A 144,179-nucleotide genomic window follows, 5' to 3' on the forward strand; every position below is an offset into this window, starting at 1 on the left:
AACCAGTACCAGCTAAGGGTCAGATGGCAAGGTTATGGTTCTAAGTCAGTTTAGATGGGTTTTGTAAATACTTCGATTAGAGAGGCCAACGGTACTTATGCTTAACAGTTCAGAAACGCCTATGTAGATAGGAAATCTTTCAAGGCATCAGAAGTCCAAAGAATAACCTGTTTATGGACATTTCTTCATCTAGATCATTTTACTAGAGACTTGTCTGCCTGACAGGGCCCCTTAGACTCGAAGAAGAACTTGAGCATCAATGGAGTTGCTCAAATCGTGGGTAACGCAGCCACTGAGCAAATTGCTTCAATTCATCTACAGACAAGACACTGTCCAGAAAGGGACAAATTATGCAGAATAGTCGATTGGATAATCTCTGCCGAGGCAGGGTGATCAGCCCTTCAAAATCTGCATTGATAAGGTCTGTCAGATGATCCTGGGCCAGAAGGCTGAAGACTGATGCCCAGCATATTAAGGAACAAGGGACCGTCCAGGTGATCAGCAGTCTTTATAAAATTGGCTGCTTGGAAGCCATGTTTTTGTGCTTCCTATGTTTTCAGGTAATATTAATCATTCTTGGATTTCTGATGTGGTTGGAGACTAGTAGTCTCATAGACAACCCGGTGGTTTAGTATTGAGAAAGATGATAAATCTGTTAGAGTAGTTTTAGGGTGGCATAGGATCTAGAACCAGGATATAGTCAAGTATAGTTTTTAGTATAGATGACATGGTTAATGAACAAAATTGATGGACTGGGTGATCAGCATATTGTTGGTTTTATAAATTGCAGAATGGTAATAATGATGCTTAGTTCACCTATGTATAGGAAAAAGTTTTTTAACTGGACAAAAAGGGGGAAATGTTGTGGTTTGCCTTGCCAAGATGTGGTGTGGATAACATGGTTGGTGAACAGAGTTGGTGGACTGGGTGATCAGCATATTGTTGGTTTTGTAAATTGCAAGATGTGGTGTGGATAACATGGTTGGTGAACAGAGTTGGTGGACTGGGTGATCCATATTGGTTTTGTAAATTGCAGAAAAATGATGCTTAGTTCACCTATGTATAGGGAAAGGTTTTAACTGGGACAAAAGGGGGAAATGTTGTGGTTTGCCTTGGGGTTTTCTGAATTTGTTAAAAAAGGCAAGAGCGTGAGATTTGGGCAGAGGTAGGAGTTGGGGAGTGAGAGGGGATTAGATTCAGAGGTTAGGTTGACAGTTGACAGTTGGAGACAGTTGAGCGAGTGGAACCTGAGCAGGGGGGGGTGAGGATTGACAGTTGAGGGAGGAGGGGTGAAGGGAGGAAGCCAGGAGGAAGAAGGAGGAGTTGGAGAGACGATGGGGAACTGAGAGGAGTTAGAGGTACCAGGGGGGAGAAGAAGCTGGAGACTTGGTAAATAAAAGGTGCAAGGGATGAGTAATTTGGGAACTGGGATTAGGACAGTGTAATGTGGATCTGCCAAATCTAGACGCTGGATTGCTTTAATGCTAAAATGAGTGTGTTTTTTTTAAGAAAAGAGTCTCAATTTAAGTAAGTGTGGCTGGGTTGAGTTTATGCCAAGATATCCAGCAGATATCTGGGGCACTGAGGTGTGGAACCCTAGCAGGGTAAAAACACCAGTTGTATGCTCTTTGTGTAAGAGTCTCAGTATAAGAAAGTGTGTGGCTGGGTTGTGTTTCTGCCAAGATATCCAGAAGATATCTGGGGAAGGAGGTGTGGAACCCTAGCAGGAAAAACACCTGAGGGAAAAAACATTCCACCCCGGTTTTTTGTTTATACATTTTTTACTTTTACTTTTATTTTTATTTATTTACAACAACACTCTCCCTATCTATTCAATATGGTACTTGAAGTTCTAGCTAGTGCAGTAATATAACAAAAGGAGATGAAGCGGATTCAGATTGGAAAGGAATAACACAAGGCATCGCTGGTAGTATGTATTGGTAGTATACATAAGCAATCACCAGAATTCTACCAGAGAATTCCTACAGAGGATACACAACTTCAGCAAAGTGACTGGCTATAAAATTATAAAATTAAGTCAAAGGAATCAGTAGCCTTCCTTTATACAAACAATAAATGGGCAGAGAAAAGAAATTAGCGAAAAACACCTTTTACAACAGCCACAAATAATATATTTTATATTATATAACATTTATATATACTATTTATATTATGTATTTTATAACATATAAAATTATATCATTTATATGCAAATCTAAACAACCCTGAGATTCCAACTTACACCAGTAAGAATGGCTAAGATTAACTTTCAAGAGACAGCACATGCTGCCAGAAATGTGGAAAAGGAAAACATTCCTCCATTGCTGGTGGGACTGCAAACTTGTATAACCACTTTAGAAATAAATCAGGCAGTTTCTCAGAAAACTTGAAATAGTTCTATCTGAAGTTCCAGCTATACCTCTCCTGGGCATATATCCAAAAGACGTTCCGCCATACCGTAAGGACACCTGCTCTACTATGTTCATAGCGGCCTTATTTATAATAGCCAAAAAAAAAAAAAAATGGAAAAAACTCGGATGTCCCTCAGCTGAAGAATAGATACAGAAAACGTGGTTCATTTACACAATGGAATACTATTACAACAAGAGTATCATGAATTTTGTAGGCAAATGGATGAAACCTGAGGCTCTCATCCCGAGTGAGGTAACCTAGACTCAAAAGGACACGCATGGTATGTACTGACTGATAAGTGGATATTAGCCATCAAGTACAGGATACCCATGATACACTCCACAGACCCTAAGAAGCTAAAGAAGGACCTAAGAAGGACCAAGCAAGGGTACTTGAATAACACTTAGGAGAACAAAATAGTCACAAAAGGCAGAGGAACAGCGGGAACTGGGCGGGAGAGAGGAGGTGGTGGAGAATGGGAGGAACCAGACCAGTGTGGGGAGATAAAGGAGAGAGGCCAGAGGGCCAGCAGAATAACTGGAAATCTGTACCTGCTGAGGCTGGGGCCTTAGGGGGAATCTCTAGTAAGTCCCAGAAACCTGGGATGGGGAAGGCTCTCAGAAGCCAGTGCAGGTGACCTTACCCTAGATGCCTAACATGGGACATGGAACCCGCAGAGACCACCTCCTGTAGCCAGGGAGGACCCACAGTGGGGGGATAACACCTACCACCCAAAACGCTTTTGACCCAAAGGTTTGTCCTGTCTAAAAAAAATTCAGGGACAAAGATGGAGCAAAGCCTGAGGGAATGGCCAGCCAATCACTGACCCAACTGGAAACCCGTCCCATGAGCAAGCACCAATCACCGACATTATTCTCGGTTATGCTTGCAGACAGGGGCCTATCGTAACTGTCCTCTGAGAGGCTCTAGCTAGCAAATAACTAAAACCAATCAAAGCCACCAATCAAAGAACACGCACAGCTGGTAAGGGTCCTTAGCTCATAAGTAGCAGATGTGCAGCTCTTCATGTGGGTCCCCTAACAACTGGAATGGAGCCTCTCCCTAAAACTGACTGTGGTATCCATTCCCCAAAAGGGCTGCCTTCTCTGGCCTCAGTGAGAGAGGATGTGGCTAGCCCCACAGAGACTTGATGTTCCAGGGTGGGAGGATGCTGTGGTGACCCTACCCTCTCATAGGAGAAGGGAAAGGGGGATGAGGAGGGATTCTATAAGAGGAAACTGGGGGACAGCCTTTAGAATATTAATTTTTTTAAGAAGAGCAATATCTCCAAAAAGATACGGTGGGAGCTTTCTTGATTAACTGTTAACCACACGGAATCACCCCGTTCACCCCAAAAGACCCAAGTATGTCTAGCTAAATGTCAGTATTTTAATTTTTTTCTCCCATTGCTGACAAAATTAATTTTTGTGCTTGATAACCTGCCTACTAGTCAGACAGACTTTTTTTCTTTTTTTTCTTTTTTTTTTTCTTTTTTTCGGAGCTGGGGACGGAACCCAGGGCCTTGTGCTGGCTAGGCAAGCGCTCTACCGCTGAGCTAAATCCCCAACCCCATCAGACTTTTAAATTCCTCCTATTTGGGTAGGAAAATTCAGTCAGTAAAGTGCTGGCCATATAAAGATGAGGTCCTAAGTTCAGACACCCAGCACCCATGTAAAAATCCAGGTGCAACAGTACATAACTGCAATCCCAGCACTAGAGAGGCAAAGCCATAAAGATTTCTATGGCTGCTGACAAGACAGCCTGGAGATATATATTTTGAAGATGGCCTGCTGCTGATTTCTGACCTCCAAATACACACACATATATGCGCATGTACAAACACATGCACACATCACATGTGTGTAGGCACTTGCTTATATACATCTCTTCCTATTCAAAAATCGTTTTAGACATTTTACATGGGATTCTGTGGCAATTTCCAGCTTCCCTGGTAATCTAGGAAGGAGTCCTGTAGACTAATCCAGGTGCCAGCACTCCAACATGCTGAGGGTTTTAGTTGCAAACATTATGCAATTTGGGAGGTTGTTACAGGTCTGAAATGACAGAGCACATGGGAGTTACTATTTAACATAGGATGTCTGCAACCTCATAAACACAGTTTACCCATCTGTAGTGGCTTGAGTGAGAGTGACTCCCTAGGCTTATATATTTGAGTGCTTTATATGTCTGAATGCTTGCTCCTGAGTTGGTGGAACTTTCTTTTAGGAAGAATTAGGAGGTGTGGCCTTGTGGAAGGAAATGTGGTCTTGTTGGAAGATGTGTGTCACTGGAGGTGTGCGCTGAGGTTTCAAAAGCCTACACCAGGCCCATCCTCTCTCTCTCTGCCTCATGCCTATAGATCAGATGTAAGTTCTTACCTATTGCTTTAGCACCAAGCCTCCTGCTTCAAGCTGAACTCACCCTCCAAAACTGTTAACACCTCAGTTAAATGCTTTCCTTTATATGTTGCCCAGCTCATGTTGTCTCTTCACAATAGAATAGAAACTAATACACCTACTAACAGCTACTTACTTGTTGACTCTATTATCAGGGGGTTATGCTAGATACTACAGATGTCGCTCTGCATGGAATCAAACCTAATCCCTGTTTCCATGGAGCTTACAAACTAGTTCTCAATAAATGCCTGCTGATAGTATTTCAAGACACTAAAAACAGAAAGAAGTCCATTCACTGGTAAAAATAGTACGAGTGGTAAAGCAAGGACTTATGATCCTTTACTTGAACATCCTGTTTCCCAAATGGAAGGGGGATTTGTAAAGTTTCCTGAAAAGAAATTATGTATTCCCAAAGGGCTAGAAAACTTCCTACCATTGATTAAGCATGAAGCAATGGAGATTGTGGCTGAGAGAGGCATCTTACCACATCCAAAAGTCTTCCCAAAGCCCGAGAGTCACTCGCTTCATCTCTCTTGGGTCTATATGTGGGGTGCAACCACATAAATTCAGGAGCCTTAAGATGTCAGAGGTGTTCTATCCCCTGGAACTGGAACTATAGGTGATCATAAGCCACCTGATGCGGGTGCTGGGAACCAAGCTCAGGTCATGTGCAAGATCAATAAGCACTCTCAACCACTGAGCCATTTCTCCAGTTCCTATAACATAGATTTTAAAAATTGCCATTCAGAAAGAATAGGGAGGAGCTAGGGAAAATAGTACACACACAAGAATGGGTGCGGACCTCCCAGGAGACATTTTCTTGAGAAGTTATCAGATTATTTATTTGTTTGTTTGTTTGTTTGTTTTTACACTCCAGATTTTATTCCCTTCCCCGTCCACCCTCTGACTATTCCATATCCTATACCTCCTCCCTGTCCCCGTCCCCACATGGATATCCCCACGCCGTCCACCCCAGCAGACCTCTAAACTCCTTGTGGCCTCCAGTCTTTTGAGGAATAGGTGCATCTTCTCTGACCTAACTCAAGACCCAGGAGTCCTCTGCTGTATGTGTGTTGGAGGACTCATCTCAGCTGCTGTATACTGCCTGGTTGGTGATCAAGTGTCTGAGAGATCTCAGGGGGTCCAGGTTAATTCAGACTGCTGGTCCTCCTACAGGGTCAACCTCCTTCTCAGCTTCCTCCAGCTTTTCCCTAATTCAACAGAGGGGTCAGCAGCTTCTGTTCATTGGTTGGGTGCACATGTCTGCATCTGACTCTTTCAGCTGCTTGTGTCTTTCAGAGGGCAGTCATGATAGGTCCCTTTTTGTGAGTGCCCCATAGACTCAGTAATGGTGTCAGGTCTTGGGGCCTCCCCTTGAGCTGGATCTCACTTTGGGCCTGTTGCTGGACCTTCTTTTCCTCAGGGTCTTCTCCATTTCCATCTCTGCAGTTCTTTCAAACAGGAAGAATTATGGATCAGACTTTTGACTGTGGGATAGCAACCCTATCCCTCACTTGATGTCCTTTATTTCTGCTGGAAGTGGGATCAACAAGTTCCCTCTCCTCACTGTAGGGCATTTTATCTAGGGTATCCCCCTACTTGAGTCCTGAGAGTTTCTCATTTCCCAGGTCTCTGGAGGGCTCTCCCAACCTCCTTCCTTCCAAGGTCACCTGTTTCCATTCTTTCTGCTGACCCTCAGGGCTTCAGTCCTTTTCCCCCACCCAATACTAGATCATGTTCCCTTCTCCCCCAACCCCAGCCTCTTTCCCTCTCCTATGCCTCCTTCCCTTGCCCCCCCACCGTGGTTCTTTTCTTCTCCCTCCGAAGTGAGACGGAGGTGTCCTCACCTGGGCCCTTCAGCTTGTTTACCTTTTGGGGTTCTGTGGACTATATCTTGGGTATTCTGTACTTGGGTTTTCTTTTTTGTTGTTGTTGGTTTTTGTTTTGTTTAGTTTTATTGTTTTGGTTTTTTTTGTTTTTTGGTTAATATTCGCTTATTAATGAGTATATATCATGCATGTCCTTTTGGGTCTGAGTTACCTCACTCAGGATGATATTTTCCAATCCCATCCATTTGCCTGCAAAACTCAGGATGCCCTCATTCTTAATATCTGAGTAGTATCCCATTGTGTAAATGAACCACATTTTCTGTATCCATTCTTCTCTTGTGGGACATCTGAGTTGTTTCCAGTTTCTGGCTATCACAGATAAGACCACTATGAACATGGTGGAACATGTTTCCCTGTGGCATGGTGGGCATCTTTTGAGTATATTCCCAAGAGTGATATTGCTGGGTCTTTTAATAAATCAATTTTCAATTTTCTGAGGAACTTCCAAATTGATTTCCAGAGTGGTTGTACCAGTTTGCAATCCCACCAGCAATGGAGAAGTGTTCCTCTTTCTCCACATCCTCAATAACATGTGTTGTCACCTGAGGTTTTGATCTTAACCATTCTGACTGATGCAAGATGCAATCTCAGGATCATTTTAATTTGCATTTCTCTGATCACTAAGGACTTTGAACATTTCTTTAGGTGCTTCTTAGCCATTCAATGTTCCTCTTGGTTTAGTTCTATACCCTATTTTTTGATTGGGTCGTTGGGTTTTGTTTGTTTTTTGTGGTTAGCTTCTTGAGTTTTTAATATATTTTGGATATTAGTCCTTTATCAAAGTTTGTGAAGATTTTTTTCCCAATCTGTAGGATGCTGATTTGTCTTATTGACTTCGTCCTTTGCCTTACAGCTTTCCAGTTTCATGAGGTCCCATTTATCAGTTCTTGATCTTAGAGCTTGAGCCACTGGAGTTCCGTTTAGGAAATTCCCCCCTTTGCCAAAGAGTTCAAGGCTCTTTCTCACTTTCTCTTCTATTACATTGCATGTATCTGGCTTTATGTGGAGGTCCTTGATACACTTGGACTTGAGCTTTGTGCATGGTGACAAATATGGGTCTATTTTCATTTTTCTAGAAACAGACAGCCAGTTATACCAGCACCATTTATTGAAAATGTTTTGTCTTTTCCATTGTATATTTTTGACTGCCTTGTCAAAGATCAAGTGTGTGAACTGATTTCCAGAATAATAGCATCCATGCTATAGATTCTCCAAGGCTTATTGGCTGATTGGCTGATTAGAATATCTGTAACTATGGAGTACTGGGATATTACAGGTCTAGAACCAAACTATCTTGGGCTATCTTGACCCCTTATCTCACTGTCAACTCTGTTTCACATTAACATCCTTGTGATCCTCAAATAAAACCCTTTTGAGATTGCATGAAAAGGCCCCTGGCTTCCACTGAACCCAAATCAAGAATGTCATCAGCTAGCAGGCTGAGAACAATAGCGGAAACTCTCCCCCCAGCCTCCTCACTGCTGCCCATCTACTGATCCTGCCGTCAACTGATCTTTAAAGCTACATTGATGATTTGTTGCTTTGTAACCATAAGACCTTCATGAAAATGCTACCATAGAGAAGCTTGTGTTTGGGTTGACCTAAATCTGTGTTCCTGGGCTGGAGTCAATCGTGTTTTGCTCCAGAATAAGCTATTACTCCCTTTGAAGTTTGATCTGCACATATGCACTGTCAGCGTTACACTTGCTCTAACACATTTCAGAGATTTTAGATGTTTGGCTCTTTGTCATTCTTATGTCCACTCCAGAAAGCAGTTTTCCTAGTTGCCAGCTCCTGCATGCATCTTAGCAAACTTGCAGACCTACAGGGATACATTAAACCAGCTTCAATGAGAGCCAAGCATCAGCCTATGAGAAAAGCGTCTACCAAACCTACCTTCTGCTATTTCCGTGCAGACTTCTGCAGCCAAGGAAATAGCTGGTCTCTACTAATGCTTTCCTTGCATTTTTTAAAATCAGGACAGGGTGGAGATGAAGCAGTGCTCACTGTGCAGTGGAGGGTGGGTGTCCTTTAATTCACGCTTGGCCTCCTGGGAGTTAGGATTGCAGGCAAACTGCTAGCCCCAGTGGATTCTTGAAGTCCATTAGAGTTCTTTTAGTTCTTAGTACTTCATCTCACTTGGCTCGTTATCATCCTTTGTGTTATAGTTTTGTTTTTTTTTTTTTATTTAATTTGATTTGTTTTTCTGGTGTAGTTTCTGTCTTCTGTCCTTCCTCTAGACCCTGACAGAAAGAACTTATAAATTCTTTTTTTCAATTGTATATTTTATTTATTTACATTTCAAATGTTATCCCCTTTCCCCTCCACAAACCCCCTATCTCGTCCTCCCTCCCTCCTCCCCGCTTCAGTGAGGGTGCTCCCCCATCCAACCACCTACTCCCTCCCACCTGCCCACCCTGGCATTCCCCTACACTGGGGGAATCAAGCCTTCCCAGAACCAAGGGCTTCTCCTCCCACTGATGTCCAACAAAGCCATCCTATGCTACATATGCAGTTGGAGCCATGAGTCCCACCATGTGTACTCTTTGGTTGGTGGTTTAGTCCCTGGAAGCACAGTGGGGAGGTCTGGTTGGTTGATATTGTTGTTCTTCCTATGTGTTGCAAAACCTTCAGCTCCTTCAGTCCTTTCTCTAACTCTTCCATTGGGGACCCCGTGCTCAGTCCAATGGTTGGCTGCAAGCATCCACCTCTGTATTTGTCACACTCTTGCAGAGCTTCTCAGGAGACAGCTATATCAGGCTCCTGTCAGCAAGCACTTCTTGGCATCCGCAATAAGGCCTGGGTTTGGTGTCTGTATTTGAGTTGGATCCCCAGGTGGGGCAGTCTCTGGATGGCCTTTCCTTCAGTCTCTGCTCCACATTTTGTCCCTCTATTTCTTCCCTTGAGTGTTTTGTTTCCCCTTCTAAGAAGAATTGAAGCATCCATGCTTTGGTCTTCCTTCTTCTTGACCTTCATATGGTCTGTGAATTGTATCTTGAGTATTCCCACCTTTTGGGCTAATATTCACTCATCAGTGAGTACATACCATGTGTGTTCTTTTGTGATTGGGTTACCTCACTTAGATTGATATTTTCTAATTCCATCCATTTGCCTAAGAATTTCATGAAGTCATTGTTTTTAATAGCTGAGTAGTATTCCATTGTGTAGATGTACCACATTTTCTGTATCCATTCCTCTATTGAAGGACATCTGGGTTCCCTCCAACTTCTGGCTATTATAAAATAAGGCTGCTGTGAACATAGTAGAGCATGTGTCCTTGTTATATGTTGGAGCATCTTTTGGGTATATGTCCAGGAGTGGTAGAGCTGGGTCCTCAGGTAGTACTATGTCCAATTTTCTGCAAAACTGCCAGCTGAATCCCAGAGTGGCTGTATCAGCAATCTACACATCCTTACCAGCATTTGCTGTCACCCGAACTTGTGATCTTAGCCATTCTGACTACTATGAGATGGAGTCTCATGGTTATTTTGATTTGTATTTCCCTGATGACTAAGGATGTTGGACATTTCTTAGGTCTATCTCAGCCATTTGATATTCCTCAGTTGAGAATTCTTTGTTAAGCTTTGTACCCCAGTTTTAATAGGGTTATTTGGAGTCTAACTTCTTGAGTTCTTTGTATAGATTGGATATTAGCCCTCTTTTAGATGTACGATTGGTAAAGATCTTTTACAAATCTGTTGGTTGCCATTTTGTTCTATTGACAGTGTCCTTTGCCTTACAGAAGCTTTGCAATTTTATGAGGTCCCATTTGTCAATTGTTGATCTTAGAGTATAAGTCATTTGTGTTCTGTTCAGAAAAGTTTCTCCTGTACCAGGTGTTTGAGGCTCTTCCCCACTTTCTCTTCTAGAAGTTTCAGTGTATTTGGCTTTATGTGGAGGTCCTTGATCCACTTGGACTTGAGCTTTGTACAAGAAGAATGGGCCAATTTGCATTCTTCCACATGCTGACGGCCAGATGAACCAGTACCACTTGTTGAAAATGTTGTCTTTTCTCTACTGGATGGTTTTAGCTCCTTTGTCAAACATCAAGTGACCATAGATGTGTGGGTTCATTTCTGGTTCTTCAATTCTATTCCATTGATCTACTTGCCTGTCTCTGTACCAATATCATACAGTTTTTATAATGATTGCTTTGCAATACAGCTTGAGGTTAGGGATGGTGACTCCCCCAGAAGTTCTTTTATGGTTCAGGATAGTTTTAGCCATCCTGGGTTTCTTGTTATTACAAAACAACTTGCAAATTGCTCTTTCTAACTCTATGAAGAATTGAGGTGGAATTTTGATGGGAATTGCATTGAATCTACAGATTGCTTTTGGCAGGATGGCCCTTTTAACAATATTAATCCTACCAATCCATGAGCATGGGAGATCTTTCCATCTTCTGAGATCTTCTTCAGTTTCTTTCTTAAGAGACTTAAAGTTCTTGTCATACAGATCTTTCACTTGCTTGGTCAGAGTCACACCAAAGTATTTTATTTTATTTGTGACTGTTGTGAAGGGTGGCATTTCCCCAATTTCTTTCTCAGCCTGTTTATCCTTTGAGTAGAAGAAGGCTACTGATTTAAGTTAATTTTATATCCAGACACTTTGCTGAAGTTGTTTATCAGCTGTTGGAGTTCTCTGGTGGAATTTTGAGGCTCACCTAAGTATACTATCATCTGCAAACAGTGATATTTTGATTTCTTCTTTTCTAATTTGTATCCCACTTTTTACCTCCCTTTGTTGTCTAGAACTTATGAGTTCTAAGATTTAAGAATCTTACAAAATATTAGAGGGGAAAAAAAAGAAAGAGAGACTATTTCCCAGTCAATTTTAGAAAGGATCACTCTGCAGCTGAAACCAGACAAAGATATAAATAAAACTAGGGCAATATTGCCCATGGTCATAGATGCAAAAACCCTTATTCTGCCAATGTAGCAGCAGGGTAGGAAACCCCATTTGGCATGACATATCTAAGGATGCAGAGATATTTAATATCTGGACATTAGATAATACAATATACAACATAAACATATAAAATAGTAAAATATATAAACAGATAAAAGAAAAACCAGACAACTGCCTCATCGAAACAGAGCACTTAACAAGTCTAATTCCTACTTATATTTTAAAAATCTCAGAAAACCGAAAACAGGAAACTTTTCCTAGATAAAGGGATGTAAAGATAGTAAAGAGTGAAGAGAGAAGAGGAAAAAGAAGCCATTTAGGATATTACACAAATAGGAAAGATATTCTCCCTAAGACTGGGAACAAAGTGAGGACATATGCCCTTAACACTTCCCAAGGATGGACCTCAAAGTTCCAGCCAACACAAAGGCAGAAGCCTCTGACGCAAAGCAGCCATGCAGGGAAGGAAGCACAAACATCTGTAGCCACAGATGACATAACTGTATGTGTAGAAATCTTCATATATTCCAGACACGATGCAGAGCATTGGCAGCTCTAACACTGATGGGAGTGTACATCACAGGACCATTTTAAGGAATGATGGTGGTTTCTTATGAAGGTAAACAAATCTTAACATAAGAGCTAGTAATCTCTCTCCCCCCATTAATCCAGAAGAAATAAATGCAAATTCTCAAAGATTTGTATGTTAGTGCTCTTAATGAGTTTTATTTTTAATCTCATAAAAACAGGAGATGGGAAAACAAAATTGTGGTACATTCATTCAATGTTCCCTTCAAAAATAAGGAGGAGTGTACCTCATTGGCAAAACCTTACACTCTGGACAAATCCTACAGCACTGCACTGACAGAAACATCCATTCAGAAGAGTACATAGCACATCCTCTCACTTTCAAAACAAACATTTTTATTTATAGCAACAGAGATGTCACTGCTGCCTGCAATGAGGAGTGAGGAAGACTGTGTACAGGTGTAACAGAACTTTCTGGAGGGATGGAAATCGTCAATAGCTTCACTGGAGTGTGGGTTACCAGGGAATGTTTACATTTACCAAACTATACACTTAAAATGGAAACATTCAAATGTATAAATTGTACCTGTTATGCTACTTTTCAAAAATATTCTAAGATCTAAACAGTAAATCATCTAGCCTTGGTTTCAAGTTTTCAAAAGTAATACAGACCTCACAGTTCTTCTACCCATGTTAGAGCAGCACAAATTCCCACGGAGTAGAGTTAATTCAGTGAGTAATTTTTCCTTACAAGAAATTCCAGAATTCACTTTACCCACATGGAAAATTCATTGGTGTCTAAGAGTTACATTAATGTTAAATGGATATTATTAGTATAATCATACTAATGAGAAACATGCTTGCCAACATGTAAATATAAACTGGGGATATAACAATTGCATCTATCTAAACACATGAGGAGATGATCCAACTCTGAGCTAGTTAAAGCCCCGGTGGCCCCTCCTGCCTCGCGTAGATAGATGAAGGCATTCGCTGGTGCTCGGCTGTGTCCAGAGCCCCTTGTGAGGACGAACTGCAAAAGGCACAAGAATCGTACAGGGAAGCTGCTAGACTTCCTGCAACACAGGAAATGTTCTCAAAAGGGCTAAAAGTTGGAAGTAAGAGAGTTTTAAAGTACAAACAACCCAATTAATCTGGTTGTGTTTTATTAGTGCAAAAATGGCTTTGATATTAGTTTATTACTTTTCAAATCATCCCATCATCATTTGTGCAATTCCAAAAGTATCATCCTGGAGCAGGGAGGAGACAGTGATAGAGGAGAGAGGGATGGGGTGAGGGAGAGATGGTGAGAGTGGGAGAGAGAACTGCAAGTTCAAGTATTCGTGGAAGTGCTCATTGGTATCTTCTTAAGCATCAGCATTTTCTAAGGAAGCCTTGACTAAGGCATGGTCCGAGCTCACAAAAACACCCCTGTGGTCCCAGCCATCTGCATGAGCATTTACAAACAACATAGGGTGAGCTACCTCGGTATCAGTGCCAAGGCTACAAGGCCAGAACCACTCAAAGCACTCCTGAAAGATGGGACTGACCAACAGTGGGCCGTAAGGGCCGCCACAGACAGTGCCAAAGACTATCTGCATCCCCTGTGTAATTAGCTCTAAATAAATCTTTCACGGGATCCAGCAAAAGTGCACCATTTCCCCTATTTACTCCTCATTGTGAGCCTCAAAGGATATACAGATCCATCAAAATGAGAACCAGCTCTGAACCAAAATCAAAAACAGAAAATCCAAATCATGTCTTGACGGCCTGTGAGTACTAGCGAGCAGCTTCCACATGAAAGTTGTCAAACTGCGCAAACTCGAAGGTGTGCGTTCCGATCGCAGCCCAGCCATGCCCTGGGTATTTCACGGGGACATTTTCCCACAGGATCTTGCCGTTCAACATACCAGAGGCGAGATAACCCTGAAAGAGAAAGAAATATGTTCCTTGAAATGGAAAAGAGGCTCTGAAGCATATTTAAAAATATACTTCAAGCAACTTCAAGAACAAACATCTCATCTCCCTGATCCAAGGCCTAGAACTGTAAAATACAATTTTATATGTTTCAGCAAAAGCCCGAAATAGACCAATTTTTTTTCTGAAAGAATTAGTAAGAAGTACCTACTTAAACAGTTCCCCAAATACATTAGATCTTGATATTTCCTGATGTTTCACCCAAAATCAAAACAAAATATAAGCCCATAATATTTTCTAGTATTATGAAGCTTCAGAGAAAAATTCATTAAAATAACTCCATAGTTGCACACACTGGTACTTTGGCTAAGTGGAGAGATTCCTCCAGAGTTTTCTGGAGCCCAAATGCCTTCTGCAAAAGGCCATGTACTTAAGGTCTAATTAAGGGCTATGCACTGAGCTAGAAGAGGAATTAGCCTTTACTTCACTCTTTTTGTCCCCATGAGGAGCGCGTCACTACAAAGCCATATGGAATGCTTTCCCTTACGTCAGAAGAGCAGTAGCCATGGGTTAAACAGAACAATGGGGTAAAGTGGAAGGAAGAGGGAAATCCACATGAGGTGGGATTTGCTGGTAACAATGAAATCAAGTGTTCCCTTCTCAGAAGGTGGCCAGTCCATCCCCCTCACTGCTGGGCGCACAGTAAGTTGTAAAACTCTACCTCCACACTGTAGTACACTATGAGCACACACGCAAAACACACCAAGTGTACAGCCAGCCGTGTGGAACAGCTACTTTCAAAGGACAAAGAGCTGGAGAGTCAAACCATCAGGCCGAATCCACCACAAATCTGTCTGTCTCAAAATGACAGTGCACTGCTCTTTAATTTTATGGATGGAGACACTGAGGCTTGGGCTGACTAAAATTCCATGTCAAAGCTGTTCCAGAGGAGCCAGGAATTGAGTCCAAGTCACCCAATGTGAGGCCAATGCCTCTGACTACACACCTCCCAGTTATCTCCATCTCAAAGCACTTCCTGGACATCCTCTGCTACTTCTAGAGCAGTAACTGTTAGCACTGGGTCAATGGATGGATGGACAGACAGACAGACAGACAGGCAGGCAGGCAGAAGGATACACATACACACACAAACACACACACACACAAGCACAAAGCACACACACACACTATATTGAACATAGTTTGTCTCAGGGGGCCATGGTACCTCCTGGACTCACTGCCCAGGCTCCAGTCATCCTGGAGTCCCAGATGCCCCTTTCACAAGGCTAGACCAACAACCTTTTATACCCAGCTTGCTCTCTGCCTCATTTACATCTAACCTCAAGCATCACTCGCTTGACACAGTCGTCTCTAACTTCCACAGTTAGAAAGTCAGAGCGGGGGGCTATTTTATCACACTACCCCAAACTTCTTCATAATTCACGTGTGTTCTCACGTCCAACTTACTGACTTAGAACAAAGCTCAAGCAAACAGCGGCCTCACAGCCAACCCGTTTCTGCAGTACACCGTCACAGGAATCAGGCACACTCATCTTTCAGCTCCTGTCTCCCATGGCTTGCTCACTAACGGCTCAGTTGAAGAAGTGCAGCACAGACCACATGGAGCACAAAGCCCAGCTATCTCCTGGCCAGCTTCTTCAAGTAAAATGCTTGCCCAGCCCCAGTATGACTTCCTCATACAGCATGTACCTCAAGAGTGTCAGAGGTTAACCGATTTGTCCAAGGTCTCAAACCGTTAGTGGCAGAATTGGACCTAGGAACAGAACTTACAGTGTTCTCCCTTACCTACCTGGCACCATTATCAGGACCAAGAAAGTTTGGCTAGACAAGTCTTAGGATCCAGGAGAGATCCCACCACTACTATCATTCCATTTAACATACATACTATTAAGCCAACTCTTAATGACTTAACGCCCAGAGCCACAGACTAATGCATCTTTCAGCCACCATCAGAGAAGCCTCCTTTTGTAGTAGACGGTGATTAACAGAGACCCAAATTGGTGTAGGTGCAGAGAGTGAGAGGCTTCTAAATGTTCTACCCTAATAGGACGCCCATAGCACTCATCCCATCTTCCCAAGGCTCAGGGATCACTGGTGGACGGGGAGACAGAGGGATTATAAGAGCCAGAGACTGTGGGTGACTATAAGGAAAACTGTTCCCTGACGTAGCAGGGAGTGTACATACGAAATCACGGCAACTGTTACACCACACATGAGACCTGTACAAGCTAAAGCCGGACAAAATCCACACAAGCCCAGAAGAGATGGCTGTGAAGTCCCACCCTGGCTGAGAAGCCACTGGCCACTGACAGCAGCAGTGAGGGAGAAACTGTTTCCATTAAGAGGGTTGGATGGACGGAACATGCTTGGATGGAGAACCACATACCCCAGAGGATATGGGCAACATAAACTGGACTTGAGGGGTTTTAAAAAAGAGGACACAGTTATGTGGGTAGGGATGAGAGATAGATCTGGTAGGAAATGGGGGGTGGTGTGAATATAATAAAAATACTTTATATAAAATCCTCAAAAATAATTTAAAAAGTAAAATGCAAGTCTTCTTCTAAATACCCACCTTCACCAACAATACCACATAGGCAGTCAGGAGCTATGTCTGGGATCATTCTATCAAAGAACAGTCAGATCAAATTATAGGCAGTAAGAATAGTATGGTCAAAAAAACTACCTCACATCCCAACTAGATCTTCAATTCTTATATAAACACCTTAAAAATGAGAATTCTCATTTTTAGTGGTTGGATGGGAACAGAGAACAAACTTAAAACTTCTTTGAATCTCAATTTCAGTTTCTGCTTCCAACCTAAACAAAAGCAGGGAAGAACTGCTTCAGGAGAGCCACGCGTCGCAGACGCTTTCTCTGTACAGCATCCTTGGGAACGCTGTCTGTCTCTACCGTGACCAAGCGAGGCTGCTGATGAGGATGGTAGAGCCCCTTTAGCCCGTGCCTTCTCTAGTGTCCTCCTCTGATAATAAAACTGTAGAAAACTGTGCTTATACCAAACTACCAGAAATAAGCCTGTGATTCTGCATAGTCCTCTAAATTCTATTTCTACTCTCCGCTCAAGCACAGTGCGAACCACAACTCACTTGTTGACTTGACTAATGACTCTTGAATTCACAGGGCAACGACAAAGCTGAAGAAAGAAAACGCTGGGTCCCCATGAGCCACCGACATGCACCTTCACGCTGTGGGTGGCTGTTTGATGATTCCACAGCAGACTTGCTCTTCGTCACTTGTCACATCCCCCCATTTGTTTTATAACAGGAAATTCTAGAACGTTACACATTTATCTCCATTCTGTCCCATCAGCAATACCCACCTTAACGCCTAAGGTGAGTGTATACCATCGCTTCGCTGTAACGTCAGCATGTCCTGAAGCATATGTTATCCACCCACCTGTAACACAAAACGAGTATCTCAACAGGCTTGCTTTTAGGCCCTAAGTCCTAGGATCATGCAACCCAGGGCACCTGAATGTAGTTAAATCTACCTCAGTGGGACACTGTTCCTTCATTTCCAGATCTATGCCTGATTTAAAAGGAAAATACCTCATTCAGCTGCACACGACACAACATGTATTAAGGTTCTATTCTACACCACAGAGCACACATACACTCACAGCAGAGTGAATGAGATATACCTTAAAACTAACCATAGTCTAATAGATTACCATCTAATGGGGAACATCTGGTTGGAGCAGCCTAAGACTGCAAAAGGCTGCGAGCGAGTGGATCTGCTCACAGGAACTGCAGTGACTTACAATAGAAGAGAATAAGCTAATCTTGCACGTATGACATTTGAATGCTGGAAGAAGCCCAGGACCAGACATCAAGCAGGTGATTTAATTCTGCAACAGTGGGAACTGAAGATGCAGACTGAAATTCCTAGTTCCGGTTCCACCACTAACTAGTTTTAGGGATTCAGGGAACGTCAATCCATGTCTCTGGCTCTGCTCTGAATCAAAACCTCAGTGAGGTTCAGCCCGATGGGCAGTGCTCTTACCACCAGCTACCTCTACTTACAGAGCTGGGGCAAAGAGCAGAAAACTACAGAACAGATTGGTTTTGGTTTTCTTTGATTTTCTTTTCTTTCTTTTTTTTCTAATGCAGGAGTAAGTCGAGAGACTGAGAATCAAGAAGTTACCACCACAGGGGCTTGTGCCACGACAGCCGTGTGAGGTAGGTGTGATTCAGTGTCAACCCTGCCCCGGAAGCTGTTCCACACAGGCCAGTGCTACTGAGACGTGCCCGCCAGGGAAGGCAAACTCTTTCCATGTAGATTAGGGAAGAGGAGCTCTCCATGTTAAGAGGCTCCACTTGTTTTGATTTCTGTGAACACCAACATTTTAGTCTCGAGTGTCTCCTCAGTGTTCTTCTCCTGTCACTCCTTCACCGGGTTCCTCACAAACCTTCCCCTCACGGCACTGCATGTCCCAGTGCCCTAAAGGCCTTTCGACTGCTATTTTCTCACTTACCAAGCTGCCCTTTCCTCACAAATCAAATAGCTAGGACTCTGTACCGCTTACTACTTGCCAGCACATGCTGAAATTCATCCCAGTAGACGCAGACACGTAGACAGGCTAAAAGTAAGTAATGACCCATGAAAGTATGTCATTTACCCAGGTCGGCTGTAACTCTGTAAGAGCCATTTGCAAAAATCCAGAAGAAAACTCCTGTAGCAGTTCTAATCAAGATACCACCTTTATTCACTCTTCCAGCAATGAACACACCGCCAGTCCGAGGGGTCTCTATGTAAACATCACACTGCACAGTCATGTTGCTCCTGCAGAAACAAAGAGTCCATTACATGACCCTCTTCAGCTACACCCTAATCCAGCTCCAGCACGATGCTTCACAGCCAACGCCTGCAATCTTCAGCTGAGAGTGACTTGCCACATCTTAAGTTGGTAGCAAGGATGGGCCTCAAGAATGCTCACTGAGGGCTGTCTTAAGTTTTACGTGCTTATATTAATCAACTTCATTGATTCTTTTAGCGGGTTACTGGACAATATTTATGAGCTTTAAGCACTGTAACAGCATGTTTCTTGTCTAGAGACATTGAAACACTTTGTCATTCCACAAGGATGACATTAAAAGGAGACACTTCTATGCTGCACATGGGTGGTTTACAATGACTGAACAGAAAACTTTACTTGCATTCCCGTCAGCAGGGCAGCATGCAGCCCATGAAGAGTTGCCTACAGAACTTAAGCTACTACCATTGATACCTCTCAAGATTTAAAAATGCCCGAATAAAGAGCTAACTAAATCCTGACTCTAACACGATGGCCACTTTGAGGGCTGGAGGTGGACTCAGCAGTTAAGAGCACTGACTGATGACCCTGGCTTGATTCCCAGCACTCACAAAGAGGCTTACAACCGTCTAAAAGTCCAGTTTCGGGAGACCTGATGCTCTGTATGGACTCTGCCAGGTCTGCACACACATGGCACGCAGACACAGGCTTGTTGGACAACTCCGCCTGAGAGTACCGTCGCCCAGTGTCTAATTCAGTCAGCCTGAGGTGGGCCCTTGAATATCTCTATCTAAACTTCCCAGATGATATGCGGATGGCGGCCCACAAATGTTGTCTTGAGAAGCATTTTACACTGCACAGGCTGCCTGCCTGATAGCCTTACAGATGCAGTAAAGGTTCACTGTCCACAGGAACATATCAAGGATGAGGAGAGACTGTGGCGAGCAGCACCAGAGCCTTTACAACGAGCTCTCCTCCAGGAGCTTCCCTTTTAAAGATGTTACCGCGTATAGCACGTTCCTTCTGAGACAATACTGTCACGCTAAACTATCATCCCTGTAAGCAACCCACTTCACGCTCAGGACCTAACTGCAAATAGGATAGGAGAGGAATGTGCAAACTGTCAAGTAACAAACCCTACCCCTTATCTAAAGTAAGACTGGGGGCACCAAGACATCTGCTTTGGACACGAGGTAGGGGGTAACGGGTCCTCACTTGCCCTTTACAGTTCTCAACGTTGGCAAGTGAATTCTGCACAGCTGAACCTTATCACATAGAGACAGGGGGAGAAATGGAGAGAGGGAAGGAGGGGGAGAGAGGGAAGGAGGGAGGGAGGGAGGGAGAGGGAGCCTGGCCAACTAAAGCAAGGCTTCTGGCATAGACCACCGAACCAGAGAGGACAGGTCACGGTTCTGCCACTTATTTCAAAACCTCACTTTCTCAACCTCCAAGTTGAGCATGATGCATCCACCATCATGGCTGTGAAAGTTTTACGCGTGCCCCTGACTACTCTCACCAGCCCACAGTAGCAGGCATGGTATCGGTATGGCTCTCTGAACAAACCTTGCTGCTTCCAATAGAGGATAAAACATTGGAAAATCAAACAGGATAAAACTAAAACACCAAATCACATGGAAATTAGGCAAAAAGGTGTGGGGCTGCCTTAGCGCAGAGGAGCTTCTAGGCTCCTCGACAGAAGAGCAGGGTGGAAATGCCCTACAGTGGGCGAGGGACCTTGTAGAGCCCACCTCCAGCAGGAAGACCGGGCATCAAGTGTGTGTGTTGCCACCCCACAGTAAAAGAACACTGACCCAGAATTGTCCTTGTCTGAAAGAACTGTGGGGACAAAACTGGAGAAGAGACGTGGGGAAGGAGGTCCAGTGACAGCCCCAATTGTGATCCAGCTCAGGGGAGGCTGCAAGGCCTGACACCATTACTGATGCTATGGGTGCTTACAGACAGAAGCTTGGCATGGCTGTCCTCCAACAGGCCCAACAAGCAGCTGACTGAGACAGAAGCAGATACTTAAACCCAACCAATGGACAGAATCCAGGGACCCCGTGGCTGAAGTAGGGAAAGGCTGGGAGAGGGCGATCCCATGGAAGACCAGCAGGCTCAACTAATCCAGACCCCTGAGATCTCTCAGACACTGAGCCACCAATGAGGCAGCATACAAGATCTGGTCCAAGGTCCCCAACACATACACAGCAGAGGACTCCCTGGTCTGGGCTCAGTGGGAGACTATGTGCCTAACCCTGGAGAGACTTGCGGTCCCAGGGAATGGGCAGTCCATCCTCTTGGAGACAGGGGTGGGGGCGGAGGAGAGGATGAATGAGATGAGGAACTGTGGGAGGGATGACAGGGAGGAAGTAACAACTGGACTGTAAAAAATAAAAGTAATAAAAGAAATTCTTTAAAGTACATCTGGTCTACTTTTTAAGTAGCTTCCTGCACTAGGTAAGGCAGTGCAATTCTACTGTTTGTCCAGCAGGTGGCAATACCAGCTCAACAAATCAAGTCTGGTAAAACTAATCACAAGGTCTGCAATAAGTATTAAACTATAATCAGGTCCAGAAATCCTCAATTTTCCCATTAAAGTTAAATTTCTATGACTGCAGTTATTTCCAAACTGGAATGATCTGAAGGAAGGACATGGAAGCTAATTTGCTTATCTGAGGTCACATAATTCTGACCCACCGCCTATTACGTTCTCCACCCAGATAGGTCTATTGGAACCTCTTCACTCAGAATGTACCCAAAGGCACAAGCGTATGCACTGAGGGCAACCGAGGGCAGCTCTCACACACCAGTGGTGATCGCCTATGACACTGATCGTGCTGGAGGCATCCGCGGCCCAGGTAATAGGTCGTTGGTTGAGAACTTGGCGCAGTGTGAAGCGATGCTCAAGGTCTTCGTTATTCATGTAGTACTCGAACACGCCGGTCTGATCAGCAAAATTCGGAGCTTCGCTAAATAATGGGTACTCTGTTCAGAACACAAAAATTCCTCCACTTAGTATCTCGGCGGGTAATTATCAATCTCCTACCTGATCTGATATCTGTGATACACTGCGAAACACTTGAATAATTTTTAAAACATAATACTTAGAAACAAAGTGTAGGGGTGTGTGTGTGTGTGCGTGTGTTTGTGTGTGTGTGTGTGTGTGTGTGTGTGTGTGTGTGTGATACCTGGAAATAATCCAAATAACTGACCAAATGCCTGAAGCAGAGCCAAAGGCCTTTCTAAGCCAATCAGCTGAAAGATCACGTCCTGCCGTGGGACTGTGAGACCCCGTAGTGAGTGGCAATGTCTCCCTGTGGGGGGAACAGGAGGTGCTGGCCCCTGAAGTTGGGTACAGGTACATCACTCTGGCAATGCTAATCCTCTCCCTGTTGCTTTCGTACAGTTATCAAATTTGGGAACCGATTACAGAGCTACCCGACTCACCTTTGAAAGAGTCCTTCAATCCCACCAAACACTTAGGGAGCAAGGCAGTTCTTGCTGGGTCCTCTGAGGCCAGCACAATGAACACGCCTTCGTTTTTCTACGGTTCTCCCCAGTTACCCAGCCACCATGACTTCCAATCACTCTACAGCAGATCCTCCTAAAGATCTGAGGGTTAAACTATAACCTCCCACAAACACACGACAAGGTGGAGCCCCTCACTGTGGCGACCCTGTGTCAGGCACTCACGTCCCTCACACTCAGATAGAGACATGATACGGTTTAACCTTCACATGAAAGGGAGAGACTAGTGGTAGCCAGGACGGTAGTACCTAGTTATACCCTGCAAGTTTCACCCAGAACAACTTAGAATTATAACTTTCATTCTCACAATGACTTCTGCATTTCTTCTGGAACTGAAAAAAAAAGAATTCACATCAAGGAGCTAGAAACACTAGCTCTCTTTTAACCAAACACAACGCTAAAGCAGTGCTTCTCAACCTGGGGGGTCGCAACACTGGGCATCCTGTATATCAGATATTTATAATTCATAACAGCAGTTATGAAGTAGCAATGAAAATGATTTTATGGTTGAGGGTCACCCCAGCACGAGGAACTGTATTAGAGCACTGCAGCATGAGGAAGCTTGAGAGTCACTGCTCTAAGGCCTAGAGGCGGACTTTTGACCTCATGCTATTGTTCATCAGTCTGAGAAGAAACTGCCCTACCTCTACAGAAGGCGGGTGACAGGTCACACCTGGTTAAAACTGCTTACCAACGTTGAAATCGTCCTTATAGCTGGTTGGGAAGGGCTGTGACTTGGGAGGGGGACGGTAGCTGCCTTTGTGACCTGTGTTCAGAGTGGTGAGTGTGAAAATCTCATCCTCCTCCAGTTCCAGTGAGAAACTGCCGCTGCCGTCAAGGAGCTGAAAAAGAGGACAGCCCCAGGTTCAAGGCCAGTGCTCGGTGTAAACAGCCATTCCGGTAGGACTTCCTACACGTGTGAGGAAGACCAGAAAAACACCAAGGCCCTTGACGATTGTAAGGGTATTTTAGGAGCATGCATAAATAATATTTTATAGCAAAAGTTTCATCAGATGGAAGGGACAATGACAAGATGCCTGAAAGTCTCTATCTGTCATTCAACCCTTCCATTCCACTGTAGCTCTTGAATACTTGGGTGCATTGAATTAATGCAACTCAGCAGGCTGCTTGTTTCTTTCAGAGCCTTACGAAAGAAAAGAACCCACAAAGCCCGACAGACAGCTCAGCTGCTAAGCACGAGAAACATCTTACAATTAAGAAATAAAACATTAAAAACCCGTTCATTATATGGTCAGTGTAAATTTCAATTAGTAGGCTAGCTTTGTGTCACAGTTTGGATCCTAGCAACTCAGCCTGTCTAAGTTTTTCATCTCATCCTTGAGGCTAACAATACATGCACCAGGGGAGTGTTCTGAGGATTAAACCAGATGTTTATGGAGGCCTTGCTTAGCTCACCTCAGTGTGTGGCCAGGAGAACCACCCCCTAGAGCATAGGTCCTACAATAAGCATTTGAATCCCTGCGCAACTAGTGTGGGCACTGAGCCTGGGCCACCTTTGAAACTTCAATGAGTTTGATCTTTAAAAGGTTTCACATCAGACCACTGCTTTAAGAGTAAACAGATGCAGAACCATGAATATCTGATCACATTCTGGTTCAGCATTGACTCCAAACTGCACTCCTATTCAGGAGTTCGATTTGATTCCATTATTTCTAGTAAATTGTCATACAAGTAGAGAGTGATCTAATTGGTATTTAACCATTGATATTGACTAATCATAATATTAATCATTAAAAACCCATCAGATTCAGTCGAGTAGATGGTGGAATATATTTGCTGGGGCCACTTTATACTTTGAAATCACCAAGTACCAAGCACCATATGCCTCTGGTCTAAAAGCAAAATAAGGTAAAGCCCCAATCTCAAAGTCACAAAAGTGGTGGGGGAATCTTTAATGAGACCCACACATAGTCCTACATTGGACACAGTGAGTAAGGTTTCAAAGAAACTAACACTTGAGGTGATCTGAAGGAAGCTGAGAAGTTTACTCTGTGAGAAGACAACAGCTACTGAGATCTGCATCTGGAAAAGGAAATGTGTCTTCTACTTCATGAGAGAACAGTCAAGGTCATGTGACAGGTCAGTAGGGGTCATGTGATAGAACAATGAAGGTCATGTGGTAGGCCAATGAGGGTCATGTGACAGGTCAGTGAGCGTCATGTGATAGAACAATGAGGGACATTTGTCAGGTCAGTGGGGTCAGGTGGGGAATGTGTATCTATGGGGAAAGCTGCTGATACATTCCTAACAGGGTTTTAGGCATAGCACTCTTGTAGCACTGTGATGGCTGGCCCTGAGAGTCAGATGCAGTGCTGAGACCTGGGCACTTTCTGAATAAGGAGGCATAATGAAATCCAAACAGAAACAAGCAGCAGGGAGGAGGAGGAACAATAAAGAGTAAGAGAAACCCAGAGAGGGCCAGACTACCTACAGCCAGCTGCTATGGGGACATAGACCGACGCAGAGGAGGACAGTACTGAATGAGGAAGCCAGGCAATAGCAGCACATCTACCAGTGTAAACCAGCATGTAAGGACAGAGCACAGCTACGGACCCAACGGCTTCCCAACACCTTAATCAGAATCCCTATTTAAGGAAAATATGAATACATTTTTATCTGTCCTGTAGCCATAAAATAACTTCATTTTAATTCATTAATCAAATTTGTTCCTTTTTACTGTTGTAACGTCCCAAACATAGAAATCAATTGTAAGACTACCCATAGAGTTTCCAGTTGTTTAAAATGAAGTTTCTCTGGTGTTGTTCCAAGCTTGGTGTACCACACCTGTAGCTCTTGTATTTCTTTCTGGGGAGAAAACACAAAAAAACACTGAGAAATTCATCAATGCCTGATATTAATACCTCAAAAAAGAAAGCAATGCCTGCTGTTTCCAGTTGCTAAAAGACTGCTCTATCGAGTTTAAACTCTTCTGAAAACAGCAAGACATTGTTTAAGCAAATGTTTCACTTCCTGTGACCACCAGACACTTTGTTTTTTTGTTTTGTTTTGTTTTGTTTTGTTTTTGTTTCAACTAAGACATTTCAGAGAAACCTGAGGAAAACTGACACAGCCCTGGGGACACCAACTCGCTTTGTTTTAGAGAACCACATCAGCTAGATCACTGTGACACTCAACAGGGCATGCTCAGAAGCACTCCCGTGACGTCATCGTCCCCCTTCTGAAATGTGCCCTCTGACCTTCCCTGGGTAGGCACAGGAGGAGTCCACTACCACTCCTGTCAAACTACCACCTTCACTGAGCGTGCTCGGGAATGTGCCTGCTTCTAGCATGCTCACCTCCAGGGCTGTGCACAGCGTCCCTGAAGAAACCTGCCATGCCTCCCTTTACAGAGGAGAGCACTGTAGTCCAGAAATCTCTACTCACTCATGTAACTCATTTAAGTAACCCATTGCATGAACACCAGAGAACACTGGCGAAGATTAAGAACCAGTCTTAGGGCCTTGGATTCAAAACAATTTTCCTATGTAAAAACCTTGTTAAACATTTAACTATTTACTTTAAAATGTCTTTATTATTATAAAATCTTAATCTGTTTTTTCTGCCTTCATGTATGTTACTATCATCATATAAAATTCACCTTGTTCAAAGGTTCTAATATTTTTTTCAATGAATATTTAATAACTCAAAACTGCTAAGTGAATAATGATCTGATAGGCTGACAGATAATAACCCAGGACAGAAGCCCTTGCATAAATAAGTAATAATGTTCTAAAAGATCTTAAAATGCTTTTCATATTTAATAATTATCATGAATTATGATTATTACACACAGAAAGAGAGAGAGAGAGAGAGAGAGAGAGAGAGAGAGAGAGAGAGACGCTTCCAAAAGATTTTGAAAGGAGATAAATCTCCATGTTCACAGAAGAATGGCATGAAAGTAACAGATCCACGTGATTTTTAACAACTTGGGGAAAAGATGTCAAGTGGCATCTTCAGACTTCTGAGCAACAGCTTGCCCGTGTAGTTAGGTGGTCTTAGCAGTTGAAGGATCTCTGGATGTCTTTGCCACTTGCTTTAGATAAATGGGAGGGAAGGCACTTGGTCCTGAGCAGAGGAGGATGCTAAAGGGGTGAGGCAGGGTGTGTGGCAAAGCTTAAAGGCGAAGGGGAGGGGGATGGGATGTGGGGGTTGCAGAGGGGAGACTGGGAAGGAAGACATTTGCCACGTAAATAAGTAATCGATAAGAAAAAGCGGATAACATGAACTTGCAACTTTAAAAAATAGTTTTTGGCTTGATTTCGGAGACAACTGTTTGATTGCAAAAATTTTATATCAGTGCCTCTTTCTGAAGCCTCCCAGCTTAATGAAGTCAGATGTTTAATCAAATACAGAATACAACTATTCCACCTTGTGCTTTGTGAGCAAATTTAAATTTCCCTTTGCTAGATGTTAGAATAACAACATTGCTTTCTGATTATAATGATTAGATGTTTTGGCTAATTTTCTTATAAATAAATTGTGTTCTCTTAACAATTTTATGCATGTATATAATGCATTCTTGTTGGTTATCATTCCCCCCTCCCGTGCCTCTCTTATCCCCCTCCCAGCCCTGCTGGTCCTCTAATAACACTCTGGCATAAACAAACAAACAAACAAACAACTAGTCCTTATGACATTATTAGTAAGAAAGCACATAGGCTTCTTCCAAATAAAATCCAGTAAGAGGCCTTTAAAATGGTGACTTTTGGGTATTTTGTTTGATTTGACTTTATTTTGTTTTGTTTGTTTCTCGGTATAGAATACTCTAAGTTTTAGCGCTTGAAGACTCCTCAGGAGGCGGTGGTGGTGCACGCCTTCAATCCCAGCACTCAGAGGCAGAGACAGGCAATCTATGATTTAGAGGCAAGCCCCAGACTACAGAGTGAGTTCCGGGACAGCCAGGGCCCACAGAGAACCCCATTTTGAAAAAAACAAAAAGGAAAAAGAAAATTCCTAAGACCATGCAGCTGGTGCTCACCCCACCCAGGGCAATCACACCCCAGGCAGGCAGCTTTGTGAGGTGTTGGCTTTTTTGCCCCATTTCATTACGGAGCTCAGAAGACGCTTGGTGGAGGCTTTGCCTCGCATACAAGGAAGTCCGGGGTTCTCGCCCCACATTCCCTACGGCAGATGTGCCCGCAATGCCTGCAATCCCAGCATTCCTTAAGTAAAGGCAGGTACGCAGAAGTTCCTGGACAACCACCACTGTTAAACGAGGCTACCTAGATTTCATGAGACTGTGTCTTTAAAAAAAAGTCAAGAGATGAAGGCACCAGGGCAGGTGACCATTCATACACAAATTCTTAGCAATTTCTATAATAAATGACGCATAAAAATTGATAGCCTGCAATGGAACACAAAATTTTCATAAACTTTTAAAAATGTGTTTTATTTATAAGTCGTGTTTCTGTAAGCTCACACGTGTGACCTTTCGAGGCCAGAAGCAGGCACCAGGTCGTCCGTAGCTACAGTTATATGTAGCCATAGCTACCTGACAAGGGTGCAGGAAACCAGTTCCACTTTCGGGGGGGAAAACAGCAAGCACTCCTAACCACTGAGCCATCTCTCCAACCCGGAGATAAATTTTGAAATCAAAATAAAAGTTAAATGCATGTACTTACCAAAGACCCCTTTAGAATGAAGGTGGCCAGCTGACGTGAGACATTATAATATGGTAGATATGGCCGTATACACATAGAATGTTGACGACTCTGGGGAAAAAGTCAGGTAAGTTACCCAAGCTATTTTGTGGGGAAAACATAAATAATCAGTGCCTGAAATGCAGCAGGAATGGCAAACATTTATAACAAATATGAACTTATTTCAGTTTATTAAAATAAACTGCTAACGTAACTCTAATTAATGTACACTGTGTGGGCCTGGACAAAGCTCAGAGTGAGAACATGACCGCAATGGTAACTTAAATATAGAGACCAGATCCAAAGAGCCATACTGTAAATAAAATAAATGTAACGTGATATAAATAGATACTCTTCTCTTCTGTTCTCATGGACTTTTTAAAAAAAATTATATATAAAATAATGATTTCACAGCATTCTGTTATCCTTCTGTTGGGGCTGTGGCAGGTACAATAAAATGGGAAAATATAAAAAGTGACAGAAGAGCAGCGTTCCTTCTGTGCCCCGGGGGTCCAGTCAGTTTAATCTGAAGTGGTCCTGAAGCAGGAAGGTATGTGTGGTAAACTCTGAAGCCATTGCTGAGATACAACCCTCTAAAGGGTTGCGGAAAGATCATTACAGGAACAGAAAAGCCTCAGAAAACACTCAGTCAACGTCAAAGAAAACGGCAAAGGAGGAATACCAAAGAGAAACAAAACCATGACCTGTGGAAAACAAAGACCACAAGGCAAAAATAAACCAAACCATAGAAAACTAATGCCATTCAACAGACAAGGCTAAGAAAAGCAAGATCAATCTACATGCTATTGAAAGGGGACATGCATCACATTAAAAGAAAAAAAAAAAGCAATAACAAATAGTGACAGAGAACACTGATTTTAAAACAATAGGAAAAATATAAACAGAGAAAGTTTAAGACCAGAAGTCAATACATTAAAATATCAGAAATAAAGACAAAATCTGAAAATGCCCCCAAGGAAGCGGGATCTTAGCGGGTTGAGGTGGGAGACGGTGGTGGGTGGGTGGGTGGAGGAGCACTCTTTCAGAAGCAAAGGGGAGTGGGGAGGGAGTGAAGAACCATGGAGGGGGAACCAAAAAGAGGACAACATTTGGAATGTAAGTAAAATAAAATATTTAATTAAAAAAAAAAAAAGAAAGAAAACCTAACGGGGAGAAGACGAGAGACAATCCGGTAGTAGTTGAGATTTTTACTTGTTGAGATTTTTCAGGCAAAACAAGAAATGAACACAGACAGACAGACAGACAGACAGACAGACAGATCTGAGAGACAGGCATGGGGAATTCCACAGGCAACAAAGCAGCTATTCTTCCAGGGCAGTGCTCAGTGTGGCCCACAGTGAGGCAACGACTGCAGTCCTCTCAGAGGAACACCAGGGAGTAGCTCTCCAATCAGAATGGGATGAAATGAAGCTTCAGTAACAATTGCAAAAGTCACAGAAACACAGATATAAAAGTGTTGGAGATCGGCTCTGCGGCTTTGATTCACTCAGGAATCTGCATGTCCAAATGCTGAAGGATCTTGTCTCCAATTGGTTTTTGGTTGATCAGTAAAGATGCCAGCGGCCAATAGCTGGGTAAAGGGAGACAGGGCAGGACCCTTAGAGTTGCACGGGCTAAGATGCAGGGGGAGAATCGCCATGCTTTGGAGGAGAAGGGTGAGATGTAGGAGCTACAGGAGAAAAAGCCAACCAGCAATGTGACAATTCAGGTGGGTGGCCACTTCCCTGATTGGGCCTGGGGTAGCAGGGGAAGTACCCAGCTTTTGAGGTAATCAAGGCATTTTTTTTTTTTTTTTTTTTTTTTGGAGCTGGGACCAACCCAGGGCCTTGCGCTTGCTAGGCAAGCGCTCTACCACTGAGCTAAATCCCAACCCTAATCAAGGCATTTTAAAATTAACTGGCATGTATGTGTGCACTTGCGTCTTCCACTTCTGAATCCAGATCGCTCCTGGGCAAGTGCATGTGCAACCTGCTGGAGCCAAAGTGTGGTAGCCCAAACTCACAGCTACATAAAAGGACCTTGCCACGAAGCAGTTAAGCCGAGGAGGAAACCACGAGTACAATAAAAAACAAACTCTGTGGTCAAAATATTAAAACAAAACCTAAAACAGATAAACTAAAGTATCAGATACAGAGGAAGTGAAGGCTACTCGTGCCTATATATTTTAAGTGTTTTCGAAGAGTAACCTGGCCTTCTACTTTAAGAAACTGGACAGTTTTCAAAAGAGCAAACTAAAATCATAGCATACAGAGGAAGACAAGAAATACTGCTGTGAAATACTGAAACACAGAAAATGAACAAAACAGCATTGTTTCTTTAAAAAAGACAAACAAGTCTTCCCGGAAGACCAATCAGGAAGAAAGAGACATGACTCAGTAACTAAAGAGAATGGCAGAAGGGCACCCTGCCAGCCTTATACAACTAAAACAGGTCTACACCAGGGGTTCCGTGCTCAACCACACAGATCAGGAAGTCAAAATGACAGAAACACAAAATTCCATAGCCTCTGAAGAAATTGTAACACCTGACTACACCTACAATAAGTAAAAGAATTCTTAAACTAAAACTCTCATGAAGGAAAATCCTGGGGTCAGGTGACATCATAAATGAATTCTGCCAAACAACTGAAGAACATCAGACCTTCAGAAATTTTCCAAAAATGTTCCCAAATCACTCCATGTGGCTACTAATTACTCTGATACTAAAACCAAACAGGACATAACAAGCAAAGAAAATTCTAAAGGATCTAAGAAGTCGAATCCAACAGCAAATACAAAGGACAATGTCACATTGAAGAATGATTCATCTGAGGGACGCATGGGTCTCCCCACACAAAAACCAGTCAGTACAATGCAGCACACAGAGTTCACGGAGGGCAAACGCCACATAAGTGCGTGCTTGGTGGAAACCAGAGCTCTGCGTAAAAAGATTCAACAAAAGACAAGCTCCTCAACCTAAGTTTTAAATACTGGCAAAATCTCCAGCTAACAAGCATACGCTACAGAGTTTCTTCTGGATGAACACCGGGGCAGGGCAACTGGGCAAAGAAAAGAACCGTAAGGCTTCTAGGATGGTAAAGAGAGGACTAAAAGCATCGTACTTGAAGTTGGGATGCTCATGTAAACAAAATTCTCTAGTAACCCACAGAAAAAGCAAGTTGTGAGGCCAAGATCAACACATTAACAACAGCATTTCTACACACAGGAATGAAGCCCTGAGAATAACCTTGAAGCATCCTACTTACAGTAGGATAACCTTGAGGCATCCTACTTACAATAGGATTCAAAAGAGTAGGTAGTGTTACTAAAAAGAAACATGGTTCCCACAATAAATGTCAAAGTATCATAGAGAAATTAATAACATAGAATGCTCAGAAAGACGGCCCACATTTGTTGACTGGCAGGATAGAATGGTAATGCTATGCACATTACACACTGACTAAGTAAAACATCAATCTTAGGTTGTATGCTCCCAATAGTTGATTATGTTGAAATCCAAAGTAACCAAAATAGCCAATCTTGAAAATGATCAAAGCTAGGAAACTCACCCCAAACCCTCACTTAGAAGTACAGTAACTAAGATGCAGGGGTACCACAAAAGCACGAGCATAGAAAAACTCTCAAATTTGTTACAGATTGCTTTTCAGTATATATATGCAAAGAAAATCCAAGTAGAAAAGTAGACTTTTCAAAGCGTGGTGGAAACCAGCTAGGTGCTGGGTGGAGCATGGCTGCATAACGGGCCGTGTGACACAGTTCCTGCCCCTGAAGCATTGCTAGGTCATGGATCCCACTACGTGCTGATGGTTACTGTTGCCCTTAAGCTGATCTGCACTCTATTCAATTTGCTTTACTTCAATCTCTCTCTGAGGAATACACTTCCCTCATTACTCAGAGCTAATCATTCCATAATAAATGAAACAGATACACTTTTCAGGGATGAGGAATGGAGGTGGTCATGAGGCACTGGAGGATGAGGAATATGCATTCTGCTTGACCTTTAGGGCCATGGGAAAGTATCCAGACAACAGAACCAGAGTCCATAAAAACCTACATTGCCCATTGTAGAAATTGCTCATTATGTGACTTGGCCAAACTTGGAATTATGAGGAGATACATGTGCCCAATGACTGATGCATTAATAAGCCAAGTGAACTTGGGGACATCACGAAGAGGGAGTTAAAGTGGTCTCAAGAAGAAAAGGCATAGACAGGAAAAAGAAGACGAATCTATAGAGAACAAGCAAATGTTAGATGGGTTTACCCGAGGAAGGGTTGTATACGATCCAGAAACAAAGAGTGTTAGAAGAAGAGTGTGGTTTAATGGAAACGAGCTATGGGCTAGTGAATTAATGTTTATAGGGAGGTTGTCAATTTTGGACCTAAGGCCATGGAATTGCTAGGATAAGGAAACATATTGGAGAATTGAAAGATGATGTACAAGCACATAAAAAGTTGGTACTTCATTCTCCTCGCTACTTGAAGGATTAGAGAGATATCGGAGAGAGCTAGCTGCTTTACTAGCATAAAATTTAAAGCTTTGTAAGAAATCATTTTAACCTTAGTAATCTGTCACCTTTCTGTCCTTCCGTGAAAATAGCCACTGTAAGGATTGCTGTCTGCTGTACCAGGAAACCACAAGCAGCTACAGGTGACGAACAGGCTGTGTAAAGACTACAAGGAAATGTACTTTTGATTTGTGTTTTAAGGAAGGGAGGGGTAGGACTAAAGATCTGGGGTTGTTAGAATTTATGTAAATTAAAGGATTTCTAACGATTAACAATGGTCAAAGCCTTGATGATGTAGCTCTGGGTTGGGGCTCTCTGGTCAAAAGAAGGAAGAAGGAAGAATGGGGAGACTGATCAGGCAAAGAGAGAAAATACCTGAGTAGTTACCCAATCAGGACTGCTCCACTTCCCCCTTTCTCATGAACCCCTCACATGAGTGCTGAGGCTGGACCTCAGCAGCGAGGCATATGCACACAAATGAAGGAAGTGGACCAAATGCCAAGCACCTCAAGAAATAACAGGATCAGAAACTTACAGGAGGAGGGCAACCCAGTAGGAGGACCAGCAGTCTCAATTAACCTGGACCCCCAAGATCTCTCAGACACTGGATCACCAACCAGGCAGCCTACACCAGCTGAGATGAGGCCTCCAACACATATACAGCCGAGGACTCCCGGGTCTGGGTTCAGTCAGAGAAGATGCAACTAACCTTCAAGAGCCTGGAGGTCCCGGGAAGTTTAGAGGTCTGATGGGGTGGGTGGGGTGGGGACATCTTCATAGAGAAGTGGGGAGGAGGTATGGGATGTAGACCAGGAGGGGAATAAAAGCTGGAGTGAATAAATAAATAAATAAATAAATAAATAAATAAATAAATAAGAGTTTAAAAAACTTAAAATAACAGCAATCTTACAAAAAAAAAAAACTACACTTCAAATCTGCATGGCCTTGGATTAGTCAATGTTTTCCTGTATCTGATACTAAATGTGCAGAAAACAAAAGAAAAAAAAATTTCCCAATCTGAACTTCACACAAATTTAGAGCTTTTTTTACTTCAAAGAATGCCATTAAAAAGAAAGAGGTTGGGCATATTGTCCAGCATTTGAGAGGATGAGCTAGCGGGATTATGAATCTAGGATCAGACTGACCTACCCTATAACATGAGAGCAAATATAGAAAAGCCACATGTAGTATGTGGTAGGCAGTGCTACCAGCCACCACCCTGGTTCCCTTGGATCTGTCTGTGGATGAAACACACACATACACACATACACACACACACACACACACACACACACACACACAAGCTTATGCTTTTTAGCTCAATGTCTGGGCTAAATCTTAAGATTCCCGCAGCTAATGTGCCCTTACCTTCACTCCTAGCTCAGCTCCCTAAATCTGCCCTCAGCTCAGCTGCATTTCTAATCTCCCACCATGCTACCGCAGGCCCAGTGGGGGAAGCAGTCAATGGCCACTCCACCTGAGATCTCACATGACTAGTGGTTCTGTCTCCCTCCAAAGCATGGAAATTTTCTTTCCTCTGCCTGCCTCTCCTAGTATGCATGAGGGAACCTGGAAGTCCCCTCTTCTTCCCAGTCATTGGCCCCTAGCATCTTTCTTGATCAACCAAGAACCAACTGGGAAACAGGACCTTTAGCATTCACACACAGATTCCTGATCAAAGCATCAGAACCACACCCTACATCTCATCTTTGTTGTCCAATTTAAAGAAAACAACTCTTCCCTCAGACATAAATTGGACAATACCATAACAATCATATAAATTACAAAGTATGATATGTAATTGACATCTAGTTCATCATGTTTGTCAGATAAAGTACTCTATCATCTCTAACTTGAAGAATTATAATTTTATCTTTGAATTATGTTTAGACTTCAGCTTGTAACATTATCTGAAAACCATGCCTTTTATTTTATAACCTCTCTCAATGCTAAAAACTTGTTTGATTGTGAGACTATAACTGGTCTTTAACCTCATTAGAAATCTGAGAACAAATTAAATATTGTCTAAGCATATAGAAAGTACCAAACATAGCTTTCAAAACTTAAACAATTATAGAGACAGCTGACTATCTGGTCAGCCTTTAATTTTTGGTGTTTTTGAAGACTAAGTAAATTGTTTTTGAACTGTTAAACCTTAACTGCTCAAGTCATTTTTATTTGAGTAAACTGAAAACATGTTATTGTATTAAATCAGACTCTAACATAACCATGACTTTGTTATCTGGACCTTAACCTGTGTTATTGAGTCATCTTAATCAGGTTGTGAAGTAGTTATTAGAAGAACTGAGTCAAGTCTTGTATTTTTAAATAAGTCATACAGGCACAATGTCTATCTAAGAGTAACAATATTAATTTTAAATTTTGTATCAATATATACATTTATACCAGTGAAAACCACAATTTTATATTAGTATATAATTTTTATATCAATGTAAGAGATTACAGATTTTATTTTATATCAATTATTAATATTTTTATCAATGTAAGGTTATGGCTATATAATGTTTTGTTTAAGAATAAAATTTAGTAATCTATCTCATCTATCTTCCCGTTTAAAATTATGACTAATTTTACATTATTTCTTAAAATGACTATCTATAATTTGTAAAATAACCATTACCAGATATCTAAACCTAGGGAATTGGGCTGAGAACTCTATAGCTTTTTTTTATTGAATAAGGATGATGAGAAATTTTTTAAAGTGATGGGAAGGGGTAAGAAAATTAGTAAAACTGGTTAGACTTTACAAAGCTAGCTTTAGCATCTGTTATCTAGTCTCTGTATTCTGGAAGGTTCAGATCTTGACCTAAATTTTAACCAGATTTGTCTGAAAGGCTGAATGAGGCAAGATAACCTGGAATTCAGGGCAATCCCCAAAGCTGTTTTGGGCAGCAGCTGGAAGCAGGGGACCACGCAGGTCAGTTCAACATCTCTGAGGATGAATCTCATCCTCACTACATTTTATAATATATCACAACCGAAATTTAGTATAATTAAGATATTTTTATAGATTATGAAGGATGTATAGATCAATTAAGGATGCATTTTGTTCTGTGATTAGTGAAAGACAGCTGTCACTTTCGTGAGTTAATTTTATTAATAACCAATTGTAATGTCGTGTGAAGGATTGCATGACGAATCTTTATCTGTCTTGTTTGATTTTTTTTTTAACCTTTTTAGTTCTTTAGGGGCCTCCCCCTGTCATATGTGATCTATGAATGGAATCCAAAGCCCTCTCTCCTTTCTTGTCAGCACAAACACAGAGTCTCTCTCCCAAAATAACATGTCCTTGGTCCAATAACCAGAAATCATTAAACATTTAGCTTGACCGCTCTCCCAGAGGAATTTTAATATAACCACCAAACTCTTAATTACATTTATTTTGATAATTAAAGCAATTTAAAGCTAATAAAACAATGTAAATAAACGTTAACTTGTGAGACAGTGTTTTTGTTGTCCCCTGTCCTGACCATCATGAGATCAAGGCCTAAATTATTTATATAATATAAGCTTAAATTTTCTTTTGTTTATTGTATAAGCCTATGTCTAGGCTCTCTCTTTATATGATTTTTAGGACCTAAATTTTTACTGTCTAAGATAGGCTAGGTTTCCTACCCCTTGCCTTTGGTCTAATATTTTAAGATTGAATGTCTCAATATTTTTATTTCTCTGTATCTTACTGTAATTAAATTTCCTTTTGTTTATTGTATCACTCTCTCCTAACTTTTCTCTTTCGTGGAGCTTAATATCTGTTTATTTGAGACCACCTGAACCATTACTATTATACTCCTTACTATCCTTAAAAACAGTTTAATCAAATTTTAAATATCTGTCCTTTGATTTATTTTGCTGGAGACAGGCAGCTTTATCGTTTGTTTCTCAGTGCCTCTCTCCTAGGATTTGGGGAAGCAGTTAGCTTGTTTGCACAGCAGGCGTTCCCAGCCTCTGGCTTAAGCTCTCTGGGCAGATGTGTTTCCTTGTTTCCATGTGCTGGAGCCATGTGACTCAGCTCAGCTGAGAAATCAATTCTCCCCTCCTCTCAGACTTATCTCATCCGTGTGTGCAGGTGCGAGAAACACAACTGAGCTGAGGGCGGATTTAGGTGCTGAACTAGGAGAAGGTAACCAGACAATTAAGGTGAGGGCAGATTTAGAGGTGTTGAGCTGGGAGTGAAGGTAAGAGCATGTTAGCTGCAAAAGGTTTAAAAATGCCCGGCCATTGAGCTAAAACAACATTTAAAAATAAACTAGTGCTCTCTCTCTCTCTCTCTCTCTCTCTCTCTCTCTCTCTCTCTCTCTCTCTCTCAATCTGTGTGTGTGTGTGTGTGTGTGTGTGTGTGTGTGTGTGTGTCTCTGTGTGTGTGTGTGTGTGTGTTTTATCTATGAATCCAAGGGAACTACAGTGATGGCTCATACCACATCCACCCAGAGCTTAAAACAGGGTAGTATGATCTACACATTACAGCGGCCATGTGTCTTCTGAAGGGCTTTTAGATAGATTATATGAAGAACTCTTACAATTCAAGAAGAAAACTAAAAATACTCTTAAATGGGCAATGGAGATTTAACTAGACATTTCTCCAGTGAGGACATACAGATAGCCAAAAATTATATGAAAATATAACTGGCATCATTAGTCAGTAGGAAAAGGAAAGTCAAACAGTAATAACATCACCTCACACCCTCAAGAATGACTATAAGCAAAGAAATGGACACTAACTGCTGAATAGGATGAGGTGATGCTGGAAGCCTTATGAACCGCTGGGAGCAAGGAGAAATGGTACAGGGGACTGGCCGCTCTTCCCACTAGTTACTGTTTAACTGGAAGCCCCAGTCCTGGCTACACACCCATAGGAACTGACACACATGTTCGCCAGTTATCCCAATATATTGTGGAGAGAATATCTTGTGTATTATATGGCTACCTTTCGATTAAAAAAAACTATAGCCTATAGAAAAGAGTAGAATAGAAGGTAGGACATCCAGGATAGAGCAAGGCAGGAGACCCTCCTGGGAAGATGTGACGAGACAGATGCTTGGGACCTGAGCACAGGTAACCAGCCACATGGCAGAATATAGATTAAAATAAATGGGATAATTTAACTTATGATCTAATAATAAAAAAGCCTCACAATATAACCAAGGTATTTGTAAATATATTTTGAGTCTAAATCTTATTCTGGGAGCATGGGGCTGGTTGGAAGAACTGGTTATTACTTTACATCAATATATCTTTAAAAAGAGAGATGTCTTAAAACAACAGAAGGAGCAAGGTAACCAATATCCTTCTCCAACCTTTCTCCCAGGGCGGCAGTCACAAGAATCTTGGAGACATGCCCTCCTATGCCCAGAACACCACAATATCCTATCCGTCTGTCTAAAGACAAAGTTCCTGGTGAAGTATGAGATGCCCACTACTTGAGTCTCAACAACGGACAATTACCATAGTTTCAACGATGATGGTGAAATTCCCCAAGCCATCAGTCAGAGCTACATAGCTTCCTCCTTTCTCTAGATGGCCAACTGTCTTCAGGTAATACCAGCCTGGTTGAGTAAATTGAGTTGTATGAGCTATGGAAAAGCAGAAAAGGATGTGAATGAGACGACATTAAAAGAAAATAGCTCTCAAATTTATTTCTGAGTATATATGTATGTATGTGTGCACACACAACTCACACACACACATACACACACACACACACACACACACACATATTTCCCAAGTCACAAAATTAGAAGAGTGTTACTTTACCAATTCCAACGACCAAGAGGCTATCCAATCAACACACAAGTCTTACCTAACTTTTCCACTATTTTGAAGAGGTACTTAAGTAACTTAGAGTGATACTGTGATAACAGATCTGAGAATAACACAAATCTACAAATGATAATTATCAAAACACGGGCTTAACTACCTAAAGACTATACATGGACTGACCCTGGACTCTGACCTCATAGGTAGTAATGAATATCCTAGTAAGGGCACCAGTGGAAGGGGAATCCCTGGGTCCTGCTAAGACTGAACCCACAGTGAACTAGACTATCGGGGAGGGCAGCAATGGGGGAGGGTGGGGAGGGGAACACCCATAAGGAAGGGGGGGAGGAAGGGATGTTTGCCCGAAACCGGAAAGGAATAACACTAAATGTACATAAGAAATACTCAAGTTAATAAAAAAAAAAAAAAAAAAAAAAAAAAAAACCACGGGCTTAAAATTAAAACAAGTGGACTCAGAATTATCTTCTTTTGAAGAAATTGGTTTTAATGAAAGATAATGGTATAATTTTGAAGCAAAATAATATTGTTAAATATCTTATTAGGATGGTAAAGGAAAAGTTTATTGCTGTTATTTATCTTATTTATCTGGTTGTTGGCTATAATATGGGTATGTATGCATATACAATAATATTTTATCTTTTTTCTAAAATTCTTATGTTCAAATATTTAGGAACCAATGCAGGGCCATACTATTTCACAAGCACACATATTTCTTTTGATTAGTGATTATAATTTTTGTGAAAATATTATACACTTAATTTAGTACAATCAATAAAATGGAACTGACATAAAGAATAATCCCCAAACTTCTAGACACACTGAGATGAATATAAGCATATTCATTCCATCACTATTATCATGACGTAGGACCTCATACTTGAATGACCACCTCTGTCTCCATCACTGGACATCCCCACTCCCTGGGCTCCTTGCCTTTCCCTCTTCCCCCTTTCTTAAGGGCCTAGTCTTAAAATAACAAAGTACGAAATACAGAAAGCAATCAGGTTACCCAATATAACATTATAAACACTGGCAGAGCTCCCTTACAACAGTCACACCCTTGAAGCACGGACAGCTTGCATAACTTCCCTTGGTGCTTTCTGGTTTGTCTCTTAAAAAGAATTTGTGAAAAGAGGATAGACTGTAGACATCCATACCTGATACCCAGATAGGAGATGCTACTACATAATGTCCACTCCACGGCTCCTGGGCTGTCATCAATCCACTTCGTCCATAGGGCAATTCTTCATAGTAACTAGCCACCAAATTCCAAGCAATTGTGCTAAAAGATTAGTTTGATTAAAAAAAAGAAAAGAAAAAAACACCATGATACTATGTCTTAAAAACATAAATTATGTCTAAAAGACTGAAGGAAAAGTATCCTTCATAATTATATTTAAGTAAAGCAACATTAACTTTTAAATACCCCAAACAAAATGCATGCTGCCTTAGTTCACTCACAGTTTTAAAAATCCAGTTCAATGTCCACCCAAACATCTTAATGGTGAATCAGAGAACTAAAAGTAACACATACGTGTAAGAATTCTGTTTAATAGTGATAAAGCCAAAAGACAAATGATGCTTGACGTGTCAGAGATTTGAAACCAGTACAAGCAAAAGCTTTTTCTGTCACTGCCCTCCCATTGACAGCTTTCCTAAGACCCAGATTTCACATAGTTTGATGAACCTGACTTGGGAACTGCTGCAGTTTTAAAAGGAGAACTTTTAGAGTCAGGCTGCCTGGGTTCAAATCAGGCCTCCAGGAGTTGACCTCTTCTGACCTGGTCCCTTACTTATGCACAGGACATGACTGTTCTGAATCAGTGGGTGGCGGAGGATGACACACATTAACGCAACTCTAGCCTGCTATTTCTGCTTCCACTGACCTACTAACTGGATCAGCTTGCTGGCCTGGCTCTAGGCCTTGCTTCAGATGACAGACACTAATAATTTACATTTCATACTGAGTTCCAGGGACAGAGTTGTGGCCCCTACGGCTTTCAGAAACTTCAAGCATAAGATGTAAGTTTTCATATCTGAGTGTTTTCCTCTCAGTTGAGAACTAACAGCACTCACCCAGAGAACTTCACCTCCCTGACCAAATTTTCGCTCAACACACAAAGCTACTCTGGCACGCTTAGAAAATCTAACCTTTCTCATGACCTTATTGCAAAGCAAAAATAATAATAATGCTGACCAAGCACACAGAGACACACAGCAGTGGGTATCATAAGATCTTCCTATCTGGATCACACGTGCATGCCATCCTCTATTTTGTTACACTGGTGTTTCCCAAACTAGGGCATCTTCAGAATGGCCTGAGTACTGACCAGATGTACAAGTTCCAGGACCCTGGGAGTCTGAGCGGCTGCCTACACATCAGCATAACTGCAGACTTCTTACGCCAGGGCAAAGTTAGGAATACTTCTTTACGTAACAGAATATGGAGGTCAGATAGTAAGTATCTGGATGTGGTGGTGCATGTCTATAATCTCAGTCCTGGGGAGAGTTCAAGGCCAGCCTGAGCAATAACAGGAAGAGCCCGTCTCAAACAATAAGACAGAAAAGATGGGGAAAAGGCATGAAGTAAAAATATACTTAATATGAGAGAAAAAAGTCCTAACACCCCGTTAAATACAAAGCAACTTACTCCACAGACCATATGTTAAGGTGTCAATTTCATATTTAAATGTATATAAAAACAGGAGAGTGCTTTAAGGACCATTGCCTCGAGGTGGAGAGATTATAGGCAGCTCTGTCTCACTCTCGTACGTATCTTCCCTTTCTCAACTGTCTGCAGTGAGCGTGCACTAGCTGAACACCAAACAAGCCACCAGGAAGTCTGCACATCGGCTTGTTTTCCGTAGCTATAATTATAAGCCTCCTTTTAGACCTAATTACTCCTAAGCTGTCATCAAAGCATGTAGGAAGCATCCCTTTAATAACAAAAGGGATGCTGTTTTTTATTAACTTTGTTTTGTGAAGAGTTGGATAAAGTTAAGGGAGCTAGTCAGAGTGGAAGTAGGTACCAAGTGAAGGCTACGGCCCTGATTTTTTTTGTTTGTTTTGTTTTTGTTTATTTTAAAGGTAGTTATGAAAGGAGGGTGAGTAACAACTCTACATTAAAAGAGATTTTGGGATCAAAACTGCTAAATGTAATGCACATAAATGTGCTGTATCTTTCTTTAAGTAAATAAATAAATGTTACAAATGACATTTAAAAAATATGAATGAAAGCCAAGAATTAGAAATATTTTATATGCTCATATTTATGAAAATGATATGATCATGTGAGGAAATATTCTTATGTTAAATATGATGGTATAATATGACAAAGTACAAATTTTAAATATATGTAAATTATCAAAAATCACTGTACTGCCTGAGTAAACTGTACCCCAATAAACCCAACTTTACTCAATACAGACTTTCCCCAAATACAGAGAAGAAGGCATAGATTAGACAAATATGAGGCATATGCAGATTAAGTCAATAAAGCATATGTTTACAACCATTGAATCTAGAATATAAAATTACAGTGATTCTTTTCTCCACTTACTGTGTTTTCTAAAATTTGTGATAATGAACGCCTTCAAGAGACTGTCAATAACTTACGCGGTCATATTGCCATTGACGTAATTCTGGTTCAGTATGCGACCCCAACAGCCTGCGCCAACATTGCTGTTCACAGTGCTAAAGTCTTCCGACGACCAAAGCTTCTTCCCTGACATCTTTGCATTCCAGACTGTGTAGGTTCCGGGATAGTGAGCTCTAAGAGAAAGGGTACAAGTGGAGAAGTCAGAAGCACCACCCTTCCATAACGTAGATGGGTGAACTCATATACAGCCCTGCACCAAGGTTTGCTGTTAAAAACAGTCAAGCGGCCTCCAGAAGACGGTTGAGAGGGGGAAAGAGGGCATGGCCTCCCACTGTTCCATCTGTGGGCACTCTACAAACACAGCAAGTAAACACAACAGCTGAGGCCTGCACCACACGAAGAATGAGAATACTCTGACACCCATAAATGGATGCAAATGTAGTGATTGGTGAAGGTCCAAGAGGCCACTACCTGGACCACTTTAAGTGGAAAACAAGGTTAAAAAAAAAAAAAAAAAGATTCAGCCTTTCTGGGACACCTAGGGAGCTCTGGAAAGGACAACAGCCCAGAGGCCAAACAAGAGTCAGGCCACGCTGTCTGTGAAGAAGCAACCTCTCCTCTATCTCTCTCCTCTTGAGACAGAAACCTTGACATTTACTTCAAGGCAAAACACTGAAACAAATCCCCAAAAGCCCCATAGATATCAGTGTACCGTTAATCCTTGTGTGACAAGAGTGAACTACACTGAGAAAATAAAGGTCCTGTCTCACAGCAGCAGTGATCCACAGCCTGGGGGATTTTAGCCCCGAACGGACTAGGTAGCAATATCTAGATGCTCTGTCAAGACCTCAAAAGATCGGTGACTGAGAATCTGTCCCAGAAAACCATCTCCTTTCATTCTGGCATGTGATCAGCCAATCAGGTGAAGTCTACATATATGCTGGTTGTTACAACTGTAGACACCATTGATTAAGCTTGATTGAGTGACTCAACACTACTAAGATAGTAAATGTAAATCAGAGGTAATACAATCATAAGAGTGCATGCACTAACTTCAGGAACAAGACTATAAACTTCCCAGTTTAATTATTTACAAACAGTTTGAAAATAAAAGACACTTCTTATATCACATCACATATAACATCTGTGCTTTCTTGGAGTAGTACATCAGAAGAATGACAGTGAAGACTTTTTAATCAACATCATTTTAGTCATGGTCATTTTAGCAGAAAGCCCTGATCGGGAGTTGTTTGTATCAGTTCCTGTCTGGACTTCCTTCAATGATGGATTATGATCTGGAAATATAAGCCAAATAAACCCTTTCCATGGAAACCAATAAACTTGGCTTTTGGCCATGGTGTTTTCATCCCCACAATAGAAACCCTAAGCATTCTAGGTCATTCTGACCTAGGGAGGACTGTCTGTAGTGTAGAGTGTCATCAAAGATCATAACAGGTAAATTAGTGGGTCAAGCCTGTAATCACATCCTGGGCCAAAGTCAGAAGGATTGAGATCAGCCGTGGGCCAGAGAACACAACAAAGAAGAAAACCCCCAATAAAGGCCTTTCCCTCCTATCTGGAATTTGTTACTGACCAACCAGAAACCAACATCCTATGTGGCCAACGGCATTTGTACAAACGGCTTGTTAAAATCTTGAGATCTGCTTGCTTCTGCTTTTTGAATACTAGGGCTAAAGGTGTGCATGGTTTCATAAGTTAGAAGAGGTAAATGTATATACATGATCCAAAAGGTTAGTAGCTCAAAGTTCATTCCAAGTTCAGACATGACATTAAAAAGAAACGTTTTCTTGTTTACCTATTTTCTTTCTGGTAAAGCTATGATAAAAAGATGAGAACTGCTTTGTTTCCCTTCTTGATAAATGTCTAAGTGTTCAGTACAGGAAAATGCTACTCTCTAACATGAAATAAATGCCATCTTAATACTTGGTCGATTGTTTGCTGATGTTAGAGGTCAGATTAGTAGTTACAATATGAGGTAAATGTGTAGGAAGGTTCCCAACCTGACTGAGTACTTTAGGGTTTCCCTGGTGATAGGTCCGTATGGATAGTCACGCCCTCTGTGGTAATCTAGCTACAGGTCTATGTCTTAGACCCAAACTACCAAAAAGAGTAATCGCCTAACATGAGAAATGCCAACCGCAGATTCCGTTTGAGCCTCTTCACCACTGTTCAAAAACTAAACACCAACAAAGAAAGCAGCAGATGGGCAAAAAGCAGTTTCTCAATTTCAGCATGACTGATATTACAGGCTCGTTCTTCTTTTACGTGGGAGAGCTGACCTGTGTGTCCAGGAATGTTTGCACACAGTTCTGGCATCTACCCATAAGATATTAAGAGCGTGACTTTACTTAGCTAAGATAATTACAAATACCTCCAGACAGTGCCAAATGTTTCCTAGAAGATAGAATTATCCCCAGCTGAAACACCTAGTATCAAGGTGTAAATTAAAACAACTGTGAACAGCAGAAACAAAGACAAGTCTTGTTAAACAAGAACAAATAACTCCTTAAACAAGAACCGAAAGGGCAAACACTACAGCAAAAGATCTTTGCAACAGCAGAATCATAATATAGATCATTCGATAACAGAGAACATCTGTAACATGGAGAACACAGCATCAGTTATAAACTGTAAGCATGGGGCTGGAAAGATGGTTTGGTGGTTAATAGAGCTGCTGCCCTCTTCAGGGAGCTGCAGATCCAGTTCCCAAACACACATCACACAACTCACAAACCCCTGGAATTCCAGCTCAACTCACAAACCCTTGTAATTCCAGCTCGAGAGGATTCGAGACCCTCTACTAGCCTCCAAGTGCATATATTAAATGAGGCATACACACACACATACACACACACACAGAGACACACAGACACACACACTCACACACACACAGACACACACACACACGCATGCACACACACACGCGCGCGCACACACACACATTTAAAAAGAAATACAACGATTTTTCAGAGTCATATTGAAAAACAAAACCCAATTTAATGCAAGAAACTATCTAATAAAATGATCTTGAAAGTAAAAGAATTAATTAAAAGTAAATAAAAATGAAAGCAAGATTCTCTTAATCATACATAGAGCAGATTTCAGTTTAAGAAGTACAGAATGGGTCACAGGATGGCATTTTCTATTGCCAATGGTTACAAAGCACAGCGATAAAACATTATCTATGTGCAAGTAACAGGGCAGCCAGTCTCACAGACAAACTGTGTAAAACTGAAGGAAGTGAGAGGAAACACGCAGGGCAGCGCTGCACAGATCACATGGACAATGCAAGCTATATCAGTGAATTTATGGACTGAACCCAGTCTGTATCCTAATAGAAAATCTATCCTAAGTCAGAAAACAATTCTCTAGGAAAAACATTTAAACAATACATTGACCATTATATGACTTAATGTGAGCAAAAGAAACTAGTTTACTGAAGTGAGGGCTCAGAGGGAAAACAATTGCACCAAATATCCACCATGAGGAGTGAGTAAGCAAACAGCAGGTGATCTCCTGAAGTGCAGTAGAAAAGATCCTTCAACTCAACAGCTTTCCTAGCCAAATCATTCAGAACTCTCTCGCTTCCCTCAGGCCTGAGCTGAGTACGGCCATTCTAGAGAAAGGTAAAACCTTCCATTTTAGCATGTGAGGTGCTTAAAAATAAATTTATAAGTACACTTTTTTTTGCCAAAAAAAAGGTCCAAGTCTAATTAATTGTATCAAATTCCAAAAAAATAGAGTAGACATATGTTAAATAAAATACAAGAATGGAATTGGTAAGATATTGGCTAAGGAAACATCACAGAACAAGCAACCGGGTCCTGCATTAAGCTACAAGGACAAAAGAAGCCAGAAGCTAACTGAGCCACAGATCCATTGGAAAAGACTTAATTACCATCCGATACCTTAATACTAAATGGATCCAGATCCAATCAATTAAAACTATAAAACAAGAATAACCAATAAATCAAGAAACGATTACATGTTTAGTTATAAAAATGATGTTTATGATAAAAAGGAAAAGAATCTGTATCATTCGAGAGACATGATAAAATCTGTATAGAAGAGATACAGCACAGTGTCTAAGATTTGTTCCAAACCATGGAGAAGATGGAAAGAGAAATGGATGGACACGGGGATGAAGAGTGGCCACGGTCTCGTACTGTCGGAGGCTGCATGGTCAGAGCACACACTCACATCCGGCTTACTTTTGTATACGCTGAAAAGTGGAGAGAGCACTTGCCCTAGCACGGATGAGGCCCTGGCCTTGCTCCCTAGACTGGAAATGAAAGACAAAATTAAAGTACTAAAAAAAGATAAATAAAATAAAGTCCAAGATTTTCATTTAGAAATAAAGTATGTGAAGAGATTAATCCGTCTCCCAACCGATGAAAAGTCAAATCTCACACACAGCATGCTTATGTGCTGTCATGATACATAGTTTCAAAAACAAACTGCTGAACACAATCCAGGACAAAAGTAGGACCCAGAGAGCTGTAAGGCAGAAGCAGATTAGGAAATAGAGGCAAAAGTCTAAGAGTCAAAACACGGAGGGCACGAGAAACAGTTACAGTCCAAGCTGCACGTGAACAGCGTCACAAGAAAACCCAGTTAGGCACCAATTTCACAACACTGCCTTGGTAACTTAGAAAATTAAATACCTGCATTTAAATCTAAATAAAGCCCCGTTTTATTAATCTCAACATTAACTCATTTATTTAATAAGTCACCAATGCACTTCACCATTACAGGGCCCAAATACACATCTCAAAGAGAAAGGAGTGAGCCGTGAGCAACCAATGTCTGATGGAGTAAGCACTGCCCTAGGAATGTAGTCAGAGGGGTAGAGAGGCAAGGAGAAAATCAGAGTCGCAATCGTCGGTGTTCAAAGCAAATTCACCTTACCCTATAACATCAACCACCTTCCAGAGCTCCTGGTCAAGCAGCACAGAAGAAGAAATCGGCTCCCAGAGATTATCACTTGCTATGATTCTCACTCGCTGGAGACCTTCATAATCAAGCATTTTTCTTAATTCCTTGGGAGACATAAACAGGACACAGCACAGGTTACATACAAGTGAGCCTTCAGCTACTGCAGTATGACCAAAACTAGCCAGTGTATCTTTCAAAGTCCCACATTCTAATGTCAGTTTCAGCACTGCTTCTCACAGGGATGAGTTTCTGGCATAACACCATAGAGGCCTCTATGTTCCTCCTGAGTCTAAAATTAAGCTTAACAATAGAAATGAGGGATTTGGAGGGGACGGGTGTACATAAAACTTATCAAATAGTATTATGTAGAAATAATCTATAATATGTGATAAAATACTCTAATATCATAGTTTAAGTATTTCTCTGTATATTTAAAAGTTCTACTATCGTTGAAAATGTAAGTCCTTCAATGTTTATAAACCATCTTTCCTACAAATACAACATATCCCTTTTTGCTTTTCTGTCTCATGCTTATAAACAGGGCAGGAAATAAGATTAAATTGCAGGGCCATCGGCTGACAAAACCTAAGGGTCAACACAACATTCTACAGGAAAACATGCTCACCAGAACACCAAATGGATAGATTGCTTCTGTGGAAAACAGGGACAGAGGGAAGGCCACCAATTTACCCAGGATCAGAAGGAACAGAGTCTAAACCAAGGGTGTTTCTTGATAAATTGACACCATCAGTCCCACTATGGATCTTCCCAATACTGGAAAGCCTCTGACATACATATCAGGTGTTCATTGACATTTGGACAAATTAACATAAGAAAAAGTGAAGATTTTTCACCAGCTTTTTTAATCTTCTAATTTTCCTGACTTATGAAATTTCCAACGAATGTACTTTTAAAGAAACAAATAATGAATTCTGTAATTAAATCCATGGTGTACTTTACAATAGATTTCTTAAACTTATGATATTGTATACTGTACTAGGTTAGGAAACATAATGACAGATGACAAGTGGAATCCATCTCTCAAAGACTCTCAGTTGAACCCACAAAGCCAGTAGAAAGAAGAATCAATCCCTCAGCCTATACTAGGAAATCAAATTTTGTGTTTCATTACTCATGTTTTTTCTTATTCTTACAGAAAAGAAAAAAACTCAGTCAATCTTGCATTCACTTATCACTGTCAACACTTCTAGTCTTCATAAACTTCCTCTTAAACAATCATCAGGAATTTTGTGCATATTGTTAAGTGCCCACAATCTGTAAGCTATGATTCACGGATGAGTCCCTATCCCACAGTCAGTATGATTTACAGCCCTCTGTGCAGAGTCCATGGCATCTCAAATGCATCTTAATGGAGCACCTGGCCCTCCCCAAAGCCACACCCACTTAACTTTTTACAGCTAAAGAAGGCAGGGTGGTCATGGTCTTAGAGGCCCAGAGATTCACACATCACATCTGTCTAAAACTCTCAGATTCTACAAGGGAGTTTCCAGACACCATAAGTACAAATTACCATGAAACCGAAGTCAATCTTAAACATACCTACATAGCAAAAATGATCCCAAAAGAACTGGTACATTTGACAGAATACATAAAAATGGTATTATATATATTTCATCCTTAAGAACAAACCCTCTCTCCAGAAGACATCTCACCACACAATAGAGGCTATATATTCGTTAAGGCCACATGAGCTGACCTAAGGTCACTCTGCAATAGGAATTTCAAAGGATCACAGAATCCAATAAACTCTCCTGCTCTAAAAATGGAAGGCATAGATTACATGCGTCTACATCCTGAGACATTTAGGAAAACCCAAGGTCAGAAGAAAAATAAATGAAGTCTGACTACTCAAAAACACTGATAGTGGATCTTAGAGCAACAATTCAATCACTAACTTAAAAGAAACTGGAAACCAACTGTTAATAATTCTAATGTCCCCCAAATGAAACAAACCCTATCATGGGTACTACACTAGGCATGCACTAACTTGGGCTTCTGTTCCTGCCTCTTTCTGACTCACAAAGCTCACGCTCTCCCACTAAGGAGCTTGGGCTTCAGTTTTGTAGTAGACCCACGGTGCCATCTCCCATACCAGCCCGGCCCCTCTGTGAACAAACACTCATAGCCAGATGCGGAGACTGATCAGAACTTCAGTTCTGGGGAGAGGCTGGGAGGTCCAGGCCCAGAGCCTAAGTATAATTCACAGGCTACCTTTAGCCCTCTAACTCTCCACATCCAACAGATAAAACGTCTGGGGATGTAGTACTGAACTACTTCCTGTTTTCTACCAGCCAACAGGCCCAAAGTGTTATCAGACCACATCTGATGCCTACAGTTGATCTTTCTGTTTTGCTGTGACCGCCTACTTAATGTTTCTACTAATGCATTTGACAAGTGTCTCTGTTTATGACTTTCTTTATTCTGTTACTATGGAATTGCATAAATCTGCTTCCACACTGAACACAAAATGTGGAGTAAGATAAATCTGTGTTCTTAGACCGACCATGTAACTTGCATTTGTCTCCAGAATAAACTGCCTTTTAATCTTTGCCACTTCACTGACATCACTTTTTGACATCCTACATCATGCCTGCAGCCTGGCACTGACTCTGAGTCACCTTACTGTGGCAACCATGAATCTCCTCAAAACAATACCCTACTTCCTTCTAACGCAGATTTGTTAAAAATGAACCTACCACAGCATGCCACAGTACCCTACTGACAAGACAAATAGAGGTAAAAAAAAATAAGCTAGTAAACATCTAAGTCCAAAAGGTAAAACTGCTGGGTTCTTCCAATGGCAGGAATCAAAACTTGCAATTGTCTGTTTCCAAAAACTGACAACAAGAGCAGCTGCCTCCTGGGAGGGACTTGAAGGTGCTAAAACGGCCTGAGAAAAGTAGTGCAGGATAAGATTTTTTTTTTTTTTTTTTTTTTGCGGAAATACTGCAGACTACCTCTTCAGGGATTTCACACAGAGTTATGTTATGTAACATATTCTGTCTATAACATGTTATATAACATATACTTAACTACAACTGTCACCTGGACACAGGCTAGAGTCCCATGAGAGTCTCGCCTGAGGCATTTCCCTATGCTCATGTCTGTGGGGGATTACCCTGACTGCTAACTAATACAGGAAGGCCCAATCCACTGTGGGCGGCTCCATCCCTAGACAGATGGTCCAGGCTGTGAAAGGAAGCTGGCGAATCATGAACCCAAGGGTGCGCCAACAACCAGTACTTCCCACCCTCTCTGCTCATGCTCCTTAAGCTGGCATTTGGCTCAGTGATGGACTAACTTAGAAATACAAGCCAAATAAGTTCTTTCCCTCCCAAAGTTGCTTTTGGTCAGAATATCTTATAACAGCCAAAAATGTAACTAGAACACACTCCAACAACATTATGAGGATTTCAAAGAAATTCAGAAATAGGATAAAGAATAAAACTAAATTTCTTTAGTCTTTAAAATCCAAAATAATCCAACTGTAATGTTTATCAGGATTCTAAATTAAGATCATACAGATAAATATGTACATATCTGTGCATAACAGGTTTGTTTGTTGAGATCGGGTCTCTCTCTATATCACTGACTTCACTGTGTAGACCAGGCTGTCCTCACAACCTCAGAGCCCTGGCTGTGCCTCCCCAGGACTAGGATCACAGGTGTGTGGAAGTTTGCCTCCCTAATGCTTTTCTGTTTTGTTTTGTTTCTTCTGATGCTGATGGTGGAAGCAGTGAGTGTGAATACCACCGTTATCCACAACCACACCCTAGTCCAAAGTAAAAAGAACGCTCAACCCAACTCTTCATATATAGGCCATTCCAGATGAAGAGTTCTATACATATTCTTCAATATTAGGGGTATAAACATTACTCCTAACTTTATGTCACATCTAGCAAATTAACTATGCTGTCAAAAAATAAGGTTTCTATCTAACTGTCCTCCAAATTTCCTTGTATGAAGTATAAGCAAAAAGAGATTAGTTTTACAAACCTTTATATAGTTGGCATCAAACGGCCTTTCATTCCATATCTGCAAAACAAAAGATCAAAATGTCTGAAATGAAACTTTTCAAATGTCAGAAAACGAACACAGTCATTGAGGCATCACACCTCATTTACCTGGTGAGCAAGCTTCCAATATTTAAACACTGCTGTCATATAATTTAGACTTTTATAAAGCAAAATAACTTTTAACAGCTTACAGTTTTGAAAAAAGATTTAAAAAAATATTTTTCAAAAAGCCATTTCTGGGGTTAGAAAGAGCATTTTGGTGCTCTCTGAGAGGACAGAAGTCATTTCCCAGCACACCATAGTGGCCAACAACTCCTCCAACTACAGTTCCAGGAGATGCAGGGCCCTCTCTGGCCACTGTGGACAGCAGGCATACATGTGGTACACATGTACACATACACAGCCAAACATTCATAGACATAAATTTTTTTTTCAAAATAAGGCATTTATTCCAGAGATTTCCATCAACAGAATATACATTCATGCAAAAAATATTAGAATTATAATGTGCACAAAGCTTACATTGGACATTGGAGAACAAACAGGTGTGAGAATCATTGAAATAATTCTAATATGCAGACATAGTAAAAAGCGAAGTATTTATCATGGAATGGTTAGAAGGAATCTTAGAGGGAATTTGTGTATGCAGAGCAATGCAATGACCTGCAAGAACACAAGAGCAGGACCTTCCTGAGGAAGTGTACAAGGAAACACACTTTGCTCTCCTACATTCAGAATCATGAGGGTGTGGTTTCAGTGCTGAAAGGGAACCTCTGGGCTCTTAGTCTTGTAGTCTAGAGATGAGCCTAGGTGTGATAAAGAGCTTATCTAAAAAGTGCTACCACACTGTGTGCAACTAACCAGAGACTAAAATGAGACAGTTTACCAAGATTCACAGGAAATATTTTGTGACTGTACCATATCAGAAATCTCAGAGATCCATCTGATTTTATCACACTAATGGGTTAAACGTACCAAGATTTAACAAAAAAGTTCCCAGATACAAACTGTCAGTTCTACTTTGGAAAAGGAGAGCGGAAGCAGTGTGTCTTGACTGCCTTCCTGCAGCCATGACTCATCCTCATGCCTTAACCATCCCATAAGATGATCATGGATATGCCCAGTGTCGGTCTCTCGCTGAAGAGCTCAGGACGCTGCTGGAACACGGCAGCCACTCTTCTACCACACAGCAGAAACTCAGGACAAGTTGGCTGATAATTTATACTGTGAGTGCATGAAAACTTCAATACAACATCAATCTTAGTCAAGGACGTATTCAAATGCAAATGAATGGAGACCCACTATGGCTATGTGTGAGACTTTTGGGGTACAGTTTGAAGTACGTGGCTAGCATCCAACAGTCAAACTCGGTAAAGCTGCAATATAACGTTTTATACGTTATAATACATTAAAGGACACTAAGTAACAGTTTAGGACAGAAGGAGGCAGATTTCTAGCAGCCTGCAAAATCTTGTCCATCACTTATATTTTCAAAGTCTAAGAAGAGTGAAAAACAGCTTTGGTATGAAACAGTCACACTGTAAATGCATATGTAGCTTATACTGCCAATGACATAGCAATACCAATTTAATATTTATGCACTAGCTCTTTATAAAAAAAAATGAGGTGATCTCTGGTTCAGGGCACTAACAGAAAACTCACCAAATTAAGAATAAGTTTTAAAGTAAAAAGGAACCACATTGTTGTTTAAAAACTAGATAAAACCTTTTAGGGAGAGCCAGGCAGTGATGTCACACACCTTTAGTCTCAGCACTTGGGAGACAGAGGCAAGGCCAACCTGGCTAGTTCTAGGCCAGTCAACTCCACACACAGAAACCCTGACTTAGAAAACAAACCCCAAAACCAAACAGACAAAACAGAACCAAAACAAACGAACATCAACAACAAAGGCTTCGAAGGAGAATTTGAATTGGATTTTATGAATAAAAAAAAAAAAAATCCTAACCACCAGCCAATTAAAATGCAGACTTGTGGAGTCCCGCCCAATGGCTAGATCTACAAACACTCCCACACACCTAAGACTCAGACAACATTCCAGTGCACAGAGGAGTAAGATTGCAAGAGCTAGGTGCTCCGGAAATTTGCTGTGAGACTGGGATCCTAGGAATGTCACAAACGACACCCAGAAAGTCTCCCGACCATGACTGCATACACGTGAGCTCAACAAGGACAATACCAAGAGACATTCCATGTGCAGGGGACGCAGGAGGCCTCAAAGAACTCCAGGCAACTGAGAAAGCTTTGAGGGGGAGGGGTGGTCTTCCCCAGAGAACAGCACACCAATTGGTTGTCTAAGACCTGAAAACATACATGCAATACATTATACGGACTGAACAGGCTATCTGTGGGACTATATATGCATGCACACATATGCTTGCAAGAACAATCAGTGGGGAAAAGAGGGGCTGTGAATGTCCAGGAGAGTCAGGATGGTATGTGAGAGGACTTGGGGGAAGCCAAGGAAAGAGAGCCACGTGAGATTATATTATAATCTCAAAAGTAAAATTAGAAAAAGAAAACTTTCTAATTGAAAATGTTTTACTGTGAAAAAATTTAAAAGAGGAAAATATTCAGTACTGTTCAAAGGCAAGAATAATTTAGATCGACAAAGAAAAGCAATAAGAGGTCAGCTGCAGTTCATTCATAATGTTATCAGACACCAAAATAATAAATGAGTCTCATGACACAAAAGGGTTAGTCAACAAAGAGTCACAGTTCAAGCCTTCGGTAGGAGGGAGGACAGACTCTTTTTTTCTTTGTTTCAACTCCATCATAGCAGATTTGGTTTCGTTTTCTCATGGTAGATATAGGAGCTCAAGTTTCTTTCTACTGAAATAACAAGAACTATTTACACATTCTCTGAAAAGGGCAACATGTGGTTTTGGGGGTTGTTTTGTTTTAAAGCAAGGATATAAACCTTGGGCTTCCTCTCAGCCCCATTGACTAGGAATTAAATAAAACCAGTCTCTGAACACATTTTTCTATTTATCAATTTAGAAAGAGTACTTTTTAAAATCTGGTCTGAATTTTGTAACCTAAAGTATTTCCCTGTTTTTCTTCTTAAAACTATAACAAGGGGCTGGAGAGATGGCTCAGTAGTTAAGAGCACTGACCGCTCGCTCTTCCAGAGATCTTTGGTTCAAGACTACAGTAGCTACAATCGGGTTCACAACTATCTGTAATTCCCAGGTCCGGGAGACATGATGTCCTCCACTGGCCTATGAGGATACTACATGCACATGCTCATAGACATACATGCAAGCAAAACACCCATATACATAAATAATAATTAAAAATAAAACCTATATCAAGATACCCTGTTATGGTATTATGCAATATATAAAATGTATTGCCTATACCTAAAATATGGCTGTAAATTTTTTTTAAGATTTATTTATTTTATTTATATGAGTACCCCATAGCCATTTTCAGACACACCAGAAGAGGGTGTTGGATCCCGTGACAGATGGTTGCGAGCCACCATGTTGCTGCTAGGAAATGAACTCAGGACCTCTAGAAGAGCAGTCGGTGCTCTTAACCACTGAGCCATCTCTCCAGGCCATAAATCTTTTTAATAAATCAAAATTGAATCAAATTACTTTCTAAAATTGTACATACATATACAAAAATAAAATTAAAGTGTGTTAAAAATGTGTTACTAACCCCAATATAATCAATATCCAGGTCATGATAATGCTTGGCACCCAAGATCCATCTCACAATGTAGAAGGCGGTCAGCTGAAGGTTTACATAAGGCCAACTGAAGCCTTTGCCCAGCCATCCAGGGAACGACCATGGCAACCCTGCAGGGAGAACAAAGGGGAAAGAGCAGCGAGCGTGTGAAACCATGCTGCCACCACTGGGACAGGTGAGAAAACAGTGCACTAGGCAAAGGCCACCACAAGGCTGGCTCAAAGGGAAGACGCTACCACATGCAGATGTAAAAATGGTCTCTATGCAGTAAAAACCAAGCGTTCTTACTGACCCTTACAGCTATGCCCTCTACTTCCAACTGTATATTCCTTTCAAGAAAATGAAATTAAATAAAAAACGACTCCCTCACAGCATTTTCTAACAGAAAGAAATGCACGTTTTAACATCTCTGTTCTCTATAGGAATGTTCAATATTACACTCCTGTTTTCTGTGGTCAAACAGAGAAACCCTGAAAGGCTTCTTCCAAAACAACCCTAACGTGATAAGTGCAAAATGAAGGTCTCATTCACAAGGATATCATCTTACAAACTAAGGTTAAATTGTCAGGCAACCAAGATCAGCAAACCTAACTGGACCATTAGGTAAGCACATAAATGCCAAGTCAGGAAAGGGCTGCTGGCTGAGGGAAGTCACCCACGTGCATGACCTTCAGTAACTCTTGCCTGTGACCTTAGGAGAAAGACCCGGAAGGCACTAGTGATAATTCCTACCTCAACTACAATATTTGAAAATTACCAATCTAGTTTGCTGTTAAAAGAACCAAAATCAACCCAGCACAGTATTTTTTTTCTAAGCTAATTTCACTACATGGAAAGTGTGACACTGAAACAACAGAACATTTAAAACAATGAGCTGCTCACAGGAAGGTGAGTCTGCCATGTGAGCCTTGGCTGGGATGTGGCTTAGCATGCCCAGCGTGTACACTTACATGAGGTCTCACCTTGGAAACGGGACAATGGGGAGCATGCAGTCAAGGCAGTGATGCTTATGGGGAGCATGCGCTCAAGGGAGTGATGCTTAGACTCTTCCAAACACTTTTGGAATCTCTCATAAAAACCCACTTGGAGGACTACACTCTTCACCGTTCTTTCAGTTTGGGAAGCAATACTCTTTGGCTTTAATTATCAAGAGAACTAATTTTCAGTAACACGGTATTTAAAATAAGCCATAATTTGATTTAACTCAGTCTGAATGTAATCAAAAGAGCAAATTTACTTCAAGTGATAAAAGCCCTATGCTCTGGCTATTTAAAGCACTTCCTGCTGCTAAGAATTGTGAAATGAACACAAGCCAGCTTAAGCAAGTATCCAGTGTGTCCGAAGCTAATAACCTAAGCTCAATATGGGTAGAAACTGGACACCACCAGATTTGTCTAGAATCCTCAGTCTCTGGTGACCTTAACATCAACAAGACTGCCAGACAGTTTTATGTCAACTTAACACAAGCTAGTCATCAAAGAGGAGGAAAGCTCAATCAAGAAAAAGACTCTACAAGGTCGGGCTGTATGTAAGCCTGTAGGGCATTTTCTTAACTAGTGATTGATGGAGAAGAGCCCAACCCATTGTGGATTGTACCATTCCTGGGCTGGTGGTTCTGAGTTCTATAAAAAGGGAGGCTGAGTAACCCATGTTGAGCAAGCTAGTAAAGCAGCATTCTTCCATGGCCTTTGCATCAGCTCCTGCTTCCAGGGTCCTGTCCTGACTTCCTTCAATGACAATCAGTGATCCAGAAGTGTACGGCAGAAAAACACACAAACAATAGCAACAACAATAAAAAACCTTACTCTCCAACTTGCATTGTCTGTCATGGTATTTCATCACAGCAATAGACACCCTAGGAAAGCAAGGTTTAAAATAACAAGCCAGGCATGATGGGAAGCCTAGCACTTCTGAGACAGCAGGAGAATAAGGTAGAGGTCAGTCTTGGGTAATAGCAAGGTCCAGGATACCCTAGGTCACAAAAGGAGACTCGAAAACCAAACAATCAATCGATCAATCAATCAAGGCATGGAGATACAACATGATAAACAGTGACAATGAAATTTCACTCCTGGTATATGTTTCATAGCTGGTAGTACAGAGGTAATATCAAAAAATTAGTGCTTTAGTAATAAGAGACTTCACACACATGAGTCCAAATTTAAGAGTGAAAGGAAAAGAGAAGGCTAAGGACTTTACCTTACCCATAAGTATAATATTTGGGTTCCTCTTCTTAGCTTCCTTCATTAGCCACCACTCATAGCCTCGGAAATAATTCTCATCCAGCTCATAGTGCATGTGGGAGGGTTCAGTGCCGTCTGAATAGGGAGAGCAAAAGGAAGGACATGACCCAAGGATGTGCTTTCCAGAGCCTCTGAAGAACATACACATATACATATCGTCTCTTTCTCTCTTACACGCACACACACACACACACACACACACAGAGTCTCACACTCACACACACACAGTCTCACTCTCACACATACACTCACACGCACACTTGCATGCAAACACATACTAAAACAATTTTTTAAAGTGGTACTTTTCTTGTACTCTTAAGTCTGGTTCAAAAGTTGTTACAGATGAGAATTTTGTAAGAAGGTGGCTTTGCAAAGTATCTTTTTCATATTTTTCATTATCTTAAACACAGTACGGTTCTTAAATCATAAAGCCATAATGTTATTTTAAAAGCAGTACAGAGAGAAATGCTATCACATTTTATTACTGAAAAATCCCAGCACTAAGTTCTGCTGAGCGTTCAATCTTCCTGAGGTTTCCCAACCTCAAGTGCATGCCCCTCTCAACCTTGGCTGTGAATCCCTGTACTCCTGAGCCCCAATCCTTATATTCCACAATGTCATGATACAGCAAGCTCTAAGAAAAGGTAAATGTATATGCCTACCACAGTGATGTCAAAGTCTTGTGCTAGCACCCATCCAGCAGAGGAAACACCAAGGCCAGAGATGGGCCTCTGAGGCCAATGTCCTCATGTGCACTCACGGTTCACAGACACCAGTCTTTGCTAAGTGGGGCCTTATGAGGAGGGAGATCCTGCCAGCCCCGTTCTTCTTTAATGTCAGCCTGAGAACTCCTGAGAGCTGCCCTAATGTGTCGCTATCTCTAACTCAGCTCCAGCAAACGCACTGCATCAGCCTTAGCTCCTGGTCTAGAAGGCTTTAACATAGGACATTTTTTTTCTGAGAAAAGCTTCTGTTAGGAGGTTCCAGCTGTTGATCTGACCACAGCCTGACCACAGACGGTTACCTACTCTGCCAACTATGACAACTCCTGCTAACCAAACCACAGATGAAAGATCATTCCCCTTTTCAATAAAGTGTCAAAGTCCTGTCGCCCCCCAAAGACAAGCCATGGGTCCTGTCATCACCACTGCCATGTCCCTGATAAGGGGCCAAACCTAGTTTATTACACTGGAAGCCAAGGCTTTTGTGCTAAAGCTCCAGTAAGAGGACATCTTCAGATGAGACTCGGCATAAAGGCTGCTCTTCTAGAGCACAAGGGCTCGGCTCCCAGCACCCATTTGATGGTTTACAATTATCGAAACCTCTCCTGTCAGGAAATCCAACACTCTCTTCTGGCCTCTGCAGGCACTAAGAATGCACATGGTATACGTGGACAATACACTCATATTCATAGCATAAAAATAAAACCTTTTAAAAAAATTACCTTGAAATCACTAGCAGGAAGACAAATATACAGAAAATACTCTCAAGTAATATTACTGGACTTGGTCTATAAACAAAATATATCTAATTACTGAGAGAAGTACTTTAAAATTTTGTTATGATGGTTGTGTCTTTATTTAAATGATGTTTGTTTTTTAAAGCGATATCTGTGTCTCTAAAGTACATTTGATGTATTTTACAGTACATTTTTAAAGTTAATTACATCTAACATATTCTATGCATAATTAAATTTTTCTCATAACTTTTCCATAAAATTCCAAATGTGCATGATTTTTAGAAAACTGGATTTGTTTCTCTAATGACTACATCAACTAAATGAGCAATGCAGAGCCTCAATACTATTTTGGAAATTTTGCATTTAACATGATTCTTAAAAATAAAAATAAGAAAAGCCAGACCGGCAATTTGATGTCACCCAGCACAAAGTATGCAGTTCACACACCTGAAAAATGGAAAAGGAGAAAAGTAAAGCCCAGTTTGCTGAAGAGAATGAGGCCATCTTCCTTCCGTCCCATATGTTTAAGTAGAGGTAAAATGTCAGGGAAACCGCTTGTCCCAAATCCCCCTACCTGTTGTTTGTCCATCGCCACCTATTTCCACTTTTAGAATATGCAGAGAGGCACCGAAGTTTGGCTGTGGAAAAAGTAACAGTGTTATTAGTGTGTTCCGTCATGCAAAACCTCCTAGAGGCCTTGGGCAGTATGGTGGAAGAAGAGCCAAACTTCTATCAGAAAGCTGAGAAATTCTAAGGCTGGACTTCACCATGTATTTTAAAAACACCACAGGCCCATTAGGTGATTATTTTTCCTTACCTTAAATAGATAATCCAGTATTTCAGAACGATAGGGCTCTGGGTAATTTACTAGAAGCCGGGAGGTTGCCTGGGAAAAAAATTTTTCAAAAATATCAAAACAATTATAATCTTCTGTATTTGTCTATAGTGTACACACACACGTGCACACACACCACACATACCAGTCTGTGGAAAGTCGTTTGCCATGCTATTGGTCTGCACCCAATCACTGGGTGCACAAGCCTATTGTTTTTCCGAGCGTTAAGAGGTTTTATGATGGTGTAAGAGTTGGTTGAGTGATAAGCCATTAAAACATTGTGATGGCCAGCATTGTCAACCTGACAGGCTGGAATATCTATCACTGGGGAGAAAATCTTCTGGCTGTGTCTGTGACTGAGCTTCTAGAGTTAACCGAAGTAGGAAGGCCCACCCTGAATGTGAGTAGAAACACTTCATGGGCTGACACCTCAAAATGTATAAAATCTAAGAAGGCTACCTGAGCACTGGTAATCATCTATGTGCTAACTGCAGCTATGATGTGACCAGCTGCCATGATGAACCAAACCCTCAAACTGAGAGCCTTAAATTGTTTTGGGGTGTCTCATCATATCAACAAGAAAAATAGCTATTATAAACATGATTCCAAATGTATCTTGAAACTGAAATATTCTAGCCTAAGAGCACTCATCTGGGGGCTAGGATAAATTAGATGAATCTCAGACAGTTTTACCCATCAATATCTTACAGCCATGTTAAGAGCTATCCTGAGGCAGACATCCCGAGGCCGCAGGACAGACTGCCACCTCTGCACACCTCGGCCCACATCCCTGGTCCAAGGGGAAACTGCACAGTACATTTGGACAGAGGGATATAGGAACAGACAGCTGCTGGTACCTGCGGTTCTGGTCTGTGCCCAGGACTGAATTGATCCTGCCAAACAGCTCCCTGCACCCAAATCCCATGAGGGAGAGAGCTGGAACCTCAGAAGTATGGATACTCCTGAGAAGTCAGAGGAGCATACCCTCTGCCCACAGTCCAGACCCAAGAGGGAATCGCATAGTGCCAACTGTGCCTGTGGGGTGCAAGGACCTACACGAGCAAACAGGGGCAGGACCCTTTGATTCCTGCCAGCGCCTAGAGCTGGAAGACAGTCTCCAGGAGCGCTGTCATAGCTGATAGCAGAACACCTATTCTCAAGAAAGGCTGAAAGAAAACAGGAAAACAGTTCTACAGCAGTGCTGACACAGAGGCCTACAGCAGGGCCAAGTCACTCTCAGAAACAGTAAGACAAGCAAACACCAGAGACAACCCAATGGCTAGAGGCAAGCACAGGAACCTAACCAACAGAAACCAAGACTACTTAGCATCATCAGAGCCCAGTTCTCCCACCAAAGAACCTACTGGATATCCAAACACACCAGAAAAGCAAGATTTAGATTTGAAATCACATTGTTTGATAATGATGGAGGACTTTATGTCTTTTAAGAAAGACATAAAGAACGCCCTTAGAGAAATGCAGGAAAGCACAAGTAAACAAGTAGAAGCCTTTAGAGAGGAAACACAAAAATCACTGAAAGAATTACAGGAAAACACAAACAGGTGACAGAATTGAAAATGGAAATAGAAACAATAAAGAAAGCACAAAGGGAGACAACCCTGGATATAGAAACCAAAGGAAGACATAAGGAGCCATAGACACAAGCATCACCAACAGAATACAAGAGATAGAAGAGAGAATCTCAGGGGCAGAAGATACCATAGAAAACATTGACACAACTGTCAAAAATAATGAAAAACACAAAAAGCTTCTAGCCCAAAACATACAGGAAATCCAGGACTCAATGAGAAGTTCAAACCTAAGGATAATAGGTATAAAAGAAAGTGAAGACTCCCAACTTAAGGGGCCAGTAAATATATTCAACAAAATTATAGAAGAAAACTTCCCTAACCTAAAGAAAGAGATTCCATAAACATACAAGAAGCCTACAGAACTCCAAATATATTGGACCAGAAGAGAAATTCCTCCCATCACATAATAGTTAAAACAGCAAATGCACAAGAAAAGAAAGAATATTAAAAGCAGTAAGGGGAAAAGGTCAAGTGACACATAAAGGCAGATCTATCAGAATTACACCAGACTTCTTACCAGAGACTATGAAAGCCAGAAGATCCTGGACAGATGTCATACAGACCCTAAGAGAACACAAATGCGAGCCCAAGTTACTGTATCCAGCAAAACTTTCCATTAACATAGATGGAGAAACCAAGATATTCCATGACAAAACCAAATTTATGTAATATCTTTCTACAAATACAGCCCTACAAAGTATAATAGATGGAAAACTCCAACACAAGGAGAGAAACTACACCGTACAGAAAGCAAGAATATAATTTCCTTGCAATGAAACCAAAAGAGAGACAAACAAACATAATTCCACCTCTAACAACAAAAATAACAGGAAGCAACAATCACTATTCCTTAATATATCTCAATATCAATGGACTCAATTCCCCAATAAAAAGACATAGACTAACAGACTGGATACGTAAAGAGGACCCAGCATTTCACTGCATGCAGGAAACACACCTCAGACACAAAGACAGACACTACCTCAGAGTAAATGGCTGGGAAACAATTTTCCAAGCAAATGGCCTGAAGAAACAAGCTGGAGTTGCAATTCTAATATCAAATAGAATTGACTTTCAACCAAGAGTCATTAAAAAGATAAGGAAGGACACTTTCCTTCATCAAAGGAAAAATCCACCAAGATGAACTCTCAATCTTAAAATATCTATGCTCTAAATGCAAGGCACCTACATTCATAAAAGAAACCTTACTAAAGCTCAAAGCACACACTGCACCTCACATGATAATAGTAGATTTCAACACCCCACTCTCATCACTGAATAGATCATGGAAACAGAAATTAAACCGACATAGAGAAACTAACAGAAGTTATGAATCAATTGGATTTAACAGATATTTATAGAACATTCCATCCTAAAACAAAAGGATATACCTTCTTCTCAGCACCTCATGGAACCTTATCCAAAATTGACCATATAATTGGTCACAAAACAGGCCTCAACAGATACAGGAAGATAGAAATAATCCCATGCATCCTATCAGATCACCACACACTAAGACTGGTCTTCAATAACAACAATAATGACAGAAAGTCCACATATACAAGGAAGTTGAACAGCTCTACTCAATGACAACTTGGTCAAGGAAGAAATAAAGAAATTAAAGACTTCTTAGAATTTAATGAAAATGAAGATACAACATTCCCAAACTTATGGGACACAATGAAAGCAGTACTAAAAGGAAAACTCATAGCTCTGAGTGCCTGCAGAAAGAAGTAGGAGAGAGCATATATCAGCAGCTTAACAGCACACCTAAAAGCCCTAGAACAAAAAGAAGGAAATACACCAAGGAAGAGTAGAAAGCAGGAAATAATCAAACTTGGAGCTGAAATCAACCAAGTAGAAACAAAAAGGACTATACAAAGAATCAACAGAACCAAAAGCTGGTTCTTTGAGAAAATCAGCAAGATAAATAAACCCTTAGCCAGACTAACCAGAGGACACAGAGAGTGTGTCCAAATTAACAAAATCAGAAATGAAAAAGGAGACATAATAACAGAACCAGAGGAAATTCAAAAAATCATCAGGACCTATTACAAAAGCCTATATTCAACAAAGCTTGAAAATCTGAAGGAAATGGACAATTTCCTAGCCAGATACTAGGTACCAAAGTTAAATCAGGAACAGATAAACCATTTAAACAACCCCATAACTCCTAAAGAAATAGAAGCAGTCATTAAAAGTCTCCCAACCAAAAAGAGCCCAGGTCCAGATGGGTTCAGTACAGAATTCTATCAGACCTTCATAGAAGACCAATACTGTCCAAACTATTCCACAAAATTGAAACAGACAGAGCACTACCAAATTCCATCTATGAAGCCACAATTAATCTTATACCAAAACCACACAAAGACACAACAAAGAAAGAGAACTTCAGGCCAATTTCCCTTATGAATATTGACGCAAAAATATTCAATAAAATCCTTGCAAATCGAATCCAAGAACACATCAAAATGATCATCCATCATGATCAAGTAGACTTCATTCCAGAGATGCAGGGATAGTTTAATAGATGAAAATCCATCAATGTAATCCACTATATAAACAAACTCAAAGATAAGAACCACATGGTCATTTCATTAGATGCTGAGGAAGCATTTGACAAAATTCAACACCCCTTCATGATAAAAGTCCTGGAAAGATCAGGAATTCAAGGCCCATATCTAAACATAGTAAAAGCAATATACAGCAAACCAGTAGCTAACATCAAACTAAATGGAGAAAAACTTGAAGCAAACCCACTAAAATCAGGGATTAGACAAGGTTGTCCACTCTCTCCCTACTTATTCAATATAGTTCTTGAAGTCCTAGCCAGAGCAATCAGACAGTGAAACGAGGTCAAAGGGATACAAATTGGAAGAGAAGAAATCAAAATATCACTATTTGCAGATGATATGATAGTGTACTTAAGCGACCCCAAAAGTTCCACCAGAGAACTACTTAACCTGATGACCAACTTCAGCAAAGTGGCTGGGTATAAAATTAACTCAAACAAATCAGTTGCCTTCCTCTACTCAAAAGATAAACAGGCTGAGAAAGAAATTAAGGAAATGACACCCTTCACAATAGTCCCAAATTACATAAAATATCTTGGTGTGACTTTAACCAAGCAAGTGAAAGATCTGTATGACAAGAACTTCAAGACTCTGAAGAAAGAAATTGAAGAAGATCTGTGAAGATGGAAAGATCTCCCATGCTCATGGATTGGCAGGATTAATATAGTAAAAATGGCCATTTTGCCAAAAGCAATCTACAGATTCAATGCAATCCCCATCAAAATTCCTACTTAATTCTTTATAGAAAGAGCAATTTGCAAATTTGTCATTTGAATAACAAAAAACCTAGGATAGTGAAAACTATACTCAACAATAAAAGAACTTCTAGCAATAGTCATAAAATCTATATGGTATTGGTACAGAGACAGGCAGGTAGATCAGTGGAACAGAATTGAAGACCCAGAAATGAACCCACACACGTATAGTCACTTGACCTTTGACAAAGGAGCTAAAACCATCCAGTGGAAGAAAGATCGCATTTTCAACAAATGGTATTGGTTCAACTGGAGGTCAGCACGTAGAAGAATGCAAATTGATCCATTCTTATCACGATGTACAAAGCTAAGTCCAAGTGGATCAAGGACCTCCACATCAAATCAGATACACTCAAACTAATAGAAGAAAAGGTGGGAAAGAGTCTCGAACACATGGGCACTGGGGAAAATTTCCTGAACAAAACACCAATGACTTATGCTCTAAGATCAAGAATCAACAAATGGGACCTCAAAAAACTGCAAAGCTTTTGTATAGCAAAAGACACTGTCATTAGGACAAAACAGCAACCAACAGATTGGGAAAAGATCTTTACCAATCCTACATCTGATAGAGGGCTAATATCCAAAATATACAAAGAACTCAAGAAGTTAGACTCCAGAGAGCCAAATCACCCTATTAAAAAATGGGTTACAGAGCTAAACAAAGAATTCTCAGCTGAGGATTATCGAATGGCCAAAAAGCACCTAAAGAAATGTTCAACATTCTTAGTCATCAGGGAAATGCAAATCAAAACAACCTCGAGATTCCACCTCACACCAGTCAGAATGGCTAAGATCAAAAACTCAGGTGACAGCAGATGCTGGTGAGGATGTGGAGAAAGAGGAACACTCCTCCATTATTGGTGGGACTGCAAACTGGTACAACCATTCTGGAAATCAGTCTGGAGGTTCCTCAGAAAATTGGACATTAAACTGCCTGAGGATCCAGCTATACCTCTCTTGGGCATATACCCAAAAGATGCTCCAAATACAACAAAGACACATGCTCCACTATGTTCATAGCAACCTTTTTTATAATAGCCAGAAGCTGGAAAGAACCCAGATGCCCTTCAACAGAGGAATGGATTCAAAAAATGTGGTACATCTACACAATGGAGTCTACTCAGCTATCAAAAACAATGACTTCATGAAATTCATAGGCAAATGGAATGAACTAGAAAATATCCTGAGTGAGGTTACTCAATCACAGAAAAACATACTTGGTATGCACTCATTGATAAGTGGATATTAGCCAAAAAGCTCAAATTACCCAAGATGCAATCTGCAGACCACAGGAAACCCAAGAAGGATGACCAAAATCCAGATGCTCCCACTCTCTCTTAAAGAGGGAAAATCCATAGGAGGACATATGGAAGCAAAGTTTAGAGCAGTGACTCAGGGAATGGCCATTCAGAGCCTGCCCCACATGTGGCATATATATATATATATATATATATATATATATATCCACCAAAACTAGATAAGATTGATGAAGCTAAAAAAATGCATGTGGAAAGGGACCGGGTATAGATCTCTCCTAAGAGACGCATCCAGAGCATGTCCAATACAGAGGTCAATGCTAGCAGCAAACCACCAAACTGAGAATAGGACCCCTTTGGGGGAAATTAGAGGAAGTATTGAAAGAGCTGAAGGAGCTTGCAACCCCATAAAAACAACAATGTCAACCAACCAGAGTTTTCAGGGACAAACCACTACCGAAAGACTGTACATGGACTGACCCAGGACTCCAACTGCATATGTAGCAGAGAATAGCCTTGGGGAACCAGTGGAAGGGAAAGCCCTTGGTCTTGCCAAGGTTGGATCCCCCAGTGCAGGGGACTATGGGGGGCAATAAGGGGGATGTATAGGGGGAATACCTGTATGGGGGAAGGGAGGGGATGGAATGGGGGCTTATAGACAGGAAACTGGGAAGAGGAATAACCTTTGAAATGTAAGTAAAGAAATATATAATAAAAAGTTAAAAAACAAAACAAAACTAAAAATAGCTATGCTGAAAGGAAACAGTACCCCCACACACAAAGCTTTATAAACTCAACCTGCTACTGTTAAGATTGACCTAACAGTGATTCCCAAGGCAAGACTGTATGAACAAAACCTAAGACTGATAACAGAACAAACGGAAAGACATATTAAGTACAGGCACTCAATGAGCAGCAGAAGCAACCCGTCTGGAATGGCTGGGAGCAGGTTCTCCCTTAAACTTTGCACTGAATACATCCTTGCCAATGCTTTCACCTACAGACTTCTGGCCCCTAACACTTTGAGTAAATAAGCTTGTGTTATCTTAAAAGATAAAAAGATAGTACAGGCCCTCCGTTCAAATGACAGTCTGAAAACAAAAAAAAAAAAATAAATAAACCAAGAGTGAAGCAAACACCTGTACTTTGGGAGGCCATGTCAGTGAGTAGGTAAGGATTAGTTAGTTACAAGGCAACCAGGGAAAAGTGCAACTGTGCCTTCAGGGCTCTGTCTCCAGGTAGGCAGCACTAAAAGCATGATAGGTCAAGGACTCATAAACAGTATGTGTCTTGGCAACTGTATCTCTTGATGATCAAAATGTCCCCTTTGTGATGACAAGCATTGTTGAAGCTGAAGTATGTCTGTAGTCATAGAAACTAGGGTACCAGGACCCTTTCCCAACAGCCTGCCTCAAGATCTTAAAACAATTTGTTCTTCCATAAGACATAAGAATCACAATTGGCTAATCACACCTGTCCTCATAATGCTAATCACAATCACCTTGTTCCCTCAGAAGAGAAACTGAAGCAAAGGGAAATGAAATAACTTTTCAAAACCAGGAGATGAGTGTCCTGTACCTCTGAAGCCCGCATGTCAACCCTTGAAGCAAAATGCTTTCCCTAAATATGTAAAAGTCAGGAAAGGGCAATCTAAATACTGCTACCACTGTGCTAGGTAACATGTTTTCCACACACGTTGAAAACTGGTGTGTAAATAAAATGTTCAACCATCTTCATCTATTCGATATTGTTCTAAACTGACTAACATGTAATACAGTATAAAGATATTACTAATTGAATATTTTATAGATTTACCTGCTCTGGGGGCTGGAGAGATGGCAACTCCCAATGACCTGCTTCTGGTTTCTATAGCTACCTGCACTCACCTAAACAAACATTCCCACCACCACCACCATCACCACCACCACCACCACCATCACCACCACCACCACCACACCACACACACACACACACACACACACACAGTTAAAATAAACCTTTAAGAATGAACATGAATTTCTTGTTCTATGTTCTTAAGTGTTTTTAGAGTTCCATTGTGTAGCACTTGGCTAGCCTAGAACTGGCTAGTATACCAGTCTGTCTTCAAACTCAGAGGCAGATCCATCAGCCTCTGCCTCCTGAGTGTTGGTATCAAAGGCTTACTCCATCACACCAGCTTATAAAATTATTTTAATAACTTAAAATTGAGTAAACTAGGTAAAACTAGAAATTTCAATTTTTTAAAGAAGCCTACAACTGTAGAATTAATATTATAAAGATATCAAAAGGAGAGATTAAGGTTGTGTATGAAATATTGGCTATTTTAAATAAAAACCAGTACTGAGAAGAGATTAGTACATAGTACACACACATGCGTACATCCATCCATACATAGATACATACATGTTCGGGTATATAAAAACATTTTATTATATTTTTAATGTTTCTGTAAGTCTAAAATTATACTTAAGATTACAATTCAAAAGCAAAACCACTTCCCAGTCCCGAGATTTTTGAATCATCAAGAAATCTCTCTCAAGAACTCATCTTTTGAGAATTAACTGGTGTTTATTATGAAGACAGAATGGGAGAGGAAGACAACTTAAAACTTTAACCAATAAGCCTGATGACCACCCCACCTCCCAGTCCCGCCGCCCCCCAACACACACACACACACACACACAGAGTTAGTGGATGAAGGTGGCCCTCTTTTAAAACAGGTCGCTTCAGGCTTTACACAACCCTAAAGAGGAGGTGAAGTGTACTATTCACTGCTCAAGAAGGGTCCCCAAACCCTGCCCTAGTGACCTATGTCTTCTGACTCAATGGCTCCACCAACTAACTCCCAGGGAAGGAAGGGAACAACTGAAGCATCCCGCTGAGGCTTCAAGGTCCCTCTCTGGCTTTTCCAGAGGCGACCTTTCCAGCGCGGCAAGGACAGCCCAGGTCGGCGATCCAGAACGAGTGTTCCCTCGAGCCCTGGCCACTTTGACTGCAGCAGACACCTGTTCCCTCTGGATCCCCATTCCAACCTAACTGCCAGCACGGGTTCATCTCAAGCCCGCACGCGTATAGTGGCGTTTGCTCTCCCGGCAACGCCGCGGGGGCTTGTGGGAGGGGGCGGCCCCGGCGTTCCCTGCGTTCCTCCGCATTTCTGCCTCCCGCCAGCCCGCGCTCACCCCGCCGCCGCTGACTGCGCCGATGCCATCGAACTCCAGGCCCAGCCCGTCGGAGTCGTCTAGCTCGTAGGCGCCGCTGGGCGCCAGCATCGCGCACAACAACAAGGGCACCGCGACACGGCTCGCCGAGCCCGCGGCGGCGGTCATGACTTTTGCTTGGCGTTGCTGGGAAGCCTTAGGTCGGCTGTTAGCCATTGTGCGGGTCACGTGACTGTGGCACCCTGGGAGGCGGGCCCGATCGCCTCCCTGAGGAAAAAGAGCGGACGGCTGAGGAAGCTTTCGCCATTTTAAGTGAGGGCTCTGGGCTGCTTGCGCAGCCGCTGTAGTGTTGAGCAGGGAGAGGTTGAGGGAGTTTTGCCTTGTCACTTCTGTGTCAAAGAGGCGGGACCGGTCTCTGCGTGTAATTACTTAGTGACCACTCTTCCTACCTCACCTGATGGATCATCTTAATGAACGGGAAGTGAATGGTTAACAACTGTCAAAAGAAGAGGGTTGTGAGTGGTCCTACCCTAGTAGATCATTCTCTGTAGGAGACAGCAATGATGGCCTGGCTTGAAGCCCCAAACTAAGCCCCCAGTCAAGCTGTCAAGCTGTCACCTTGGTTGAGTCGCTTGGCTTTAGGACCCTGATTTTTTTCCTAAACCACTGTGAGACAACAACAAGAGGTCAGGGAACTCCGGATAAAATAACATAAAAAGTAAGATAATAGGCACTCGGGAAATCTTAGTTGGGTGCGCTTATTCTCTTAGCAAATGCTAGCTGACAGAGTTTCTGTTCAATTGAGTAGTGTGCTATATCCAGGTCTTTTAGCCTTAAAAGAGTTAATATAATTACCTGTCCAGAATGTTGCTATAACATAGTATTTTGGATTAAGAGACCTTAAAAAACACACTAGGTCCAGGATACTTGGACCTTTATTGTGTTTCTTAAAGGACTGTGAAACTCGCTTATGAAAGATGCCCTGACTAAAATATAGGAAGTGGTAATGTTTGCCAACTCCTGTTACAGTAACCCTTACCTCCCTACTCACTTCTCCCTCCAGTTAAATACCCTAGCAGATGCATTCATCCTGCGCCTTGCCGACCACAAGATGGTAGCTACAAAAGCAGCCCCACCCCCAAAATTATACACAGACTTAACTCAAAACATCATATGAGACTTTACGATTAAAAAAGAAAGTCTCAATTGTACAAAGCTCAAGTGTGAAATCTATAGCTGACAACGTAATGTCACGATACGAGACGATTGGACATGCCTGCTGGCACATTTTACAACATGACTGCTCCTGATCAGATTCAGCACATACGTCATTAACCTTTTGGGGGGGGGTATTCATTTTCTTAGGGTGTGTCCCTGTGCCCTGCAACTTCAATCTGTGTGCTTCATCCATCTAGTCTGTCAGAGCAGTTAAACTCTTAGGACCCAAAAGCTGACAAAGGTGAAATTATACTTCCTTGGAACAATCATAAGCTACCTTCCACTGTGAGTAAACTGATCCAGGACAACCCTACATTGGTAGGAAAGTGTGAACTATCCTGGGAATTTGGATTCCCCTAATACTGGAGAAAATTGATGTCTGAAAAGCTGAAGAGAAATCAATCAATCAATCAATCTCTCTATCTCTCTCTCTCCCTCTCTCTCTGAAAATTCTTTTAGTGGAAAGTATAGAATCAGTTGAGTTCCCATCCCAACCCCCAAGACACCAGAGTGGCAAGAAGACACAGGCCAGAGGCACTGGCCCTGGGGCTTAAGGGAGCATAGGCCATTGCATAATTATCTTTGGAATAAGTCGTGCCATCCCTTAAAAACAAGCCTAAGTCTGTGTTTCAGGACTGCTGTCTTCAGTACTTTTCTCATTGCTGTAACAAAATATCTGATAAAAAAAATACCTGATAAAGGGCTTATAGACAGAAAGGCTTATCTTGACTTACAACAAAGGCTCCATCCTTCTTGGTGAGAGAGTGATGCCAACAGTGCCCTGAGGCACCTGGTATTGTTGCAACTCCAGTCAGGAAAGCCCAGAGAGGTGAATGCTGACACTCCTTCCTTCTTTTTGTTCCATCCAGGACACGTGACATCTTCCCTCTTCAGATAAGCCTTTCAGGGAACACCCTTCATAGATGTACCCAGAGGTGTGTTTTGTGGTGATTTTAAATTCAGTCAAGTGGATAATGAAGACCACCACAAACACAATTATGGGAAATTGTAGGAAGGGATAAAATCAAACCACTTGAAAATCCTGTAATCAGCCTATGATATCTCTAGGGTCTTTCTGGACGATACAGTATCTTGTGTGTGTGTGTGTGTGTGTGTGTGTGTGTGTGTGTGTGTGTGTGTGTGTGTTTTATATTCAAACATATTTAGGTATGTGCACAAGTCCTCAAAAAGGCCAGAGCAGATACTCAGGTGTCTTCTACCTTATTCCCTTGAGACAGGATTTCTTACTGAACAGCAAGGTCCAGTAACCTTCCTCTGAAGCCCTGGGATAACGGTTGCCTGACACCTGTTATGCAGGGGCTGAAGACGTGGACTCAGGTCCCTATGCTTATGCAATAAATATTCTTACTGAGTCATTTCCCCAACTCTTCCACCTTATGTTTTGAGGCAGGGTCTCTCACCAAACCTGGAACACATACCCGACTCATGAAAACAGGAAGTTGAAGCCAACATACAGCATATGCCTTCCTGTAGCATGCCATTCCAACTTTCTATTGGCAGACAGGTTAAAGATTTTGTGCATCGTGCAAACGATGCAGAATAGGAAATAGAAACCATTAACAAAACAAATGGTACCTCTCCTGGAAGCACCACAGTTCATATATCAAAGCAAACAGCTGTTGTCTCCAATCCGTAATCTATACTCAGGGAACAAATATTTCTGTTTAAGCAAAGTCATGTATGCAGACTGGAAAAGAAAATTCACCTATATGTGAGATAAAGAGAAATCACAGTTATCAGAGAAGCAATCGTGTTCTTAGTTTCTCTTAAATGTATGGATTCAGGATCAATGGCATCAGACTAGAAGAGGAAGGTCTCGTGTTTCTAATGTATTCTTCTAAACCATTTTAAATTGAATTAGAAGTGTTTCTGAGTAACCTATTTATGTTCCTCTAAACGTCTCCTTTTTGTAAATTAAGATAAGAGAAGAATCATAACCTTTTGAGAAAGATGAGCAGCCTTGCCTTTTAAGCCAAAGTGCTGACTAAGGTTCCTAACAGCCCGTCCCATCTGTTCTGTCACATTGTATATGCACAAGCATTCTCTAAGCAGTGTCCAACTCATACACATATTCAGTATATAATTCTTGAACTTAAAAAAAAATCACTGGTCACATGAGAAGGTAAGACAAAACAATTACTAAAAGAGTTAGAAGCATTCCTTTGAGGTATCCCCAGAATGAGAAAGAATGTGAGGGCGTGTCTCTTTACAGACATACTGTAGTGTCTCCTTGTAGGTCTGAGCTTTCAACTCTGGATAGAGTTGTTTCTGCCAGCAACTTATAAATCAACTTCTATCAAAAGAATATGTGATTGTGGGGCTGGCGCTATGGCTAAGCTAGGGTTAAGATCACTACATACAGAGGCAGGAGCACTAGTACTTTCCAAGTCTGGCATCAGCAAACGCAGACCCACAAGTGTATGTGTGCACATGCCCTTTGGACTTGAGTCCTGCCCCCCCCCCAAACTGATGCCTGCAATTGACCAATAGGAGATTCAGTCAGGTTAATATTCACATAGCCCTCAAAAGCGTGATCAGCACATGACATTACAACATGCTACATAAATGATTTACAAGTTTAACAACTGTGTTTTGAATGTACCTTTTTTTCTCACATTTCAGCAAATCCAGGGAAAATATATTTCTATTTTTGTATTGGTTTGGATTTATTAAAAAGTGTAGACTGGGTACACGTGTGTGTGTGTGTGTGTGTGTGTGTGTGTGTGTGTGTGTGTGTGTTCTTGTTTTAAGGCTTCTTATCTTTTTTTCTTCTTTTATGAGATCTTTGTTTATTGGGGAGGGGGTTTGCACACTCAGGACACTGTACACACATGGAGTTCAGAGGTTTTCTCCCACCACATGGCTTTCAGGGATTAGACTTAGGTCAGCAACCTTGATGATGGCACCTTTACTCACTGAGGCATTTCTCCAGCCCTTGCTTTACTTTGAGTTTTTGTTCTATAATAATCCAGACCTCTCACTGCTTCCCAGTGCTAAGTGTGTCGGGAGGCAGAATTAGACTGCCTAATTCTGAAGGAAGCAGAGTCTCCCTCTTCCTGCTTTCAGCGCAGGCTCTGACCGTAACCAGACCTCGCAGTCAGTTCCTTGAAGTTGTACTTTGACCTTGGAAGGGTGGCCTGATGTTTGAGGGTGGATCTATCACACTGGAACCCCAGAATGCTACAGAGATTCCAGCTAAAGTGTCCTCAAGGGCCCGGCACAGTAGAGTACCACAGTGCCATCCTAACCTGACTGTCCAGATGGGGTGACCTGGTTTTCTGTTCTTTCTCTCTAACCATTTTTATAAACCTCATCCTCAGAGCTCTGCATAGATCATAGACCATATCTGACTGCTTTCCACGTCACTTTTTGTGCCAGGTGACCACAGTTTCTGTTGTTTGCAGCAAAGAACGCTGGCTGAATGTAATCCTCAGTGAATGTAATCATGACAGTGAATTCTCTCACTGCGAAAATTGCCTCCTCTCCCTGTGTTTGTCAGTGATGTTTACTGCAAAGATTTGTTCAAGTAATAGAAAGCCAGGAGGTTTCAGTGCCATGCTTCAAAGGAAGTACACTTAGTCTCCTTTCAACTGTCAATATCAACTGTTAGAGGGGAATTTTAGAGTCTACTGAGTTCCTAGAGCTGAAGAAAATGACAGTTTATGTTAATTACCCTCATTTTCTGTCACTGTAACCAAACAAGCAACAAGGCAAGAAGCAACTTGAGGGAGGAAGGGTTTATTTGTCTTAGAGTTGAAGAAGTATAATTTATCACAACAGGGATAATAGGGCATCAGGTGTCATGGGCCTGGTCACCTTGTGTCCACAACCAGGAAACAGAGACAAAATGTGGGGACAGACTATAAAATAATCAAGGCCCATTTTACTGGCTCTCGAGGGTTCCACAACCTTCCCCAAACAGCACGGCCAGTGGGGATGAAGTGTTCACACAGAGGTTCTGCGAACATTTCATGTTCAAACCACAACACAGTTCAACAGAGAGATTATTTCCATATACAGCACAATGCTGACCAACAGAGAATGCCAAACACAGACAGCATTCGAACTATCTATTAGCCACACAAGACTGAATGACAAGACTGAATATTAGCCTTGATAGTTTATTTTTACTTAACCCCAGATATTGCCCTCATCAACAACCTATATATGCTCTTCATAACTTTCTAAGAGCCCTTACTTTATGCATTTGTCACATCTGAATTTGGATATTAGCAGGATTTCCCCAAGCAAGTGGCCCAGAACCCCAGCCTTTCCATTCCTCTCAGCCGCCTCTTTCGAAACTAAACTCATAGCCTTTTCCACTCTCACTTTCTGCCAAGAACCCTTTCTCATTAGGCAACAAACACCACACGACTAATTACATGGACAAAAAAAAGGAATAAAAATGAGAAAACATAGCAGGGTGTCAGAACTTGATCCCACCCTGTTTGCTCGCTGCTTTTAATCTCGGAAATTGCACCAGACAAGTGATGCAGCTTTAAAAAAAAAAAAAAGGAGAAAGGGGAGGAAAATGTCCTTCATCAGCAGAATAACTGCCTACACTGTCTGCCGTATGGAGAAGCTGCAATCCAGAGAGTCCGCGTTCATTTGCCCTGTTTCCCATTTTTAGCCCAAGCTCGCTGCCTCTGACCTCTGTTGAGTGCCTAGTGTGAGCTCAGAAGATCAGAAAACAGACTGGCCAAGAATTCTGGCCCCATAAGGCCAATGTTCAAATAACTTTTTTATTGATTTGGCCTTTATACTATCAAAATGCCTCCATGACTCTGGGCTCTGGAATTTCTCCAACTGTTCATTTAAATGCCACTGTAATTAAAATACGGTGCCAGTGCAGTTTTAACAAGAGGCAGACTCCATGAAAGTTGGTGTCTCCTCATGTGAGGTGAGCAAGTTTTGCTCACTAACTTTTTATTCCTCCTTTAAGCAGAAGTAAAAGTTTGTATCTCTCGTGTTCTCTAACGACATCCTCTTTTTTCAAATGTTGGAAGAGTAAAGGGCATAGAGATTTGATATGGATGTGAAAATACTCTTTCTCTAAAAACAGAAGTATGGTCTCTCTAGGTAAAATTAGATCTTGTGCAAATTGTGAACTACCCATGAAATAGAAACAATAGTTAGGCAAATGTGCAAAACCAAGCAAAAAAGAGATACGGGGATTATAGTCATAAGTAGATCGAAATTATTATTTCATTTTGGCAAATTTTTAATCCCCTCGTTTCTGTATGTGTGTGTATGTGCTTGATGTGTGTAGATTCATATGTATGTGTTCATGTGTGCAGATGCGTGTGTCAGCCTGAGGGCCACCTTGGGACTTGTTCCTCAGGCTTCATCATTCTTTTCTTTTAAATTAAAGACAAGCCTTTCTCTAACCCAGAGTTTGCCTGCCTCTACCTTCCCAGTACTGAGATCACGATCACATGCCACCATACTTGCTTTGTTTGACATTGCCCCTGAGGCTCAGACTTAGATCTTCATGGTTGCAAGGGAAACACTGCATTAAGTGAACCCCCACACCCCAACCCTGAAGCTTTAGGTCATTACTGCTTTTACATTTTACCTTAATTTTCCATCATCTCAATGGCAATATATCCTGAAGTTTTCAACTACTACATGTTATTTACACATTCTTGAATACTTCACAAATTCATTATTGTTACAATTCTTTCTTGTTATTATTTTTTGTTTTTGAGACAGAGTGTACATCGAGTATCCTGGAACTCACTGGGTAGACCAGGCTGGCCTTGAACTCAGCTATCCAACTGCCCCTGCCCCCCAGATACTGAGATTAAAGGTGTGCCCCACCACAGCCTGGCATATTCTTATGATTCCTGAAGACATTCTAAGAAAATTTCAAAAGCCTTTGCATCTCCCTTATACACCTCACTTAACTGCAGGAAGAAATGTCTCAGCTATGGCATCACTTTTTTTTTTTCAACTATAAACACAGACTTGGCATATCCTGAGTAGAGCCTAAAATTAAGTTAAACTTTTCCACTCTCGATTTCATACTTATAAAATAGCCTTGCCTTAATTTCTAATCAAAGTTTATTGGGATACAGTTTAAAGATGATATCTCACTTTAGCTTTCTCAAAAGTAGAATGTTCTAGAAACTGATTTCACTTTGCATTAAACTACTTATAGTTTTACCTTGTTAAAGTACAGCCATTAGTGTTTTAAAAGCACAATCTATAGCACTCCTGAACACATTTTCAAATTCCATGATTAGCTATTTGCCTGACCCAGTCCCATCAGCTGCTTTTAGCAATCACTGTTTCCTTTTCCCAGAGGATTACCAGAAGAGAAGATGATTCTGTAATCGAATACTATACATCTAATCCTATTAGTCCCCCAGGAGAGAAGTTCTCCCAGAGCTGTCTGTCTTGACCTGCTCAGATCCCCACATTAATCCCCAAACCCACTCTACCTCCTCTGCTTTATTCTCCATGAGGCAGCTCACCCCAAATCGGTCTACAGCGTCTTCTCCATCCTCACACCCAGATCACTCATCCTACCTCATTCATGCACATCTAGAAGTGTTTAAGCTTCTGTGGCATCCAGGGTGACAGCAAGTAGCCCTCTCTTACATGGTGGTATGCTCATTTCCACGGAATAGTCAGAGCCTATGTAGATGCCCTCACAGTCGATCTAATAGGCAGGCGTAGTGACAGGATGAAGACGTAAAAGGATTAAATGGTTGCAACCTATCCCATTAAGAAAAGCATCAAAATCACAGGATGTAGAGATGAATCACCAGGGAAGAGTCCTTGATGTACAGTATGAGGACCTGAGCTGGGATCCTAGTGCCCAAATGTATGATCGTAGCCCCAGCATAGTGGACAAGTAGAGACAGGAAGAGCTTGCTAGCCACCAGTCCAGTTCCAGCATCAGTAAGAGGCCCTATGAAAAGGCATAAGGCAGAGCAAGGTACACAGGACACTTTGCCTGGTTTCCAAAAGTGTGCACACGTGCATACATCAGTCACACACACATGCATGAAAAAGGCATACAAGTATACACTTTTAATAAGACACAAAGAGAATGGATTATGAAAATCACAGGACAATACATGACCCAAACATCACTTCAAGTACAGAAGGATCCTTTTGTTTGAACTCAGTAAGCCTTCTCATTAAAAGGCTGCTTCCTCATTGGCTTATGACAAAATACGAGCGCAATTTCCTGTCCCCACAACACTACTGGTTTCTCTTCTTGATACGAGCGGAGTTGCCAGCCTCCTCAGTCAAGAGAAGCATCACTCCAGAAACGGGTGAGTATGAGATTAAAAACTAGAACAAGATTTCAAAGTAGATAGCGTACTTTTGGCAGAATGATCAAGAAGGTACTATGCATCTGCTTTGGGATTTGTGAGTGTAACAAGACCAAGCTTTGTGTGAGCGATGCGAATGAGGAAGACACATGGTTTCTTCTTCTTTGAGTAGTAGGACCAGGGATGTCAGAACTCAAACTTAGAAGTGGTTCGGTGATGATATGGGGTTAGCCAAGGGGACACTGTGTGCCCAGCTCTCTCCTCAGGATGCAGTATTGGCAAACTGATGGTTTAGGAAGAATCTCTGCCAACCTGGGCAGGTGAGCTACCTGCTGTCACCTCCCCACCGGTGCAGGAGTCTGGGAATTGCTTTTACATTCATCAGAAATCGTGTGAGGTTAGAAAATTACGTTTCCGGCGTCATTTAGCATCCGTGGTAACTACTTGTTAATAAATAACAGTCATAGTAGCAGAGACTTGTGGAGACCCGAAAGGCAGCAAGCATGTTTTAGGTGAAAGTGTCTCTGTAATGCTGTGTGCAAGCAATTTGCCTTTAGCTATTGTCATCAATAATTTATATTACTTTTAGAGCCACACTATAGATTGCCTTTATTTTTTTTTTATAAAACTCAAGCTTGGATCATTCATATTTTCAGTGAGGGTGGCAAAATTTCTCAAAATTTCACTAAAGCATCCTAAATAATATTTGGAAGGATACAGGAATAATGTGTTTTGTATACTTTTTAGATGCACTTTCACTGACTTAACAAGAGCTATCTGACATGCTGGCTTGGTATCACACTTGACGACAGTCAAGGTTGACTTCCTTTTAGGAAATCTGTGGGGCGGTAGAAGGGAAAGCACTACATCGCTAATGTTAACATATGGTATAGGCTTTCCCTGTGCTTGGCTCTGGGCCCCACAGGCCACCTCATCTAACTCTCAGAGCAACCCTGTGCCCTGAGCACTAATATACATGAGAGGAAACAAACTTAGAAGAACCACAGATTGCCCCCAAGAACTTTGAGAACCTTTCCATAAGCGACCACAAGCACATACTGCCTCTGTTGCCCAACAGACAAGATGCTATCTGGTTCATCAAGCCACCCTGGCTGGTGGCCGCTCTCGGCAAGGGAGGAAGTGCTAAAGAAATGTATTCCGTTCAGAACTGTAAAACCTCACTAAAATATTTTCTCTGTCTTCACTTTTGTAGAAACAAACATACACTCGCTTAATAACACAAAAAGGAAGACAGCAGTGCCTGCCCTTCCTTTCTTGGTCCTGTCTCAAGAGAGGAGACCTTTTTGACTTCGGTGTTTTCCCTCGGGTGCATGAGCCTACCCAAGGGTGTGATGCTGACATTCTTTAGAGCCCCCCTCCTTAGCAGCTCACCCAGGTCCTTCCCTTCTTGTGGTTCAGACCATAGAGTTTCATTTTCTGTCTTCACCAAGAACCTTTAAAAAAGGTTTCTTCAAGAACCGAAGAGGCAATTTGCTGAGTGTTAGTCACCTGTAAATGCTAGGTTTCACTCTGTTTCTTGAAATCTGGTAATAGGATGACAGCCATTTTCTTGGTATACAGTAATGTGAATACTCTGTCATCTGGTTTCAGTGGTTGCCGTCGATAAGCCCCTTGTCAGTCAGAAATGTGCCCTTTGAACCTAATCCATCTTTCTTTCTCTGGCACTCCCCACCCCCACCCCTGCCCCCTTAGTTTCTGGTCTCTGCCTTTTGATCACAGTGTATCTAGCTACAGAACTTTCACTTTGTCACATCTGACACTAGGCTTCATAATGCAGGGGGATACATGTCCCCCGTAAGTTCTGGAAATCAGTCGGCCGTCGTATTTGTGCCCATTGCTTTTCGCCGACCTCCCTGCCTTCCCTTACGGGACTCGAGTTACACGTGGACTTCACTGATCTTCCTTTCTTCCCTTGTGGGGCTCCAGTCACACGTGTGCTCATCTTCTTGGTTTACTCTCTGTATATCTTTCCTGTGTCCCTTTTTTCTTTTACACAGATAACTTTTTTTCTGATTTCTTTAGTTTCCTATACTGCTTCTCTTCTGAGGAATTTTTACTATGACATTTTACTCAACAAAGTCTACACTAATTTTTAGAGAAATTTTTCAGTTTTGACATTCTCTCCTCACTCCTTGCTCTCCTTTTCCTGAGACATGCTCTCATTCCATAGCACAGGCTGCTAGTCAATCCATGGTGATTCCCTAAGCCATGGCTCCCCAGACACTGGGATTACAGGCAGAAGCTATCACACACGGCTAATTTTCTTTCTCTTCATTCATCATGTGATCCCATCTTTATTTCTTTAAACTGATTAGATACACATGGTCTGTGTATCCCTTTATCTCTAAAGCTTTTGTGCACCTAGTTCTCTTAGAGTCCCCCACCTCCCCAAACACCCCCCCATCTCGGGTATTTTTTAAAAAATCTTTATTAAATTATTTTATTTATTTACATTCTGAAAGTTGTCCCCTCTTCCTGGTCCCTCCTCCCTTCGTTCTTCACTCCATCCCCTTCCTCCCACCTCTGAAAAGTGCTTCCCCACCATCCACCCACCCTCACCTCACCCACCTCTTCCCTGGGCATCTAATTTCCACAGAATTAAGCTCATTCTCTCCCACTGAGGCTATACAAGGCAGCCTTCTGCTATTCCCGTGCCTGGGGCCCGTGAACCAGCCCATGTATGCTCCTTGGTTTTTGGCTTAATCTCTGGGAGCTCTGAGGGGTCCAGGTTAGTTGGCACTGTGGTTCTTCCTATGTGATTACATTCCCTCCAACTCCTTCAATTCTTCCTCTAACTCTTCCATATCGGTCTCTGACCTCAATCCAGTGGTTGACTGTAAGTGTCTGCATTTGCCTCAGTCAGTGGCTGGTAGAGCCTCTCCGAGGACAGCCATGTGAGGCTCCTGTCTGCACGCACTACATGTCCTCAGTAATGTTGTTAGGATTTAGTGTGCACACATGGCATGGGTCCCAAGTTAGGCCAGTCACTGGTGGGTCTTTCAGTTTCTATTTTTGTCCCTGCATTTCCTATAGAGAGAGACAATTCTGGGTTAAAAATTTTGAAGATGGGTGGATGACCTCCTGCCTCGACTGGGGGCCATGAGTCCTGGTAACCTCTCATATCTCAGGTCTCTGGAACTTTCCGTGGCCCCTAACCCCTACTGCTGCATATTTCAATTCATTCTCCTGGCCCCCTGGATGACCATTCCTGATCCTGCCCCTCCTTTTTTCCTCCCCCCGCCCCTCTCCCACCCAGTTTCCTCCCTCCTTCTGCCTCCTGTGATTATTTTGTTCCCCTTCTAAGTGGGTTTCGGATATCAACACTTGGGCCTTCCTTCTTGCTACACTTCCTACAGTCTGTGAGTTAGAGCATGGGTATCTGACATCCACTCATCAGTGAGTACATACCATGTATGTCATTCTGGGTGTGGGTTACCTCACTCAGGATGATATTTTCTAGTTCCATCCATTTGCCTGTGAAATCCATGACGTAATCATAGTTCTCAGGGCTTTTATCTCTGGGGGTCTCTGAAGCCCAGGCTGAGGAAGCGTCTCTTTACGAGAAAATTCTGCATTCATTTCTTCTAGATGCCTAAAACTCACTTTTCATTTAATAATCATTCCATGACTGTTTAAATTATTTTTTTATTCATTTTGTTGATTCTCATGTAAGAAAAAAGAAGCAAATTGTACTTCTTAGGAAGGCTTACATGTCAAACACGTTGTCAAGCCTCAGTCACCATGGCCTGTTAATTACACCATTCACCGTCCTAAGCTTACCACATAATCGGTTTTTACAAACTGAACCTGTTCAAACCGAGTCTACGGCTTGATACTTGTTGCATTTGTCCAGTCAACCAGCACCCACATTAAGAAACAGAGTACTGCTGAGTATCGCAAGTCCCCCTCCCACCTTCTTTCAGTGTCACCTGATCAAAGGTAATCATTCTTCTGACTCAGCATAAACTGTGGCTGGTTTTTATCCAATAGCATGCTCTCTATTGTGTTGGTCTTGTCAGTCAGCATTGTGTTATTAGTCATCAACTCTATTATTTCATTTAGACCAAAATGAAAGCATTGAGATAGAGATGGTGATGATGATGATGATGATGATGATGATGATGACGACGACGACGATGACATACCATGTGTGCTATGCATTCTACTGCTAATGGGCATTCTAGTTGGTGTGTTTTGCAAGCAGTGCTACTGTAAACCTTCTGATCTTAGTGCCTGCTGCTTAGCAAATGATCATCTAGCAGCAAGATCACCAAATCATGTTACATGTGTACATTTTCCAGCCTAGTGTACGTATGGGTTCGGGTACTCTACATCACCACCAAACTTGGTATTTTCCACCTCACAGTTTATTCTAGCGAGTGTGTTAGTGGTGTCTCATTGAGGTTTCAGTTCATATTTCCATGGTGGGTGATGAAAATGAACCACGTAAGTAGGTCACATGAACCAAACAAATGGCGCGAACTCAGATCCTTTCATCCTTTCAAAGTGAACATCTGCTAGACTCTATGAACACTCAGGGAAGTTTGTTTTTTTTTTTTTATGTAGCTCCTTGCATAAAAACAGAGCAAAGTAAGGAACTTGCCAGCTTCTCTTTGTTGTCTGTGAACGTCTCTGGAACTTGTTAATTTCTCTTCTGGTTTGCCCTCACCCAGAAGCTACAGCCTCCTAGGGTGTGGAGGCAGAAGAGCGCCTTCTGCCTTCCTGGTGCAAACTCTGCGCCTCGTTTCTCCGATCCAGAAGCCCTGGCTGCCCTCCCACCCACGTCTAACTCAAGCATATCCGTAGTGCCTTGCTCACCTCCCCCTCGTCAGCTCTGATTTCTGTTTTCCATCGCAAATATTTTGCTACTGCAGTCTGCTTTGCAGTTTTATTCCTATCTTTAAGTGTGATGCGAACCAGACCATTTGGGAGTTTTACTTTTCCTCTTGAAGAGTGAGATGCGTCCCACGCGTGACTTTTCCCAGAATCATGCCTTGTGATAGAAAACTCATTTGTGCTCTGAACTCATCTCCACTTGGAAAGAGAGTGACGTCCAACGCGCAGCTTTCCGTAAAGGTCCCATCATGTAAACCATCAAAACAAGGCCCCACTTGCAAAGGGATTGGGAGCCCTTTTCTAGGACAGTGCCATTTTACAAAGGAATGAACCTCAGAGCCAGCCAGCTCTAAGGATAGAAGTCGATAATCACAACATCTTCAGAGAATAGAAGTGGCTCTGGGTCCCCATTTGTGGGATGTAAGTGAGACATAGTGAGCTACATTTCATAAGAAACAAAAGAGACACAGAAGAGGGAGGACTGCCTGTGCATTAGTACTCAACAAATTATATTCAAACTCTACTTAATAATGTTATGAAAATATTCTCTTAACAATGTGACATTTGAAATGCCTTATACTGATAGTGTATGTTAAGTTGAAACGTATAAATTGTATAGCCATGTACTTTACCCTCCAAAGCAACAGAATAAAGTAGTATTTTCCCATCACAACCAAATAATTAAACTTTCTATTTTTTTAGCCACTAAAATAGCTTTAACAGTTTAAAAAACTTTGGTAATGGTTATTAGGCATCGTCTGGTAGGAAATACCATTCTCTATGAGCTAGCATCTTTTGAGCAATTCTTATTTGAAATAAAAAAAAAATCTCTGATTTTATTTGCTAAAGTTCATTGGTTTAGTTAAATGGTGTTTGTAATTTGAAATGTTTTTTTTTATTTTCAATAAATGAAAGGAAACAACAGCTTTAAAGTCATGATTGGAATGGGGTTGTATACCTTACACATATCTAACCAATTCTAGTTCCCCTTTCATTGCAGAATCAGGACACTTTTAAAAGAACGCCCAGCGGTATGAAAATAAAACCAGGGTGTTCACAGCTTCACCAATCTCCAATCTCCTGTAAGATTCAAAAGGACAGACGAGAGGCTAAAATCCCATGATTCTAAACATGAAGACTTCTGATGGTTAAATCTAATTAACTGCTTTAAATCACCGCCAGGAGCTTGGATCCTGACTTCTAGCAGTAATAGTCTGTGTAAAACTTCGATCTATAATCACTCTCTCAATGCCTGGATGCACTAATCAGAAACATAAGAGACTGAGAGAAAACCCTGAGAGAAAGAGACTTTAACATTGAAAATTTACAAGGCGAGAGTCCTTTCCCCGTTTACTGCCTGAGAAGTAATGTAATAGCCACTGTAAAAAAAAAAAATGACGATGAACAGTACATGTGTTGAAGAACAGCATGACTTGGACCACTATTTGTTCCCGGTGGTCTACATATTTGTGTTTATAGTCAGCGTCCCAGCCAACATCGGCTCTTTATGTGTATCTTTTCTGCAAGCGAAGAAGGAAAATGAACTAGGAGTTTACCTCTTCAGTCTGTCACTGTCAGATCTGCTGTATGCGTTGACGCTGCCTCTCTGGATAAACTACACTTGGAATAAAGACAACTGGACGCTCTCTCCCACCTTGTGCAAAGGAAGCGTTTTCTTCACCTACCTGAACTTTTACAGCAGCACGGCCTTCCTCACTTGCATTGCCTTGGACCGCTATTTAGCAGTCGTCTACCCTCTAAGGTTTTCTTTTCTAAGAACAAGAAGATTTGCATTTATCACCAGCCTGTCTATCTGGATATTGGAATCGGTCTTTAACTCCATCCTTCTGTGGGAAGACGAAACAAGTGTCGAATACTGTGATGCGGAGAAATCTAATTTCACTCTCTGCTATGACAAATACCCTCTGGAGAAGTGGCAGATAAACCTCAACCTGTTCAGGACGTGCCTGGGCTACGCAATACCCTTGGTCACCATCATGATCTGCAACCATAAAGTCTACCGCGCCGTGAAGCACAACCAAGCCACGGAAAACAACGAAAGGAGAAGGATCATAAAGCTGCTTGCCAGCATCACGCTGACTTTCATCTTATGCTTTACCCCCTTCCACGTGATGGTGCTCATCCGCTGCATTTTAGAGCGCAACGTGAACTTCAATAACAAGACTGGAAAGCAGACATTTACGGTGTACAGAATCACAGTGGCTCTGACTAGTCTAAACTGTGTTGCCGATCCAATTCTCTACTGTTTCGTGACGGAAACCGGGAGATCCGATATGTGGAACATATTAAAAGTGTGTGCTAGGAAGCGCAATAGATCCCGAGGACAAAAGAGAGACATACTTTCTGTGTCCACAAGAGATACCATAGAACTGGAGATTATAGAATAAAAAGTAGAGGCCGGTTAAGTTACATGATATTCTCTAATAAAAATTATACTTTGGAAAAGAAATCCAGCATAGGGCAATCAAGTGCGAATACTTTAGTCTACCCCCATGGAGATATTTTGAATGTGCATTGTATGACTCCTGTGCTGACTTTATTAAGTAAGGTACAGAAATGTATTCTTTTGTATGTATTCTAATGATCAGGCATCATCATTTCAGTACCAGGTCTCTTTGTCTCTGTGCTATAACCCCCAAGAAGCATGTAGGATGGTACATCAGGGGCCATTCTATCTGATGGTTAGGATTCCTTTCGTTGTTGCTGTCTTCGGATTTTCAGTTTTATCATCTGTATAAACCTGTCTTCAACAAGGTAACTGCTAAAGACTCCTAACCACATTCATTAACAAGTATTTGAAGCCATTCCATGAACTGGGATTTTTCCATTGAGTACTTACTTGGGTTATAAAAGAAATGTTCTCATGAACTTTGATGTTTACATACATTTGGAGATCTAGTCACCAAGTCACATAAAGTAAAAGTAAATGACTTTTTTATTTTGGTCTTGATTTCTTTACATTTATAGTTGAATATATGATCGTTGAACCTAATGGAGGTTTCCATCCAGACAAGCACATATGTATAGGCAATCTTACACTCATAGGCTTCCTTTTTTACTCATAATATGTAAAACCAAATCTTGATATGTCTTTCAATCTTCATTGTGAAATTGTCCCTGCCTAGTTTTAGGTAGGCACTGGGTAGGCATTTCTTTTAACCAAAGAATATTTGGAGGTTTTTCTACCCTGCTTTCTCCTTGACTCCTTCTTTCTTCCCTTTTTCTATGTATTCTTTCTCATTGTGCAAAAATGATCAGCTAGCAAGTGTCTTGATGTCTACTTGGTCCTTTTCATTGTGAAACAAAAGCTTGACCGTCACAAGGACTGGTATGTTTGCAGCAGGATATGTGTGTGTGCATTTATGGCAGCACTTTTCCATTGGTCTTCCATGACGAAGCGTGCACGCTGTGGAAGGCTATGATGCTATCTATCCACGCACCGCATTTTTCAGTCAAAATGCTTTCATAAAGTCAATACATCCTGTGTGCGCTCAGAGACACATATACGCTTAAAAGCTAAACATAAAATGTTAAAAATAAAGAGAAGAAAAAAATCATTTGATTACTTTTAAATGTTATTGGTAACCTGTCAGAATACACATAAAGATTTTTTTTAAGTCCCAGCAATATTTTGCCCACATATGAAAACTCAGATGTAGATTGAGTGACTTGACAATCACTTGGATTCAGCCCTTGAACCCAGAACGCTAACTTGATTTCCAGACTCGACTTTTGTCTTTTATGGCACTTTAAAAATACTTTAAAATTTTTCTGTCTTTCTTTATGCGTGAGAAATTAGTGCAGTTGTTGGGTTTATTCGAACGAGAGCCATATCACTAATATATACCTTTAGAAAGAGAAATAATATAGACAGTAATTATACTGACCTGTTATAAGAGAGATGGCTCAGTGGTTAAGAGCACTGACTGCTCTTCCAGAGGTCCTGAGTTCAATTCCCAGCAACCACACAGTGGCTCACAACCATCTGTAATGGGATCTGATGCCCTCCTCTGGTGTGTCTGAGGATGGCTACAGTGTACTCATGTATACTTATCTGTTATAGAGACTTGCTTAGAACTTTTCTTTAGTTACTGAAAGAGACATGACAGACACAAACTTCCACAACCATTGACGACAATATTATAATTAGATAAGTAACACTAAAACATTGGTTGAAAATACTGTAGAATTAATTTCTCTAAAGCCAGGCTGCCAGAGCCTTCTAGCGACCTGCATTTTCTCTCAGAGCAGGGGCAGTGTTGGGATAGTCAAGAGGTTACTCTTATGATGAGTACTCTAGACATGACTGAACTCAGTCAACCTTGAAAAGTTAGCCCTTGGATCTTTAAAGACTTCCAGAGTTCCTCATTAAGATTCTTCCGTTAAACAGAAAGTCTTTCTGGAAGGGAAAGGCACTCCTAGCTGTTCTTACTCAGTGTTTTGTTGATAAAGAATCTAAACTGGAAGGCCAATCCCTTCACTTACCCATTGTTTGAAACATTGTAATGTTTTCCCCACCACTTGCTTACTACAAAATGCAGAAACAGTGGCAGCACCTGCTCTCGGGGGTCATTTGTTATCTTTGGTGCGTGGGCGTTTTGCCTGCAGGTATGTCTGTGCTCCGTGGTAGCATCTGCTTTTAACAAACAGGCAGGAGAACAATGTGCACTTCTGTGAGCTGTCTACTTATGGCTAGTGGCTACACCTGCCTTTGTCAGGACTGTGGACAGCTACCCAAGAAGAAGAATGTCTCCAGACATATACCTGAGGAGTAGATTATAGCAAGGAGAATCAGTTGGAGCTGGCTCCAGGACCACAGCTTTATAGTTCTGCTCTCCAGATGGTCAAACACTGACATTTAAGGAGATTCCAGGTTCCTCCTGTTTTCTGGGTCTGTGGGAAATTCTCAATACTGCCGGCTCCTGGGCATTCCCCACTCAGAGGAAATACACTAAAGGTATCAACATACAGGTAGATACTAATTTTAATTTGCATATGTGACCTTTGTTTGCTTATTCAGACTGACTTTTTAAAGTACATTTTGGATAGCCGGAGAAAAGACTACACACAGGCAGTGTTTCTTTGTTTTGTTTTTGTATCTTGTTCGATTTTTGCCTACACTTTCCCTGCCTTATTTAGGGAATTTTTAAGGGTGAAAAGGTATTTAAAAAAAATAACTCCTTCTGTTGTCCAACGTATATGTTATCTCCTTAAGAACATCTGTAGCAAATCTTTTTGTACCAAGTAATGTATTTCTTCTCCTCTCAACTGCTAATGTAAGGCTTCCTTGAACACTGGTATGGATTCTTTGGAATAATGGTTGAATAAGTCACTACTCACCTGTTACCTCTGTTGACTTTGTTTAGCTGATTTATTTAGTTTCAGTTAGGTGAGTTTGATTTCAAACCAGAATCCATGATACAGAACACATAGGGATCTCTTTGTCTTTATATCAACTCTATGATTCTGGGAGCCTGTTTTTCTAATCCCAGTCTCATCATTCCCTTATGCATGCACGGGGCCCTGTTCTCTGCTAGCTAAACCCATTCCCAGTTGCTATGGTAACAGTTGCTACTGTAGCGATGCTGACCCAAGACAGCTTTGTGATAAGTAGATTTATCTATGCCGGGGAACCCTTTATGAAATCAAAAGAATTCTTGAAACAGAGATAGGAATACAAATGTGTAGATACAACCAACAAACTTGCTCTCTCACCAAAAAAAAAAAAAAGAGAGAGAGAGAGAGAAAGATCCTTGTAACCTTTTAAGAGGAACTTGTGCTGTTTTTTATAATGTCTAGTGCCAACTAACAAAATGTGTCATCTCTTTAACTTCTGAAGTAATGCACCATTTGGGTTCTTTTGGCTTTGTCATTTACCAACCAGCAGCTGGGGGAAACATTTCAAATCTTTTCCTTCCCTATTCTGTCTTTTCTTTTTCCCTGAAAGTGGCTGATCAGGGTGTGTTTGTTTTACTTCCTATGCCCCCCATGTTTTATTTTTCTATTCAGCATAGTAAACAAAATAAATACAGTGTATATATTAGGATGCTTTCACCACAGACATTTTTACCCCCTCAAGATACAAGATTTTAGGGGTTGGGGATTTAGCTCAGGGGTAGAGCGCTTGCCTAGGAAGGGCAAGGCCCTGGGTTCGGTCCCCAACTCCAAAAAAAAAAAAAAAGAACCAAAAAAAAAAAAAAAGATACAAGATTTTATTTTGTAATGTATACGTTAACCGCATTCTATTTTCCTTCTTTATTTTATTTCTTCTTCTCTCATACAACACACCCTGATGGCAGCCCTCTCTTCCTCTGCTTCTCCCAGTTTTCCCCTTCCCCAGATGAGGGGTTGATTTAAGAAAGCTTCTATCTTTATTTTCCCTTGTACAATTCTAGAAAATGTAGTCCTAAGTAAGTACACATACCCTTCCTAGGTAGACACCTCGGGAAGGAGGAAGTCGATGTTTCATGAATTCGAACGCAAGCTGTATTTTTAAAGTTTTATTTATCCCTAGCATAAACCCAATTCAGTTCAAGTAAAAGAAGAAAAAAAGATTTGAATACCATACTGTATTTTATTTTTTATATTTGGTCCTCCTAATATATTAAAGATGGATCACATTGAGATAAGCTATGTATTGGTTCCATTCACTGAGTTCATGTGATCTTAAGAATTAGAAATCACAAAAGCAGGTCAGATACTGAGTGAAGTAAAAATGAGATGAAGGTTGAAATTGTTCTCTTTCATTTGCTGCTGAGCAGGGCTAGTCCTGTTCGTGACCACTAGGGGTCAATCAAGTTCTAGCACAGAATTTTTCAGGTCCCACATTCACTACAGCTCACAAAATGACCCAAGATGTGTTTTCTTATCCAAGCAAACAGCAAACACCTCCTGTAACCTGGAAATAAAAGAGAAAACACACCCATAATCCGTCCTCCTCTCTCTGAGAAGCTGGGTTATAGACTTCAAGAGCTGGCTCAGTGGTTAAGAGCATTTGTTACTCTTGCAGACGACCTGGGTTTGGTTTCCAGGTACTCACATAGTAGCTTCCAAGTCCCAGAGAATCCTATGCTTACATATGATCTCCAGGGGCAACAGGCACATATAATACATGCAGGAAAAAATACTCATAACACACAAAGTAAACAAACCTAAGATTAGAGGGCTAGCCAACTTTGAGTGTGTGTGTGTGTGTGTGTGTGTGTGTGTGTGTGTGTAGGCAGTTTGCATGTGAACCTGCTATTATGAAATTACTGTGCTGAACTCAAGATGCAATTCAGTATATTTGCAGTTTTAAATTTTTAATTATTGTTAGATCACAGCACACAGAAATTGACATCTGTTATTTTGAATTGCTTAAATCCATCCTCCCACAAAGAACGGTAATGTCATCGTGTCCTAATTTAACAGCGTTTGCATATAATTAGATATATAATGGCCTGTAAGCTGTTTTTCTTCTGATTATAATTTTTAGACGCTTTTCATAAAAGCACCACTGGCTATTTACACGTTCAAAAGAGGTTACAGTTCTGAAAATGATGCTGCAGTTAGGTGTTCAACAAGCGAACCAGGGGCTGTAGAGATGGCGTAGACATTAACAGCCTTTGCTATACAACTCAGAGGACCTGAGTTTGGATCCTAACATCCATGTCACATATTTCACATGTGTGGTTTCACATGTGCCTGGAATGCTGGTGTTGCAGGGAGTAGGGAAACAAGTGGACCACTGAGGCTTGCTGAATGCCAGTCTAGCTGAAACACACAGGCTCCAGAGTCAGGGAAAGTGATAGAGGAGGACTCCCAGTATCTTCTGGTTTCTTTGCACACATGCTCAGACACATATTCTTACACCCCACAAAATATCTCCTACACACACACACACACACACACACACACACACACACACACGTGCGCGCGCTCGTGCAAACCATATGTAAACTAGAAATAAATGAATGAAACGGAGCCTTCAATTCCAGCTTGCAAATAAAAATATACACCTCATTCACTAGGAAATGTGGGCTATTTCAAACTCAACAGGACCAAAGAATTCTTCTAACTTGACCATGCCATGAAAATATTTCCAGATCTCAGGATTTTAAAGTTCTTGGATTTGCCTGAACCTGTAAATATCCTTCTAAAATAATTCATTTCGGAATCATACTAGAAGTCTCCAAGGCTTGCTGACTCTAAGCCATGGCTGACGGTAGCTGAAAGCTGTGGTTGGAAATTGCAGAATAGCTCCTACCTCTACCCCCAAGCCATCGTGAGTTGTTATAATTATTGTAGGGAGTATGTTAATTAGTGGAATGGAGTATTGATGTGGTTTCAATAGCTGTGTGTGTGTGTGTGTGTGTGTTGGGGATGATTCCAAAAGCCCTTATAGATATTTGCATTTGAGCTGAAGGGTTTTTTTTTATGAAAATATCTTTATTGTGTTTTAAATGTCCCACTACTTGATCTAAAAACCAGGATAGTAGCTTTTTCACAAGCTTTACTAATTACAGAAGAAAAAAAAAAGATTTTTCTCCTTCCCTACAGAAATTTTATCCCCAATAGACAGGGTTCTTCTCCGGTCGAAGCCTGTAGGAAGGAGGGAATAAACAACACAGTAAGAATGGGTGGAGATCCTCTGCTTACTGAAGCTCAGGCTTCTCTGAGGGGACTCAGCCGGTGTAGACCTGTGGCCCACTGGGGCAGGCCTCTGCCTTGAAGGCCACCAGGCCCCTGAAAGCCTAGTGTGCTGTATATCAAGGTAGCTTCCTGGGAATAAGACTCTGGTGAGCCTATGGCTTGGACCCTTCTCGAGCTGAAAGTTTTAAAGATCACATGGAAACTGAGTTTGAGATAATTTTCCCTTTAGAAGGCCTCTGTCTTTCCTGTCTGTCAGAATAAAGCAGTAGTCACATGTCCCTGATGAGTCACTCCTCTGGCTTTGGTAGTAGTGGGCGTGCTCAGCGTAGAGTCCCAGACATAACACCTTATTCACGAAAAATGTTTTCAGTGCGGTTCCTTCACCAAGCCAGACTCATAAAAACTAGTTTTCTTTTGCCTGTACATGCATGTCTGTGCATTACATGTGGGCCTGGTGCCTGAGTAAAGTTAGACACCATCCCCCCATCCCCACCCCTACCCCACCCCCAGAATTAGACCTACAGATGATCGTGAGCTGAGATGTGAACCCTCTGGAAGAGCAGCCAGTGCTCTTTATTCTGTGAACTATTCCTCTGACACCCCCTCCCAATTGTTAATAATTCACAGACCCATTAAATTCACTGTAGTCTACATGGTGGCATCAATCTTTGTTGGTAGCACACACACACACACACACACACACACACACACACACACACAGTTGCATTATCTTTGTGACCTGTAGCTCCCAGACCACATGCTGACCTATGGGAAATTCCACTTGAGTCATTACTGGACTGTCCTTCCTCTTTGAGGTTTACACCAGAGTAAGCGAGATTTTCAAGATGCTAAATAAAAAAATGAAGAAGGGGCCTTTGATTTGTTCCTGCCTGTACTATCATCGTGACAATGAATTTTAGTTTTCAGTGACCCTGTAAACATCACTGGCACTTCCTACCTCCCAGAATATCGTGGCAAGGGGCTCACTGGCAAACTTTGGTAGGAGCCAGGGAATCGACATGTTCTTGTGAATCACTTAGATGTGTTTTCCAAATAAGGCGTCTTCCAGAGATGACTAACCACAACAAACAGGTTTTTAGCTCGAGGGAAGGAATATGCAGTTAGTAGCTGAATTAGTCAGCCTAGTCTCCTGGCTGTAATGAGTGATTCAGTGGTAGGTAAGTGACTTGAGTTGCTTACATGCTCGAAAGGCTCTCTCTCCGGCTCCTGATGATGCAATATCCCACTAAGATGTCTGAAATATTTATGGCCATTTTGTTATCAGGAAGAAGCAACAAGTAGAAGAAAAGAAAGCTTAAAGACCCCGAAACCTGACACTGAATCCCAACGATGTGAGTCTCAGTGTAGAATAGCTGTATGAGGTTTGTAAATTATATCTTCGTTATGCTGAGCTTTCGGGCTAATATCCACATGCCAGTGAGTGCATGAGTGCATATCATGTGTGTTCTTTTGTGACTGGGTTACCTCCCTCAGGATGATATTCTCTAGTTCCATCATCCATGTGCCTAAGAATTTCATGAGGTCACTGTTTTTTTTTAATTGGTTCATTTGTCTATAAAATTCTTTTTTTTTATTAATAGCTGATTTGAAATGTAAAGAAAATACCCAATAAAAAAATGAAAATTCAAAAGAATAGCTGTATGAACCGAATAGACCTCTTCATTGAACCCAATCTGAGTCGGATTTTTTTTTTTTACTTGTATCCCAAAAGCCCCTAGTGGAAATTGGAATGTGGAAGTGAGGGTGATGTTACAGTGTCTCATTGTCCAAAGAAGAGGGAAACAAGAACACCTCTAGCTCACAAAATTATCAGCCCTCATTGAGACATAGCAATAGCCCTTCCTAAACCTTTGCCTTTGATAACCTGGACATTACAGTCCGAACGTGAAATGTCCCCCACAGGTTCAGGTGTCTGAGCAGAGTGGCGGCGTTCCTTTGGTGATTTGTGAAACTATGGAGATATAAGGTCCTCAGCTGGTGATTCTGTCTTTGATAGTTTGTGTGGCCTTAAGAATATAAGGCCTACCTACCTATTGGTGTATATCACTAGGATATATCCTTAAAGATTCTGTTAAGGCCTCAGTAAAATATTAAGGCTCAGATGGAATGTTATGTTAAGGAAGGCCTAGATAAAACCGTTATCTGGCTAGGCCGCCATTTTGTGCTGTTACTAATATTATAAGGACATTTTCTCATGTGTTGTTTCTGCTGTTACTAGGAAACTCTTTCATACCCAAGTTGATTACATAATTCTGTTATATTCTGTGCCCTTGGAAACCAATCGAGGCAGAAGACAGTAGAACTGTTTTGTATAGTTACCCACAATAAGCCTGAACACAAACCAACCACCCAACGGCACTTCCTGCACCTGTGTATAAGCTTTTATGGTATTTGCTTTTGTAAGCTGCCCCTGGGACAGACCCCAACATAGGCGAGACATGTGCACCATATAATAAGCTATTTGAAGTAAGACTTCCATTTTGGGTAGTGATTTAGTAAAGTTTAAGTTCCCAAAACCTCCTGGAAACTGACATCCTACTTGGCAGAAAAAGACATATACATGGGCAACTGACATCCTGGTTGGCAACTTAAAATGTGAATGTTAGACAAATGCTATCCTGGTTAACAAGTTAAGACATGAATGTTAGATAAGGTAAGTCCCCTGCCACAGTTGAATACCCCAACCAATGGGAGCAGGATAAGTGTACAACGAAGACACATTCCTAAAGAAATCTCCTATCTCTAAATCTTGATTGGTGGAATAGCTTAACACAGATGTTTATGGAGTTTAGGCTTAAAAGCCCTATAGGATCTTAACTCAGTGTCACAGTTGAGCTCCTGTGTCTGAACCATACCCCCAATGGATCAGTCCTGGGGTGTATGCTCAATAAACTACCCCTGTCTGACTAAGACTGGTGTTTGCGTGGTTTTTTGAGGCAACTCCTGAACCCCAACAATATCTGCTCTAGGTTTAGGCATGGATGTTCTTTTCCTGGGCCTCTATCTCACACACCCACTACCATGAAACCTATTACACCCTCTCCATCATGAAAGACAGATTTCTCTGAAACTGTGAACCAAAATAAAACATCTCCCTCTGTACTATCTGGGCTTACGTCAGCTTGACATAAACTGGGATTACCAGATAGGAAGGAGCCTCAACTGGGAGATAGACCTCCATACAATTCTAGCTGGAAGGCATTTTCTTAATTCATGATCCATGGGGAGGGCCCACCCACTGTGGGTGGTGCCATCCCTGGACTCTATAAGAAGGTTCTGGGTTCTAGAAGAAGGCAGACTGAACAAACCAGTAAGCAACACCTCCTATGAGCTCTGTTTCAGCTGCTGCCTCTGGGTTATCCCCTGTCTGAGTTTCTGTCCTGACTTCCTTCAATAATGAACAGCAATGTGGAAGTGTAAGCCAAATAAACCTTTTCTTCCCAATTTGCCTTTTGGTGATGGTGATGTCACAACAGCAATAGAAACCCTGACTAAGATACTCTCTATCATTTATGTCAGACATTTTATCAAAGCAATGAGAAAGTAACAACACATTAGTCATCAGATAATGTCTTCCTAGATTTTTCAGTTATGAAATTATTAGGTTAAAAAGGGTTTTGTTCGTGTGTGTGTGTGTGTGTGTGTGTGTGTGTGTGTGTGTGTGTGTGTGTGTTCCTTTTAAATTTAAATTTTTTTTTACTTATTCACTTTTCATCCCGGTAACTGTCCCCGTACTGGTCATCTCCCACACAATCTTTCCCCCCATTCCCTTTCCCCCTCTCCTCTACGCAAGTGGGCACCCTCTGGGTATCCCCCACCATAGTACATCATGCCTCTGGGAGGTAGGTGAATCCTCTCCCATTGAGGCCAGACAAGCTAGCCCAGCTAGAAAAACATATCCCATAGACAGGCAACAGTTTTTGGGGTAGCCTCTGCTCCAATTGTTTGGGACCCACATGAAGACCAATCTGCACATCTGCTACATACGTGCAGGGAGGCCTAGGTCTAGCCCTTGTGTGACTCTTTGGTTGGTGGTTCAGTTTCTGAGTCCCCCAGAGGTCCAGGTTAGTTGAGTCTATTGGTCTTCCTGTGGAGTTCCCATCCCCTTCAGGGCCTGGAATCCTTCCTCCTGTTCTTTCGTAAGAGTCCTCAAGCTCCAGCCACTGTTTGTGGGTCTCTGCGTACATCTAAATCAGCTGCTGGGCAGAGCCTCTCAGAGGACAGCATGCTAGGCTCCTGTCTGCTAGCATAACAGTGTATCATTCATAGAGTCAGGGATTGGTGCTTGCCCATGGGTTGGGTCTCAAGTTGGGTTGGTTATTGATTGGCCATCCCCTCAGTCTCTGCTCCTTTCTTAATGTCTCCCACAAGGCACCTAAAATTGTTGTAAAAAATTTAAATCCCGGCCCGAGGTTTCTATGCTGCCATAGACCCTTTAAGTTCTGGAATGAAAGGCACACATCACCTTTATATTTCCAATAAGCCTAAACAGCACAACAGCAGGGCAGCTGGCTACTCTCCACGTTGTTGGAATCTACTTTTTATCGATAACCCTTAGTTAATAGTTACTATTTACTATGTTTCATCTAGACTGCGTTAACTCCAGTTGGCCAGTCTTCAGGGTCATGTTTTTATGGCTCACCTAACCCATGATGGTTTCTCCCCCATCCACCTTCTTTCCTTCATGATCTCCTCCGACCCCAAGTCCGTGAAACCTAAACCCCACCTATTTTTCTTCTGTCCAGCTATTGCTGTTGGCATCTTTATTTATCAATCAGAAATTACTTGGGGGCAGGGTCACTCAGAATCTAAGTGTAGACTTTCTCTGGAGCAACCAGTCTTGGGGGGCCCAAACTTAGCATCGGAATACAAGCAGCATTAGGCTCACCCACTACCTTCCCCATAAAAAGACTGGATTCCCAGTCTCTTAAGTTGGAGGGATGGTTTTGGTCACTTTCTGAATTATAGATAGTTTATAAGGGATAATTTACAAATAATTATAGTCTTAGAGAGGAAACTAAATAGAGCTTAGACTCTTAGACTCAGGGATTTCTGTCTTTCTTCTTCTCTCTCCTTTCTTAGGTAAAGTGAAGGAGTTGAAAATAAAAAGGGTGGATAGAGTAATATAAGAAATTAGCTAAATGGGGATGGATAAATTTTCTTATAAACAAAACATTTATAGCCATAGTCTTACATTGGTAGAAATCTTTATATTTAGATGCAGAATTGAAGCTATACCACTTATTGGTTGGCCATTCCCACAGTCTCTGCTCCCCCTTCCTCTTAACATCTTCCACAGGGCACCTGAAACCCTTAAAGTGAAATAATCTTTAAACTCTGAAAATGTCACGTGAGGTACCTCTCCACTGAAGAAGTATGCTTTTTGTGCTTTAGGGAAAAGACAAGGTTTAGCTTGAAAGAAGACCTCAGAATTGCAGGTCACTAGTAAATAGCTCAGAAGCAATGCCCTGGTCCAGTGGGTGGCAGAAAGGTAAATGCATGACTAGTAAGGAGAATTAGCTACTCTTCAAAACATACCTCCGTCTTTATCACAAAACACATTTGCTTGTTCGGTATTCATTTCATGGAAATGAATGTACTTTCTTCCAAAAAGGAGACACATGAAGAAGAATGCTGAGGTTCTCAGTGACAAGCATCTGGTTTCTGATAGCGTCTGAATATTTATTTCAAGTGCTGGTTGGATATTACAGTGCTGGGAGATGTTACAGAATTCCATTGTGTACCTGGTTGAATGAGCTGAAGAGGGAAGATGAGGCGGGGTCTCCTAGGCATTTAAATGGGGCTAAGGAGGGCTGGACTCAGTCAATGCTTGCAGTGGCCTTCACTAGGTACATAGCAATGGCTGCCTCTCCACTGTGGTGAATGTTCTGGGAACAGAGGAAAAGCTCATCTTGAAACTAAGCTTTCCCAAGCTCCAATTGGGATGGGAGATTGGACACTATCCTTGTGTGATCAGCTCTAGCAAAACATTTGAAGAATATCTGAAGGGGGAGGATATTGAGATGGCTCAATGGGTAAAGCACTTGATAAGCAAAATAAGCACCTGAATTCTGATCCCTTATATTTACCTAAAAAGCCAGACATGATTGAACATGTCTGTGACCCTAGTCTTGGGGAAGCAGAGTCAGGAGGACTTCAGGGACTCAGTTACTAGCCAGTCTAGCCAACCCTTGAACTCTGAGTTCAATGAGAATGAGTACACCTGTATACACATGCATACAAATAAATAAATAATACATAAAATATCTCAAGTTCCTCCAAGTAGGAGAGTTTTTTTATTTCTAATTGACCATTTTTTATTTCTAAATGACCATTGAATGAAGGTGAAATTTTACATTATCTATAGAAAAAAATACAACAGGTTTGGAAAGATGGCTCAGGGGTACTTGCTATGCAAGTGTGAGGACTAGAGTTCAGGTCCCCAGAAGCCACAAGGAAGCCAGGCATGCATAGTGGCCTTGTGAAATCCCAGTAAAGACAAGGGATCCTCCAGGACAGGCTAACTAGAGTAGCTGGAATCAGAGAGCTCTGGGTTCAACAAGAGTTGCTGTCTGGAAAAATAAGGTGGATAGGGATCAAGGAAAACATCTGATGCCAATTCCAGACTTCCATGCACATGGAAACACACATGCACATGTGTGTGAACCAACTTGCAGGTATGCTTCCATGCACACACACACACACACACACACACACACACATGTGTGTGTGTGTGTGTATATATATGTATATATATATATATATATATATATATATATATATATATATATAGAGAGAGAGAGAGAGAGAGAGAGAGGCAGAGAGAGACAGACAGACAGAACCAACACACATTATGTGGGCTCTGGATCACAAACAGAATTGATAGCGCCATTTACACGATGCATAGGGATTTGTTTGTGTTCTAAGATTCTGAGATCTATTTACACATGAGGTGACAATTCCCTAGGTCTGTATGAGTCAGAAAAGTGAGCTGAGCTCAAGCATGAAGGTGCACATCACTCTCTTCTTCTGAGTGAAGACTTCGAGCTAGTATCCAATGGGGATATCTTGCCAGGCCAGTCATTATTGTTTTTTGGGGGTACGTTTTAGATATTTTTTATTTGTATTTCAAATGTTAGTCAAGCCCCCTATCCCATGTCCTCTCCCTCTTCTTCTATGAGGGTATTCCCCCTCCCCAACTACCATCCCCTTCCTGCCTCCCCACCCTAACATTCCCCTACACTGGGGGGGGTCCAGCCTTGGCAGGACCAAGAGTAGCCCTTGGGGTGAACTTCTGGGTAAGACTTAGTCTTCTCTAGGAGCGTTCATAGTGCTGGTAGGTGCTATGAATGCTAGCCAATAAGATTGATTTCTCTATATTCTATGACTTAAGAATGTGGCATCTTCAGCAACAGAGTCTTGGCATCAAATTCTGAAAGACCACTTAGTGGCAATAGCCTGTAATGTTTGGGTGTCTATGGGACCTCAGTGACAAACGACTTCAAGAGATAACCCATTTCTGGCAGTGAGCTGTTTGTTAGTCTGTGGTGTCTAGTACGTTCTTTATGACCCACTCTAGGGTAACTCCATTCAAATTCTCTTTATTTGTGCATGTGTATGTGCTTTTAGGAAGTGTCTATGGGAATAAATTACCTTTTAGCAAGGTCTTTAGTGTTAATGATCCCATCCATCTATCCCAGTGCTTCTCAACACCCCAAAGGTCACATATCAGATATCCCATATTACAGATATTCACACTACCATTTATAACAGTAGTAAGCTACAGTTATGAAGTAGCAACAAAATAATGCCATGGTTGGGGGTCACCACAACATGAGGAACCATATTAGAGTGTAGCAGCGTTAGGAAGGTTGAGAGCCACAGGTCTGTTTCCTCCTCTACCCTCTCCTCCCTAACCTTCCCCCATTTAACCCTGCTTATTACAGTATTCCCTTTAATGTTTTATACCACATCCCCTGTTATATCTCGCCTCCTCTGAAATTCCCCCAACTCCAGTGGTCTTTTACTAATTTCCTGACCTCTATGGATATTTCAAACAAAGCATACATGGCTGAATATTCAAAGCTAACATACACAGATGGGAGAAAACATGACAATTATCTTTGTGAGTCTGAGTTACGTTACTCATAATGATTGTTTCCTGTTCCATCCATTTACCTAATAATTTCATAATTTTTCTTAACAGCTATTGTAAGTAGCTGACTAATATTCTACTGTATAAATGTACTACATTTTTATATCCATTTATTAGTTAATGAACTTATATGTTGTTTCCATTTCCTGGCTGATTTCAGCCATTCTGATTAGAATGAGATGCAATTTTAAAGTAGTTTTAACTTGCATTTTCCTATGGCTATAGGTATGACATATTAACCATTTAAAAAAATTACAGGCCATTTGTGTTTCTTCTTTTTGAGAACTCTCGGTTTAATTCCATGCCACGAGTTTTAGTTGAGCGATTTGCTTTTTTGGTATTTAATTTGGTTTGCTTGTTTGTTGCAGTTTTTCGAATATTCTGGACATGAACACTCTGTCAGATGCATATGTGGTATTTTCCAGTTCTGTAGACTGACTCTCCACTCAGTGTTTTGGGATTTTCTGTGTGTGTATCTGTGTGTGTGTGTGTGTGTGTGTGTGTGTGTGTGTGTGTGTGTGTGTGTGAGAGAGAGAGAGAGAGAGAGAGAGAGAGAGAGAGAGAGAGAGAGAGAGAGAGAGAGAGAGGCCTTCTAGTCCCACAAAGTTATCCATTTTTGAGTTTTGGCTTTGTTTTAAATTCTTATACTAAGGAAAATTCTACAGACCGCTCTTGACTCATTCCACAAAAGCCAGTATTTTTCAGTATGGGAAATGAACTGCAAATTAGCCTCCAGTTTATCCCAGTATTACATTAAGGAAATGATTTACTATGATTCTATTTAGTGTTGGAAGAAGACTAAAGCAATCAGGTTTTTCTGTGTGACGAGTGAATCAGTGTGCTCATTATCTGTTTATGAGGAAGAGAGAGCACTGAACAGCCCTGGGCATTCAATGACTTATGAATGCCTCCTCAGAGCAGGACGTCGGCCATAGATCTCCCCGCCGGCTCACCCCCACAGTTTCCTAAGAATGTTTTTCATGATAAAACTGGGTATAACATAATTTATTTCTGCTTTGTTGGCTCCAGCCTAGAGTTCTAAACTCCAGTTTGGAAGCAAGAGCTTAATCAAAAAGTACACTGAATGGGGACAAACATATCCACACCCATCTCACCTCTCCCTGGTTCCTTTGTCCCCACCATTCCCTGAACTTTCAGTCTCCTAAGGTATTTTAATCAGGTGTCCTCAGTGACAGGTGTCAAGCCTAGCACCCCACATCTTACACTGCACTTCTGAAAGCTGATGGTGCTTTTCTTCTACTGTATCTGAAGAAACTTCAGCTTAGAGGGATTTAAAACAGGATAAGAACTGGACTCAGCATTCTTGAGTTGAAAGGCTGAAATTCTACCTACCCAGGTACTGTATACCCGTTTGTTACCCCTGATTTCAATAGGACTTGTCCTTCTTTTCACACAACTGACCGCTTAAATATGTAGGTTTCAATTAAGGTCCAGAAATTTTGTCCTTGTAAGTTAAAGAGATCCCATGAGCACACATACTACTGAAAATAAATGGTGCTTTGCTGAAAAGAGGGCTGCAAATATCCCAGAAAAATAAAACATTTTAATATCCAAGGTGGTAAACAGCCTTGACTGTTTATCTGCCATTATGAAGTCTAAATTATAATTATTATGATGTCAGATAGTGTCAGGGCCACGGGTGATCAGGAGAAGGCATGTGCAGCCTCGTGATTGGTCAGATGAAGACAACACAAGATTTTTAAAGTATAAAAATGTAGAAAATAAGAAATGGTTAAGAAACTAAATGCAAAGCTCAGCTTGTTTTTATAAAGTTTCTGACTGCCCAGACTCGGACAATACCTATTTCTCTAAAGCGTGAAATGAGCTGAAGATTGTTCTCTTCAGTTCAAAACAGGGAAGTTATGTCATGTTTAAGAAGTGGAGTGCATAGAAGATATAGGTCACTGGGGCTCTAGCCATTGGGGTGAATTAATGTCGTCTCTTCGGTGAGGTTCGAATCTTAGAGAAATTGTCTTGTAACCCATAAGAATGGTTATTATAAAATGAACGGGCAGGAATCTCCTATTCTCTTGATTTTCATTTGTTCCTCTTTCATGAGACTGGTCCCCTTCCTTCCTACTTCTGTGCCCTGTTGTGACAGAAGGAAAACCTTGTCAAGATGTCAGCTCGCAAGCTTCCAGGGTGCTGAAGCACTTTATCGGTTACTCAGACTCGGGTATTTTGTGATAACAACACGAAACAGTCCAAAACATTGCTTATTGGAAGTTAAGCTCAATAATTTAAACTCTCTTTGGTAAAGTTCCCAATCAATTCCATGCTGTTTGTACACCATTGCATCATATTTGAGTACATTGGAGAGAAATGTGGGATAAAATATGATTAGCTTTTAAATAATATTATAAAATATGATAAACGATTTACTGGAAAGTAAAGAAAAACATAACTCATTAACTTGTCTTTGTTTTTACTGGACACCAGGCATACTTGGGAGAATATAGTCCAATGGGGGAATCCAAAGATAAACAACCAAGAGAGGATACAGTAAGAGTTAAATGAGAATGGGAGAAAGACATGACCAATCCTAGCTCATTCTTCAAGGGTCCAGGAAAATGTTTTAGGAAACTTGCTATTGCTTCTCAGGTCTCAAGGTGAAGCAGGATATAATTAAGTGGGGAGGAATGTTAGACAGGGCCAGATCATGCAAAAGTATGACTCCATATTTAAGGAAATGAAAGTGGTTCCTTATTATTGAAACTTACTGTAAGAGAGGCAGTAGAAAATAATGAAAGCTGGGTCAAAGCAGAAGTTGTGTTAGAGAGTCATAGCTAAGAGTTATAATTTGGACTTTTATAGGAAGATCAATACACAGATATGAAAAAGTTTTAATCAGTGAATGAGCTAAGTTTTTCCTTTACTAAGATAACTCTTGGCTTCGTGTCCGAGATACATGGAGGAGGAAAAATACAAAACAGCATTAGCTGCTATTGGAAAGAAAGGTTTGATGACCAGAAGAAATGTGGGTCAGGGCTAGGCAGGTGGCATCTGGGTGGCAAGCAGTGGATAGATATAAAGGATATTTAGAAGGACAGTGTGCCTCTCAGTAGAAAATCATACATCTAGAAGAAGCAGGAAAACACCGTAAAACCAAGAATTGGATTTCTAAAGGCTCTGATGCTGGCAAGTTGGGCATTCAAAAAATAGCATTAACTGGACCAGAGGGAGCCCACACAAGTCTAGGTCCATTTGATATTACCATCTTATTGAACAATAAGAGACCAATTGACACACATGATCAGTGAACCTTTTCCTCTGATTCTTGAGAGATGTTTCAACCCTGTATATTCACCGATAGAAGTAATTGGTTCATGTGCTATAGTTTAACTTTCACTGATCAAGAAGAATGTGTTCCCCAAGTTAGTAACTATATATACAGGCCAGAAAATATGTCAGTCTATTCCATTAAAGACACCATGTTTTGCATGTAAATTTCAATGGCAACTGGCACCTCTTACATTTATAGCACTATTATAGTACTGTAGTATTATTCATTGTTTATGAGTATCCAGATGCTTCAATGGGGATGAAAGGATACCATGACATCTGCATACCTTAGAACTCTCTACAGTTTCTCCTGGGATGCATATTGCTTTTCATTCATTATATTGGACAGGAATGTAGATACGGGTATATATGTGCATCAGTAGGAGGAATTGTAGCAGTTTCTAAGGATTCTCTGTGGCCATTCTCGGTGCAGTAGGATAAACATCATGAAGATTTTGCCAGTTGCTTAAGATAACTGTATAGTTGGACACTGATCATGTGTATGGGGTAGTAAATAAACTAAAATCCAGTGCATTGCCTAGCCTTCATTTATCATCTAGCTAACCACTAGACTACCGGGAATTCTTGATAAAGTTTTGAGTGCACCAGCGTCAGAAGGGTCGCAATTCACATTTCATGGTTTTCACAAACTTTTTGAATTTCCCCCTCCCCTTGCTTCTGTGAAACGAGTTCACTGTGGAGAAGGATTGGGAGGGGGTTCAGTATCTGTGTATCTATTTTACATGTCATTTCAAGGTTATTGTTCCAATATTACTTGGTCTCCCTTTTGATAGGCTTTACTCTGAATGTTGAGACTGGAAGAAGGGCCACAAGTTTCCACTGGGGTAACTGATACCACACTTCTGCTCACTTCTACATATTCAGAAATAGAATAACATAAGTCATCAACCTGAGTCAGCAGTCTAGCACGTCTCATATCCAAAAGCACTTCGCTGATAGAAGAAAATCCCGTGAAGACCTTCAGAGTGATACTCTGACCTAGTCATTATAGGCATTACGTCAACAACAGCTCTTCTAGTTAAATGAGTGGAATCCCAGGCTCTGCTATCAGCCTTAGAACAACTTAGAGTCTGGCTTTATGGTAGTCCTTTACACTAAGAAAGCTGCTTCCATCAAACTTCTAAACAACTGCCAGTGCCCCTGTGACCAGCACATACCTTGCAGTCTTGATTAAGAAAGTGTCCTCTGAGTTTGTTCAGTGACACAGCAGGTGAACGTTTTCCAGATCTACATAATAATTAACCTAAGCCCTAGCACCATTAACCTTCTTATCCTTTTGTCAGTACCATATCAAGACAACCCAACATCTCTACCTCATTTTCTAGCATCCCTCATTTTCTTGAGTCTTTTTAGGACTCATCCCAGATTCTTAATGTTGACCTTAGACTCACCCCAAGAGTTTTAACATCATCTTGAGCAGTTTCCCAACGTTGAAAACCAAGTTAAAATGAATTATTCTTGTATATAAATAGTTCTCATCCAACTCCTTATCCGCCTTCTCCATCCCAGGTCACTGTGCTTCAGATCTACTCCTCAGAGCTGTGCATCGTTTAAGTATAAATTTATTTCCCATGTAACAGCGGTTGTACCTCTTCCCTGACTGCATGCCAAGACCTGGGGAAGGTTTGGAGACTTCAAGGTTCCCAATTCCTAGAATAAATTCTTCAGATATACTCAACAAGTCACAGAATTCCACCATCTTCATATCGTGTTACTAACTGTAGCTGAGGAGTCCCCCTAAAACTGTGGAGAACTTTTCTACCTAAAGCTATATCCTAGACATGTTTTTCAGTACAACTTGCAGGAAATGAGTCTCCTTTCTTTTGATGCAGGTAAGAGAGTCATTGTAGTTGAATTGTCTTGCAGTTAGCATTGCCCTCAAAATGCTCAAGTATCGGTCAACATATTCAATCTTCTACCTGAACATCACTCCAACTAATCTCAAGTGAAAGACTTAGTAGCTTCATGCTAATATTATGTCATTGTAAGCCAAAGATGACCACCATTCCACCTGCTATGAGATGCAGAGTACTTGGGTTCTGCTACTATGTTACTGAGCAAACCAGCTTGAAAAATCTTACCCAGAAGGCTTGATTTATAAAGCCAGTCCTGATACCAATTGTTTTCAGCCTGACCTCCTTAAGGAAGCACAGCTTACAACAAAGGGCTTGCATATAATTCCTGAGATCAGGAATGAGTGACGATGGGGAAAGAAGAGATATAGGAAGATAATGTGAGAACTTGCTCACATACAGGGTAGTTCTAGGCTCAAGTCTGTGCATCCAACCTTGCAACACCATGAAAAGAAAACCACTATCTCAGCATAATCTATTGGAAATGGAAGTAGACCTTGGTTTTAGTCAGATTAGTCAAGAGAGGGCGGAGAGAGGTTTGAATTGGAAAGACAATAAAAGCCAAATGGCTAGGTGTTCAACAGTACTCAGTCCTTTAGACTACATTGACCCCTAGATACATTTCATTTGGCAGATACTGGATTTAAATATGTATGCAGATGATGGATTTCTCTCTTGTGTAACCATCTCTACTAACCACCACTGTATCACACCCAGCACACTCCACACGTTTTTTTTTCTCTTACTCCTAAGTGCATTTTGGCTCAAAACCTATGAGTCTTGGACTATATTCTGATAACAAGGCAGGGTGCTGTCATCAACTGCAAGCTTTCCAGCTGGCTCGTTCTCAGAAGGGAACAGATAACAGTGACTCACGCCTCCTGGAAAAGTAGGCAAAGGTTCTCTGCATTCCTGTGAGACTTCCAGCATAGGGGAGCAGAGAAGCAATGGGATTCGTGGATTCGCAGAACCCTGGGCACATGGTAGATAGACAGGCACTCTCTTTTAAAAAAAAAAATTACTGTTTTTAGAAGATTAACACAAGGCATTAGATATGTTTAAGCAGCTTGTTTAGTGAAGATGTTTCATCATTGATCTTATTAGATATGACAATGCTGTGGCTGGCTGTATTCCCTATCATTTCTCTTGCCCAGGAGTGGTTTCCAACTCAGCAATCATTTCCCTTCTACTCCAAAGGCAACATAAGAACTATAGTTACTGTATCATCAAAGCTGCGCTTCAGGGTTATTGCCCACATACTGATAATAACTTCATACTGTTAAGCGAGCTGTGTTTGCGAAGGATATTGAATTTCTTAAGCTCATCTCCAGGCAGACAATGGATACTTTCGACATCTTCTTATGAAATTTATATCATAGACCTAACTGAAGCTCCTTTTATGTCAAGTCATTGCATCAAGCTCTCTTGATGGTAAAAGATAAGATCTGAGCACTGGCATGAGTGCTAGGATTCTAGTAAGAAAGCATTTGATGTCCTGGAAAATCTTGGCAGAGCATCATGGAGAAAAGGTAGGTCTCATTGAAGAAGAAATGGCATTTATTCTGAATCCAGAAGATGACTTGTTCCTGATGCTGAAGTGATGAGATGGGACGACCATTTAGAGCAAAGACAGTATGTGGAACTCCCTGTGCCATCTAACACCTCTACCTTTATGGCACTTGCCAACCATCTCTCTTAAGATGCTACTGCACCTTTACCAACAGTCCATAAACTCTGCCTTCCCACACATCAGAGACAGGCACATTGTACTTCATGCCTGCAAGGAGCAAGCTTGATGGGGCCCTGTATTAGGTGCATGGGAACTGATTGACTATGAATAATAATAATAGCCATTGTCACAATAAAATACCGTGGCCAAAAGCAAGTTGGGGAGGAGAGAGTGTATTTGGCTTACACTTCTATGTTGTGGTTCATCAGGACAAGAACTCAAGCAAGACAGGTTCTTGAAGCCAGGAACTGATGCAGAGGAAGTGGAGGCCATGCTTACTGGCTTGCTCAACCTGCTCTCTTATAGAATGTAGGACCACCAGCCCAAGGAGGGCAGCACCCACAATGGGCTGGGCCCTCATCCAATAATCACTTCTTAAGAAATGTCTTCCAGCCAGATCATATGGAGGCGTGATTTTTCAATTGAGTCGCCTCCTTTCAGATAACTCGACCTTGTGTCAAGTTGGCATAAAACTAGCCAGCACAAATATCTATCTCTGGATATAAACTCCGAAGCATAGCATCACACTGTTGGCACCTATCAGCAAAGCGACTGCTTGCCCTAAATCTAGTTTCACATTTACCCAGGCTAGGGTTTCAATGGTCAGGAGCAAGACTCACTTGTCACACGTCGCTGCATGGGCAGAAGGAAAATGTATTTGAAGAGTGGTAGGTGACAAGATGAATAACTAAATGCTGCTGTTAATATTCTGGTATATTCTGGTATATTCTGGTATATTCTGATATATTCTGGTATATTCTTCCTGGCAGAACATTTCAAAGTTCCTGCTTGGGCTGATTTCATAACTGGTGACGTTTTCCACTTCCCCAGACCCTGTGTTTTAAATAAGTGATTCTGTAGTTTGATGTGCACAATTAAATTAACTACATATTTACAAATAGAGTCCTGGACTCTGCATCTTAAATCAGACTTTCTAAAGTTAGTCCATGGTTTATGAACTCCTTAGAAGGTTGTGCAGTGCAACCAGAGTTGATTGCACACTTCCGGAACAATAGAGAAAGGGAAAAGAGAATTTATCTTCAGTGAGCATGACCCCCTATTGGCATCTTTCATGGTGTGTGTGTGTGTGTGTGTGTGTGTGTGTGTGTGTGTGTGTATGAACAGGAGCGCACATGCGTGCATGTCTTACTAGGTCTGTGTGGGCTTAATAACAATTGTATGGGAATTTGCAGTGGAAACTACCTTTACAGATGCGTTCCACTAATTTGTATAAATGCTTTAATAAGCTGCTTAAGTTAAGAGGTGCATCCTTCCAAAAGCATGCATAAGAAACAAAGTAACATTACACACCTAAGATAAGGAAACAGCTTTGCATGAATGGGATAATGCAAAAATAGAAGGAAATAAAGAACCAAGCAAGGAGGCAGCAAACCTCCCAACCCCTCAAGCCCTGAATTCTTAGAGCTTGAAGAAAGCATTCCTGTTATTCAGAATTTTAGAGATTCCTCCCTGAGTGATGTGGACATCTGGGAATCAGGGACGGGGACAACAAAAATGCCTCTGTGATGTCCTATGCACCCATGGCAACAGGTGATATTATTATGCCTGTTGCATCCATAGTAACAGGTGGTACTGTGATGTCTGACTCATCCATGGCAATGGGTTGTACTGTGAGGTCTGATGCACCCATGGCAACAGGTTGTACTGATAGAGAGGACATAAGATGATCTGAAGGGTCAGCTTGCTCTGGGAAATCCTGTCCCTACCTTCTGAGGCTAAAATGACAACATGGACCACTAGGCCCACCTAATACTTACATGGATACTGGGGATTTGAACTGTTTCTCATAGATGGCTGGCACATGCTTAACCATTGAACCATCACCACAGTTCTTATGAAAATTTATCCTTTTTAAAAATTTTGTTTGATTTTTTTTCACTACATATTTTATTCCCCTCCCAGGCTACCCTCTGACTGTTCCCCCATCCCATACCTCCTCCCCACACCCTGTCTCCCCAAGGATGTCCCCACCCCATACTCCCTACTGCACCAGATCTCTAAACCCCCTGGGGTCTCTAGTATCTTGAGGATTAGGTGTATCTTCTCTGACTAACCCCAGACCCTGCAGTCCTCTGCTGAATATATGTTGGGGGCCTCATCTCAGCTGGTTTATGCTGCCTGGTTGGTGGTCCAGTGTCTGAGAGATCTTGGGGGTCCTCCTACAGTGTGACCCTCCTCCTCAGCTTCTTCCAACTTTTTCCTAATTCAACTACAGGGGTCAGCAGCTTCTGTTCATTGGTTGGGTGCACATCTGCATCTGTCTCTTTCAGCTGCTTGTTGAGCCTTTCAGAGGTCAGTCATGATAGTTTCCTTTTTGTGAGCACTCCATCACCTCAGAAATAGTGTCAGGCTTTGGGGCCTCCCCTTGAGCTGGATCTCACTTTTGGCCTGTCACTGGACCTTCTTATCCTCCGGCTCCTATTTCAATCCTTGCAGTTCTTTAGATAAGAACATTATGGGTCAGAGTTTTGACTATGGGATGACAACCCCATCCCCGCTTGATGCCCTGTCTTTTTACTAGAGGTGAGCTCTGCAAGTTCCCTCTCACTACTGTAGGGCGTTTCATCTAAGGTCCTTTCCTTTGAGTCCTGAGAGTCTCTCACCTCCCAGGTCTCTGGTACATTCTGGAGGGTCCCCCACCTCCTACCTCCCCAGGTTGCCTGTTTCCATTCTTTCTGCTGGCCCTCAGGGCTTCAGTCCTTTTCCCACACCTAATACCAGATCATGTTCTCCCCCCTCTCCTAGCCCTTTCCCCCCTTGTGATTGCTTTCTTCTCCCTCCCAAGTGAGGCATTTTCACTTGGGCCCTTGAACCTGTTGACCTTTTAGAGTTCCGTGGACTGTATCTTGGGTATTATGTACATTTTTTGTTAATATTCATTTATTAGTGAGTATAGCATGCATGTCCTTTTGGGTGTGAGTTATTTCACTCAGGATATTTTCTAGTTCCTGCAAAATTCAGGATGTCCTCATTCTTAATAGCTGAGTAGTATTCCATTGTGCAAATGAACCACATTTTCTGAATCCATTCTTCTGTCATGGGATAGCTAGGTTGTTTCCAGCTTCTGGCTATCACAAACAAGGCCACCATGAACATAGTGGAAGACACGACCCTGTGGCTTGATGGGGCATCTTTTGGGTATATTCCCAAGACGGGTATTTCTGAGTCTTTAGGTAGATCTATTTCCAATTTTCTGAGGAACCTCCAGATTGATTTCCAGAATGTTTGTACCAGTTTGTAATCCCACCAGCAATGGAGGAGTGTTCCTCTTTCTCCACATCCTTGACAAAATGTACTGTCACCTGAGGTTTTGATCTTAACCATCCTGATTGGTGTGAGGTGGAATCTAATGGTCATTTTAATTTGCATTTCTCTGATCGCTAGGGACTTTGGACATTTCTTTAGGTGCTTCTCAGCCATTCAAGATTCCTCTGTTATGAATTCTCTCTTTAGTTTTATACCCCATTTTTTTATTGGGTTGTTTGTTTTTTGGTGCTTAGCTTTTTAAGTTCTCTATATATTTTGGATATTATTCCTCTATTGAATGTGGGGTTAGTGAAGTTTTTTCCCAATCTGTAGGATGCCAATTTATCTTATTGACCTTGTCTTTTGTCTTCCAGAAGCATTCCAGTTTCATGAGGTCCCATATATCAATCCTTGATCTTAGAACATGAGTCATTGGAGTTCTGTTAGGAAATTTCCCCCTGTGCCAATGAATTCAAGGCTCTTTCCCACTTTCTCTTTTATTAGATTCAGTGTATCTGATTTTATAGAGGTCCTTGATCCACTTGGACTTGAGCTTTGTGCAAGGTGACACATATGGGTCTATTTTCATTTTTCTACAGCCAGTTAGACCAGCACCATTTGTTGAAGATACTTTCTTTTATTCCATTGTATAATTTCGGCTTCTTTGTCAAAGCTCAAGTGTGCATGAGTGTGTGGTTTTATTTCTGGGTCTTCAATTCTATTCCAAGGATCAGCCTGTCTGTCTCTGTTCCAATACCATGCAGGTTTTATCACTATTGCTCTGTAGTAGAGCTTGAGATCTGGAATGGTGCCTCCCCCAGCTGTTCTTTTATTGTTAAGAATTGTTTTGGGCTTATTGCCTTTCCAGATGAATTTGAGAATTGCCCTTTCCATGTCTTTGAAGTTTTGTGTTTGGATTTTTCATGGGGATTGCATTGAATCTGTAGATTGACTTTGGAGAATGGTATTTTTACTATCTTAATTCTGACAACCCATGAGCATGGGAGATCTCTCCATTTTCTGAGATCTTTGATTTCTTTCTTGAGAGTCTTGAAATTATTGTCATACAGATCTTTCACTTGTTTTGGTTAGAATTACCACAAGATACTTTATATTACATGTGACTATTGTGAAGGGAGTTGTTTCCCTAATTTCCTTCTCAGCTTGTTTATCATTTTTACAAAGGAAAGCTATTGATTTATTTGAGTTAATTTTATATCTGGCCACTTTGCTGAAGTTGTTTGTCAGCTGGAAAAGTTCTCTGGTAGAACTTTTGTGCTTATGTACACTATCATGTCATCTGCAAACAGTGATGTTTTTATTTCTTCTTTGCCAATTTATATCCCCTTGATTGCCTTTTGCTGTCTTATTGTTCTAGCTAGAACTTTGAGTACTATATTGCATAGATATGCACAGATCTGAGGAGAGTGGGCATCCTTGCCTTGTCCCTGATTTTAGTGGTATTGCTTCAAGTATCTCTTCACTTAATTTGATATTGGCTATTGGTTTGCAGTAAATTGTTTTTACTATGCTTAGGTATGCACCTTGAATTCCCGATCTCTTCAGTACTTTTAACATGAAGAGGTGTTGTATTTTGTCAAATGTTTTTTCTGCATCTAAGGAGATGATCATGTAATTTTTTTCTTTGACTTTGTTTTTATGATGGATTATGTTAATAGATTTTCATATATTGAACCAACCTTGCATCCCTAGGATGAAGCCTACTTGATCGTGGCAAATGATGGATGTGTTCTTGGATTCGGTTTGCAAAAATTTTATTGAGTATTTTTGCATCAATATTCATAAGTGAGATTGGTCTGAAGTTCTCTTTTTTGGTTGGTTCCTTGTGTGGTTTAGGTATCAGAGTAATTGTGGTATTATAGAATGATGTAGTGTTCCTTCTGTTTCTGTTTTATGGAATAGTTTGAGGAATATTGATATTAGGTCTTCTTTGAATTCTCAACTAAATCTGTCTGGCCCTGGCCTTTTTTTGACCAGGAGGTTTTTAATGACTTCTTCTATTTCCTTATGGGATATATGCCTGTTTAGATAGTTTATCTGCTCTTGATTTAACTTTGGCATGTGATATCTTTCTAAAATAACCATCCATTTCATCTAGATTTTCCAGTTTTGTTGAGTATAGGCTTTTGTAGTAGGTTCTGATAATTTTTTGAATTCCACCATTTCCATTGTTATGTTTCCATTTCCCCAACCAAAAGAAAGAGATAACCATAAAAGTCCTCTCATCACATAATAATCAAAACACCAAGTGCACAGAACAAAGAATATTAAAAGCTGCAAGGGAAAAAGACCAAGTAATATACAAAGTAGACCTTTTAGGATTAGACCAGACTTCTCAACAGAAAGACTAAAAGCCAGAAGAGCCTTGTCAGAAGTCATGCAGACTCTAAGAGAAGACAGATGCCAGCCCAGGCTACTATAGCCAGCAAAACTCTCTATTGAAATAGATGGAGAAACCAAAATATTCCAGGACAAAACCAAATTCAAACATTATCTATATACGAATTTAGCCCTACAGAGGATTCTATAAGGAAAACTCCAACAGAATGAGGGAAACACCAAAGAAAAGACTAGATATTAAGCATTTCACAATAAAGCTAAAAGGAGAGAACCACAAGCACATAAAGCTACCTACAAAAACACATATAACAGGAACCAACAGTCAAAATATTTCTCAATACTAATGGACTCAATTCACCTATTAAAAAAACATAAGCTAATAGACCGGATATGCAAGCAGGATTCAGCATTTTATTGCATACAAGAAGCACACCTCAATATCAAAGACAGACACTATCTCAGAATGAAAGGAGGGAAAAGGGTCTTCCAAGCAAATGGTCCCAAGAAACAAGCTTGGGTTGCCATTCTAATATATAATAAAATAGACGTTCAACCAAAAGTTATTAAAAAAAGATAAGGAAGGACACTTCATAATCATCAAAGGGAAAATCCACCAAGAGAAAAATCTCAATTCTGAACATCTATACCCCAAATACTAGGGCATACAAATTCATAAAAGAAACTTTACTAAAGCACAAAACACACATTGAACCCCACACAATAATAGTGGGAGACTTCAACATCCCACTCTCCCTAATGGACAGGTTATTGAAACAGAAACTAAACAGAAACACGGTAAAACTAATAGAGGTTATGAACCAAATGGATTTAACAGATATCTACAAAAGAACACACTTTCTTCTCAGCACCACACGATACCTTCTCCAAAATCAACCATATAATTGGTTACAAAACAACCCTCCACAAATACAATAATATTGAAATAATCCTGTGCACCTTATCAGATCACCATGGCCTAAGGCCCTTTTTCAATAACAGCAGAAACAACAGAAATCCCATATACATGTGGAAACTTAACAACTCTCTACTCAACAATAACTTGGTTAGGGAAGAAATAAAGAAAGAAATTATAGACATCCTGGAATTTAATGAAAATGTTGACATATCATACCCAAACTTATGCGACACAATTAATGCAGTGCTAAGAGGAAACTTCACAGCACTAAGTGTCCTGGTAATGAAACTGGAAAGATCTTACACTAGCAACTTAACAGCACACCTGAGAAGTCTAGAACAAAAAGAAGCAAACACACCCAAGAGGAGTAGACTGTAGGAAATAGTCAAACTCGGGGCCAAAATCAACCAAATAGAAACAGAGAACAATACAAAGAATCAACAAATCAAAAGCTGGTTCTTTGAGAGAATCAATAGGATAGATATACCCCTAGTCAAGCTAACTAAAGGGCCCAGAGGCAATATCCAAATTAACAAAATTGGAAATTTATCTTTTGAAAGTATGGAAGACACTGCACATTGGAACAGATGAGAATTTGTGGATGCCAAGAGAGATGACTTTCATCACGGACCCACAGAAAGACCCACATTTTTGAGGTGGATAGCCATGATGATCCATGCACTAAGTTTCTGGAGAGTGATTGCAAAGTAGGAGTCACAAAGGATGTTGAATGTGAATCCTAACAAATGTTAAGTGAAAACTATTAACACAGTCGGAACTATTAACTATTAAATAACAACTATTAACATTGTCAGAGAGACTTGGGAAGTGCCATAAATGAACTATGAATGCACCTAACATGTGTGGTAAAATTCTCTGCATGGCTACCTGAAATATACCAAAGAGCCAGAATCCCGGAGACTCCTTTTGGAAACACTACTGCAGATCTGTATATGACAAAGTGATAACACTTGGAATCTTTGCAAGAAATGACCAAAAGGCATAAATATATATGAACCTTTTAATTTTGTCTATTTTTTGAAAAAGTACATCTTTTCATTTTCAACACTTTTTCCTAGAAAGATCTTTTAAAAGCTTTTAAAAGATTACTTTGAACTGTGGTGATGGCTCAGTGGTTAAGCATGTGCCAGCCATCTATGAGGAACACAGTTTGAATCCCCAGTATCCATATACGTATTAGGTGGCCCTAGTAGTTCATGTTGTCATTTCAGCCTCAGAAGGTAGAGACAAGATTCCCCAGAGTAAGTTGACTAGTGATACTACTCATATCAATGAGCTCTAGGTTTGATTATTTCATTGAATAATATTCTCAAAAAAATAAATAAGGATATTTCTTGACATTACTGTGATATCTATATTGTGTGTATACACACACACACACACACACACACACACACACACACACACACACACTGGAAAATGGTAAAAAATTAAAAAATCAAAAGAAGCTTTCAAATCTGCCCAGAGACATCATAATCTGTGGGTATTTCTCCCAAGATCATTGTTAACGTGATGTAATAACTCTTCTAGATTGTACTTCACCTCTGCAGACTAACATCCCTGGAGACTTGAAATAACATTCATGGGAAGGTAGAAATCGTGTAGATTAGGGACTCATCCTACTGTGCTTCTATGTTACAATCACGTGACTCTGTAGACTGAAGGTAAACTCAGAAGCCTTTGGCTTTACACAGCAGGGAAGTTAGAAGGGAGTATGCTTGTTGTTAAGCCTTGAGTTTCCTTTATTTATGTAGAAGAATGTGCTGGGTATAGACAAAAAGTAGAATGTGCTGGGTGTAGCCAAAGAGTAGAATGTGCTGGGTATAGCCAAAGAGACATGAATTCTAATTCCAGAGACATCACCCTCTATATGATCCTGATTAAATTCCGATTGTCTTAACTATTAAATGAGGATTCAGTTCTACTGAAGACTTCATCTAGATAATATGGCTCTTTATCTAGCTAGTTGTACAATCATAAATGTAAAACAAGTCACTACAAAAAATCTTACAGAACTCAGAACCTGCAAAAAGGGTCTGTCTTAGAACTTCAGGATTTCTATTGCTGTGATTTTCAATGAACTCGTAGGAAGAGTGTGTGGCTTCCTTTAAGAACGTTTTCCCACCCCATGAATCATTAATGCATCTTCCCTTCCTCCAGCAATCACACAAAACCCTGGAGTAGCAGATTGCAGGGAAGAAAACTGACGGGTCCACAGTCATTGGGAAACCCACACTCTTGATTTCAGTGTCCAGTTCTTATGCCCATGCACTCACTTATGGCAGCCCACCCTGTGGTCCTTCATGCCTGCTAGTTTCTATAGCCCTTTGCCAGATACCCCTGACCTGCTGTTTGGACAGCTGCTCTCCCCCAACCCTCCACAACTTGGATGCCTCGGGTTCCTAGAAAGCACACAACAAGGAAAACATTTTCTTTTGTGTTGTGGTTTGCCCTGAAGTTATCTGTATTTTGATGCTAATTCCACTGCCTCAAGGACAGCTGCCTAGTCAAGGACTCACAACTCTAGTGACTTCACCAGAACCACCTCTTCATTGAATTTGTAAAGTACAGGTGAGGGGCAGGTACAGGATAGAAGGAGGCCTGTCATTGGAGGAGAAGGAAGGATGGGTGGGAGTTAAGTTTGAAGGAAGAGAAGGAGACAAGAGAGAAAGGAGAGACAGGAGGAGGAGAGAGGGGGAGAAGCCATGGCAGGACAAGATGGCAGGTGATGTTAAGATTCTGCTCTGTGTATTTACAGGTTGTTATTAATGTTCTCAAGGGATGGATGGTACTGAGCTTAGTATGTTTAAGTGGGCAATTATATCTTATCAATTGGGTCAAAGATTATTGTGTTGTGTGTTCCTTTATGTGAAGGTTTGAGTGTAGGAAAGTGTGAGGCTGGGATGTGTTTCCGCCAAGATATCTAGCAGATATCTTGGGGCACTGCGGCGCGGACCTAGCGGGGTAAAAGACACCGTTACTTTTTTATTTTTATACTTTTGCAACAACACTTTTGAGTTTGTGGAGAGTTCATTTATATAAACATCAGAATCGTCTTCACAGCCCCCAGTGATGAGAAGCACACCCCCTTCTTACAAATAGTAAGCCATCACAATGGTTGGATTACCAAAAGTTCACCCTGTTTTGTTCAATGGCTGAATTAAATAATTGGCAGATCCAGGTGTATATAATTTGAATAAAACTCTCCTCAAAATTCTAATATTTTTCTCCATCTTTCTCTTACCTAAACTTGGGGCTTGTTCCTTCTGCCATTCCACACGTTACTTCTCCTTTCCACATCAAAGAAAATGCTTGCTATTCAGTGTGAAATCCTCTTTCCCCCATTTTGTTTTTCCTCAATTATAAGTCATCATGTGGATGATTAACAATACTATTTCATCAGGTTGAGGATAACCACTCACAATCTGAGACTTATTTTGATGAGTAATGTAATAATCAAATTTCTGTTTTATGTTATTTTTCTTATAGAAAGAAAACTTGGGATACTATTCATCAGATAATATTGATCAAATATTCTCCTTTTGTTATGCAACAATTCTACTCCCATATTTCCCAATTCTGCCCTACAGGCAGGGCCTTGCCTATTCCAGGAGAGGGTTTTCCCTCCTTGGTACAGTCCAGTTAGTTTTTACTCTTGTACCATTAGCACTCTGTGGTTATTACTATACAAATTATGATAAATCTATGTGGTGTAACGAAGGTTCCCCCCTTGGGTTTTATTTGCTTTCCTTCATGAAAATGGCTCTTGATATTCTTGGTTCTCTGCACTCAGTAGAATTTTAGGATCAATTTATCAAGTTTATAATAAAAATTATGATGTGTCATTGTTGTGTGTCGTGAAAATACAACTATGATTTAAAATGATATGCTAGTTGCCTTTCTACTGTAGTGATAAAAGATAATTTAGATGACTCAGAGAAGAAAGACTTTATCTGGGTTTATGCTCATAGGAGGGCAGGGGTTGGAGTCCATGATGGTGAAGCAGAAAGAAAGGCAGCAAGTGTCAAACATGGCGCAGGCGCAGAAGCGAAGGGCTCATATCTTGAAACACTAGCACAAAGCAGAGAGAGTGAACTATGAGTGCAGTCTGAACTCCCAAAGCCTGCCCCACCCCCAGGGTAGTTGTGGAAGCGATGTACTTCTTCCAACAAGGCCACAGTTTCCAACTGACGACCAAGTATCCAAACATGTATCATGACCAGGAGAGGCCTTTCTATCCAATCCAACACAGATGGGATGAGAACACATTGGGCATACACAAAGATTTCAACAATTTTCTCAGCAGTCTGATGGGGCAATCAATATTGGTGGCAGTATTAGGAGGCAACCACTGTATATGTAACAGAGAGTAAAGCAGTGAGTAGCCATAATTATTCTATAGTTCACCACCATATGGTTCTTGAGATTTATATTTTGTACAAAGGAAAAAAGAAGCAATTAAGCTTGAGAAGGTTTAAGTGAAACAGCTGCTTTGAAGTTAAATATAGTTTATCACTCAGTTGTATCTATGTATAAGTACGTATGTGCTTGTGGGTATTTAAGTAGCCCTCATTTTAAGATCATAATCTGTATGTTAGATATATGTCTAGGTTGGTTCTCCATATGTTCACTGAGATTTTTGGAATTACAAAACATAAAACCAAAGACAAACATCCCTAGCACCTAGAATATGGTATAAAATGAAGGCTTCTCAGGGGTATGACTAAGTTTTGTGCAAGTGCAAAAAACACACGAGTTACTAAAGTATCATGCCAAAATGAATCAACCGAGAATGCTTTCTATGACCAAAGGAGGCAATTAAATATATTTTATATGTGTTGGTTATAATTCTAATTGTTCATGTGTCATAATTGGATTCTACTGTCAACTTGACACAAACCTAAAGTCCCCCTGGTAAGTCACGAACCTGGACAGAAGGAGCAACAGTTGACAAATTGTGTCCATCTGATTGGTCTGTTTGGCATGTATGTGGAGCCTTTTCTTGATTTCTGATTGATGTAGGAAGCCGAGCCCACTGTGGGCAGCCTGACCCCTGAATAAATGGGTCTGGATTATATGAGAACCCTGGCTTAACATGAGCCACAGACGATGAGCAGTGTTCCGCTGTGGTCTCTACTTCAGTCCCTGCTTCCTTCATGCTGTTAGGTATGTGAGCTCTCGGGTTCCTGCTCTAACTGCCAAACTTGTCACCTGCTGCTATGCCTCCCCACCCTGATGGACTCCATTCTTTTGGATCCAAAATAAACTCTTTCTTCTGTAAACTGCTTTGGTCATGGTGTTTTAGCACAGCAACAGAAAACTAACACATACAAGCTCCTACTATGTTTTAGGAGGGAAAAGTAGGTCAAATCACACACAGTTAAATAATTCTTCTTAATACTTCATCTCCATACCTTGTTGTCTCACTAAGAGGAGACAGTTTGCCCCATTCCTGAAGACTACTTTTCCTGCCTACATAAAATAATTGTCATTGATATTATCTATTCCCTGAACTGATAATGTGCACTTCCATTTAAAAGACATAATTTAGCCTCAAGGCCCCCCTGGGGGGTCACAAAAGCTCTTCTCTTCCTTCCTCTAATCTCTAATCTTATTCCTTCTTGAGTCCACCCCAACATGCCTTCTTTCTCCTTGTAATTTCACTGAAATAGCCTATATCAAGGTTATAAGTGATCCCCATGTTGTCAAATCCAGGTAACTATTTATTCCAAGCTTGAGTCATTCCATAGAGACATTAGTATGTGGAAGAGCCCATCCTTTGAGCCCAAGAATGTATTTATGGGAATCACTTTAACTGTTTGAGTATTCAGGTTAAGGTTACCCTTACATCACAGAACATAGTCTTTTTACTCTGAAGTATATTACACTGGGTCTCTTTTAAAATTGTTCTCTGTCATAACTGATTTCGCATCAAATCTTTTTCATAAAAAGGCTTCAGAATAAAGGAAATGTCATCATTGAGGAACAAAAATCATGGTCCAACAACCCTTCAGAGATGGTTCTTCTCGTCTCTTCTCACTATGACAACTTAGATGAATTCCTAAGTCCTCTATTTGTCCTGTTCTTGTTGTAACCAACCCCATCATTGATCTTAAAAAACTCTTTTGGTTGACCCATAGGCTCTGTCCACTAATCTTATAATCTGTTCCATCTCTAGTATAACACTCAGAGATAATCTCCACACCAAAGATTGACACCCTTTGTCCCTTCTTGTTGACTGTGATAAAAACCACAAGTTGATCTCAGCTGGCCTTTCCTCATGTTGGACCTATGAGGAGTTTATTTTCCTGCTGTCCCTCTCAGGTGATAACATTCTCACCAATGAACATGAACAGAAATATTGTGGTCCATTTTTAGGAATCAGCCATTAATATATTCCACTCAGCCTCCTCCAGCTTCTTCCTCTCTGAGGCTGGCTTGTGATGATGACCCTATGCTGGGAACCCATGTCAATTCTCCATTAGACTTGAATTTGTGAAAAGCTGAGACACTACCACAGATGATCTGGAAACCGTTCTTTGCCAGAAGAATGTATTTTTATTGAGGGCACTGATTTTGGAGTCTCTTTGCTTAACATTGTCCCTAATCGACAAGGATGAACAGATAAAAGTGAATGTCATAAGAAACACCAGAATATTTGGCATTAGTTTGATCCTTACACTAAAATGGGAAGGAGCTGTTCATCAAAAATTAGAAATGTAGAGGTTCTGTGTTAAACAAGGATGGAGGAAACCCCCCTTCTGTCTCTCTGTCTCTCTCTCCCTCTCTCTGTCTCTGTCTCTCTCTGTGTCTCTTTGTCTCTCTCTCTCCCTCTCTGTCTCTGTCTCTCTCTGTGTCTCTGTGTTTCTCTGTCTCTCTCACTCTAGCTCTATTTCTCTCTTTTATATTCTAACTTAGAAAACACATTAAGAACTCCCAGGTTCCCTGAAATAAACACACAAGAAATAAACATACTAAAGTATGTTGGCTCCCATCTACTACTCTTAGCCAGCTATTATAAGAAAGAAATAGACTCAGATAAGAACTGGCTAATGGGCTAGATTATCATTTGAAGTGGAAAAAAATCAGGAGAGGCAAAATGAAATAAAATTAAATTAAAATTAAAAAAAAACTTTCAAGGTTTCTTAGGGTAAGGGAAACTAATGATTTCTGTTTGTTAAATAACTGAAGATAAGATATTTAGGCCAAAAGTAAAAGGAAATCCAGCCCCATGACACAGATAACATCTAGGGCATTGGCTTTGCTAGAGTTTGTCTCAGTACATCAATGGGGAGTAGATGTTGGTGAGTTAGACGGAGGAAGCACAGCCTACAGAAAACCTAGAACATAATTTGTGGTCTATTTAGCAGTGTTTGAAGTTGGGAAAGTAGGTCAGCAGCCAATGAAGATTTCAAGAAAACCATAGTGCCCAAGGAACCTCAAGACTAATTATGTAAAATTGCCTGCATACAGCAGAAACCAGGTTCTGAAAAAGTGCCTACACCTTATAATACACTCCCTGAGATCCACCTCCCAGACCACAGTACAGGAGTTCTCAACCTTCAGGGGTCAAACCACCCTTTCACATTGGTTGCTTAAGACCAGTGGAAAACACAGATATTTACATCACAATTCATATAACAGTAGCAAAAGCTCAGTTGTTGCGAGGGTCCTGCAGGAGCAAGGACAACTGGCTTTAGAATTCATGCAATGCAGACCCCCAGTTAGCACAATCAGAATGGGTGTGTTTTGACAGGCATGACCCGAGAACCGAGTGTCCGGAGAGCTTCAGATTGTTATGGAGTTCTCCTCTGCTTGCTGCCCCACATCCCTCTTGATCTAAGTGTATGGAACGGGGACTTCCAGCCCCTCTCTGGACAGTATCTCTGGCACGGTAACAGCGCTTGATCTCTTTCAGGCATGGAGCAGATTAATGATTCAATCACCACCCTAGGAAAGAACTTAGAAATGTAGATTGTTAGCAATGACCACCAACCTTAGAAAGCATTTGAAGAAATAAAATTGTTAGTGATGCTAGGTTGAGGTGTTTCTGCTACTGGCGTTGATATAGAAAATCTTAAGGAGTTGAGAAAGGCACACTCTTATTAGTTAAGCTAGGAAATTTTTAAGGTCAGGGAACAAGAACAAAGCCAACACTGCCTGACATGATGCTCACTGAGACTGGACTGGTGATGACTGGTTTCCTGTACCCATTATTTCCCTCAGCTTCCTGATAGGATTGCTGATGACTGTAGATGTGCATTCTGAGAATGTAAAGTAGCTATGGCTGACTTTTATGTAAAAGTTTAGATTTGTGATTCTTTTAAGATTCTTATAAGACTACTCTTTAAGATAATAAATAATACAACAATTGATCCTTTCTTCGTCACCACTAATTGCTGCCTACCAGTAAGAGAGATTGGCTGAGAAAACTACCTCGCTTGCTAACATTTTGTTAATCTAGAACAAGTTGCTCAGTTGTGAATGTATGCAGATTCTTGGGAATAATTTATTTTCTTTACCTATACTATGCAATGCTTTTCATGTGAAGATATTGGGGAACATTGTTCTTTTAAAAAATAACAATTCACTAAAATAAAAATGGCATGTAATCACATCGTAATTTCTATACTGCTTGAAAGATTTTGCTGGGATATGTAAACTATGGAAGAAAAAAATCAAGTGGGTATTGGAGCTTGCTCTATCCACCAGCCGTGTGCATATATGCATATGTGTATATTTACATATGTGCATGTATGTATGTGTGTCTGTGCATATGTGCATATTTGTGTGTATATATGTGTATATGCATGTATATGCATATCTGTGTATGCATGTATATTAATATGTGCTTACACGTGTGTATACATGCAAATACACATAAGTATATGTGTATATATGTATATATGTGTATATGCATGTACATATACAGCCATATATGTGTACATATGTACATATGTGTATATGTTTATTGTATTCTTATATATGTGTGAAATATTTGGAACCTGCCTGTTGGAACTTTGGTGAATGTGAATATGTATATTTCTGTCTGCTTGTAGGTTTATATGTATGTAGATATGTATGTATGTATATGTATGAAGTTATTGGAGCCTGCTTTTGTTTCATCTACTCAGTATGTGTGTATATCTGTGTATTATGAATTTTCACTCTTACCTTTTCTTTCTTGTCAGCCTCTAAAGAGTTAGAAGTGTTCAGACTCTCTTACTGGCACAGGAAGTGCCAGCCCCAATGAGTCAAGCTTTGTTCTCTTAGAGAAAAGTCTACTGAATGATTTACCTAATTGCTGGCTGCCATCAGCAGCAGCCATTCTCTTTTGCTCTCCAGCATTGACCCCTGTCAGCTGCTTATCAGCATTGACCCTGATTGCCAACTCATGCCTCATTGCCTGCTTCTGTTTATTTGCAATATCAAAGATGGCCTTTGACCTTTTGACAAGTTACAAAGTAGCAACAAAAATACTTTTATGATTGAGGGTCATCGCAACAGGAGGAACTGAATTAAAGGGTCACAGCATTGTGAAGGTTTAGAACCACTGGTCTAGGGCTTGGAGGTCTTTACAATCAATACCACCTGTTCTGTTTTCGCTTCTGTGTTGTTGGGCTAAAACACTAACCAAAAACAACTTGGAGACATAAATAATTTATTTGGCTTATAGCTTAGAGTCCATCACTGAGGCAAACCAAAGCAGAAGGAGCTCAAGACAGGAAGCTGGAGGCAGGACCTGAAGCAGAGACCATGAAGCTGCTTCCTGGGTTTCTCTCTCTGAATTACTCTACTATCTTTCTAATCCAGGTCAAGCCCACCCGCCTAGGGGATGTCACACCCACAGTGGGCTAGGATCTCCTGAATCAATTAGAAATTAAGAAAATGCCTCAGAGATGTTGCCACAGGCCAGACTAATGGAAGCAATTATTTAATTGAGATTAGTTGAGATTCTCTTTTTCCAGATATTTCTAGTCTGTGTAAGTTGACAAAAACTAACACATGTCACCAACAGAATTCTACCAGTCCACTGTGGAGTAGGGACTATTGTCAGAGTCTGTTGTGGTATCTCCTTTATTTCTTTAGTGGGTGAACCCCCATAACTTATCATTTTGTTCAAAATATGTTAGACCTTAAAGAACAATATTTGAGTCTTATGAAAAGTTTTAAGTATCATATAGAGATCCAAGATTTTGAGACCAATATAGTAATGAAAAGGGGGAAATCTATTTTTCTTCCCTGAGGAATCTGTGAATGTTTGAGGTATGGGACAGTGGTCATAGGAACTATCTGGGAAATGCTAGCTGTCCACCAAATAGCCATCCTTTAGAGACATAGACCTTATTTCTCAGCTTCTATGTAGGAAAATGACTGTTTTCTTCAATAGAATATGGCCACATGCCACTTTACCCTTGACCCATGAAAGCCTCTCACCTTTTCCCCAATATTCCTTATTGACTGACTAAAGTTGTAAGGCCTTGAATCCACTGGATAACAGATGTTGGAGACAGCATTATTGTTTTCTGAAACCTTAGATGACCATGGAAGAAATAAGAATCCCCATCAGTCCAGATCTTGTCCTAATGACTTCTTGTCAGAAATCTGAGATTTTCGACTTCAGTTTGCATATTCTAAAGTATCATGTAAAAAGGTAACAAAGGCTTGGTTTGTAGTAGTTTTGAACCTTTTCAATAAAGACCAGAGCTGATGCACAGAATTCGAGATCTCTAGAGTGTCCTGGGCAGCATCCCTGTTGCTAAGGTTTGATTGCACAGTCCCTTTGTATGAGTCTTTAATAAACACAATCTTAGTCTTTATTCTCCTGCTCGTCCTCCTCCTTTCTTTCCTCTCTTCTCCTGTGCCCCTCTGTTGTACTCCCCTGACAAAATTCCAACTCTCGTTTCATCCAGTTCTGCTTCCTCCCACACTCGCAGACTCCTGCGGCTGAGATTCCTCTTTCAATTCAAGTCTGCTGATATCAAAATAAGATCAGAGTACAACCCCAGGAGCCACGCTGCAGTTTCATACTGCATCCATTTGCCTAGTCTCTCGCATGGCTATTTCTTCCTTTCTCTTCTCTCAAGACTCTTCAACTGCTGTCCCTCCCTCCTCCCTCCGCCTCCCCCTCTGCTGATGAGTCTAAGTTCCACTTAAATAAGAAGATAGACAGGATCACGAGAGAATTTCCCATTAGCCTTCTCTCCCTCCTGCACTGCCCACCTGCACCTGTTCCTGTGCAGTTTACCTCCCCTCCTGGGTGAATTTCTGTGCTCCCTTCTAAAGCCAAAACCTCCATATGTGCATTGGGCACCATTTCCTCACATCTACTTAAGGCGCTTCCTCCAACTGCTGTGTCCTCTCTCTCCGACATCATCCCAATTTCTCTCTATGGCTGAGCTTTCTCATCATGGCACAGAACATCTCGCAATGTATCCTGATGAAAAATACAGAATAAGAAACATTTGCTCAAATGCTCAAATATACGTTCTTCCCCAACTTCCGTTCATTTACAGGTTGTTTTCAGGTATATTATTAAAAAAAAAAAAAAGTCGCTGCTTACATTCTTTTATCTTCCTTCCCATAATCTTATTCTTTCTTGAGCCTACCCCCCCAGGCATCCCTGAGGCAGTGGGTATCAAGATCACCAGTGACTTTTCACATTATCAAATCCAGACGGCCACGCATTTGTTCTTTTCCTTTCTCATGCACCACACCAGCCTTGCTTGATGTAGCATATTCTTCCTTCTATCCTGTGATACTTTATTTTCTGTTCTCTTACCTCGATTTCTTAGTTTGCTGCCCTTCTTACTAATCACTCCTTCTTGTCATAAAGTGACCTTTAAAATGTTGGAGTGCTCCGGACCTGGTCCTTCATATCTGCACTTTGCAAACCAAATTTATTCTCTAGATATTGTCAGAGTTCATAGCTTTTTACAAATGTCTGTACAGATGGAGCCCAAATTTTCTGGTTCTAAGCCAGGCATCTCTGTTAACTCCAGGCTTGCGTAGCCAGCTACCTTCTTGACATCCCCACTTAGATGTCTAGTGGTTATTTCAAAATTGGCATTCTAAAATATGAAACCACTGTTTATCTTCACTCTCAAGCCAGCTCCATACAAATGGCTCATTTTGATCATTTAAGAGCCAACATCCATTAGGCTTCACTACCCTACGTTCTAAAGCCCTACAGCCAGTGCATCAAAACATTCCCAGTTCATTTGCATCATGCTACGTCCAGAATCTGACTACTTCTCACCACCTCCATCTCCATGGTTCCTCCTCTCAATATTGCAGTAATGTCCTGTGGCCCAAACTACTCATCCCTTCCCAATCTCCTAATTCCCTTCTTTCACAGGAGAATAACTTTTCTTTGAGATATCTGGTCCCCAGGGACAAGTGATGCTTCCACACACTTCTTGCAGCTCAGGATAGTCACTTGGGATTTCTAGAGCCTCCCTTAAAAGACAGATCAGAGGGACCTCTTTCGTTGGTGTTCAACTAACTCCCATCCTGTTCTCCAACACCACAGTGACTTCTTAGGCCATCAAGGACTTTTATGTGTCAACTCTTTTCTGTCTACACTTGTGAGTATTGAGTCGGAAAGGTTTTGAGTGCCCAGGGCCCTTCAGAAAGCACAGCTTCCACCCATCCCTGGTGTACAGACACTGTCGGTTGGGCTTCACATCAGTATCAAAGTGGGAACATGGCAGCATCCAGACAGGCACAATGCCGGAGGAGCTGAGAGTTCTACATCTTCATCTGAAGGCTGCTAGCAGAAGACTGACTTTCAGGCAGCTAGGGTGAGGGTCTTAAAGCCCACACCCAGAGGGACACAACTACCCCAACAAGCCTACGCATACTCCAACAGGGCCACACCTTCTAGCAGTGCCACTCCCTGGGTTGAGCATATATAAACTCATCACACTTTTTTTCCTTTTGTTGTTGTTCCTATTGTACTCCCATCTCAAGCATTTAGATGGTTCTGTGTGTCCATCTTCTGTATTCCTCCTCTTCCTCAAGTCTCATCATTACCCACTCTTCATCACAATCTTTTCATTCTGGATGGCATGGCTCACTCCTCACTGGTCAAGCTCTACTTGCTTAAAAGACTCTTAGCCCCAGTACTCTGTAACTCATTCTCTCACTTATTGAAGATGGCTCCTGGGACATTATCTTATCCATCAGACACATTCTAACTACTTTGTAGAAACTAGGATCGCCACTTTTCTTTTGAGAAAGCGATTTCTTGACCTATACTGGACCCAGATACTCACTGAGTCTAAGCCAGAGATTAAGACACGAAGTTTGGCTTATGGGGGCTTTAGTTATGTTTCCCGTATGATTTGCACCAAATCTCTAAGCCCAGTCCCAAACATCCACAGTGGATATTATATTTGGTTAATATAAAATTAATTTCAAAAACCAACATTCCTACTTCCTTTTCCCCTACCTACTTCCACCCATCACCCAGCTGGATGATTTTCCTTCAAACAAAAACGATAAAGCTTCTGCCTGAGCGACAACAGACAAAACAGATCACAGTCCCCCAACTCTGCTGTCATATATTCTCTTGCTTTACTAATTCATATTAACCTGGTTCTGAAAGAAAAAGTTTACTAAGTGGCCTAGGATATTTTGGTTCTCCTAAATTTAGAAAGAAGTACTCAAAAGATAAGGAGGCATTTTGAGGCCCCCAAAATGAGTTTTCAGTGTGGCATCACAGACATCAGAGAAATTCATTTCCCTTGGTAGCTTTTCCTATCTCCGGCTTCTCATCTCCACCAGATGACTTTGCAAAGCCATGTGACTCATTCCGGAAGAGCTGTTTGCTTTGGATCAGAATCCAAGTCTGTTTTCTTTGGAAATGTCCGTGCAGGACAACCAGGCCTTGAAGCTATGCAGAGATGACTACAAACAAATTAATCCTTCCGAGGAACGGATCTAGCCTGGTGCCAAGGAACAACGATGGAATACAATAGGAAGGTTAATCACATTATTTGGTGGGCAAATGCACTATTTGCAAGTCACTAATTGCGTTGATCTGAACCACTGTCAGTTCAAGTTAAGTTCATATTCTTCAAGGTGAACAGTTCATGAAATATTTGTGTAGAGTCCAGTAGTGCCTGTTACATATTTATGTTTCATCTTTATTAGAAGAAAATACTGTTGTTTCTATTTTGACTTTATATTGTTTTGGGATTGCTTTCATGACCAAGTAATGGAAAAACACCAATAAAAGACACTTTGAATGGAACTTCAGGACTTTCGGTTGATCCGTGTATCTGAGATTAATAATTCATGTGAAATCGTTCCATTTGCTTGTTTGTTTATATTGTGTGTGTGTACACATGTTCCTGTGCATGTGTGCATGCCAATGTGGGTGTGTATACATGTGTGTGTGCACACAGGGAGAGGCCAGCCATTCACATAGAGTGTCTTGTCCTCACTCACTCACTAAATATTTTTAAAATCATAGCCTCTCCCTCAACCTGAAGCTTACCTAATGGCTAGATTGGTTGGTTGGTCAGTGAGCTGTAGGAATCTGGCTGTCTCTGCCACCTCCTAGCAAGAGGAGTATAAACACATATGTCACATGTCTGGATTTTTACATGAGTACTGGGAGTCCGGCCCTCAGAGACACACGCTCTCATGGCGATCGCTTTACCAACAGAGTCCCCTCCCCAGACCCCACCTTGTTTTCATTCAACAGTATCTTAAAGCACATATTCATCTAGCAATAACAGTCATTTTACTAGGCATTACATTTACAACAGGAGAGGAGGGGGGAGAGAGACAGAGAGAGAGAGAGAGAGAGAGAGAGAGAGAGAGAGAGAGAGAGAGAGAGAGAGAGAGAGAGCGCTAAGGCTTCAGTTTTGGAGACTGTGGTCTGATACACATAAGGAAAGTATAAAAAAACGTGAAGATGGGATGGTGCTCTGTTTACATCACAGCAGCACATGAAGTTTAATGAGACGAAGAACCTGAGGGACACAGGAACCCAAAGATTAATCAGCAGGAACACTTGCTCTGTGGCTGTAGTGATGGAGTAGTACGTGGGTGTGTATATCTCAGCTCAATCTCCCCCCAAAATATGGTTGCCTTATGCTGCGGTGACTAAAGACAGCTGAACAAGGCAAATAAATGTTTTGAGACACAGATCCGTGGCTTTGATTTCTGTGCTCTAAAATGCTGGAACTGTTGTAAAACAAGGAGCTCACATATACGCATTTGTGCACGCAGGTATGTCCACACCCTGAAAAGTTTGATACTTCCTTTTATCTAAAGCAAAGCAGACATCTGCTCCAAGCAAGGCTGTCTTGTTGAGAGATGAGTCTGCAAGATGAAATGTTTTCTGTGAAGGGTCCACATGCTCTCATGGGATCCGGGACTCCTCTCAGCTTCTTTAGAAAACCAGAGAGGGAATAACCTTTGACTTGAGCCCCCCTTTATTTTCCTGGGGTTGGTTTGTCCTTCTAGTGGGTGGTTCCTAACTGCCTCAGTGTGTCGACTCAGAACTTTGTGCATATGCTTTGTACTCTGCTGCACTGGCAGAATTTTGTCAGGTATTCTGTCTCTCAGAAGTTCCAGAAAGATGGTATCCTTACTCTCAGACCTCAATTACACTGAGCAGAGACATAAATATACATACCGAAGGGATGACCCTAATGCCTTTTTGATAATCATGAAACACCATGTCCTTAGAGTTGTCTGAAGACTCTGACAAGAACTTTCCAGACCATAGTCATATTCTTAGAGAACATGATTGCCAGCCCAGGTCAACACAGAGCATGTAAAATGCTGAAATTAGGACTGCAGTGACCTAGTTCATGATAAGGGACTCCCATAAACAGGACAGAGTTGTAACATCAGCAAAGCTGCTCATAGATCTGTGGCACTGCCCTGCCATGGCTACTCTTCATGCCCCTCTTTCTCTCCATTTAAAAAGTTATATTCTCTTTGGGTCTGTGGCATGTATCATGGGTATTCTGTACTTTATGACTAATAACCAATTATCAGTGAGTACATACATACTATGCTTGTCCTTTTGGGACTGGGTTACCTCACTCCAGAACATAGTTTCTAGTTCAAACCAATTGCCTGCAAAATTCATGGTTGCCTTGTTTTAATAGCTGCATAGTATTCCGTTGGGTAAATAAACCACATTTTCTGGAGGGAATTGCATGGGAGGAAGAGAGGGAGGGAAATGAGGAGTGCCAGGGAGAGACAAGAGAGAGGCCCAAAGGGTGAGGAGAGTAAATGGAAATCTACAGCTGCAGGGGGTTGGGGGGAGAGGAGAAACTTTAGTATGTCCCAGAGACCTGGGATAGGAGAGGCTCCCAGGAGTCAATGTGAATGACCTAACTAACAGTGGGAATATGGAACCTGGAGAGGCCACCTCCCAAAGCCAGGCAAGAACTCCAGTGGAGGGATAAAGACATCAACCCGCCACCAAAAATCTTTGCCCCCACATTTGACTTGTTCAAAAGAAGTGCAGGGATGAAGCAGAGATCAAAGGAAAGGCCAATCAATAACTGGCCCAACTCGAAACCCATTCCATGGGCAAACACCAATCCCTAACACTATTACTGATATTCTGTTATGTTTGGATATAGGAGGCTAGCATAACTGTCCTCTGGGAGGCTCTATCCATCAGTTGACTGAAACAGATGAAGATATCCACAGCCAAACATTAGATAGAGGTTGGGGACACTTATGGAAGAGTTGGGGGAATGATTGAAGGCCCTTAAGGAGTGGGAACCCCAAAGCAAGACCAAGAGAGTCAACAAACCTGGACCTCTGAGAGCTCCCAGAGTCTGAGCCACCAACATACATGAGCTGGAATGAAGTCCCTGGCACATATATAGCAAACAGGCAGATCAGTCTTCATGACTGCCTTGTCTGGCAGTGGGAGAGGATGTGCCTAATCTGGCAGAGACTTGCTATGCCAGGGAGGGGGATGCAGAGGAGGCTACCTTCTCAGAAGAGAAGGGGAGAAGGAGTGTGGGGGAGGAACTCTGTGAGGGAGGGACCATGAAGGGAGCAGCACTCAGGATGTAAATTAATTAATTAAAAAGTATTATATTCTCAATTCCTCTAGGTCTTGTGTCTGAAGTGTATGCTGTCTTCAGCAATAAGGGCTTACATTCCTCCTCTTGGTGTTAGGACATAACAGATGACAAAAGCTATAGCTTATAATATTTTGGGAGTCTCTTGGATAACTCTGATGAACAACTGAAAAGAGGGCTATTCATGCATAGTGTTGGAGTTTTGTAAGATAGTATATGCCCTTGTGGGAGTCATTGTCAGTGCAGGTGGCAAAATTCATTTATATATATATATTATATAAATTCTTATATGCATAAGCATATATACTATCTACTTAAAACTACCTATTTTATATAATAGCTTTTATATATTGAAATATGTATTATAATTATTTTGTATATATATATTAAAATTTATATGTATATATTTTATATATTTTACTATATAATATTTTTTTTATTTATTTCGAAAGTTATTCCCTTTCCCCATAGTTTCCGGGCAAACATCCCCTAATCCCTCCCCCTCCCCTTTATGGGTTATTGTTCCTCTCCCCCATCCCCCATATATTTACTATAGTATATAAGGGCTTTTACACTGGTGATCTTAATATTCAGGTACCTATCCAGGGTTATAGTCTTTAGGTAGATAATCCCTGGATAATTGTTGTTCATTAGCCCTTCAAGCTCTTCCAGATCTTTCTTTTCCTTCAGGGGTCCTATTCTCACATCCTTACTGTTGTTGTAGGAGATCTATATCCGCCCTATCTGCCTGCACTTCTTTGCTTCATCCATCTTGTCTAATTGGGTGGCTGTATATGTATGAAAGGCTCTGAATGGGTGTTTCCTCTGTTTTAATCTTTGCTTCTCTATCTTCTTGAGATTGTCTTCACATTTGATCATCCGGCTTGAGGTTTCTTCAGAGACCATTTGGGCTAATCTTCAATTAGTGCATACCATGATCTTTGATATTTTCATTTTTGTCTATGAATTTCTTGGTTGTTTTTGAGAGTCACAACAAGATCTGGTACATCTGTATATTATTGTTGAAGGGCATCTGGGTTCTTTCCAGAAGATGTATCATTTTAGGGTACCTTGTGGGTATATGCCTATAGCTTTCTTTCAATGTCCAATTTTTCAGGAACCTCCAGTTTATGGTTTTTTGTCTGCAATCCCACCAACAATGGAGGAAGCATCTGCTGTCACCTGGAGTTTTTGATCTTGGCCATTCTCACTGGTGTGATTTGTTGTTTTGATTTGCATTTCCTTATGACTTTTGAACATTTCTTTAGGTGTTTCTCAATATTCGGCATTCCTCAGCTGTGAATTCTTTGTTTAGCCTGAACCCCATTTTTAATAGGGTTATTTGTTTCCCTGCGGTCTAACTTCTTGAGTTCTTTGTATATTTTGGATATAAGGGCCCTATCTGTTGTAGGATTGGTAAAGATCTTTTCCCAATCTGTTGGTTGCCATTTTGTCTTAACCACAGTGTCCTTTGCCTTACAGAAGCTTTGCAGTTTTATGAGATCCCATTTGTCGATTCTTGATCTTAGAGCATAATCCATATAATAGGTATTTATGTAGATAATTAATAATGTTTTCTTATGACTTTTTCAGACATCCTTACTGTTGTTGTACTATATTAATCCTGCCAATCCATGAGCATAGGAAATTTTTCCATCTTCTGAGATTGTCTTTGATTTCTTTCCAGAGACCTTAAGTTTGTATCCCTTTGAACTCTTTTGTTCTCTGATTGCTCTGTTTATCCTTTGAGGACTTCAAGTACTACATTGAATAAGTAGGGAGAGAGTGGGCAGCCTTGTCTAATCCCTGATTTTACTGGGATTGCTTCAAGTTTCTCTCCATTTAGTACCGGTTTGCTGTATATTGCTTTTACAATGTTTAAATATAGGTCTTGAATTCCTGATCTTTCCAAGACTTTTACCATGAAGGGGTGTTGTATTTTGTCAAATGCTTTCTCAGCATCTAATGAGATGATTGTGTGGGTTTTTTTCTTTGACTTTGCTTATATAGTGTATTCCATTGACAGATTTCCATATATTGAACCATCCCTGCATCCCTGGGATGAAGCCTACTTGATCGTGGTGAATGATCATTTTGATGTGTTCTTGGATTTGGTTTGTGAGAATTTTAATGAGTGTTTTTATATTGATATTCCTAAGAGAAATTGGTCTGAACTTCTCTTTCTTTATAGTGTCTCTGTGTGGTTTAGGTATAAGCATAATTGTGACTTCATAGAATGAATTGGGCAGTGGTTCTTCTGTTTATATTTTGTTGAATAGTTTGGAAAGTATTGGTATTAGGTCTTCTTTGATGGTCTAATAGAATTCTGTGCTAAACCCACCTGGTCTTAGGCATTTTTTTTGGTTGGGAGACTTAATGACTGCTTAGGGGTTATGGGACTGTTTAAATGATTTATCTGATCCTGATTTAACTTGGGTACCTGTTATCTGGCTATTTCATGCAGATTTTCCAGTTTTCCTGAGTGTAGGCTCTTGTTGTAGAATCCGATGATGATTTTTTGAATTTCCCAGTTTCTGTTGTTATGTCTCCTGTATCATTTTGTTAATTTGGATACTGTCTCTGTGCCCTTTGGTTAGTCTGACAAAGGGTTTATCTATCTTGTTGATTTTTCTCCTGGTTTTGTTGATTCTTTGTATAGTTCTTTTTGTTTCTACTTGGTTGATTTCATTCCTGAGTTTGATTATTTCCTGCCTTCTACTCCTCTTGGGTGTATTTGCTTCTTTTTGTTCTAGAGGTTTCAGATGAACTGTCAAGGTACTAGTGTATGTTCTCTCCAGTTTCTTTTTGGAGGCACTCAGAGGTATGAGTTTTCCTCTTAACGCTGCTTTCATCGTGCCTCATAAGTTTGGGTATGTTGTGCCTTCATTTTCACTAAATTCTAAAAGGTTATTAATTTCTTTCTTTATTTCTTCCTTGACCAAGTTATCATTGAGTAGAGCATTGTTCAACTTCCATGTGTATGGGGACTTTCTGTTGTTTTTATTGTTTTTGAAGAACAGACTTAGTCCACGGTGACTATAGGATGTATGGGATTATTTCAATCATCTTGTATTTGTTGATGCCTGTTTTAATCACTGATTATGTGGTCAGTTTTGGAGAAGGTACCACGAGGTTCTGAGAAGAAAGTATATTCTTTTGTTTTAGGATGAAATGTTCTATAGTTATCCGTTAAATACATTGGGTTCATAACTTCTGTTAGTTTCACTGTGTCTTTGTTTAGTTTCTGTTCCCATGATCTGTCCATTGTTAAGTGCGGGGTGTTGAAGTCTCTCACTATTATTGTGTGAAGTGCAATGTGTGCTACGAACTTCAGTTAAGCTTCTTTTATGAATGTGGGTTCCCTTGCACTTGGAACATAGATGTTCAGAATTGAGAGTCAATCTTGTTAAATTTTTCCTTTGACGAGTATGAAGTATCCTTCCTCATCATTTTTGATAACTTTTGGTAGAAAGTTGATTTTATTCAATATTAGAATGGCTACTCTAGCTTGTTTCTTCAGAAAATTTGCTTGGAAATTTTTTTTCCAGCCTTTTACTCTGAGGTAGTGCCTGTCTTTATCACTGAGGTACATTTCCTGTCTGCAGCAAAATGCTGGGTCCTGTTTACATATGCAGTCTGTTAGTCTATGTCTTTTTATCGGCGAATTGAGTCCATTGATGTTAAAAGAGATTAAGGAAAAGTGATTGTTGCTTCCTGTTAATTTGATTGTTAGAGGTGGAATTATGTTTGCGAGGCTATCTTCTTTTGGGTTTGTTGAAAAAATATTACTTTCTTACTTTTTCTAGAGTGTAGTTTCCCCCCTTGTGTTGTAATTTCCCATCTATTATCCTTTGTAGGTCTGGACTTGTGGGAAGATATTGTGTAAATTTGGTTTTGTAATACTTTGGTTTCTCCATCTGTGGTAATTGACAGTTTTGCTGGTACTTGATACTAGCCTGGGCTGGCATTTGTGTTCTCTTAGGGTCTGTATGACATCTGTCCAGGATTTTCTGGTGTTTAAAGTTGCTGTTGAGAAGTCTGGTGTGATTCTGATACGTCTGATTTTATGTTACTTGATCTTTTTTCCCTTACTGATTTTAATATTTTCTTTGTTTTGTGCATTTGGTGTTTTGATTATTATATGACAGGAGAAATTTCTTTTCTGGTCCAGTCTATTTGGAGTTCTGTAGGCTTCTTATATGTTCATGGGCATCTCTTTCTTTAGGTTAGGGACATTTTCTTCTATAATTTTGTTAAAGATATTTACTGGCCCTTTAATTTGGGAATCTTCACTCTCTTCTATACCTATTATTCTTAGGTATATTCTTCTCATTGTGTCCTGGATTTCCTGGATGTTTTAGGTTAGGAGCTTTTTGAATTTTGCATTTTCTTTGACTGTTGTGTCAATATTTTCTATGATATCTTCTGCCCCTGAGATTCTCTCTTCTATCTCTTGTATTCTGTTGGTGACATCTATGATTCCTGATCTCTTTCCTAGGGTTTCTATCTACAGCGTTGTCTCCATGTATGATTTCTTTATTGTTTCTATTTCCATTTTCAAATCCTGGATGTTTTTTTTTCAATTCCTTCACCTGTTTGGTTATGTTTTCTTGAAATTCTTTAAGGGATTTTGTGTTTCCTCTTTAAGGGCTTCTACTTGTATACCTGTATTCTCCTGTTTTTCTTTAAGGAAGTTATTTATGGACTCCATAAAATCCTCTATCATGTGATAGAGATGTGATTTTAAATGCAAATCTTGCTTTTCCAGTGTGTTGGGGTATGCAGGCCTTGCTGTAGTCTGAGAACTGGGTTCTGATGATGCCAAGTAACCTTGGTTTCTGTTGCTTAGGTTCCTGTGCTTGCCTCTTGCCATCTGGTTATCTCTGGTATTAGCTGGTCTTGGTGTCTCTGACTGGAGCATGTCCCTCCTGTGAGCCTGTGATCTTAGGTGTGTCAGCCATCCTGGGAGACCAGCTCTCTCTAGGCAGGATTTGGGTCTGGAGAGCTGTGCCACAGGGTTAATTCAGAGGCACAGATGGAGAAGGGGAGGATCCTGTCCACAGTTGATGTGCTGTTTCTGAGCCCTGTGGTCTCCTGGCAAGTTCCACCTTGGGCAGTTATTGGAGCAAAAGTTTTCGTCTCATCTGTGAACTTAGGAGTAACAGAACTCCTGGGCGACCAGCTCTCTCTGGGGAGGACTCGGGTATGGAGAGTTGTGCCACAGGGTTAACTCCAGGGTGCAGATGGAGATGAGAAGGTTACAACTCACTTTCAATGGATACAGCACAGCTGTGTACATGCACCTCACGGTTCATTGTAAAACAGGAGTCAGAAAAATTATGAATTTTGCAGTGTTGATGTGTCTCCTAGAAATTTCAGAGGAGCTAAACTCATGAGTTCTAGCCAACATGGCTACCTAAACATGGCCTGAACAAGAAAGACACCAATAGACAAATGAGTCCTAAACCCTAAACAAAAGAACTACGGCCCATTAAGTAATGATGAGAGCAGGAGAAATAGTCTTATCCAAAGAAGAGTTTACTAAATGGTCGATTTTGCTAAACCTACAAGTAACGATCTGTGGACTGAGCAGGTTGTATTTATATGTTTAAGAATATATGAGACCCTGAATTTGTAAGAAAACAGAGAAGTACATAGCAGGGGTGGAGGGAGAGAAGAAAGGAAATGATGCAATACCTTATAATCTTAAAATAAAACTATATTTCTTGAGTGCTTGCTGTAAAAACAATCCTAATTGGATTCATTACAATAGATTCCTTATGCTTAGAGTCATGTTTTATTCTTTTAAAAGGTTAATTCATTCTTTCAAATGTTCAAATATATAATGTGCTGTTTCTTGTTTTCTCCCCTCACTTTCCTTATCATCTCTTATCCTCTTGTTCATATTTTTTTTAAAAAAACATGAAAGTTAAAACATTGTGTGTAGGGGTTCTTGGTAAGTACCCCTCTGCCTACCTGAAAAGGTTTTCCTAAAGTTTGTGCCTTAGAACATCAGCCCCTTTGGGAGCTCCATTCTTTATGTGAAAATGCATTATTTCCTTTGTTCTGACCTCTGACCTGGTCAAACTATCTGGCTAACAACAACTAGGAAGGATGTAGTTAGCCAGTGGACTTCTCACATCTACTTCCTCACTACCAGCTTCTGTTACTGGTACTCCACTGAAACGACCCCCATAGAGTAGCCAATGACCTCTGGCATTTGTGAACAATGGGGCAACTGTACACCCACTCTTTTGCTTCTCACTGTTCTTCACTTGACTAGGTTTTGCTGAGTGCCCCAAGGGCTTCAGTCTATGTACCAGACTTTAGATTTGTAATTTTCAAGTAAGTAGGCAGACATGCTTCTAATCCTCATAGGGCTTTTTGCCTAGTAGAGGAGACAGATAAGTAGAAAATATGATGTGTTTGGAGATTTTTTATGAGCACATAGATCCCTTGTTTGAACTTGAGGCATCAAGAGATATTTCCCCAAGCAGGTAGCACTTAGCCAAAATTTGAAAAGTGAATAGAAGTTAGCTTATCAAGGGAAGAATGTTCCTGAAGGAAGTAAATAGATTGCAGGGGCAAAATCTTCATGAATAAGATTAGTGCCTTTACCAAGAACTGAGGGCAAATGCAATAATGTGTCATTAAATTAAATGATGATTATACCAGAAGATCACTTTCTGCTACAGAATTCTTAGATAGATGATAGAGTGCTCTCTCTCTCTCTCTCTCTCTCTCTCTCTCTCTCTCTCTCTCTCTCTCTCTCGCACGCACGCACGCACGCACACTCACACCTTCCTTAAATTTTTGGTTCAAGAATAGTGCTGAGTGTGAGAATCATTTTAATTGGATTTATTCTTTTACAACTACTATTCTTTCTCTGAACCCATTATTCTCACCACAGCATTCTTGTGCCACCCCCACTGCCATATGCAACACTCCCATTTTCCTTCACAGCAGGAGCCCCTGAGCAACTGATTCTTAATATCCCACGGTCACTTATACTATGTGACAACAGAAAATAGAAAAGTATGATGTGAGGTCTCTGTACTGGAAATCAGGTGGACTTTATTAGGGAAATGGTCCTTCTTCAAACAAAGGATGCAACTACAAAGCTAAAAATATACAGCAGTGAGTACCTGAGTTAAGACCTACTGGTCTCACCACAGAACATGCTAAAGGGATAGCCCTTTGAATGCCTAGCTGAAGTACCAGATTGATCTGACACTCTGAAGAAATGATTGTCATCCTCTAGGATATGGTATGCTACCTTAAATCAATGGCCATTGACTGGCATCACATCCCAGTCACTAGAATACACAGATGTATGCAGTAAAGAAAAGAATTAGGGTTGGGCTTGCTTCTTTAACACTCAGTGATTGATAGCACAGTATCCAATGTCCTGCTGGGAAATCGGTATTGCCCAGTCTCAGTTCTCAGACAAGGACTCACTCACATTTCCTGTCTTCCTTCCTTTGAGTCATTTCCTAGTCTTCTATACATCATAAACCCCCTCAAACTGGTCTTTTGTCCTGAGGTATTTAGGAGAGATCTAAATTAAGAAATAAGGATAATTCTAACACATATCTCACAAGATTGATAGGAGAATGAGGTGAGATAATGTATCAGGACCACATCTGATTTAGAATAAACATTCAGTAAATGTCAGCTGTCATCATAATAGTCACTGTCTTCTTTCAAACTGCTGAGACAGGGCTAATTCAAAGTCCTAAGAGAGCTACCTTTACACACTATACCAACCGCTCCCATTGCTTTCCTTTACAATGCGAATTGTTATAATATTAACATCTGCAACTTCCTGCTTGCTTTGCAGCTGAGTGCTGGGATACTCTCCATGTATGCATTATTTTAGTGCAATGTAGTCTCTCTGACCTTGACAGATTACAATAATTAGGAGCGTAATTATAATCCTAATAATTATAGGCAACATATGTTTGTAGAGAACAGAGGGATAAACGGGTCAATTTGTGTTTAGACAATATGGAGTTTATACAGCTATGCAGTATGGGCCAAGAAGCCTGATGCTGGACATCAATCAAAGGGCTGTGAATCAGCACAAAATGATTGATATTGGCTGTCCCAGGAACCTGAAAGCATTGATGTGATCTGTTATATAATTATTCCTGCAGAAGGCTACTTTTACATGGGTCTTGTATAAACAAGGCTTTGAGGTCAGAGACCTTAGTCTGAGCCTTTGTCAGCCTCCATCTGTGTATCCATCTACAGGCCTATGTGCCAATCCCCATGTGGCCTGTGTGCTGATCTGTATGTGTGCCTGTGTCCACCTGTGTACAGCCTGTGTGGGTCTGGGTACTTGTCATCATAAGCCTGCCCCAAGAATCTAGTACATCTTATTTGCCCATTGCTCCTTGTAGTCTCTTCAGTCTCCCAGACTCCTGTCACCCCCACCCTACATTTCCTGGCGTCAAAGCTTGAACGTCATGATGCTGAGCTATTTCTATAAACTAGGAGAGTCTAGTGAGTTCTTTGCATGTTTGTAGTAATGAAGGCTGTCCATTTTATAGCCGAGACAATGGGCTCAGAGACAGTGAGTTGCCATTGGCTACCCAGGGAGCTTCATCCATCCACCAGACCAGTCTTCTCACCATAGCTTTTATTTCTCTAGATGGAACTGTATGACTTTAATTCTTTTTTTTTTTAGAATTACAAGACACTGTCCTTAATGGGAGCAGAAAACTATCATCATCTGTTCAAACAAGTTCACAGGAAATCCAACCCTGAGACAACAGTTTTAAGGAACAAGAAGACATGAGACATGATCTAAAATAGAAAGAGTAAAGCAGAGATTTCTGCTTATGCCAAAACATTCTCTGTGATTTAAACAGATGCAGGGACTTGATTTCAACCAGAGTGGTTATGGGAAAGGGAAGTTCTGGTAATAGCTGAACTGTAGACAGAACAAAATTTGACAACTTAGACACTTTAAAGTGAGCATATTTAATAAGAGTCTGAAACATAAATGTGTCTGTTTAATATTACCTTCATAATCCATGCTTAGATATTTTATATGTCTTAGTTTATGCTAATGCAGAATCACTCAGAAAACTAAGTTTTGATCTTGTAAAAAAATCCACAGAGATGTCCAAGTTGAGACAAATTCACCAGTCTAGACCTTTCTTGCTGTCTTCAGTTACATTAGAAAAATGGAGTCACTTAGGCCATGGGAAACCTAACTTTGAGATTCTATGCTCCGCTATGCTAATTTCAGTCATCACAATAACTAATAATTTTAACAACTGGCTTTTCCCTGAGTAGAGCTAAGGAATTTTCACTTTTTAATTCTCATATCAACACTAAAAGTATTATTATTAGTCTTGCCGTGTGGAAGGAAACGTTGCACAAAAGAGGTTGTAATCTTGCACAGTAACACATAACTACCAATGTGGAGAATCAGCACACATAATATGAACAAAGGTCAGGGTGGGAATGTCTAAGCTTTCAGGTATGAGGCTTGAGGGGTCACTGTGACAGCATGTATTTTTAGGTAACAGACTTGCCTATATTGTTGATACCAGAGAGGACAGAAAAGCAACAGTGTAGAGAAGACTTCAAGAAGATAGAAGGCCCACCTGAGAGAATGGGAGGCCCTGTTTTCTAAGCTTCATTGGAAAAAGTCAGGGGAGGAATGCGAAGCTTCCCACTCTTACTAATTACTAGGCTGTTACTAAGAATACACAGTGAGTGTTCTGTCAAATAATGCCATTTGACCAGTATACTTCTCTCCTGGTGACCCTTACTGTGGGTTTCAAAAGCAGAGAAGTCAAGAATTTGGGGACATAAGTTTCTTTGCCTCTAGGGACCAAATTACTTTGGATTCTGACTAAATTATTGTTTGACTGAAAGGGAAGATCTTCACAGGAGGGCAGAGACATTGCTATCCCTCCTGACTTGTCTGTATTAATTAGGAAATCTGGGGGGCAGGGTTGTTTTCATGACTCTTTCCTGCTGGACAAGGGAAGAGTGGATGAGAAGGTTCTTGGCACAGGCTTGGGAGTCAGAAATTTGGAGAAAGAGGTTGTCAATGTAACATATTGGAGGAAGAGTCTGGTGAAAAGGAGTTCTCAGTGATACAAACTGGATAAGCAGCTGAGACGACAAGATACAAAGCTCAGGAGAATAAAGAATAAGGGAGCTGATCAGGCCATTGTCTTCAATAGGCAGAATATCAAGGGAGTTCAGATGCTCCATCATTGACTTTACCTGCTGCATCTTGGACTAATCTGGACTGGTTTACAAAGCAAGAAAGAAATCTAAGAAGATTTCAGAAGATGGAAAGATCTCCCATGCTCATGGATTGGCAGGATTAATATAGTAAAAATGGCCATCTTGCCAAAAGCAATCTACAGATTCTTTCCAACTCAATTCTTGATAGAGTTAGAAAGAGCAATTTGCAAATTCATTTGGAATAACAAAAAACTCAGGAGAGTGAAAACTATTCTCAACAATACAAGAACTTCTAGGGGAATCACCATCCTTGACCTCAAGCTGTATTACAGAGCATTAGTGATAAAAATTTCATGGTATTGGTACAGAGACAGGCAGGTGGATCAATTGAATAGAATTGAAGACCCACAAATGAACCCACACATCTATGATCATTTGATCTTTGACAAAGAAGCTAAAGCCATCCAGTGGGAAAAAAGCATTTTCAACAAATGGTTCTGGTTCAACTGGCAGTCAGCATATAGGAGAATGCAAATCAATCTATTCTTATCTCCTTAAACAAAGCTCAAGTCCAAGTGGATCAAGGACCTCCACATAAAGGCAGATACACTGAAACTAATAGAAGACAAGGTGGGGAAGAACCTCAAACACATGGACACAGGGGAAATTTTCCTGAACAGAACACCAATGGCTTATGCTCTAAGATCAAGAATAGACAAATGGGACTTCATAAAATGCAAAGCTTCTGTAAAGCAAAAGACACTGTCAATAAGACAAAAGAGCAACCAACAGATAGAGAAAAGATCTTTACCAACCCTACATCAGATAGAAAGTTAATATCCAATATATACGAAGAACTCAAGAAGTTAGACTCCAGAGAACCAAATAACCCTGTTAAAAGTGGGGTACAATTCACTGCATTTGTAATATTTCTCTCCTATATGAATTCTCTTATGAGCACTACGTTTGGATTTTTGTGTAAAGAATTTGTAACATTCACTGCATTTGTTTCTCTCCTGTATGAATTCGCTGATGAAGTCTTAGATGGAAATTTTGGTATAGCCTTTGTCACATTTACTACATTTGTAAGGTTTTTCTCTTATATGAATTCTCACATGATTACTAAGATTAAATTTTTAGGTAAAACATTTGTCACATTCACTGCATTTAAAAAAAAAGTAGGGTACAGAGGTAAACAAAGAACTATCAACTGAGGAATACAGAATGGCTGAGAAACACCTAAAGAGATGTTCAACATCCTTAGTCATCAGGGAAATGCAAATCAAAACAACCCTGAGATTCTACCTTACACCAGTCAAATAGCTAAGATCAAAAATTCAGGTGACAACAGATGCTGGTTACACTGTTGAGAAAGAGGAACACTCCTCCATTGTTGGTGGGATTGCAAGCTGGTACAATCACTCTGGATATCAATCTGGAGTTTCCTCAGAAAATTGAACATAGTATTACCTGAAGACCAGCTATATGATGCTCCAACATATAACAATGACACATGCTCCACTATGTTCATAGCAGCCTTATTTATGATAGCCAGAAGCTGGAAACAATCCAGATGTCCTTCAACAGAGGAATGGATACAGAAAATGTGGTACATTTACACAATGGAGTACTCAGCTATTAAAAACAATGACTTCATGAAATTCTTAGGCAAATGGTGGAACTAGAAAATATTATTCTAAGTGAGGTAACTCAAACACGCAAAAAAGAGAACACACATGGTATGCACTCACTGATAAGTGGATATTAGCCCAAAATCTGGGAATACCCAAGATACAATTTACAGACCACAAGAAGCACAAGAAGAAGAAATGTGTGAATACTTCAGTCCTTCTTAGAAGGGGAAACAAAATACTCAAGGGAGGAAATATGGAGACATAGTATGGAGCACAGACTGAAGAAAAGGCCATCCACAGACTGCCCCACCTGGGGATCCATCCCATATACAGACACCAAACCCAGAGACTACAGCAGATGCCAAGAAGTGCTTGCTAACAGGAGCCTGATATCGCTGTCTCCTGAGAGGCTCTGCCAGAATCTGACAAACACAGAGGCAGTTGCTTGCAGCCAAGCATTAGACTGAGTACGAGGACCCCAGTGGAGGAGTTAGAGAAAGGGCTAAAGGAGCAGAAAAGGCTTGCAATCCATAGGAAGAACAACAATATCAACCAACCAGATTCCCCTGCCCCAAGAGCTCCCAAGGACTAAACCATCAAATAAAGAGCACAAATGGAGTGACCCATGGCTCCAGCCACATATGTAGCAGAGGATGGTCTTGTTGGACATGGGAGGAGAGGCCTTGGTCCTGTGAAGGCTTAATACCCCAGTGTAGGGCAATGCCAGGGTAGAGAGGGGGAGTAGGTGGGGGAACACCCTCATAGAAGCAGGGGGAGGGAGGATGGGATAGGGGGTTTTTGGAGTAGAAACTGGGAAAGGGGTAACATTTGAAATGTAAATAATGAAAATATTCAGTATAAAAGAAAAGAAAAGATGGATACTCTTTCTTCATCAGCAATGGGGTCCAGAACTCTGTTGTTTTGGAAAAGGACACCTGCAATCAAGTCTGTTTGGGTTTGGAGGTTGTGACTGAGGTCGTATTTCTCCTAAAGCATCTGAAATAGCCTGAGAAGGCTGCAGGAAACATTGGATTGAGAAAGTGATGTCAGCTATGCTTATCCCAAGGGTAGAAGAGTTACCCAGGCCCCCAAAGAGGATCAGTAGATTGGAGAATCTCTTAGATTGGTGAGACCAAGGAGAGCAATGAATCAAAATGGGGAACGGTTGATGTTTGGTTATTTGGAAAGAGTTCAATCACCGGGTTTTGAAAGACAAGACATGAGGTAGACAGAAACCTGAGACGTTGAGAAGAAGCTGTGAGAAAGTGTTTGGAATGGCATCCCAGTGTTCAGGTTGGCTAAAGGAAATGCAGGCAAGGAGACAAGCAACTTCAGCAACAAAACAAGTTCAATACAAGAAGAATGTGGAAGGGAGGTCCTAGATTGAGAGCAGGGAGCTCACCATTAACACACAAACTAGAGAAAGTTTCTGAAGGGAAAGAGGTTTGGAAATAAGATGGACGTGTGAGAACTTCTCTTGTGGTCAGACATTACCAGAGGTCAGTGGGGTGGGTGTGTCAGCAATCTAGGGAAAAAAGTAAATGTAGTAATGGGGATGCTAATTATTATGGTTTCAGGAAATTCCACAATTTAACAGAAATAGAGGCATAACCAAGTCTAACATAATTGATTGGTATTCTTTCTATGTAGAGCAAAGAACTAAGCTCCAAAATGGCTGAAATCAGGAGAGATAAGCTGACCTAAAGTCAATTTCTGAACATAAAAATTAGATGTCTTTCTACAAGTAACCTCTGACTAATCTATTCTGGAAAACTGGCTTCATTCATTACAGCCATTGACAATTACCTCCTGCCAGAATGTGAAACAAGTAATCAAGACAATGTCTGTACAAAGACCACACCATTCTTGACCCACCTGAAGTGTATAGAGACTAGTAATGGCTATTTCAGGCCAACTGACCAAAATGTAAGGACGTGCTAACACAAGCTATATCACATATAAGTACTGATAGTAAAGATATTAGATCCATCTTGTTCTTAAGACCTCGACTGAATTCCATACTTATCAAATTTGCCTTTCCTAGAAATCTCTCATTTTTAGTCATTACTTGAGTGATTCTGGAACCTTCCACTAGAGGGCTTCTACTTACATGTTTTGGAGTCATCTAGTAGACATGCCCCCCAAAGCTTCTGGAAGCCTTATGCTTTCTAAAGTAGTCGAATCCCATTTAATATAATTTTTTCATCAACTACTTCCCTTTAAAAACAGTAACAAAGGTTATCCCAATATGTCCCTGGGTTTTTGGATGAAGTTTGTTAAGAAGGTTAGACTGTTACCTATAGCAAGTGATAAGAAAGGGTAGTTTGCCCATTTGAGAAGCAAATGTATCTGCCTCTTGAAGTACTCTTAACTCTTACACGCTGTGGTTTTGAAATAAATGCTATCTACAGAGTCGAGCATTGAACACTTGGACCCCAGCTGGTGGCACTATTTTTAGGAAGTGGTAGAAACATGACGTGATGTCTAGCTGGAGGAACTGGGTCAATGGAAGTGTACTTTTGAAGGTTATATCTGGATATGGTTCCTTTTTTAAATCTGTCTGTGATGAGAGTCTCCATACACCCCTGGAACTACTATGTTGTTCCCAAGTTCATGGAGTCAAGCAACTGTGGACCAAACACTGGGATTCTGTGAGCCAAATTAAGTCTCTCTTCTGCTTTGAATTGTTTTCTAAGGTATTTTTGGTGACAACTGTGCAAAAGTAACTGCTATATCGCAATGACTCCATATCTAGTCAACGCTTGAACTAGGGTAGCTTTTCATCAAAAATAATGACTATAATATATCCATGGAGTGATTCAATTTGTCTCTCATGCATCAACAAGATGAAATAAGAAACACTTATGTTCCTCATCATAGACCATCTTACCATTATGGCAGAAGTGGGAATCCATCCGTACTAACTGGCTTTGTGTGTCAACTTGACACAAATTGGAGTTATCACAGAGAAAGGTGTCTCTCTTAAGGAAATGCCTCCATGAGATCCAGCTGTAAAGCATTTTTTTCAATTAGTGATTGAGGGTGGAA

At 41.0% G+C, this 144,179-nt stretch overlaps 2 protein-coding genes across 2 annotated transcripts; one reads left to right on the top strand and one right to left on the bottom strand.

The window, feature by feature from the left end:
- Positions 1-12,303: 12,303 nt before the first annotated feature.
- Positions 12,304-68,794, bottom strand: Galc (galactosylceramidase). The gene is made up of 17 exons (XM_032908240.1): positions 68,557-68,794; positions 59,181-59,249; positions 58,938-59,001; positions 56,866-56,979; positions 54,632-54,771; positions 50,928-50,966; positions 46,884-47,014; positions 41,972-42,127; positions 39,514-39,638; positions 38,024-38,151; positions 28,016-28,105; positions 25,113-25,199; positions 23,065-23,215; positions 21,653-21,830; positions 18,711-18,874; positions 17,412-17,488; positions 12,304-14,059 (listed from the first exon to the last, which is right to left on the bottom strand). The coding sequence occupies exons 1-17, from the start codon at positions 68,749-68,751 to the stop codon at positions 13,913-13,915; spliced, it is 2,055 nt and encodes a 684-aa protein (XP_032764131.1). The 5' UTR covers positions 68,752-68,794; the 3' UTR covers positions 12,304-13,912.
- Positions 68,795-82,953: 14,159 nt separating this feature from the next.
- Gpr65 (G protein-coupled receptor 65) lies at positions 82,954-84,876 on the top strand. Its single transcript, XM_032908830.1, has one exon. It carries the CDS (start codon positions 83,312-83,314, stop codon positions 84,323-84,325), a length of 1,014 nt encoding a protein of 337 aa, XP_032764721.1. The 5' UTR covers positions 82,954-83,311; the 3' UTR covers positions 84,326-84,876.
- The last annotated feature ends 59,303 nt before the right edge of the window (positions 84,877-144,179 follow it).

Source organism: Rattus rattus, chromosome 7, assembly GCF_011064425.1.
Source record: "Rattus rattus isolate New Zealand chromosome 7, Rrattus_CSIRO_v1, whole genome shotgun sequence".
In the NCBI taxonomy this organism is placed as follows: domain Eukaryota; kingdom Metazoa; phylum Chordata; class Mammalia; order Rodentia; family Muridae; genus Rattus; species Rattus rattus.

Bases quoted from the DNA above. Each gene is read 5' to 3' on its own strand.
- Galc (XM_032908240.1), bottom strand. From the start codon at position 68,751: ATGGCTAACAGCCGACCTAAGGCTTCCCAGCAACGCCAAGCAAAAGTC. The intron at 47,015-50,927 runs GTTTGTAAAACT...ATGTCTCCCAAG, and splicing joins TTGATGCCAACTATATAAAG to GAATTAAGAAAAATGCTTGA. The intron at 42,128-46,883 runs GTAAGGTGAATT...CCTTTCTCTTAG, and splicing joins AAGGTGGTTGATGTTATAGG to AGCTCACTATCCCGGAACCT.
- Gpr65 (XM_032908830.1), top strand. From the start codon at position 83,312: ATGACGATGAACAGTACATGTGTTGAAGAACAGCATGACTTGGACCAC.